The following is a 124,948-nucleotide window of genomic DNA, read 5'->3' on the forward strand; positions in this document are numbered from 1 at the left end:
CCTACGGAGCTGTATGAGATTAATGTTGTTTTCATGTCTGCTACCACAACATCCATTCTGCTGCCCAGGGATCAGGGAGTGATTTCAACTTTCAAGTCTTCTTATTTAAGAAATACACTATGTAAAGCTACAGCTGCCATAGATAGTGGATCTGGTGGATCTGGGCAAAGTCAACTGAAAACTTTCTGGAAAGGATTCACCATTCTAGATGCCATTAAGAACATTTGTGATTCTTGGGGCACTTGGGTGTCTCAGTCGGTTAAGCATCTGCCTTCGGCTCAGGTCATGATCCTGGGGTCCTGGTATCGAGCCCCACATCAGGCTGCCCACTGCTTCTCCCTCTCCCGCTTCCCCTACTTGTACGCACTCTCTCTCTCTCTGCCAAATAAATAAATAAAATCTTAAAAAAAAATTTGTGATTCATGGGAAGCAGTCAAAAATATCAATATGAACTGGAGTTTGGAAGAAGTTGACTGCAATCCTCATGACCTTGAGGGTTCAAGACTTCAGGGGACGAAGTAACTGCAGATGTGGTGGAAACAGCAAGAAAACTAACACTAGAAGTGGAGCCTGAAGACGTGACCCAACTGCTGCAATCCCCTGATAAAAGTTGAATGGATGAGGACTTCCTTCTTATGGATGAGCAAAGAAAGTGGTCCTGTGACGGAACCTACTCCTCACGGAAGTGCTGTGAAGATTGTTGAAATAACAACAAAGGAGTTAGAATATTACATAAACTTACCTGATAGGGCAGTGTCAGGGTTTGAGATGATTGACTATGGTTTTGAAAGAATGTCTACTGTGGGTAAAATGTTACCAAACAACATCTCATGCTACAGAAAGATGGTTTATGAAAGGGAGAGTCAATCAATGTGGCAAACTTCATTGTTGTCTTATTTTAAGAAGTTGCCACAGCCACCTCAGCCTTGGACAACCACCACCCTGATCAGTCAGCAGCCATCGACATTGAGTCAAGACCCTTCACCAACAGATTATGGCTCCCTGAAAGATCAGGTGATGGTTAACCTTTTTTATCAATAAAATATTTTAATTAGGTGTGTATATTGGGTTTTTTAGATATAATGCACATTTAATAGACTGAAGCATAATGTAAACATAACTTTTACATTCACTGGGAAGCGAAAAACTCCGTTTGACTGTATTGTGGTATTTGTTTTATTGTGGCAGTCCGGAATCAAATCTGCAATATCTCCAAGGTCTGCCTGTATCACGTCAGTTTTCAGCCAGAAAAAAAACAGTCAATATTTCTGGCAGTATTAAACAAATTCCACCCTTGGATGTAAGAGGGGCCCTCAAAGAGGGTGCAAAAGATATTACCTTCCCAAGATCCAGAGTCACTCCCAAAGGTAGCTAAAAGAAAGAACCAACAACCTGTATGTCCCAGGCAGGCAAAAAGCCAAACCAAGTTCTTATTAGCACACAAAACTAGGCAAGCAAGAAGGCAGTAATTATCTCCGGGGTGAAAGGATCAAAAACCAACAGGTCTGGATTTGCGAAGGAAGGGATAATGTGAAATTCTATTTTCTGCCATCTTGGGAACATGAGTTCTTTGGATGGGATTCTAGAATATACCTGCAAAGGACATTGGTAGGAAAGCCTGATGCTGGCAGAGCCTGATTGTAGAGCCCAGCAAACAAAGCCCTATTCCCCGTCCTAGGTGCTTCTGCTAAATTCACTTCCTGACTTTCAGCATTTATGTGAGTAACCTATATATCATGGCCCTAGAGATCAGGCCAGAGTGCTCTCTGTAAATCTTGTAGGAAAAAGGAAGTCAAAATAGGCAGACAGGGCCAGATTTTAAGAAGAAGAATTCACATTGGATTTAATTTTTAAGTCTAATTTGTGTTCTTTCATCACATTAAGAGTTGTTAAAGGCTAGCCACTATAATGTTTTTGTGTGTAATTCTTTTTAATTTGGTCTTTGTATAGGTACCAATAAGATAATTGTTTAGGATGAGAGCTCTCTAAACCAATTTTTTTTCTTTTAATTGTAGCCAATTCAGAGCCTCCCTCATCTGGCCATTGACAAGTAGGATCTTATATTAATTTCAATAGCAACTTAAACCAATAAGCTTTTTTATGACCTAACCATGAACTCAAGAGGTATTTCCAAAGGAGAGTACAAAAAATGCAGCCCGAACAAGGTCCAAAAAGTTCACTCCCAAAATTAGCCTGAAAAAGACCTAGCTGCAAATGGGGTAACTCACATTCCTGTCCAGCCAAATTAGTGACAACAGAGGTTGAGACAACAAAGGCCCCTTATGGACTAGGACCCCTTATGACAAATTCCCTTGAAAGCTGGTACAGTTGGACAAAGAGAATTCTGCTTATTGGATCCATAGCACATGGCTATCCACCAGATGCACACCAGTATGTGCATCCTCCAGTTGGCAGAGACCGGAGAGAATATCCTCACTTTTCATAAAGCCAAGCTGTCAAGACATAGAACAAGGCAAAAGGAAAACCTCCTTTGGTTTTTGTCAAATGCACATTAACAGCTTTAGCTAAGCCTTGGGTCTCAGAGCCAAACTAATATGTAGGAGGGATGTGCCCCAGGGTTGGGGATTGTGTGCTGGTTTACAGAGTGCCTCATTACACAGAAATTTTTTTGAGGTTGACAGGTAACCTGTGGTCAGTCTAACCTGTTCTGTGACCAACTTACCCTAACACAGGAGTCTTTGAGTTAGGTGGCAATCACTCTTAATAGCTTTAAAGTGCTAGGTTCATGCCCACCTGTTCTGTGGCTTTGGCTTCCAAGAGGTCCCTTAGCAACAGCCTCTACCTCATGTGCACATTAACCCACAGCAAAGTTTTTCTAAGTGAATGCCAGTCTGGTGAAAACCATAGACTCACTGTGCTGTGAGGTCAGGTCAAACAGCAGGCTCACAAGGCTATGCCTGCATTCTTCCCTATGGTTTTCTTCCTCGTGACAAATGACACAACAGAGATAAAGGAAAAGTGACCATCTCTGGTAGGAAAAGGATCAACAAAAATCAAGAGTACTCCTAACAATTCTTCAGCAGAGTCAATAAATCCAAGGAACTAGTTGCACAAATATTTTCTCCCACTTACCTAAATTTAAAAAAGGATAAAAGGGGGAGAGGAGGGAGTTAAGATGGCGGAGGAGTAGGAGACACCGTTTTCAGCCGGTCCTCCGAGTCGAGCTGGATAGGTACCAGACCAGCCTAAACAACCACGGAACCAGCCTGAGACGCAGGAAGACGCATCTGGATCTCTACAAATGAACATCTCCAGCGCTGAGTATTGAGGTACGAAGCGGGGAGCCATGAAACTGTGCACAGATATCGGAAGATAAACGGAAGGGGGAGGGAGCCGCCGCGTTCGGGCGCCAGGTAGCCACTTGCACGGGAGAGCGGGCGGGGCTCGCGGACGGCACCCGCAAAACAGCAGACTGAGACCGTGAGCCGGGTGCGCGCGCCACCAGGCATCTCGAGGAACACCGGAATCCCGGTGCGCTCACTGGATCCAGACTGAGACCGGGAGCTTCCGGAGCGCGCGCGGGGCGGCTGGCGGCTGGCGGCGTTAGAAACACAAAGGACAGAGACGCGCCGGCCCTGGAAGTGAGGGCTGGGACGCCGGGTGTGGGGCGCACATCCCGGACGCTGCAGGGTTGAGCAGCACCAACAGAAACAGAGTTAAAGTGGCCAGAACATTAGTAGAGAACGGGCCGCAATCCCTCTGTTCTGTGACAGAGGCTGAAATTCGGCCGCTGCTGCTCTGACTCTCAGAAGAGGCACAGCAAACCGCCAGGGAAAGCCGCCAGAGAACAAAAGCCTGGAAATACCGGCTCAGGGAGTGCCCATCCCCATCCCCCCTCGCAGGGGACACGGAGACTCTACCCAAACAGGGCTGCCTGAGTATCGGCGCGGCAGGCCCCTCCCCCAGAACACAGAAGGCAGGCTGAAAAATCAAGAAGCCCACAACCCGGGCGCCTGGGTGGCGCAGTCATTGAGCGCCTGTCTCCGGCTTAGGGCGTGATCCCGGCGTTCCGGAAAGGAGTCCCTCATCGGGCTCCTCCGCTGGGAGCCTGCTTCTTCCTCTCCCACTCCCCTGCTTCTATTCCCTCTCTCGCTGGTTGGCTGCCACATAAATAAATAAATAAAATCTTTAAAGAAGAAGCCCACATCCCTAAGATCCCTATAAAACAAGGGGCACGGCCTGGGACCCAGTCAATAATTTGGGCTCTGGAAACCCCGCAACCTCTCTTCATCAGAATGACAAGAAGGAGAAGCCCCCCCCCAGCAAAGAAAAGACAGTGATTCTGTGGCCTCTGCCACAGAAATAATGGATATGGATGTAACCAAATTATCAGAAATGGAATTCAGAGTAACGATGGTCAAAATGATGAGTAGAATTGAAAAAACTATTAACGAAAAGGTTACTGAGAATATAGAATCCCTAAGGACACAAATGAGAGCGAATCTGACAGAAATTAAAAATTCTATGAGCCAAATGCAGGCAAAACTAGAGGCTCTGACGGCCAGGGTCGCAGAAGCAGAGGAACGGGTTAGTGAATTGGAGGATGGGTTAATAGAGGAAAAAATGAAAATAGAAGATGGTCTTAAAAAAATCCACACCCACGAATGTAGGTTACGGGAGATTACTGACTCAATGAAACGATCCAGTGTTAGAATCATCGGCATCCCCGAGGGGGTGGAGAAAAACAGAGGTCTAGAAGAGATATTTGAACAAATTGTAGCTGAAAACTTCCCTAATCTAGCAAGGGAAACAAACATTCGTGTCCAAGAGGCAGAGAGGACCCCTCCCAAGCTCAACCATGACAAACCTACGCCACGTCACGTCATAGTGCAATTCGCAAATATTAGATGCAAGGATACAGTATTGAAAGCGGCCAGGGCAAAGAAATTTCTCACGTACCAAGGCAAAAGCATCAGAATTACGTCAGACCTGTCTACACAGACCTGGAATGAGAGAAAGGGTTGGGGGAGCATATTTAAAGCTCTTTCAGAGAAAAACATGCAGCCAAGGATCCTTTATCCAGCAAGGCTCTCATTCAGAATTGATGGAGAAATAAAGACATTTCAGAATCGCCAGTCACTAACCAATTTTGTAACCACGAAACCAGCCCTACAGGAGATATTACGGGGGGTTCTATAAAAGTAAAAAGGCCCCAAGAGTGATACAGAACAGAAAGTCACAGCCAATACAAACAAAGACTTTACTGGCAACATGGCAACATTAAAATCATATCTCTCAGTAATCAGTCTTAATGTAAATGGTTTGAACCATCCCATAAAGCGCCACAGGGTTGCAGATTGGATAAAAAGAAATGACCCATCCATTTGCTGTCTACAAGAGACTCATTTCAAACCCAAAGATGCATTCAGACTGAGAGTAAGGGGATGGAGTACCATCTTTCACGCAAATGGACCTCAAAAGAAAGCTGGGGTAGCAATTCTCATATCAGATAAATTGGATTTTAAACTACAGACTATAGTTAGAGATGCAGAAGGGCACTATATTATTCTTAAGGGAAGTATTCAACAAGTGGATATGACAATTATAAATATATATGCCCCCAACAGGGGAGCAGCAAGATACACAAGCCAACTCTTAACCAGAATAAAGAGACATATAAATAAAAATACATTAATAGTAGGGGACCTCAACACTCCACTATCAGAAATAGACAGAACACCCTGGCAAAAACTAAGCAAAGAATCAAAGGCTTTGAATGCCATACTTGACGAGTTGGACCTCATAGATATATATAGAACACTACACCCCAGAACCAAAGAATACTCATTCTATTCTAATGCCCATGGAACATTCTCAAGAATAGACCATGTTCTGGGACACAAAACAGGTCTCAACCGATACCAAAAGATTGAAATTATCCCCTGCATATTCTCAGACCACAACGCTCTGAAATTGGAACTCAACCACAAGGAAAAATTTGGAAGAAACTCAAACACTTGGAGACTAAGAACCATCCTGCTCAGGAATGACTCGATAAACCAGGAAATCAAAAATCAAATAAAACAATTTATGGAGACCAATGAGAATGAAAATACAACAGTCCAAAACCTATGGGATACTGCAAAGGCAGTCCTAAGGGGGAAATACATAGCCATCCAAGCCTCACTCAAAAGAATAGAAAAATCTAAAATGCAGTTTTTATATTCTCACCTCAAGAAGCTGGAACAGCAACAGAGGGACAGGCCTAATCCACGCACGAGGAAGCAGTTGACCAAAATTAGAGCTGAAATCAATCAAGCAGAAACCAGAAGTACAGTAGAGCAGATCAACAGGACTAGAAGCTGGTTCTTTGAGAGAATCAATAAAATTGACAGACCACTGGCAAGACTTATCCAAAAGAAAAGAGAAAGGACCCAGATTATTAAAATTATGAATGAAAAAGGAGAGGTCACGACGAGCACCATTGAAATTGGAAGGATTATTAGAAATTTTTATCAACAGCTATATGCCAATAAACTAAGCAATCTGGAAGAGATGGAATCCTTCCTGGAAACCTATAAACTACCAAGATTGAAACCGGAAGAAATTGATTCCTTAAACAGGCCAATTAATTATGAAGAAATTGAGTCAGTGATAAACAACCTTCCAAATAACAAAACTCCAGGCCCGGACGGTTTTCCTGGGGAATTCTACCAAACATTCAAAGAAGAAATAATACCTATTCTCCTAAAGCTATTTCAAAAAGTAGAAACAGAAGGAAAGCTACCAAACTCATTCTATGAGGCCAATATTACCTTGATCCCCAAACCAGGCAAAGACCCCATCAAAAAGGAGAATTACAGACCGATTTCCCTAATGAATATGGACGCCAAAATCCTCAACAAGATACTTGCTAATAGAATCCAACAATTCATTAAAAGGATTATCCACCACGATCAAGTGGGATTCATACCTGGGATGCAAGCGTGGTTCAATATTCGCAAATCAATCAGCGTGATAGATCATATCAACAAGAAAAGACTCAGGAACCATATGATCCTCTCAATCGATGCAGAAAAAGCATTTGACAAAATACAGCATCCTTTCCTGATTAAAACCCTTCAGAGTGTAGGAATAGAAGGTACATTTCTCAATCTCATAAAAGCCATCTATGAAAAGCCTACTGCAAATATTATTCTCAATGGGGAAAAGCTGGAAGCCTTTCCCTTAAGATCAGGAACTCGACAAGGATGCCCACTCTCGCCACTATTATTCAACATAGTACTAGAAGTCCTTGCAACAGCAATCAGACGACAAAAAGGGATCAAAGGTATTCAAATTGGCAAAGAAGAAGTCAAAATGTCTCTCTTTGCAGATGAGAAAGATGGAAAACCCAAAAGAAGCCACTCCCAAACTATTAGAAGTTATAGAGCAATTCAGTAACGTGGCAGGATACAAAATAAATGCTCAGAAATCAGTTGCATTTCTATACACGAATAACGAGACCGAAGAAAGAGAAATTAGGGAATCCATTCCATTTACAATAGCACCAAAAACCATACGTTACCTTGGAATTAACTTAACCAGAGACGTAAAGGACCTATATTCTAGAAACTATAAATCACTCTTAAAAGACATTGAGGAAGACATAAAAAGATGGAAAGATATTCCATGCTCATGGATCGGAAGAATTAACATAGTTAAAATGTCCATGCTACCCAGAGCAATCTACACTTTCAATGCTATCCCGATCAAAATACCAAGGACATTTTTCAAAGAACTGGAACAAACAGTCCTTAAATGTGTATGGAAACAGAAAAGGCCCCGAATCTCCAAGGAACTGTTGAAAAGGAAAAACAAAGCTGGGGGCATCACAATGCCGGATTTCGAGCTGTACTACAAAGCTGTGATCACAAAGACAGCATGGTACTGGCACAAAAACAGACACATAGACCAATGGAACAGAATAGAGAGCCCAGAAATGGACCCTCGGCTCTTTGGGCAACTAATATTTGATAAAGCAGGAAAAAACATCCGGTGGGAAAAAGACAGTCTCTTCAATAAATGGTGCTGGGAAAATTGGACAGCTACATGCAAGAGAATGAAACTTGACCACTATCTCACACCATACACAAAAATAAACTCCAAATGGATGAAAGACCTCGATGTGAGACAGGAATCCATCAAAATTCTAGAGGAGAACATAGGCAACAACCTCTACGACATCGGCCAAAGCAACCTTTTTCATGACACATCCCCAAAGGCAAGAGAAACAAAAGATAAAATGAATTTATGGGACTTCATCAAGATTAAAAGTTTCTGCACATCCAAGGAAACAGTCAGAAAAACTAAGAGGCAGCCCACGGAATGGGAGAATATATTTGCAAATGACACTACAGATAAAGGACTGGTATCCAAGATCTACAAAGAACTTCTCAAACTCAATACACGAGAAACAAATAAACAAATCAAAAAATGGGCAGAAGATATGAACAGACACTTTTCCAATGAAGACATACAAATGGCTAACAGACACATGAAAAAATGTTCAAAATCATTAGCCATCAAGGAAATTCAAATCAAAACCACACTGAGATACCACCTTACGCCAGTTAGAATGGCAAAAATAGACAAGGCAAGAAACAACAATTGTTGGAGAGGATGTGGAGAAAGGGGATCCCTCCTACATTGTTGGTGGGAATGCAAGTTGGTACAGCCACTCTGGAAAACAGTGTGGAGGTCCCTTAAAAAGTTTAAAATTGAGCTACCCTATGATCCAGCCATTGCACTACTGGGTATTTACCCCAAAGATACAGACGTAGTGAAGAGAAGGGCCATATGCACCCCAATGTTCATAGCAGCAATGTCCACAATAGCTAAATCGTGGAAGGAGCCGAGATGCCCCGCAACAGATGACTGGATTAAGAAGTTGTGGTCCATATATACAATGGAATATTACTCAGCTATCAGAAAGAACGAGTTCTCAACATTTGCTACAACATGGACAGCACTGGAGGAGATAATGCTAAGTGAAATAAGTCAAGCAGAGAAAGACAACTATCATATGATTTCTCTCATCTATGGAACATAAGAACTAGGGTGATCGGTAGGGGAAGAAAGGGATAAAGAAAGGGGGAGTAATCAGAAGGGGGAATGAAACATGAGAGACTATGGACTATGAGAAACAAACTGAGGACTTCAGAGGGGAGGGGGGTGGGGGAATGGGATAGACCGGTGATGGGTAGTAAGGAGGGCACGTATTGCATGGTGCACTGGGTGTTATACACAACTAATGAATCATCGAGCCTTACATCGGAAACTGGGGATGTACTGTATGGTGACTAACATAATATAATAAAAAATCATTTAAAAAAAAAAAAAAGGGGGAGAGAAAGAGTCACCACTCTCACTTCCACCAGTCCCCGCAAGCAGAGATCTGGGAGACTGAAGTGGTAAGAATTCTTACCTTCTGCTGATGCTTATCAGAGATCCCAGACTCTCTTTGCTGCAGCAGCTTCAAAGCAAGTGTCCAGCTAGTGGTTCATCCTGCCAACTGTGCCAGCTCTTGGGGAGGAAAAATCTTTCCTCTACCCCGGCTGGTAAATTAATACAAGACAGATTAACAGGAGAAAAACATTTAATTACATACATATGGGGGCCCCACAAAGACCATTAGATTGTAAAGACAAGTCAGTCATTTGAGGCTTACATGCCATCTTAAGCTAAGGAATGGGATGAGGGGGACCTGGGGCTTCAAAGGGGAGGAGGGTGATTCACAGGACAATAAGAAGAGCAGATATTACGTAATTAGGTGTTTGCCCTGCTATACAGATAAATCTTTCAGTAAAAAGTTACCTTTTGGTGAAAGCTCTCTTTCTAGGCCAGGACCACTATTTAAATTCCTTTAAAAAGTTAAGGGTGAGATAGAAGTTTTTCCTGAGTCGGCTAGGTCTTGATTGCCTTCAGCTCAAAATAATCCACATGCCAAAGTGACGTATTTTGGAATCATGTATTTTGCTCCCTCTCATATGATTCCACTTATGTGAGGCTCCTGAAATAGTCAAATTCATAGAGTGAGTGGAACAGTAGTTACCAAGGGCTGGGGAGGGGCGAATGGGAAGTCATTTGTTAATAGGTAGAGTTTTAGTATGGAATGATGAAAAAGTTCTGCGGGTGGATGGTGATGGTTGCAGAACAGTATGAATGTACTTAATGGCACTGAATTAAACACTTAGAAATGGTCAAGATGGCAAATGTTATGTTATGTGTACTTCGCCGCAATAAAAATTTTAATTTAATTTAAAACATTTAAATCTACAGGCTCAAATTACTATATGGTCATTTTAAAAAATGGAAGACCTTTCAGTTAAGTGGAAATAGTTGATTTTTATTTCCTTTTATCTTTATTTTTTTAAGATTTTATTTATTTATTTATTTGTTTGTTTATTTATTTATTTATTTATTTGGGAGAAAGAGAGAGTGCAAGCAGGGGTGGTAGTGGAGGGAGAGGGAGAAAGAGAATCTCAAGCAGACTCCATGCTGAGCATGGAGCCCAATGCGGGGCTCAATCCCACGACCCTAAGATCATGACCTGAGCTGAAATCAAGAGTTGAATGCTTAACCAACTGAGCCACGCAGGCGGTCCTATTTTATTTCATTTTTTAAGTAAACTCTACACACAACTCTATACACGTGGGGCTCGAACTCATGAGATCAAGAGTTGCTCACTCCACTGACTGAGCAAGCCAGGCGCCCCTAAAAGTAGTTGAATACAAGAAAAGTCAAAGGCTGCCCAAGAAAGGAAATATAACCATAGTATACTGCTTGGTTGTATAGGTAAAAATGTTTATGTAGTCCTAATCATATGAGCAGTATTTATTGACTTTCCAACTTTGAAATCCAGCCTACAGACTCAGCAAGGAAGACTGTTGTGGTGACAGAACAAAACATAACACTATCCAGTTTGACAGTGTAAAACTAAAATCACAGATCATGGAAGTAGGGATGTAGGAGAATGAGGCAAAGGGAAGAGTAGGTGCCAGAATAGCCATATCTGACCAACTTGGAACTTAGAGACTGTCTAGATGTGACAGAACAAAGCATAAAACCTAGAGTTACAAGAACTAAAAATAGTGATAAAAACTCTATTGGGAAGAGTGGGGGATGGGAGGGCACAGGTGACTTAAGTCCTCACACACATCAGGATGTTGATAACATCATTCATATATCCATCAATAGATTATTTAGAGCCATAGAGGTAACTACCAGAAAAGCAGATAGTTAAGAGTGATTGCTCTGTGGAGAACCATCGATATCAGGAAGTAGTGGGGCATTGGCTTTTATTAAAGCCCTTTGAGTACTATTATTTCTTAACCATATGCGTATTGCTTTAATAATAATAAATAAATAATGTTTAAAACTACTTTAAAGATCAAAGATAGTGCTTATGTCTGGGAGGCCATAAGACTGGGAGACATTCTAACCTTTCCTTTATACTCTCTGTTGTTTGACTTGAGTATGTATTATTATTTTTTTTTTTTAGTTTTACTCATAAAATGAATAAATGAAGTTTTACTTATTTAAGTAATGTCTATACCCCATGTGGGGCACGAACTCACGACCTTGAGATCAAGAGTTGCATGCTCTTCTGACTGGGCCAGCTAGGCACCCCAAGTATGTGTTATTTATATAAGTCTTTTCCCTAGTTGTTCCCTCTTTCTCAACCACTTAAGAGTACGTTGAAAACAGCTTTATACTTACCCCTACCTTCAGGGTTTATTTCCTAAGAACAAAAGCATTCTTTTACAAAACCAGAGTACAGTTATCAAAATTGAGAAATTTCACATTGTTACAATACTGTCATCTACTTCACAGCCCATATTCATGTTCTTCCATTGTCCCAGTTATGTCCTTTATGGCTCTTTTTTTCCCCAGCCCAAGATCCAATTCAGGACCAGGCATTGCATTTTTTTTCATGTTCCTTTAGTTTCTTTTAATCTGGAACAATTTCTTAGCCTTTCTTTGTCTTTTCTGACCTAGGTATTTTTTAAGAGCATAGGCCAGTTACTCTGTAGACTGTCCCTCAGTTTGGGCCTGCCTGATGTTTCCTTCTTGTTAGATAGATCCGAGCTTTACATTATTGGCAGAGATGCTATGTGAGCTCTCAGTTCATCTTATCAGGAGGTCCCTGATGGTACTTTATCTCAATATTGCTGATGTTAAGTGTGATCCTTTGGTTAAAGTAGATGTCCACCAGGTTTTTCCACTGGAAGGTCAGTGTTTTGTAATTAGTAAGTTATCATGGGGAGATACTTTGAGACGAACGTTGTTGTTTTCTTTTTCCCTAAGCTAATTAGGGGAATGACAGGACGCACTTCAGAAGAGGTTTGGTAAAGGCTAGCTTCTGGGACCCAGTATCCTTTCTGCTCACCTGCTTCTCCAGGCTCCTCTGTCACCACTTGCCATTGTTCTCCTCCTCTAACCCATCCATTTCTGTTTTGGATATCTTCATAGCCAGTGGCTGAATGAGGCCCTGGAGCATTTCTTTAAACCGGAGGCCTAGAAGATGTTAGGGCAATGGTTCTCAAATTGTTTTTAGAATCTGAGACATAAAACAGAAGTTGTTTGGGTTGGAACAAGAGCAATGCACTGTAGCCATGCCCAAAAAGACCTTCTCCTTCCCTGCTGGTTGGGTCTGAAGGCCCCCCAGCCTGCAGCCCAGGACAGCATCGAAACTTCTGGCCCAGGAGGCACACTGATGGCCACTGGATCCTTGGGAAGGCTGGCTTGGATCTTACCTCCTCTTCCATTTGTTGCCTCAAACAGCTCTGACCTTGAGTCCTGGGGCCACATGAGTCATTGACATTGGAGAAGGAACTCTCAGCCTGTGCTCAGGCAGCTTCCCAACCCCCTATGCTATCCCCACTGTCCTTTCTCTTTTATTTTCCTAAAATATAGACTGTAGTCCAGAGACAAAGACAAGGAGAAGGAGCAGAGACCCAGACAGGCCCCTCCCATTTCTCTGGTCTTGAACCTTCCAGCTTGGCATGCTGGATGAGGCAGTCAAGTTAGATGTCCATGCCCGAAACCTGGCAGATCTCCTGAGCATTCTCTGCAACAGACCACCCCCATCAGAGGGGAACTGGGATCTGGTGGATGACCACAGCCACCAGGAGGAAGTGAGCTGGAAGAATTTTCACTTCTCCAAAGTTATCCTTACTGGCGGCTTTCAGAGTCTGTATGTGACAAATAAAGTGAGGGTGGTAGAGGGGTGAAGAAAACGTTGGCCAGGAATGAATCTCAACATTGTCACTGACCACTGCAGCCATGTGACCCTGACAGGTCATTTCTATTTCCTGACCCTCACTTTCCATTCTAAAGTGGGGGCAAAAAATAAGCAACTCCTACAGTCATCAGGACTCACTGTGATCCAGCAGTGGGCATTCCAAATCTTAGGAAATGCCATGCCACCTGCATGTTTTGGGCCACGTCTTCATGCCAGCTCTACTATTATTTACCTAATAATTCCCCCTAATTGGTTTGCCTTTTAAACATGTTCTAAAGAAATACTGCTCATGAAATGGGCTTTATTCCATGTATTATATTTTTCTACTCTACCTTAGAAGAAATGAACAATGATTAAACTTAAAAGTGTTCGTATGAGAATTAAAATAAAAACTTGAAACAGACAAAAAAGTTAAAATTAAAAAATAAAGTGTTAATGGGAATGATGCAGAGTAATCCCTCTCTCCTCCTCTGCATATGCACTACTACCAATACCTCTCCCCTACCCTACCCTACAGTCTCTGATTTAATGTCCGTGGCTTTGTTTGTATGGAAATGAAAGGGGCCCCAAATCCCTGTAATGATAGGTGTTTTAACCCATTCAGTATGTTTTTGCAGAGACTGAAGTGGCCTGAGTCATGACCAGGATTGTACAACCCCCACCTTTGGGTATGGAAGGGAGGACCATGAGAGAGAGCCAACTATGTCACCCCAAAATATACTACTTTGGCATATGGATTATTTTGAGCTGAAGGCAATCAAGACCCAGCAGACTTCAAGAAAAACTTTTACCTCTTCCTTAACTACCTAAAATAATCTAGATAGGGGAAGCCTGGCTGAGAAAGAGGGCTCCTACCAGAGATAACTTTTTAGCTGAAAGACCTATCTGTATGGCAGGGCAAACACCTAATTACCAAACATCTGCTCTTCTTCTTGTCCTGTGAAGCCCCAGACCCCCATCCCATTGCTTAGCTCAGGATGGCACATAAGCCTCAATTGCCTGACTTGCCTTTGAGTCTCCTATCTTTCGGGCTCCCTTGTGTATGTATGAAAGTAAATTTGTTTTTCTTCTACTAATCTGTCTTATGTCAGTTCAATTATTAGATCAGCCAAAGAACCTAGAAGGAAAAAAGGGAAAATTTTCCCACCCCTACAACTGATGTGTCAGAAGTAGGATCTCTACAGAGAAGGCTGTCTTTACACTTACCTTAACTCACTCTCAGAAGTGGCCTATTCTCCACTTACAGCAGGCCAGGGTATGGGAGCTTTCTGGTAGGGGGTGACCACATTGCCTCCTGGGCATAACAGCAACAGGCTCTCCAGAACATAAGCCAGAGGCTGAATTGAGGCCACATCTTAGGTGGAATGCAGTTGGATAGTCAGTTCCAACTGCTTATCGTCTGCATTAATCAGAGTTCAATTATGAGAAGCAGAACCCATTCTAGGAATTTTGATCAGAAGGGGATTTAATACAGAGGATTAGATGCTTACAAAATCGTTGGAGGGCCTAGAGGAATGGCTTTGGTCGGCCTCTAAACCAGCACCAAAATGACACAGCAGAACTGGCCTACCAGAGGAGATCCAGTCTCTCCCCTAGGAAGCAGAGGAGTCAGGAGGCTGTCACCTGAACCGTGATCTGCCAGATATAAGGAAGCCTTTGCCACTGCTGCAACTCTCAATCTCTTTTAGCCCCCACAAAGCTGAACTGCTGCTGAAACCTAGTATCTCCCGGGGCATGCCAGCCAGCAATTACAACCAGAGAAGCAAAATGATGGCCTCCACCTCACTCCTAGAGGCATCAGTGTGTTTAACTGGTGGAGCTAACTCTTATGCAGAATTCTACCTGCAAGGAAGGCAATGAAATTTTTGGTTTTCTAGCCTCTGGAGCATGTGAAGGCACATTAGGAGATTGGAGTGGATAGTGGGAGTCAGTTTATCATACCTACCACAGTCAGACAAATGAAGCATCTCCAAAACCTGGGCCCAGCTGATCTTCCCAGCCTCATCTCCAGCCCCTATCCAACCCACCCACCCTGTGTTCAATTGAATTGCTGGGGTACCTCCAAAACTCCGTGTGTTTGCTCAAGATGAGCCCTTTGTCTGTAACACTCTTACTCTCCCTACCAGATGAATTTGGATTGCCTCTTCTATTTTTTTTTAAGTAGGCTCTATGCCCAATGTGGGGCTTGAACTCACAACCCCAAGATCAAGAGTCACTTGCTCTACCAACTAAGCCAGCCAGCTGCCCCTGGATTGCCTCCTTTTAGAAGAGTTCTCTTACATCCTGGGGAAAAGTCTTGTTCTAGGCTTCTATATGTATACTTTCTCTAATGATTTATTTATATATTTGTCTCCCATACTAGACCAAGAGGGCAGAGACTAGGTCTCACCTGTCTTCGTTTACACAGCTGAGCAAGGTTGCAGCCAATTCCTTTTAGCTTCTGGCATATAAAAAAGTGAAAGAAGACTGAAAAAAGGGTAGCAAAATTTTTGGTACAATTTAAAGGTTTAGGCTTACCAACTTAATGCTTTTAACATAAAAATGGTGATGCATTCCTAACCGGAATATTTTCAAAATGAATACAGAAAATTTTTAATTTATAAATTGGTAGAACATAAAAAGTATTAATTCATTTTAAAAGGTATTAGAAACTGTAGGAGAAAATGTTAATCTTACTGCAGATCAATTCTCTACTTTTTATGTTATCATGATCCTCAATTTTTAGATGTGTTTATGGTCAACCAGGTCAAATACTACATTTCCCAGACTCCCTTGCAGCTATGTGTGGCCATAGAATTAAAAGTCTGGCCTATAGAATGTGAGAGCAAGTGATATACACAACTTCAGGAGCTCTAAAAGGGAAAAGGTATTTTCTTACTTCCAATGGCAGTAAGCCACATTGGGCTGAGCAGACAGGGGCATGCCCAGGGACAGTTGAGCAATGATATATTTGGAGGCTGGTTCCCTGATACTGCAAAGCAGGACTATTAATAGATGAAGAAGAAATCTCTGTCTCTCTAATGTGCAAGTATTTAGGTTCTCTGTTAGAGCAACTGAAAGTACACCCTGATTATTCCTGGTTCAGAACCAGAACCTGGTTCAGAAAGGAATCATATGATGAGTACCCCCATTTTACAGGTATGATTTCCTATGGAGACATCGGTAAAATTCTGAATGTAGGACCTGTTTGTAAATGTGAGACCCAGGCCAGTGTTATTCCTGAGTCCCTGTAACAGGTGCTAGACTTAGGCCTAGAACAGACACTCATTATATAAAAGAATTAATGATCTAGGAGGTCATATGTGTTTTTTACTCTATCTCAGGTGGGTTTATTTTTAAAGATTTTATTTATTTATTTATTATTTATTTATTATTTGAGAGAGAGAGCACATGAATGGAGGGGAGAAGCTGAGGGAAAGGGACAGGCAGACTCCACGCTCAGTGTGGAGCCTGACACAGGGCTCAATACTATGACCCTGAGATCATGACCTGAGCTGAAATCAAGAGTTGGGCATTTAATCGACTGAGCCACCTAGGTGCCCTTCAGATGTTGTTGTTGTTGTTGTTTTTAACAAGATAACCTGTTCCCAGGGGCGCCTGGGTAGCGCAGTCGTTAAGCGTCTGCCTTCGGCTCAGGGCGTGATCCCAGCGTTCCGGCATTCCGGGATCGAGCCCCACATCGGGCTCCTCCACTGGGAGCCTGCTTCTTCCTCTCCCACTCCCCCTGCTTGTGTTCCCTCTCTTCCTGGCCATCTCTCTGTCACATAAATAAATAAAATCTTAAAAAAAAAAAAAAAAGATAACCTGTTCCCAGATTTAAGGGAGTTGTAACAAGATATAAAATCATCATTACACAAAGATGTCCATCACTGTGAAACATCGGAAATAACCTAATAATAAATCATCACGGGAGGGATTAAAGAAATCATGATTCATTCCTTCAAAGGAAAATTGCAGCCATTAAAATAATGACAATTATGTGTCAATGTATAATAAGCTTTGAAGTTTTGCTGAATCAAGAAAGATTATAAAATAGTACTCAAATTGGAAATCTGACTCTATTAAGAAGCATGTACACAAAAAGAACAAAAATCATGATCATTTATGATGTGCTTGGCCTTCTGCTGAGTCTTAAGGATACACAAATGAATAAAATGTGGTCCTAATATGGCTTTAGGTTATGGTACTGGCACCCACTGATGTGCAGTTAAATGTTTAACAACCACCTATCAGTTGGGAGTGGAGAGAAACATTTTGTATTTTTGCCAATTTCTGTGGTGTAAGCATTTCCACCATGGCTGATTTCAAGCTACCAATGAACACTGAACAGAGAATTGGGAAAAGATGTATACAAGTGGGTCTTGAGAGTCAGTGCACACTGGCTCTGGCATATCCCTGGAAATTTCCACCTCCTAATGTCTAACAGTTGGGAGGTGGTTCTTAAAGAAACAATAATTTATTCATGGAATGGAATGCAATTCAGTCATGAGAACATCATACTTTAGAATAATTAGTCATATTTGAAAAAGTTCAGGGTTCATTTTCAAGTTTAAAAAACAAGTACGCATGAGTGAGGTCAGTGAAAATGGCAATGTAGGGACTCAAAAAATTGTCTCCTCCATAAAATCAACCAGAAAACTGGCAAAAGTGATCAGAACCAACTTTTCGAGGAGTGTAGAAATTAGCCAAAGGCTTGGAAGAAACTGAAAAACATTTATTCAGGAATAAAAGTGAATGTCAGTAAAAACAGTAAATGAACTACAGACCAGCATCTATTGTGATTATAGATATAGAAGTCCACAACAAAATAGCAGCAAACTAGGATGCCTGGGTGGCTCGGTGGGTTGGGGTGGGCGTCTGCCTTCGGCTCAGTTTATAATCCCTGGGATTGAGTCCCACACCAGGCTTCTTGCTCAGCAGGGATCTTGCTTCTGCTTCTGCCTGCCACTCCCCCTGCTTGTGCTCTCTCTCTCTCTCTTTCACTCTCTCTCTGATAAATAAATAAATAATAAATAAATAAAATCTTAAAAAAAAATAGTAGCGAACTGAATTCAGTAGCATATAAAGAGGATTATATACCATGACCAAGTGGGATTTATCCCAGGAATGCAAAGTTAATTCAACATATGAAAATCAATTAAGGTAATACACCATATTAATAAAATAAAATGGAAAAAAACACATGATCATCTCTATAAATGCAGAAAAAGCATTTGACAAAATCCAACACCCTTTATGATTAAAAAAAAAAAACTTAACAAAATAAGAATAGAGAACTCCCTGAACTTGATAAAAGACATTTAAGAACAACCCACAGCTAACATCATACTTAATGGGGAAAGAATGAGAGGTTTCCCCTAAGATCAGGAACAAGACAAGGACATCTGCTCTCATTGCTTCCACTCAACATTGTTCTGGAAGTTCTTGCCAGAGCAGTTAGGCAAGAAAAGGAAATAAAAGGTGTTCAGATTTGAAAGAAAAATGATGTGATCTTGCTATAGAGATTCCTAAAGAACAAATGCACATACACACACAACACATGCAATTAGAGCTAATAAGCAAGCTTAACAAGGTTGCAAGAAACAAGATATACGCACAAAAAAAATACTATATACACAAAGGATAAAGAATCTGAAAATGAAATTAAGAAAATTCCATTTTAATAGATTAAAAGGGATAAAATACTTAGGAAGAAACTTAACAAAAGAAGTGCAAAATTTATATACTGAAAGGTTCAAAACATGGTTGAAAGAAATTAAAAAAGACTTAAATACATGGGCAGAGACCCTGTGTCTATAGATTGGGAGGCATAATATTGTTAAGGTGGCAATCCTCTCCAAATTGATACACAGACAAAATGAAATCCCTATCAAAATCCAACTGTCTTGGGGCACCTGGGTGGCTCAGTCAGTTAAGCATCTGACTCATGATTTCGGCTCAGGTCATGGGATCAAGCCCTGCATTGGGAATCTGTGTTCAGCGGGAAGTCTGCTGGAGATTCTCTCTCTCCCTCTGCCCCTCCTGCACCACGTTCACATGCACTCTCTCTCTCTCTCAATCTAAGAAAAAAAAATCCAACTGTCCTTTTTTGTTTGGGGTGGGAATTTTTGCAGAAATTCACAGTGCAATTCTAATATTCATATGGAAATGCAAGGGATCCAGAACAGCCAAAAAAAAATCTTGGAAAAAGACAAAGTTGGAGAACCTCACACTTTGTGATTTCAAAACATAGTACAAAACAACAGAAATCAAGACAATGTAGTACTGCCATCAGGATAGATATACAGATTGATTGAATAGATGAGAGAGTCCAGAAACAAACCCATACATCTATAATCAATTGATTTTTTTTTAAGATTTTTATTTATTTACTTGACAGAGAGAGAGACAGCCAGTGAGAGAGGGAACACAAGCAGGGGGAGTGGGAGAGGAAGAAGCAGGGTCCCAGCAGAGGAGCCCAATGGAGGGCTCTATCCTGGGACTCTGGGATCACGCCCTGAGCCAAAGGCAGATACTTAACGACTAAGCCACCCAGGTGCCCCAATATAACCAATTGATTTCAACAAGTGTGCCAAGCCCATTTAATGGGAACAAAATAGTCTTCAAAAAATGGTACTTGGGCCACAGCAAAAGAATGAAGTTGGATCCTTACCTCACACCATATACAAAAATTAAATTTGATCAGTCTTAAATGTAAGTGCTGGAACTATAAAAAGAGAATATAGATGTAAATTTTTATGACCTTGGATTACATAATTTTTTTTTAGATATGACACCTAAATCACAAGTAACCAAGGAAAAAATAAATTGGAGTTCATAAAAATTGAAAACTTTTATGTGTCAAAGAACACTGTCAAGAAAGTGAAAAGACAATTCATAGAGTCAAAGAAAGTATTTTCAATTCGTACATCCACTAAGTATCTATTACCCAAAATATATAAACATTCATGACTTGATAATAAAAAGACAACCCAATTTAAAAATGGACTAAGTATTTGAATAGACATTGCTCCAAAGAAGGTATACAAGAGGATAATAAGCACATGAAGAAATAATCCACTTCGTTAGTTATTAGGGAAATACAAAACAAAACCACAGTGAAAAACCACTACTAGGAGGACTACAGTTTAAAAAGAAAAAAGAGAAAAAAAGACAATAACAAGTGTTGACCAGGACATCAAGAATTCAGAACTCTCATACTTTGCTGGTGGAAATGTAAAATTATGCATCAGCTTTGGAAAATAGTTTCAGAGTTCCTTAAAACATTTGGGTGGCTCAATCACTTGAGCATCCAACTCTTGGTTTTGGCTCAGGTCATGATCTTAGAGTTGTGAGATTGAGCCCTGCTGGGGCTCCATGCTCAGCATGGAGTCTGCTTGAGATTCTCTCCTTTTCCCTCTCTCTCCCCTTGTGCCCTTCTTCCCCTTTCCCCGCTTGTGTGCGCATGCGTGCTCTCTCTCTCTGTAAAATAAATAAAACCTTAAAAAAAAAAGTGGGGCACCTGGGTGGCTCAGTAGATTAAGCCACTGCCTTCAGCTCAGGTCATGATCCTGGGGTCCTGGGATCAAGTCCCACATCGGGCTCCTTGCTCGGTGGGAAACCTGCTTCTCCCTCTCCCTCTGCCCCCCACCCCGCTCATGTGCCCGCTCTCTCTCTCTCTCAAATAAAAAAAATCCTTTAAAAAAAAAACTTAAACATAGAGTTACCAAATGACCAGCCAGTTTTATAACCAAGAGAATTGAAAACATATATTCACAAAAAAACTAGCACATGAATGTTGATAGCAGCATGATTCATAGTAGTCAAAAAAATAAAAACCAAAACAACAAGAACAAAAACCGAAATTTCCATCAACTGATAAGTGGATAAACAAAATATGTTATATCCATACAGTGGAATCTTTTTTAGCTGTTAAGAAAGAATGAGTACAGGGGCGCCTGGGTTGCTCAGTCAGTTAACTGTCTGACTCTTGATCTCAGTTCAGGTCTTGATCTCAGGTTCATGAGTTCAAGCCCTGTGTTGGGCTCTTCACTGAGTGTGGAGCCTACAAGAAAGAAAAAGGAAAGAAAGAAAGAAAAAAAGAAAGGAAAGAGAAAAGAAAGAAAGAAAGAAAGAAAGAAAGAAAGAAAGAAAGAAAGAAAGAAAGAAAGAAAAGAAAGAGAAGGGAAAGAAAGAAAGAAAGAAAGAAAGAAAGAAAGAAAGAAAGAAAGAAAGAAAGAAAAGAAAGAGAAGGGAAAGAAAGAAAGAAAGAAAGAAAGAAAGAAAGAAAGAAAGAAAGAAAAGAAAGAGAAGGGAAAGAAAGAAAGAAAGAAAGAAAGAAAGAAAGAAAGAAAGAAAGAAAGAAAGAAAAGAAAGAGAAGGGAAAGAAAGAAAGAAAGAAAGAAAGAAAGAAAGAAAGAAAGAAAGAAAAGAAAGAGAAGGGAAAGAAAGAAAGAAAGAAAGAAAGAAAGAAAGAAAGAAAGAAAGAAAGAAAGAAAGAAAAAGGAAGGAAGAAAGAGGAAGGGAGGGAGAGGAAGGGAGGGAGAGGAAGGGAGGGAGAGGAAGGGAGGGAGAGGAAGGGGGGGAGGGAAGAAAGAAAGAGAGGGGGAGAAGAGAAGAGAAGAGAAGGAAGAAAGGTAGGTACAGATACATGCTACAACACAGAAACAAAAGGTCACATAATGTATGCTATTCATATGCACACACATATGTAATATCCAGATATTGCATATATTCAGTTACATGTAATATCCACGATAGGCAAATCCATAAGGACAGAGAGTAAATTAATGGTTTTGAGGGGCTGGAGAAGAAGGAAATGGAGAGTGACTGTTAATGGGCATAGAGTTTCTTTATGGTGTGATGAAAATGTTTTGGAATAAGTGGTAGTGTTTCCACAATCTTGTGAATATACCAGAAACTACTGAATTGTACATTCTAAAATTGGTGAATGATAAATTTTGTGGTGTATGAATTATATCTCAAATAAATGAAAAACAAGTAGGTTATAAAATAATGTTTTGTGTAAGTGGTAGGTAGGCAGCCTCTTAAATAACCCCCAGTGATTCTCATCTGGCATTCACGCTCTTGTATAACCCCTTCCCTTTGGCGTAGGCCAGATTTAGTGACTTGCTCGTAACAAACAACATAGCTGCAGGGGTGGAATGTCACTTTTGATATTACATTATAAAAAGATTGTGTCTTCCATACCAGAGACTCTCCAGCTCTCTTCCTCTCACTTCATTCCTCAATCTGGAGAAGCCAGCTGCCATATCAGGAGCAGCTCTATGGAGATCCCATGTAGTAAGGAACTAATGTCTGCAGACAGCAGCCAATGCAGACCCAGGGCCTGCCAGCAGCCAGAAAGTCAGCTTCAAAGAGGATGTCCCCACCCAAGTCAAGCCTTGAGATGACTATAGTTTGAGCCAACCCACCAACTGCAGCCTTCTGAGAACATCTGAGCCAGATACACCCAACTAGGTTACTCCTGGATTTCTGATTCACAGAAACTGTGAGATAATAAATTCTTGTTTTAGCTGCTGAGTTTTGAAGTAATTTTGACATTTTCTAAAATTAACTAATACAGTATGTTATATCAAACATAGACCAAAAAAACATAACATATATCACATATTATATTGCTGGTTATCTCTGGGTAGTGTGATTTTTGATACCTTATTTTCCTATTCACAGATTCCTGGTTTTTAAAAAATGTTCAATAGTGAACATATTGTTTACATAATGAGGGGAGAAAAGGAAAGTGAGAGCTACTTTTAGTATGCTTAGGGACTACTTGATAACGTATAAAATGCATTTAAGACAATATTAGGTAAATAATACAAAAATTATATGTATACTATGTTACTATTATTACATAAAAATTCCTTTTGTATTTGGATAAGGACTGGAAAGGAAAATTCAAAACAGTTAATTCTTGGGGTGCCTGGCTGGCTCAGTTGATAAAGCATGCAACTTGATCTTGGGGTCTGAGTTCGAGCCCCACATTGGGCCTACTTAAAAAAAAAAGCAACAGTTAATTCTTTGGAATCTCCCTTCGAATATCAAATTAATTGTTATCACGTTGTTTCATTATTGAGCTCCACTTGGCTGGAACATTGAAAATAAAGAAAGATCACCTTGGCAGACCTTGGAGAAAAGTAGAGTGGAGGCCCTGGGATGAGGGTGGAATGGTGGTTCTGTATGGGATGCAGAGGTCAGAGGTTAGAATAGAAGGAAGGATGAACCCAAAAGACGATTAGGAGGCCAGATGGGTAGACCCTGGTGCGTGATTAACAGGAGGCAGAGAAATGATCAAAGCAACTGTCCCACACTTGACATAGTTTCCAAAGAGTCCTGAAAAGGGAAATTGATCTACTATCTCACAGTGCCACTGTTATTATTATCAGGTTATTTGAAAGCTCTACATAATTGTTTGTGTTCTATTTGCGTTGTTTCCCCCAAGAGTGGATTAGAAACTTGGTCCTTTCAGGATATTCCCAAATGCGCACAGTGGGAGAAGAATATATAGTGTGATAGCGGTCATTAGTATTCAAATTCACCTCCTTTCAGGGCCATAGTGAGATCGTGCTTCCCTGCTTCATTGAAATTAGGGCATGGCCATATGACAGGCTTTGTCTAAGAAAACACAAATGGAAGCAAAACGTTTCACATCTGGGTGGGGGCCAGAACAGTTTCCACAGTCACACCCCCGTGACACAGCAACACATGATATGCCAGGAGGTGGAGGCTGGCTCCATCAGCCCGGGTTGCTAAATGAGGACAAGTTGGGGCAAGACATACCATCAAAAAACACACAGTGTGTGGTGGTGGATACACAGACCTAGACAGGGGATCAAATTGTATAGAGCTTAGTACACACACATACATACACTCAGATGAATACAAGTAAAACCAAGGAACTTTGAATAAGACTGATGTCAGCATTCTCAAAGTAATGTACTATGGCTTTGCAAAATGTCACCACTGAGGAAAATTGAGCAAAGTATACAAATCCTCTCTCTGTATTATTCCTTTTTTTTTTTTAAGATTTTATTTATTTATTTGACAGAGAGAGACAGTGAGAGATGGAACACAAGCAGGGGGAGTGCGAGAGGGAGAAGCAGGCTTCCCGCTGAGCAGGGAGCCCGATGCGGGGCTCGATCCCAGGACACTGGGATCCTGACCTGAGCCGAAGGCAGACTCTTAACGGCTGAGCCACCCAGGTGCCCCTCTCTGTATTATTCCTTACAAGTGCATGTGAATCTACAATTCACAACAAAATAAATGATAAAATCATTCCTTTTTCAGTTACTTTCCAATCTTTCTGATTACCTAAAGTAGAAATTATAAAGCTGATAGCAATGTGTCTTTTACACTGATCTGACACTTGCAGATACCCCTTGTGAACAAAGAGCAGACTTCATTCTCAAAGTCCTCAGCAGACAATACCTAGTTGTAACTCAACAAGGTTTAATTATGCTTATTTTGACAGTTATCTTCAAAGAGCAGTACTGATAGTGTGGACTGTCAAAACTGAGGTGGTATGCAGACAATGGGATTTGAGGGAACATAGACCCCCCAGGGGAAAAAAAAGCCAAATTTTTTTTAAAATTTAGTGTTAATTGTTTGTAGAATCTCAACATCTTATAATACAAACATGTAATATGCTCTGAGAAGCAATTTTTAAAATGACATTAATATTTTTGAAGTATAACATGCACAGAAACAAGTATTTAAGTCATAACTATACAACTCAGTGAAATTCTCCTCAAAGGGGGGCGCCTGGGTGGCTCAGTCTGGTAAGCATCTCCCTTCGGCTTAGGTCGTGATCCCAGGGTCCTAGAACGGAGCCCCGCATTGGGCTCCCAGCTCAGCGGGGAGTCTGCTGCTCCCTCTCCCTCTGCCCCCTGCTCATGCTCTCTCTCTTTCTCTCTCTCTCAAATAAATAAATAAAATCTTTAAAAAAAGAAAAAAGAAATTCTACTCAAAGTGATCTACTAATGACATGCAATTCCAGTCAATGTTTTAGCAGAATTTTTTTGTAGAAATTGACAAGTTGATTCTAAAATTTATATGGAGATCCAAAGGGCCAGCAATAACCAAGACAATTGAGGAGAGGAAGAAAGTTGGAGGATTTATGCCACCAGATATCAGAACTTATAAGGTAAGTATAGTAATTAATACAATGTATTATTGGCATAAAGATAGGCAAACCGAGCAGTGGAACAGGACAGAGTCTAGAAATAAACCCTTAAATATACAGTCATCTGATTTATGAGAAACGTGATACTAGAGAGCAGTGGAGAAAGATGGTCTTTATTTTTTTTAATAAAACTTTATTTTTATTTATTTTAAGATTTTATTTATTTAACAGAGAGAGAGAGCACAAATGGGGAGTGGCAGGCAGAGGGAGAGGGAGAAACAGGTTCCCCACCGAGCAGGGAGCCCGATGCGGGGCTCGATCCTAGGACCCTAGGATCATCACCTGAGCCAAAGGCAGATGCTTAACTGACTGAGCCACCAAGGCCCCTATTTATTTATTTGAGAGAGAGAGAGAGAGAGAGCAGGGGGAGAGGGACAGAGAGAGAGAGAGAGAGAGAATCCTGAAGCGGACTCCTCACTGAGTGCAGAGCCCAACATGGGGCTCAATCCCAGGACCTTGAGATCACGACCTGAGCCAAAACCAGGAGTCAGCCACCCAACCCACTGAGCCACCCAGGCACCCCAAGATGGTCTTTTTAATAGATGATACAGGGTCATGGATCCTTTTCTGGCTATGCTCACTGATCTTGGACATCATCTGTGGGGCCTGCATTTCCATACAGGGCACATGTGAGTTATGCACAGAACCCTGTAGGGCCTTCCCCTAGCCCAAAACCATAAGGGAGATCTGACTCAGACTTGAACTATTTCTACCCCTCAGCTCTGCTGAGGAAATACCCCAATCCTCTTAAGGATCCCCCCCTTCCTTTGCCAGCCCTCCCGGGTGAGGATCCAAAAGAGGGAAGTGGTCTCCAGCCTCCACATTGAGCCCAATAATCTTTACCTCCTGGTGTTCGTTTCCTTCTGTGGTTTCCTCTCACACTGAATCAAAGCTGAACTGCGTGGCCAGTAGAGTACCGTAGAGGTGATGGCATATGACTTCCGAAGCTTAGGCATATCACACATCACTGCTTCTACCTTGGTCCTTTGTGTTGTTTTCTCAGGGGGCAGTCAGCTGCCATGTCATAAGGACAATCAAACTGCCCTATGGAGTGGCCCATACGGAAAGAAACAAATTTGTCAGTACCAGTTTGCCCGCCATGTGAGTGAGCCCCCTTGGAAGCGGATTCTCTAGTCCCAGGCAAGCCTGCAGATGATTCTACCTTCTAGCTTTGCGTCTTTAAGCTGAGGTCCCAGACCTCATGGAGTAGAGATAAGTCATGCACACTGTGCTCCGTTTGAACTCCTCGTCCATGGAAATCATGAGATGATAAATGACTATTGGTTCATGGCACTAAGTTTTGGGGTGATTTTGCAGCAATAGGTAGCTAATACAGTGACTCAAGCCTGAAGCCCTTCTGGACCAAACCCTTGACTCTGGGAAACTCCTGCACATTAGCCCCACCCACGCAGATTCATTGGCAGCTCTCCTGCTGCCTCCCCTTGTCCTTATGTCCCTCTCCTTTCCCTGTCCGGGGAGACGGAGGGGAGGATCAGTACATCTGCTGCCTAATGGGGGGGTTCCACTGGGAAATGAGATGCTTATCAATCTTGCTTATAGCCCCCCACCCCAGCTTTAAGAGTAAGTCTCATAGAACCCCCTCACCTTGGCAATGGTGGGGAAGGGGAAAAGCCCAGTACTCCCCCGGTGGACCCTGGGCCTACAAGGATTCCCTGTCTCACCTCTTCCCACACTTTTGCTCATTGGGGGTGGGGGAGGAGGGTGAGTGACTGTGGTCGGGCCAGTCCTGCCACTTTTCTGTATACTCCTGGGGCAGTGCCGGTTCTTGCCGCAGTCTTAGCAGACATCCTTAACCTTAAATGTGATATCCTCAACTCTGACCTCAATCTTGTATCTCAATAGTCAATACCAGGAAAACAGGAAAAGGCCCCCTTAACATCTAGATCAAAGGCATTCATAACCTATGATGACCTACTCTTTCTTCTTAGGTTTCCTTCCTGCTCCTGCTTCCTTCCCTCTAACTCTGTTCTCTAGGAACACTGAACCATCAGCAGTTTCTGGAATGAGTGATAACGTGCTCTCTCTTTTCTCCAAACCTTTGCACGTAGTCATCCCTCTGTTGGCAGTAGCCTCCTTCTACCTTTGCCGAGTGGATTCTTTCTTACCCTTCATGAGTCACCTCAGCACTGCCTCCTCTGGGAAGGCCCCCATGACCACTCTGTCTCCCAGGCTACATCAGGTGCCTCTCCTGGCCATCCTCACTCCTTTGCTTCCTTTATGTAGTATTTACTATGCTGTATTTGTGGCAGAGGCAGAAAGCTGTCCACCGTGGTAGACAAAGGGGAGAAGAGAAAAGAAACACAAGGTTGTCACACTGTTATCAGACTAGTCACAGTCTCAGCAGACAGCTTATTGCTGGGTCTCATACCAATATAGGCCAGACCAATACAGGACACCCAGGTAAATTGGAATTCCAGAATAACACAAACAATGTTTTAGGCCAATTGTTTTTATTTGCTAATTCTAACAACTTTAGTCCCATGAGATATCTCCAGAAAGCCATTTGGAACCGTCCACTGGGGAAAGGTAAAAGCAGAGGCTTGACCCCCAGCTCCTCCCCAAAGCCTGAGTCCCACTGGGGATGTTCACTCCCCCACATGTCTGGGCTGTATTCCCAGACTTTTCTGAGCAGCCACTAAAAAGAGTCACCAAAGCCTCTGTGAGTCCATTCAGGCAGGACTTGGGACCGGAAGCTGCTGCAGCTCCTGCTGAGACCAACCCCTAGTGCGGCTGTGACTTTCCCTTAAACAAGTGGTGAAGGCTGGAGGTTGGAGTTGGGATGGGGTTGGGGAAATGGGGGGAGTGGGGGACAGGGGCAGGTGGATTTAGGCATCACTGGATACCAGTGCCCAGATTTTAACCCTAAGACGTGTCCCTCACCATCTCTTTGTTTTCCTCTGCTTTAATTTTTATTTGTAAATTTATTTTTATTTTTTAAGTAGGCTCTACACCTAACATAGGGATCAGACTCACAACCCTGAGATCGAGAGTTGCATGCTCTACTGACTGAGCCAGCCAGGCGCCCCTGTTTTCCTCTGTTTTTTATTTACCTTTACTCTCGGGTGAGCTCTGCCCTCGAGGTGACAAGAAGTCCCCCAGCAATTCTAGACATGTCTTATTCTTTCTCCACAGAAAAAAGGTCTTTCTTCCAATATATCTGCCTTCCTCCACCCTAAAAAAGAACCAGATTTGAGAGATATTGGCCTTGATTGCCCTGGAGCTGGTTGAGTGACCATCCCTGAAAGGGTTACTGTGGGCAGAAGGCTGCAGTGTAACCTGGTGAGCAGGAAGGCTCTGGAAAGCAGCCCATGCCTAGTAATGGAAAGAGGAAGAGGACCTAGTATGACGTGAGGTTGTCTTTTTGTGGGTGCACCCCTGGCTACATACACAAACACAACTGGGACCTCGTGGAGCACAGGGACCCCCTGTGTCCCTAGGCTTGTCCTGGAAGCTGAGGACTGATTTGTTTCAGATGAATGAACGAATGGATCTTTGTTTTTGTCACCATATCTGGCAGGAAAATGCCTGAAGCTGAAGCCACCCCAGATTTATCTCACCCAGTGACTGATAAGTAACTTCAGTCATTCTCCCACGTATGATACAGCACTTGATAAATCACTGTCACATCTGATTCTCACAATATGTCAGAGTTGGGGTTATTAACACATTTCAGAATGAGGAAATTGAGGCCCAGATTGCTTAAGTGAGTTGCTCAAAGGCATAGGGGCTTAGACTGGGGGAGTACCAAGAAGGGAAGACTAGAATGGGCATGGAAGGACTGCCAGCCAGTGATTCCTGGATTAGTAAAAACTGCCAAGGAAGGAACCCCTGAGCAAAACTAGCCATGTTTAAATAGCAAACCCCAGAGAAAACTTCGTAATCATGCAAACCTGCATCAGAGAGAATAATGCAACAGTTCACTCTGTTTTGAATGGTTCAGTCGTGTGGTGAGCTTTGGAGTGCCTATTGGGGTGCTGGGGACATTAAGGCAGATCGGAACTAGTGCTGGCCCTTGAGGAGCCCCCCCCCCAGTCTAGATGAGGGGCAGAGGGACAAACAGACATCAAGTAAGCAGTGTCGTGGGGCTATGACAGGGGCCTACCAGGGTTATGACTTCACTGTGGGAACAGGAGAAAAGAGAGTGATGGCCAGAGAAGACACTGCAGTGCAAGCGACCTGTGAAGGGAGACACATCTCACACATAGACACACACATGTACACACTCTCTGCCTAAACTTCCAGGGGCTTCATCACACATAGTATATATTTCAAAGTTCTTACTATGACCTGTGAGGCTCCATGTGACTTGCTCTGCCCATTTCTCTCACCTCACCTCTTCGCACATTCTCCCTGCCTCACTCTGCTCCAACCACACTGACCTCTTTGCTGTTCCTTGAGCAGGACAACTTGTTTTTTCACAAAGCTTTTGTCCTTGCTGTTCCATTTACCTATAACATTTTCTGCTCAGGTAATGTCGTCAGGCTGGCTCCCCCCTTGTCAACAGGTGTCTGCTGAAGTGTCACCTCCTCAGGGAGCCTTTCTTACCACCTGTGTCTAATATCACCTTTCCTCCAACTTCCATCGCTCTTCCCTGTGCCATCTAATCATCTGCATCCCATTCATCACTTCATGGATTTCATTTCTTATTTAAATATCTGAGGGATAATATAATCTCATGGTTTCAACTTAAAGATAATATAAAGGACATGCACTGAAAATCTAGCTCTCACCTTTATCCCATTCATCGGGTATGGTGGCTTTGTAGTACAACTAAGCTGGAACTACATTTCCCGGAATTCTCTTCTCTATGTGGATCTGTATTCACATCGGTCAGAAGAAACATTTGCATGAGCTTTGGAAGTCAAAAGTGAAGGAGCAATTATACTGTTTATACTCTGAAAATCATGCAGGGCGCCTGCCACTGGGACAGCTCAGGGTGTCACTGGTCTGCTGGTCTTGTTGGCTTGAGACAACACCCAGACCCACACCTCCTCCAGTCCCCGACACATCTCCCCCTTCAGCTTCTTTGAATCCTGGGCCAAGCATGTGTGCAGCTCTGTGGTGAAAAACACCAGGTTCTGCTGCAGGTCACCCACACATGGCACTGAAGTTGGAGGTGAGAAAACACGACATGGCTTCCATTTGGTCCTTGTGGGTTCTAGTTAGCCTTATGGGGTCCAATGTGCAATTGTCCTCCTCCACATCTAGCTTTTCTTCCTGATTGCTGGTCTACCTCACCTATGGTGACCAATGTTGGGTCCAACACTGAACACAGAAACAATAGCCTTCACAAACTTTTTTTAACAATTCCAACAATCGTGTAGGTCTAATCCCTACCATTAATTTCTTATTCTAACTACTCTGATTAAATCTTAATTGATATACCAGTTAACCACATTTTTAATTTGCTTAAGTATATTCTTACTCTATCTTCACTCTTCCCCCCCTCCAGAAAAGGAACATATGGTATGTACAATTCTATATCTTGCTTTGTCACTTAATAATATCTCTTAGAGGTATTTCCATATCAATATATAGAGAATTCTCTCATTCTTTTTTATAGTTGCATAGTATTCCATTGACTGGATGTATTGTAGCTTATTTAATCAGTTCCCCCTTGATGGAAATTTAAGTGAAATTCTATGTGTGTGTGGGGGGGGTGTTTACTTATGTGTTGTTTAGCACACAAAGTAGTAAGGCTCTTGAGAGGAGAAGCCTTGCTTTTCTCATGTTCTTAGCCTATAACAATGCTTAGCATATAAGAGATAGTTTATTGAAAGAATGAAACACTCCTAGGCTTTTTTCATGGGTAATTTTTTCACGCCCATCACTACTCTCCAATCTCTGTTGTCAGCCCAGGCTATGCTGAGGGACCCAGGTTGCTAATTGCCGCCTCTCTGCCTCAGCCTCCTCCACATCTCCACTTACATGTCCCACAGAGGTCCTCTGAATCAGTATTTCCAGAACTGAACTCCTCACTCCTATCCTCACTTTAACCTTCTTTGAACCTGCCAGGCTCCAATCTTCTCTCTCTTTCTCTCTGACCTCGCAAGCTCAGTCAGATAGTACCATGTCCCACCCATGTCTCGCTAATGTGACAAACTTCCTCAAATGAGTTTTCTGCACAGATCAATAAGTCACAATCCTTGACATTCCTTGCCCACCCAGCCTCACCTGAAGTCCCAGCTTGGGCTTTCTCCTCTTTTGCTTCCAGCAGGACACCAGTTTAACGGGAGACTTTTAAAACAGCTGTCATCATGTCATTCCCTTAACTAACAACTCTGAGGTCTGTCTCCCCCAACCCAAACCTGTTCTACCAAAGGTCTTTCCTATAACTGTTCCCTTCCCCTTCATTTTCTATAGGCTCTATTCTGGTTATCTATTGCTGTATGACAAAGCAGCCCAAAACACAGAAGCTTAACACAAGAATTTATTAGCACCTCTTGGTTCTGTAGGTTGGCTGGGCTCAACTGGATAGGTCTCACTTGCAGTCTCTTGTATGATTACAGTCACCTTTTAGTTGGGGCTACAGTCATTTGAAGTTTAACATGGCTGGACATCCCAAATGGTGCAGTTACATGGCTGGCAACTAATGCTGACTGCCTGCTGGGGGCTCAGGTGAGGCTGTTGATAAGAACACCTGTATGGGGGGCACCTGGGTGGCTCAGTCGGTTAAGCATCTGCCTTTGGCTCAGGTCATGATCCCAGGGTCCTGGGATCGAATCCCACCTCAGGCTTCCTGCTCAGCAGGGAGTCTGCTTCTCCCTCTCCCTCTGCCTGCTGCTCCCCCAGCTTGTGCGCTCACTCTCTCTCTCTCTCTGACAAATAAATAAATAAATAAAATATTTTAAAAAAGAAAAAGAACACCTGTAATGGTTTGGGCTTCTCAAAGCATGGAGGCTGCTTTCTGCGGAGGAGCTTCTACTGCCTGAGCATTTCAAGACTTTTGGGTGAAAACTGTAAGGCTTCTTATAATCACTTCTACTACCTCCTATTGGCCAAATAAGTCAGGAAGTTCAACCCAAATTCAAAAGGAAGGGAGGTAGTGCCACATCTCGAAAGAGGAGCAAAGAATTTACCACCATCTTTAATTTACCATAGTCCACCTTCTGGAAACAAATTATTTACATTAGTTCCACATGCCAAATATATTCACCTCCTCCCAAGGACCCTTAAAGTCTCATCCCAAAATATCACTGGCTCATAATGGATCTTATCATATAAATCGGGTCCAGGTAAAGATTAGGCATGATTCCTCAAGAACAGCTTCCTGAGTACTATTCTTCTTGATCCAAAGACCTGTAAGCTACAGACAGGTTTTCTGCTCTCCAGAAACCCAACAGAGTTGACGGGCTTGAGATAACCAAAGCAGACACTTCTTTTTTTTTTTTTTAACTTATTTATTTATTTGAGGTGGGGGAGGGGCAGAGGGCACTGGAGAGTTCCAAGTCCACTTCCCACTGAGTGAGGGGCCTGACTCAGGGCTCGATCTCACAACCCTGAGATCACAACCTGAGCTGAAACCAAGAGTCAGACGCTTAACCAACTGCACCACCCAGGTGGCCCTAGAGCAGACACTTCTGTTCAAAAACAGGGGGGAAAACAGGATTAACACAGCTACCACTGGGCCATAGCAATTCTGAAATCCAGTTAGGCACACATTGTCTGCTCTTTGATTAGGGTCCAATCCTGCTCCCTGGGAATGATTCTCTGCAGCTCTCGATTCTACCGTCTTGGCTCATGGGTGTCTTCTGAGTGATCCTTTCTTTTCCATAAGAAACAGCCCATATTGGGGCACCTGAATGGCTCAGTTGGTTAAGTGTCTGCCTTCAGGTCAGGTCATGATCCCAGGGTCCGGGGACCAGCCCCGAGTCAGGCTCCCTGCGCAGTGAGGAATCTGCTTCTTCCTCTGCTGCTCACCCTGCTTGGGCTCACTCTCTTTCTCTCTCTCTCTCTCAAATAAATAAATAGAATCTTAAAAAAAAAAAAAAAGAAATAGCCCACGTTTACATCTGAAAAGCCTTCTCAGTAAGCTTCTTAGAAGGCAGGGTCTTTGCCTTTTCCTGTGTTCTCTAAATGCTTCTTTATCTTCAAACCTAGCATTTTGTAGGGCTGCAGAATGGGGTAGACTTTCCATAATTCTTGGCCTTTGAGACTATTTCCAGTTTCTGTTCCCCTGAATACTCTGCAAATGGTACTCATTGAACACTTACTGTGCCCCAGCACTGCTCTAGGGATCAGGGATATAGCAATGAGTGAAACAGACAAAAATGCCTGTGCTTATGAACTGCCATTCTAGTGGGAGAGATGGGCAGTAAGCAAGTAAACAATATAAAGAAACAACCAAAGCATTAGGGCGGCTCAGTCGGTTAAACATCTGACTCTTGGTTTCAGCTCAGGTTATGATCTCATAGTCATAGGATAGAGACCTGCGTCCAGGTCCAAGCTCAGCGGGGAGTCTGCTTGAAGATTTGCTCCCTTTGCCCTTCCCCTCTCTCTCTCAAATAAGTAAATCTTAAAAGGAAAAAAAAGGCAAGCAGGAAAATAGCAAGTGGTGTTTTGTGTCTGAGTGTTGATTAGGAAAGGGAACTTTCATTTTAAATAGGAAAGGCCATTCTCACTGAGAAGATGACATTTAAGTCAAGACCTGAGGGAGTGACCATACTGGTAGGTATCTGGGGGAAGAGCTTTCCAGACAGAAAGAAATGCAACTGTAAAGAGCTGAGTTAAATGTGTGCCTTCTCTTTTCATAAACTAGTATAGTTTGAGCAGGCTGATCTGAGGGATATTACAAGGAGATGAGGTCAGAGAGGTATTTGGGGGTCAAAGCTTTTAGTTTTAGTCTGATTTATGGGAAGAGTTTGAGCAGGAGAATGATGGTTTGACATTTTTATAGAATTACTCTCGCTGCTGTGTGAAGAAATGATAGGGAGTGACATGGGAGAAGGAAACCAAGACTTTTTGCAACACTCCAGGGGAGAGATGAGGGAGGTTCAGACCGGGTGGTAATGGCAGAGATAGTAAGAAGTAGTCATGTTCTGAATATATTTTGAAGGCTGTGGATGAGGGGTACAAGAGAGAGGGGAGTTAAATTCATTTTCCAGGACTGCTCTAACACATCACCACAAGCTTGGAGGCTTAAAACAACAGAAGTGTATTCTCTCAAACAATTCAAATAGAACATTCAAAATCAACCCCCACCCCCACCCTTTTTTTTTTCTTTTTCTTTTTCTTTTTTTTTTTTTTTTTTGGTCTTTTTCAGCTTCTGGTGTCTGTCAGCATTCTTTGGTTTGTGGCTACTCACTCCGATCTCTGACTACATCTTCACAGGGACTTCTTTTCTCTGTGTGTTTGTATTTTGTGTGTATCTTTTAAGGAAACTTGTCATTGGATGTAGGACCCACCTGGATAATCCAGGATGCTCTCATCTTGAGATCCTTAATTACATTTGCAAATACCCTTTTTCCAAATCAGGTCACATCCACAGGTTCCAGGATGTAGGCTTATCTTTTTCTGGGTCCCTATCCAACCAACTACAGGAGACAAGAATGATTCCTAAGTTTTTTGGAGTGAGCAACTGAAAGAATGAACTTTTCATGAACCAAGACAGGAAAAGACTATGAGAAGAGCATGTTGTTGAAGACGGAGATGAAAGTTCCCAAGTTGATCTTACTGTGTTCAAATTGGGCGGGTCTTTGATAGGGTGTCCCACCCTCTTAAGAGCTCTACAGTGTACTACTTTATTGCCTCACCTTTGATAGTAAGCTCAGGGAGTCTTGAGCTGTTGTCACCAGCTGGACTCCAAAGCCCGACCTTTACTGCCTACCTGCTTGCTGTACTCATTGACCTTCGTCCCACATGTTTCCTTAGGCTCTTCTTTCCAGTTTATCTCTTAAGTCAGGCAAAATACCTGAGGGGCATAACATTCCCTAATGGAAACCAAAATACCCCTCAATTGGGGCGCCTGGGTGGCTCAGTCAGTTAAGCGCCTGCCTTCAGCTAAGGTCATAATCTCAGGGTCCTGGGATCAAGCCCACATCGGGGCTCTCCACTCAGCAGGAAGCCTGCTTCTCCCTCTCCTTCTGCCTGCCATTCTCCCTACTTGTGCACATTCTCTCTCTCTCTCTATCTGTGTCAAATAAATAAATAAATAAATAAATAAATAAACAAACAAATAAATAAATAAAATCTTTAACAAACAAACAATACTCCTCAAGCAATAACAACTGCCCAGACCACCCAGACCAGTTTGAACTTAACCCCCTACTCACACCTATGTGGATGGACCATGAAGTGGCCCACAGAGTGACCAAGACTTACCTTTACCTCATTATAATAGTAAAATCTCCATCCAAAGAGGAGCACAAGCCTCATATACATAACATACAATGTATGTATAGGCATGTTTCCTTAAGGCACATGCACCTCCTTTTGCCTGCCTTTACATAAAATAACAAAGCTCCCCATTCTAAATACTCATCCTAACCCTAAATAAAAGGAATCCATTCACCCTTGCTCTACCTGCCTTGGATTTGGAAGTTACTCCCCAGCCATCTCCTTATTTGCTGCAAATAAAGTTTACTTTGTGAGACAACTCCACGTGGTGCATCTGTGCCTCACTAAGAAGCGACCTCGTGTTAGTTGGGTTACGTTGTTTTTCCACTTTCTTGGACTAGATGAAACGTTCTGGTAATGTCTAATTCACCTCCATGTCTCTGTCACTCTGTTACACAATTGGTACAGCCATTTTCAGCCGACTAGATCATGCATATTGACATCCAACCTTCCTTGGTTCACATCTCACTCTACCACTTACTGTGTGAGGTCAAACCCACCTGCAGCGGGTCTCTGTTCCCTATTTGCAAAATAGTGAAAATAATGTTTCCTTAAGTGGTTAAAGTAAGGACAAATGGAGATGATCCAAAGGTATAGTACAGCGGCATGGCAGGTGCTCAGTAAATATGGGTACCCTTCCTCAACCCAATGTAAGTTTGTCAAATAACCACTCTTTTATCTCCCACTACTCAGAGACCTCTCCCTGTGAGAAAGCCTGTTTCTAGAGCATGCATGCTTTGTTGATCCTGGAGCTCAGGGCACACAGTAGGACTGCTTAGTTGACCGATCAGTGCCTTCTGCAGAGGGACACTACTGGAAGAGCCAGTTTACTCTCGCCCTCTCTTCCCTGGCATTCATTATTCCGGGGGAACGTGAAGGGCGGGGGCGTAAGGGGGGAGATGGCTGAGACAGCGGTTTGTAGATTCAACATGGCGCCGTCCTTCTCATTGTACGAGCCTCAAAGATGGCAACAACCAATTGGGGGCAGACATGTATATGCCACGTGATCCAGGCTCGGCCCAGAAGCGGCCGGAACGTGACGCAAGATTGAGGCGGGGCTCCTCCCCCTCACTCTTGGCGTCGAGAGTCTCGTGACAGGTACTTCCGCTCGGGGCGGCGGCGGTGGCGGAAGTGGGAGCGGAGCCGGAGTCTTGGCCATAAAGCCCAAGGCGGCGGCAGCGGCGGCGTTGAAGGCTTGGGGAGTGCCGAGGAGTCCGCTGGAACCGGAACTTGGACTTCTCCTCAGTTCCTGTCCTCCCTTGTACCTCCTCCTCGGCGGGAGCCCTAGCGACGCGCCCGGCCCGGAGTCCCCAGCGGAGCGGCCGCGGTAAGCAGCGGGCCCAGCCTGGCCGGTGGCCTGACCCCATCCCCCTCCTGAGTTGCTCGGTCGCCTGAGCCTCGCGTCGTCCTTATCTTGGGCAGGCTCTGGGCCCAGCGCAGGCCTGGGGGGAACCCTGCGTCGCTCAGGGCCCAAGAGCAGGCCCGGACCGCACCCGGCCCGGGGGGAGGTCAGAGGTCGCCGGGTGTGACCTCTGGCCGGGTTGCCGACCGCGGGCGGGCGGTCCCGGACGCCTTGCTTGCTGGTAGCGTCAAGACCCGAGACCCAGAGTGTCTCCTGATTTGGGTGGCCTCTGGACACTGGGGGCCTGCGCCGCGGCGGGACTCGCTATTGGGCTGAGTCCCTTGGAGCAGCGAGCCGGAGTGTGCCGGAGTCGACCCCGCCCGCTGCCTTGTCTGGGGACGCTGGCCCCGGCGCCGCCGACCGCGCGGGCCTTGCTAACTGGCGCCCAGGATTGAGCCACGTTCCCATCTGTGTCTTCAGTTGAACAACCTGACCCTGTTAGTGAGAGAGGTTCCCTGACGGCACCTGAGTCAAGGCAGTGAGTCAGGTCACGTGTCTTAGGCTCGCCCCAAGCACTTTTATACATGTGAGACGCCTCTGGCTGTGGGAGACACGGAGCGTTTTGTCCTAAGTATGTTGTGGTAAATCCCAGAGGAAGTTTTCAAACTTATTGGAGGAAAGATGATGGTTGGCTGTAGAGCTGTGTTTGGATTCCACCGCGTCGGGGGAACCTCTTACTGGCTTAAATCAAATCTTGATGCCTAGTGGTTCGTAAAAGTGGAAGATTGAGAAGAAGAATAGTAAACATTTGAGCACTAGTTGTGTTCTGGGCAGGGAGGCAAGACCTTTACACAGATTTTTGTGTTTAATGCTCAGAACAGCCCTTTGAAATACCATTATTGTCAAAGAACGGAGAGGTTAAGTTGTTTGTCCAAGGTCACACAGCCAGTAAGTTAAGGAGCGAAGATTCAAACCCAGGCAAGCAGGCTCCGGAGTACTGTACTTAGTCTCTGGTTGTACTGCTTTCCAGTGCTTCTGAAGTTTGTGATCTATCTTTTGCCACCAGGTATCTTCCTCTCTCTGCCTCCTTTGTTTCTAGTGATGCCATTAGAAAGCCTCCTCTGGTTCTACCTTGCGGCCACCTTAGTTCTACCTTAAAAAACACAAGATATTCCGTTTGTGGTTGTGGACTTCTAACACAGGTTTTTTTGTAGTGTAGTGCCAATATCAGAAACTCTATGGTTTAGCAAAGTGCTTAAATGAGGTCTGATAAATTTTGTTACGTAAATGTTTTGTCCAACAAATTAAGCCTGGCAATCCTGCCATGTGAAACTTTCTTAAAACCTTAGTACATGGGTATCTAGCCAGTTGGTCTTTCCTGTCGAAAATACTCTTGTCTTCTCTTTGGATTCCAAAAGAACAGGCTCTTGTCTCTTCCTTGTGACTTAAGCAGCTGATTAGCCGCATGACTTCTCATCCATGGATTAATAGAGTCTCCTATTAGTGTGTTTCTCTTCAGACTTGGGAGAGTTTGCTCAGATTTGAGTCTAAGAACTGGAAGGTGAGTTGTGAGTACTTGTGAAGATACTGTCCGAGCTAAAGCTTAGTCCTCCCAACCCTGTTGTATTCTAATTTCTTTTTACTTTTTTAACTCTGCTATCTAAACTGATATATTTGAGTAATAAGTATGGTAGTCGTAAATAATGTTTGAATTTAGAGAGGAGAGTAATGATGAGCACCTTTTCATTCATTGAGATGTTTTGAGTATCTACCATGTATTAGGCATGACTGGTTATTGACTCAGGGAGATAAGTGTGGTTATTGTCCTAAAGGAATTTTAAAAATGATGTGTGATCACAGCCAGGAATTCTGTTGTGGAATGGCTTGGTGGTAGAACCTGAGGCTTTTGGAAAGAGGAGTTCTCATCTCCGCAAGTGAGTCCATAGAAGGCAGTCTGGTGTTCTGGCCAACTTAAAGGCTTTGTTAATTGTAACATTACTTGTATGATTTGCTCTTGAGAGTATGGAAGATACTGTTACAGTTTCAAATTGATCATGTCTTTGGAAGAGAAACCTTCAACACTAAACTTGTTTTTCCTTTTGCTCTAGTGGCATTTTGTTGTTCACTTGAGGGAGTTCATGTCGTTGCCATTTGACACTGCAAATGTTTGCTGTTGCAGTGCTCTTTGAGCAAAGGCACATTTGACATGCTGGATTTTTTTTTTTTCTTTAGCTGATGAAGAAAGTTTAATATAATGCCCACCAGTTATAGTGCCAGTATTTCACTAAATAAAGCCCTATGCCACCCCATCTCCTGCAACTACTCTGGCTCCCCTTCTTTAAAAGGAGATGTGAGTTTTGTGTTTGTGGTAGAAGTTCATGAGTAAACAAACAGAAGGATGGAATGTAGGAGAAAGCACTCTAAAAATAGTTTTGTTAGTATCTCTCTCCAGGTAATTGTCAGCAATCACTTGGGCATTTGCTTGTTTTGTTATGTTTTGTTTGTGCTAACCAGGCCTAAGCCCTCAAATCCCATAATCAAAGAGCATTGCTTTATAATAAAGTATGGCTTTGAATCTGATTTCCGACCCCACCACCAAGTGAAGCAAAAACGTTTTGGTTATTTGATTAGCTTCTAATAAATCTCCAAAGAGAATTGTGTTAATATCATTTCTGCCCTTATATTTGGTATTAGTCTTTCTGTGCAAAGGCATAGCAAACCTAGACCACACTCTCGTGTTGGTCTTTTTATGCACTGTTCCTTTCTGAAATTTGACATGAATATTTGCTGTTATTCCTATGACAAAATTGTTTAACTCCGCATCTGTACAATTCAACAAATAAGGCTGAGGATTTGACTAGATATTGGACTGGAAGTTCTAGGCAAGGTTTTCCGGGGGAGTTAAGGAGGAGGAGTCCTCCCAAGTAAGGCTAAACGGTGGTTCCCCTTGGTACTGATGTCATCCTCCGAAGGAGACTGAAGCTCTAGAAAGGAGCACCCCCCCCCCCAGCCGCCTTGCGGCTGCTGGCTTTCTGCTGACTCTTATCTCCCATGTAAGGTTGCCGTTGTATTCTCAGTGCTCTGTTCCTGTGTCACCAGACATGTACTGTGAATGCCGTCTAATAGATCTCTGTGCTTCTGTATCTGCGGTTTGCTGCAGTCACGTTTGCAACGTGTTGATCTCTCCAGTTATTTGTTCTCACATCTTCTACTTTCTGCCTTTTCCTAAACACAGAAAAAGAGTTTGCATTAATGTTTTAAAACTTCTTAATGGTGATTGTGGTCAGTGTGATTTGTGAATCAAAGGTAAAAGTGATGTGTGGTGGGTGAAATCAGAACAGGCTTTTTAGCAGTGCCTCTGACTGGTTTCAGTTTTAGTACTCAGGCTATGATTTCAAAAACAAATTTAAGAATAGCTACTTGCAAAATGTCTCTGTGGGGGAGGAAGAAAGCTTGGGAGTTGGTTCCAGTGGTGACATACAGTGTTGGCCTTGTTCATTTGCCTCAGGATGCAGTACTTAATGCAGGGGACCTCAAGGCTCTCCTGAGCTGTCTGTTTTGGTGATGTCATCACTGCTGGGGTGATCAGTCTGACTGATTTTGTTGTCCGTTTCCTGGTTGCCTCAGACTGCTTGTTGTTGGGGTAGAGCAAATCTGAGGAAGCATATTAAGGGAGTCCTGGGGACCTGGGCAGTGTTAGGAATTCTATAACCTTACTTGGCTCTCAAATGAGCTTGCTTGTGTGACTGCTGCCAGACACGGTGAAGGAGCGTCTCTGTTCTCCCTGACGCTTCAAGTAAAGATGGCTTGTGCTTGCTACTGGCTTTCCTCAAGTTACCCAGCTCAGTTCAGTAATCCTTTAAAAATTACAAGGTGAGCTAAATGGTTACATCGTTGGTTTCTAATTTTTGTATGCCATTTTAATTAAAAGTTTATTTGCATTTGATGAACTTTTAATTCGAGTAATTTGAAAATGCGTGATAAAGCCAATACGAATTAACCTTTTAAAAACCCAATTGTAATAGGACAGACTTTATAATAAAGTAGTGCCTCTTGATATGGTATTTAGTCAGTCTATCAGCAGTGCTCTATGTACTTACGGATCTGAGGACCCCGGAAATAACTCTGGGTCATCTGGACAGCCCATAGGTTCACAGCCACTCTTAAGTCCCGTGACCTCTGCCATTCAGTTGACCGGTTAAAAAAGTATTAACATTTTGTAGAAACCTTCTTACGTGATATTTGTCTTTAAATGCTTTTTAGTGTTTGTGTAGTGCTTGCCATTTACATAGGATTTCATTTGGTCCTCACAACATCTCTGTATGCTGAGAGGGTAGCCTTTTCTGTTTTTCTGTATGAGATAGTTCTGGGTCCTCAGGTGGTCCAGCTACTAGAATGTTAATCTATGTGTGCTGAAACACATAGCTATTTCTGATGTACCACCCTGCCTTTTTGATTATACAGGATGCCTTAAAGACCTCAGCATTTGACTCCTTGTTTAAAAAAAGGTATTTTTCTTCTACTACCATTTATTTATTTATTTTAAAGTTTTGTTTTTTGTTTTGGTTATCTCTACACCCAACATGGGGCTCAAACTCACAACTCCAAGATCAGGAGTCGCTCTTCCAACTCAGCCAGTCAGGTGATACCACCCCCCCCACCCCCACCCCCCACCCCCCACCCCCCCCCCCGCTCACTACCGTTCATTTAAAATGACATTTCTTGGGGCACCTGGGTCACTCAATCAGTTATTCAGCCAACTCTTGATTTCCAGCTCGGGTCATGATCTTGGGGTCTTGGGATAGAGCCCCGTGTCGGGCTCTGCCCTTAGCAGGGAGTCTCCTCTAGGATTCTCCCCCTCTCCCCTCCTGCTTGTGCCCACATGCACACACTTGCTCTATCTCAAGTAAATAAATCTTTAATAAAATAAAAATGATTCTTCTCTTTTACTGGTTATTAAACAAGTCTGTTCTTTTTAAGAAAAAAAGAAGAAAAAAACCTAGGGAAATACAGAAGTAAAAAGAAAAAAAATCTATTTACTACCCAAAGGAAGACTGCAGTGTTAACTGGTTATGTTCTTCCTATGAATACATACTTTAGTATCTTTCATTTATGAAATTGAATAAAATATGGTGTGGGAATTTAACTGGGGCGGGGGGGACTGAACACTCTTGGATCTTTGACCTTTGGGATCTCTCCTGAAAAACACTCAGTGATGGGAAGCTGGGGATCATGAGGCTGTGTTTTTCAGATGTTTAATGACAACAGTTGAAGAACTTGATGCATTCAGTTTGAGAATAAAGTTATTTCTCATGGTGGTCCTGGATGAGTAAAGTGTTGCCTTTATTTTTAAGTAATTTTTCATTTCTATGTTAGTAAACTTTGAAGTAGAACATACTTACAAGAAAAGCACACAAATAAGTGAACTTGGAGAATTTTTATAAACTTCGAAGCCCCCTTGTGCCTCCTTCAAGTCATTATCCTCCCTTCCTCTCAGGATAATGAGTCTGCTTATTTTTTAACACTATAGTGTGATTTTGTTGGATTTGGACTTCGTATATGGAGTTATACTCTGTGTACTCTTCTGTGTCTGGTTTCTCTGATCCACTGTTGTTCGTGAGATTTGGTATTGAGTGCAGTTGTAAACTCCATTTTCATTGCTTAGGAGTATTCCATTATGTGATGTATCATAATGTATTTATTAATTTATTGATGTTTATTTGGGTAGCTTGTACTTTATGGCTGTTACAAATAATGCTGGTTGAATGTTCTTGTGTCTGCCTTCTGATTAATCTTTGTACACATTTCTATTATGTTAATATTGAGAAGTGGAAAGGCTGAGTTTTATTTGAGTATGTATCTGTATTCTTTTGCTAGGGCTGCTGTAACAAATACCACAGACTGAGTGGCTTAGCCGAAAGAAGTTTATTTTCCCGTAGTTCTAGAAGCTGGAAGCTCAAGATCAAGGTGTTGGTAGGGTTGATTTGTTTAGAGACTTCTTTTCTTCGTTTGTAGATGGCTGCCTTCCTGTGTCCTGACATGGTCTTTCTTCTGTACCTGTGTCTAATCTCTTCTTATAAGGACATCAGTCATATTGATTAGAGCTTACCCTCATGACCTAATTTAACCTCAGTCACATCTTCAAAGACCCTGTCTCCAAAGATCATCACATTTTGAGGTGTTGGGGGTTAGGACTTCAGGATACGGATTTGGTGGGGATACGCTTCAGCCCATACCAGTATCTGTTACACTTTGGTAGATACTGTCAGTTATCCAATTGTTGTACCAACTTATACTCCCAGCAGCAGTATTGGAGAGTTCCAAGTATTCCACATCTTTGCTAACACTTGTCTTTTTCATTTTTTGCCCCTCTGGTAGGAACCTGTTTTTTTATGGCCCCATTCAGTACCAGTGTAGGCAGTCCTTGAGGGAGTAGAGAAGTTGTTTCTGGAGTTTGAGACAACCTCTTAGAAATGTTTTGTAAATCCTTTAGGGTTAGAAAAGCAGAATGGTTTCATCTAGTGAGTGGTTAGTCCTCCGTAGTTGCCCTTGAGGATTAGCTTTTGCATTTATAATCTGGATCCATTCCTGGTGGTGGAATTGGCCCAAAAGTATCATCTGTGGGATATAAATCTAGTCATAATAAACAGTGCTTTCATTCAACCTCTTTGATCTGACACTTGAGTTCTTAAAACTTTGGATTCCTTCATACATGTGTTAGAAATAGGCCTGTTTGCATGTTCTGACTGACCATCTAGATATTGGTGTTTGACCAACGGCTTTCTGGCTGAGTGATCTTGAGCTTTTTTGTACATCTGCTGTAGACCCTAGTTTGGTTAGAATAATATTATATGATTTTACCCCTCCCCCACTCTAAACTCCTGGAGGGCAGGGATGAATCATTCTAGGATGGATCTTGAAATATTACTCAGTAAACTTAATATTTTTTTCCAGTTCTAACTTTGTACAGTAAGTTACTATTTGTAGCATGTAAGTTATGCTTCTGGGCCAGTGATTAATATGTAGAACTTTCCTGAATGCTAAACTGTGTTCTGTGTTCATTTGACAGATTTTTATTGTCTAGTATAAGAAAACACTGCTGGCAGCTGTGGGGAGTATAAAATAAAGATCACTGGAGGTTTACGAATAATTGTAAAAACAAGGCAGATGAGAGTCATAAAAATAGCTTAAAGAAAATGCTGGAGGTGTTCAAATGGTGGGTTAGGTCTGTGTGGAGTGGAGTTGTGTGGAGGGGAAACTTAGGAAACCCATTATAATTGGAGGGAATGGCATAAGCAAATGATGGAGGTAGGGAAATGTTAAAGTAGTTGGAGTAGCTGCAGTATCTCCAAATTGGGAATGGCTATATATGTATTGGGGCCAGATGGCGTGGGGGAGGGGAGGCACCCCGGTGCCTTCTTGAAGGGTGTATGTTAAACGAAGTGATACTTCACTAGATAATGCTAGGATAGGGCATAATCCTCTCACTTGAACCTCACGACCCTATTGAGTAAGACAGGTGGTACCCCAGTTATGAATAAGGAATGACTTTGATGTTATAATTCGCCTAGAGAAACACATATTGAGAGATTAGTGGGGCTAGAACTCAAATACAAATGTGTTTAAGCCTTCCTCAGAAGTATCTTTAACACAGATTAAAAGGAGTTGGCCTGGGAGGGATGGGATGGAGAAAGAACAGTTTGGTTTTCCTCTTTAGCCAGCCAACCCGTTGTGGGCTCCTCTTACCAATTTATGGACAATCTGTTTTACTGGGTAAATGCTTGAGATAATATAGGGTTGCTAGCAAAAGCTTTGAGCTATTGAGAACAGTTCTGTGTAACTGTTATACTAGCTATCTGCTTTCCAGTCTGTTTTACCAAAAAAGAAAAAAAAAAAAAAAGGCACCATTATCCAGGTCCCTGGCTAGACTCAGCTGTTGGTTTGGGACCTGCCTTTAGAAAGCTTGAGAGCAGCGGTGCACATCCTAGTCAAGAATCTATTGGGCTGGACTGTGAAGTCCTCAACAGGAATTGCTTTCTCAGGAACTTGCTTCTTTATAAAAGTTGCTTTAGTTTTTTTCCCCCCTCCCCACATGACTGATACGTGGAACAAAGTGTGTGTGTGTGTGTGTGTGTGTGTGTGTGTGTGTGTGTACACAGTCAGTCTCTTACAGAGATCAGCTGTAACCTAGTTTAAACTTCACTTCGGAGTTCAATCCAAGCAGCATATGAATTGTGACCATCTCTTTGCAGATGAGGAAATGGCCCAAAAGGACATGCTCAGTATCATGGAGGCCAGTAGTGGGATCGGAACTGGTGCTCCATATTGCAAGTTGTCAGATGCTTCTTTAACCCTAATAGTGGTGAGAAAAATAACATCTTATCTGGAAGAAGAGCCTACGTAAATTTTATTGTTCAGTTTTATTTAAGAGGTTTTTTTTTTGTTTTTTTTTTTTTTTTAAAGAAGGATGCTTTGGGGCATCTGAGTGACTCAGTTGGTTAAGTGTCCACCATCCAGGGCGCCTGGGTGGCTCAGTCATTAAGCGTCTGCCTTCGGCTCAGGGCATGATCCCAGAGTCCTGGGATCGAGCCCTGCAGCAAGTTTCTTGCTCCGCTGGGAGCCTGCTTCTTCGTCTCCCACTCCCCTGCTTGTGTTCCCTCTCTTGCTGGCTGTCTCTCTCTCTGTCAAACAAATAAATAAAATCTTTAAAAAAAAAAAAAAAGGAAGAAGAAGCGTCCACCGTCAGCTCAGGTCATGATCCTGGGGTCCTGGGATTGAGCCCCATGTCAAGCTCCCTGCTTAGTGGGGAGCCTGCTTCCCTTTCCCACCCCTGCCCGCCCTTGTGCCCTGTCTTGATCTCTCTGTCTCTCTCTCAAATAATTAAAATCTTAAAAATAAATAAAAGAAAGATGCCATGATTATTCTGCTTCTTTTGAAATGTAAGTTTGTAGGTAGTCAGTTTTCCAGCAGTATGAGACTGAATAGGCTAGGTTACTCTGCAGAAACAAGTAACCTCAAAATGGTTGAAGGCAACGTAGGTTTATTTTCTGCTCGTGCAGCACGTGCACCATGAGTTTTCCAGGAGCTCTGCATCACTACTTCACTTGGTGGACACGATACGGAATATTGCTGGGTGTCTTGGCAAAGTGAAAAAGAACTACTGGAGGGTCTTAACTTCTGTCATTCAGTGTTCCAGCCCAGGATGACACGTCACTTAGGCTTACAGCTCACTGGCCAGAATGAGTCACACCATACAGGAAACCAAAGAGTGTGATTCTACCATGAACCTGGACAGCACAGAGTTGGAAATATTTGGGAAATAGTACAAGTTTTACGGTGGCTTGCTGTAGTAATAGCTGTTGGGGAACCAGTGGCTCATTTGTAGATTGTTGTTCCCATCAACTGACAGTTAAATGCAGGAAAGGATGCCAAGTTGCCTCACTCACAGATCACCTTTCTAACTTGAGATATCTATTTCTTTTAAATGATGTGTGATAATCTCGATTTAAGTGCCTCAAAATACCCTTTGCAGAAGTAGGTGTGAAAGAAACAGTTGAGTCTGAGCGTTCCCTTGCCTTCCGTGTTTTCAGTGTTGGATACCTATAGACTTAACTAGATGTCTTTTAACTGATGTCTCACCTCTCCCCACCCCCAGTCTTCCTTGTAAAGTGCGATCAGATAGTCTTAAAACTACTCCTTAGGTCCTATTCCTTCCGTGCCCGCAGAACCCTTGGGTTTCCATTGCCCTTCGTTATGTCCCTCCACACACCGCCTCCGGCTTATCTTCCTGGTTTTGTCCTTTCTCTGATGCACACCCTGTATTGTTTTACTTACCGTAAGTTATTTTACTTGCCCGTTCCATACCACACTTTGTTCCCTGTTTCCTTCAGCTTACTTCCTGCCACTTCCCTTCATTTCTGTGCTCTGTCTTTTGGTGTCCTGCCTGGCTCAGGTACCACCAGCTCCATTTTTAAAGCTTTATGTGGCCATTTCAGCCCATACTATTCTCAGCTTTCACTGAATGCCTGTGACTTGTATTTCATATATGTGTCTTGCACACATTTTATGTGTGTCTTGCCTACCCTAGGAGAGGGGCTTCAGGGTAGGCACTAAACTAATTCATCAGTTTTCCCCCAAAAGCTAATCGTTTGAAAGAAAGAACTAAAAATATATTCTCCAAGTGGCTTTTGAGATATATATGTATGTATATATATATATATGGCCATATAGGTACATGGATATATCTATAGATATATGCATGCATGCTCATCTGTTGTGTTCTCTGGGTGAAAAAAAGAAATACCTGTGAATTCTTCACATTGCTTGAAATCAGTAGGCCAGAGCAGTAGGATTTTGGAGAATTCCTTAAGCAGGGCCGCAGTATGGCTCTGAAGTAAGTTACTAAGCTTCCGTTTCCACTTCTGAAAGATGAGCATAGCGGATTGGCTGTCCTCAAGATCCTTTCATATTTTGGCTTTCTTTGGCTCTTGATCATTCTTCAGTGGCTTTTGTAAAATCCCAACTGGCAAGAGGACACAGTCAGAAACTTTGAGGACCCTTTAAGCCATTTCAAAAGTTATCACCCACATGGAGCCCTGCTCATTCACTTCATGAGGGGCAAGAGTAACCTCAGTATAGGTGGTTCTATTTTTCTTCTTGAGAAATTTTTTAAAATGTATTTGTCAGAGGGGTGCCTGGGTAGCACAGTCATTAGGCATCTGCCTTCGGCTCAGGGCGTGATCCCGGCGTTCTGGGATCGAGCCCCACATCAGGCTCCTCTGCCGTGAGCCTGCTTCTCCCTCTCCCACTCCCCCTGCTTGTGTTCCCTTTCTCACTAGCTGTCTCTCTCTGTCAAATAAATAAATAAAATCTTTAAAAAATTTTTTTATTTGTCAGAGAGTGTGAGCACAAGCACAAGTAGGGCTCCTCACTGAGCAAGGAGCCCAGTGCGGAACTCGATCCGAGGACTCTGGGATCACAACCTGAGCCGGACGCAGACGCTTAACCGGCTGAGCCACCCAGGCGTCCCTAGGTGGTTAGATTTTTTTTCCTAAAATGGACTTGATTCTAAATTACAGAAGCAAGTGAATAGTTCTCTATTACCCTTCTGGATAATTTGGTGGCTATACTTCCAAAGTTACATGTTTATATTTAAAAGGGATCATACAGTACACTCTTCCATAACTTGGCTTTTTAAAGATTTTACTGTATGTACTACACACCTTTCCTTGTCAGTACACACTTGTTTTGTTTTGTTTTGTTTTGTTTTTAAGTGTGGGGTGGGGTGCAGAGGGAGAGAGAATCCCAAGCGGACTCTGCAGTGAGCACAGAGCCCGACACAGGGCTGGATCTCATGACCCTAAGATCACAACCTGGGCCAAAAGCAAAACTCAGACACTTAACCAACTGTGCCACCCAGGAGCCCCCCGGACATTACTGTTTTTAATGGCTGTGTGATACTGCATTTACCAAGTTTAACCATCTTCTAAATGAATGTTTCAGTTACTTCCAACTTTTCTCTTTAAGAAAATTATTTAAGGGGCTCTTGGCTGGCTCAGTCAGTGGAGCATGTGACTCTTGATCTTGGGGTTGTGAGTTAGAACCCCACACTGGGTCTAGAGATTACTTAAAATAATATCTTTTTTTTTTAAGCCACTTATTTGATCATTTCCTTAAGGTATAGTTGTTATTTATACTTAAAATTTGGTATTCATTACCATACTGCCTCCAAGAGGAGCTTGTAGCTTGAGAATTCTATTTATATAGTTGCCAATTGTCAATTTTCTTAAAGGTTGACAGTTTAACTAGTGGGAAAAATTTAAATGATACCTCATTCCCATTTTATTGATGAATAGATTAAGCTTTTAAAAAATATTAGCCGTTTATTTTTCTTCTGTGAATTGACTATTTTCTCTAAAGCCCAAATGAGGTGGGTTTTTGTTTGTTTGAACCTAAACTTCGTATATAGCAAGAATATTGACCCTTTTTCGTGTTGTAAACATTCCAGGCTTGTTTATCATGGCTTGGTTTGGTTAATGGTGTGTTTTTGTAGTAAAGAAACTTCCCTGTAGTCAACATTGTTGATTTGTTTTGGTTTTGGGGTTTCATGTTAATGTACTAGGCTTTCCCCATCCTAAGGGCAATAAAAACAATGTTTTTCCCTAGTACCTAGCACACTGGAATTCTTATGTGTGATGCAATATGACATCAGAATCTTTCCAAAGGTATGGTTGTGCCAGTATTTCGTTATATTGTCGTCCTTTTCTCACTGACTAGAAATCTTTTCATCACACACTAATTACCCACCTACATGTATCTTTTTTTAAATATTCTGATCCATTCTTTGTCTCTGGGACAGTACCACTGCCTTACTTGCTTCTGCTTCATAATACATTTTGATAAGCTCAGCAGTTTTCCATCTTTTCATAGAACTTTGTCAGAGTTAGGCTCAAAATATGTTTGCTTCTCATTACATTGGTTTTCTTTCTACCCCTTTGCCTGGTCCCTTAATCAGTTTGTCTGGCGGTTTCATCCACCAAGAAATTTAGAAGAAGCTATTTCTGAGGTGCCCTAGCAGAAGGAGGCAGCTAAAATCTCTCCCCTTTGTATCTGGGACAAATACTGTATAATTGTTTATATAGTCAGTAGGTTTATTGAGCACCACCACATGCCAAGCCTTGTGCAATGTGGTAGGTCTACACACAGTAGAAAACCTGGTTTCTGACCCCCCAGGAGCCTTGGGTTTGGTGGAGCAGTGGTACATGTCTTTCATTCCTTGTAGCCCAACCGCCTTAGGTGATGAGTTGAAAATAGACTTTGGAAAGCAAGTATTAGGTTTTAAATTATGTTCATGAAGAAGTTTTTATGCATTTCATGTTTTGCCTTCTGTGATCATTGCTTGCCTTATGTGATCACATAACAGTTCATAATCTGTGCTCTAGATGGATTTTTTACCAACTTTTCTTGTTTAACTTTGACAAATTAGATTTCTTTGTCATTTTCTAGTAGAGGTTGTAATAGCAGATTCCCTATGAGTGTCCCAGACTTGGCATAAATTAAATTTTTTTCCTTTTTTTAATTAATTGTAGCAAATAGGAGGGAGTTAGTCAGTTTTTACAGATCAAGAGTAGACCATTGGGCCAGTCTTTATTTTCAGGGCTGTTGAAAGAATGTTAGCAGTCTGAATTGGGAGAAACGATTGTGTTTTAGAAGGGGAAAAAAGTACGCTTGGTCAGCCGGTTCTTCCTTTTTTTCCCCTTGCTTATTGCCTTCTCAAGTTGTAGCTGATCGTTTCTGCATGACAACAACATGAAATCCTGTCTACATGTGACTGGCTACCTGCCCCTGCCAAATGGCAGTCTTCTGTGCCTTGCAGTTCTGTGTGCCCGTAAAGTCATCTGGAGATAAAAAGCATCCGTGATCTACCTGGGGGAGAGAAAGGTGTGCTGTTTCTGTGAAGGGTGGAACCTTAGGACCAAATCTCTGTAAGCCCACTGGAGAGGTGAGATAGTAGCAAGATGCCCCTTGTGAGTTTGGGAAGGAGGGTAGGAGGGGAATGAGGAGGAGCTCAAGTTGGTCACCCTTGTAATGTACCCCCTCCCTAGACAGATGGTGTATACAGTTAATGAATAACTTCACCTGTGGTTGTTCACAGGCCAGAATCAAACAGTGCACGTCAGAGTCTGAGAAGTGAGTTGTTTTTTCTGCTTCCCACTACTGTGGTAGAGAACAGGGGTAGAGAACAGTGGCGACAGGGGAAGTGGAAATGTAGTCATTCAGACATGCAGGCATCCAAAGGATGCTTTGTACTGGGTGCTATGCGAAGGAAATGCCAAAGGAGTAAGATAGTTCCTGTCCTGGAGGAATTTTTTTTCTGACTGTGTGACACATGAGGAGCCACCCACAAAAGGCGATGATGTCGTGTGGCAAAGATTTGATAGTAGGCTTCTGGGCAGGTGCTCTCAGGTTTTGGATGTGAAGAGGTGGTGATAAACTTCATATGTCCAGTTGTTACACACGGAAACCTTGAAAACAAATATTTTTCTACCTTAATCCCTCCTACCTTAGAGACTGTGAACCCCATAAAATTGCTTGGTTGGTTTTGACCTACAAAAATGATATTTTCGTAGGATTCAACCTAATAAACACAAATGGGAACATACCTTGTTCTGTACCCTACTTTAAAAAATTCTAACTACATTTTAGAATGTTCACTCATAATACGTGTAAGTCTGCCCACGTGCGTTCCTATGTTTGCATACGCATTGTGAAGTAGGCGCGGAGTTCTTTTCACCGCTTGGGTTCTCTTGGCTGAGAGAGATGCATCAAGGAAAGGAGAGAAGTGGACCCATGACCTTCCCAGTATGTTAATGTGGCAGAACTTGGAAGTAGGCGTCTAGATTCTTGGCAGAGATTGATTCGAGGTGATAGATGTGAGAAGATGGCAGGATGGTAGGCCCTGAAAATGAGGACGGCAGGTAGGGACTGAGTACAGTAAGAAAGGTGGCATGGTGTACACTGCTTCTCAGTGTGACAGGCTTTGTGTTTTTCGGGTGTGTTACTATTCAAGAGCCCAGGTAGAAGTATCGTGATGTGGCTAAAGGCAGACAGATTTGTAGTACTCTCGTTTTCGTATTGACCACATTTCATCATGATAATCTGGCCATATTTACATATTTGAAAGGAAATGACAAAATATGAGGGGCATTATTCTGGTTGAAAGGATTTACAGCTAAAATAGCATGGGTAGGATATGTGCAAGCCTGGTCTAAGATGGTGACTCTGGCTCTAAAAGCAGGGACACCTATTTGACGGGTTTTAGACAGATAGGGGTAGGCATGGGCAAGCACAGCAGCGAGAGTGAAAGAGGAAACCGAGCTAACTGCTCCTGAAAAAGTAGGATTACCCATTAACCAAAGATTATGGGCAGTGCTGGCATGGTGTGGTACCCTGATTTGTATCCATTTCTGGTGATACTGAATAGAAGTTCCCAACTTCCCCAGTTGCTCCTAACCGGTGATGATGTCATATTGATAGTGAACTCATTCCTATTCACAGCCATTGACAGGTTAATTGTTGAGGTAGTTTGGCTGTTTTTGGAGGAAGAATTTGTTTGGTGGGAATTGCTCACTGTTAGAACATTGATTTCCCAAACATTGTAAACGCCCAGCTTATCCTACTGATACAAATTTATTGCTTCAAAAAATATATGTTTTAAAGATTTTATTTATTTGAGAGAGAGCAGGGAGAGGAGCAGAGGGAGAGGGACAAGCAGACTCTGTGCTGAGCATGGAGCCCCACAGGGGCCCGAGATCATGACCTGAGCCAAAATCAAGAGTTGGATTCCCTGGGGTGCCAGTCGGTTAAGCGTCTGCCTTTGGTTCAGGTCATGATCTGAAATCAAGCCCCACACCGGGCTCCCTGCTGAGCATGGAGCCTGCTTCTCCCTCTCCCTCTGCCTGTCGCCCTCCTCTTGCTTGTGCTCTCCCTCTCTCTCTCTAATAAAGAAAGAAAATCTTTAAAAAAAAAAAAAAAGAGTCGGATGCCCAACTGACTGAGCTACCCAGGCACCCCCCCAAAAAAGGCATGTTTTAGAGAGAGAAGATTTCTGGAGTGAGAGCTAAGTAATTTACCTATATGAAGCATTCTGTCCTTCCTTGCATATGCTTTCAGAAAGATACTTCTTTTAATACAAAGGAAGCTAAATATTTTAGCGAATATTCAAGTCCCTAATGTATTCTGAGCACAGAGTTAGAAGTATTAACTCCAGCTGTACCTTCAGAACACTGGACAGTTGTACCCAGAGTAAAGGCTCTTGAAGTAAATTCTATGCCATACTCCCAGTCAACCACTTCTTAACACTACATACTACTTCTTGTATTTTGAATGGTATTTAAACCGAGGAGCCACTAGTTTGATATTTTAAGTCCATGCTATTAGATTATCTTTGCCTTCTGCCACATATCAGTTCCTTTCCTGTGATGGTCTTCTGTGGTCACAAGAGATTTAAGAAAGAAGGAATGACTCATCCTGATCCTTTACCAAAACTAGAAAACAAATCATACTTAGGTCCAAAAAATACGCATGTACCTGGCATTTTCTACTGAGAGAATTAGCAGTGATTCAAGGGCTTGAATGAGTTTGGTCAAGGTCTGAAAATTGGACTAGTTCACTGATGTTTAAATTAAAAGACTGTGGACTGCAGTAATGTCACACAAAAAGACTGAGTGGGAAGCTTTAGAGGTCAGTCCCTCTACCAAGTCAGCCATTGACCTGGAAAGAGTATTTGGAATCAACTATCTTGGAACTCTGGAACCTGATTGGATGGAGATGTGCTTCATGAAGGGATAGACTGCTGATCTTTTGTGAGTGCTGTGCTCACAAATGGACAATTCCAGCTCTCAGCAAACAACAATCAGCAATCCCTGAGGTACAGGAGAGTGAGATTTCCAGGATACCACATTATAATACTCAGAATGTTCATTTCTCAACAAGAAAAAAATATGAAACGTATAAAGAAAGAGGAAAGTGTGGCCCATTCACAGGAAAAAAAAAAAGAATTGGACAGAAGCCATCTCAGAGGAAGCTTAGACATTGGAATTATAAGTTAAAGGCATTAAATCAGGGCGCCTGGGTGGCTGAGCATCCAACTCTTGATTTTGGCTCCAGTCATTATCCTGGGGTTGTGGGCTCGAGCCCCATTTTGGGCTCCGTATTCAGCAAGGGGTCTGCTGCTCTCTCTCCCTCTCCCATTCCCCTGCTTGCCCAAGCTTTCGCTATCTCCCTAAAATAAACCTTGTTTTTTTTTTTAAAAAAAAAAAGGCATTAAATCAACTGTGTTAAATATACTCAATGAGCTAAGGGAAATCATGGACAAAGAACTAAAGGCAATTGAGAATACAATGTCTGCACAAAATGAGACCATCAAGAAAGAAATTAAAAGAAGGTAACAAATTCTGGAACAGAAAAAGCAGCACAGTAACCGAAATGAAAGTTGTTGTTTTTTTTTTCTTTTTCTTTTTTTTAAGATTTATTTATTTATTTTAGAGAGGGAGAGAGAATCTCAAGCAGATTCCCTGCTGAGCAGGGAGCCCAACACAAGGCTCAGTCTCACAACCCTGAGATCATGACCTGAGCCAAAATCAAGTCAGACACTCAACCGACTGAGCTAGCCAGATGCCCCTGAAACAAAATTTATTAGAGGGGTTTGCCAGCAAATGTGAGCAGACAGAAGAAAAGATCAGCAAGCTGAAGGTAAGACCATCAAAGTTATTCAGCCTGAGGAACAGAAAGAGAAAAATTTGAAAAGTGAACACAGCCTGAGGGACCTGCAGGACATCCTCAAGCATGCCATATGCAGTTCATAGGAGCTCCAGAAGGAGAATGTATAGAGAGGAACAAAACATTTGTGAAAATCTAATGGCCAAAAACTTCCAGAATTTAATGAATTTACACATCTAAGAAGGCTTAATGAACTCTAAGGAGGATAAACTCAAGAAATCTACACCAAGACACATTACAGTCAAGTTGTAACTTGAATTTGCAAAGCAACAACTTGAAAGCAAGAGAATCAACTTGTCATATATAAGGGTTTCTAAATAAGATTTTAACAGTTGATTTCTCATCAGAAATCATGGATTTCAGGGGTACCTGGGTGGCTCAGTCATGTAGCCTCTGCCTTCGGTTCAGGTCATGATCCTGGGGTCTTGGGATCCAGGCCTGCGTCGGGCTCCCTGCTCAGTGGGGGGTCTGCTTCTCCCTCTGACCCTCCACCCTGCTCAGGCTCTCTCTGTCTCTCAAATAAATAAAATCTTTAAAAAAAAAAAGTCATGGATGCCTGAAAGACAGTAAAGATGACATATTTTAAAGTCCTGAAAGGGGGGAAGAAAAACCGTATCAACTAAGAATTCTGTATCTGGCAGAACTGTCCTTCGAGAATGAAGGAGAAATTGAGATATTTCTAGATGAACAAAAGTTGAGGGTATTCATTACCATTACTCCTGCCCCATGGGAAATGCTAAAGAGAGTTTTTCAGTCTGAAGTGAAAAGACACTAGACACTAATTCAAAGCCGTAAGAAGAAATAATACTGGTATAGGTAACTATAAAAGTCAATATTCTCTTTTATTTTGTCCTTTTAAAAAATTATTATTTATTTATTTTTGAGAGTGCGCTCCCGCATGCATGCGCGGCCACAAGCGGGGAGCAGCAGGCAGAGGGAGAAGCAGGCTCCTGACTGAGGCCTGCTGAGGAGGGAGCCGGACGTGGGCTTAATCCCAGGACCCTGGGATCATGACCTGAGCCGAAGGCAGACACTTAACCAACTGAGTTACCCAGTGCCTGTTTGGTCCTTTTTTAAATACATGATTTAAAAGACAGCTTCTTCCTCTGCCCCTCCCCACCACTTGTGCCTTTTCTCTCTCTCTCTCTCTCTCTCTCTCTCTCTCAAATGAGTAAGTAAAATATTTTTTAAATAAATGACAGAAACATGAAAGTTTTCAGTTTGTCATAACAGGCACACAACACATACAGATGTAATCTGTGATAACAACATAAAGGAGAAAGGACAGATTGGAACAGAGTATAAACTATTGAAACTAAATTGATATTATTTAAACTAGATTATTATAAATTTAAGATGTTGATTGTAATCCCCAAGGTAACTACTAAGAAAATATAAATATACAGAAGAGGAAAGAAGAGGGAACCAAAATGATACATAAAAATTACATTAGGGGCTCCTGGGTGGCTCAGACAGTTAAGCATCCGCCTTCGGCTCAGGTCCTGAACTCAGGGTCCTGGGATCAAGCCCCATGTCTGGCTTCCGGCTTAGCAAGGAGTCTGCTTCTCCCTCTCCCTCCACCCCTCTCCCCACTTGCATGCACATGCACATTCTCTCTCTCTCTCAAATAAATAAAATCTTTTTTAAAAATTACATTAAAATTCAACTAAATACCCAAAAAATCAGTAAATGAAGAACTGAACAATGGGAATATAGACATGCAGAAAACACGGTACATGGCAGAAGTAAATCTTTCCTTATCAGTAATAACCAAGCCCTCTTCCCTAAGCATCTTGCACACACAGCGTGTACTTCTTACATTGCTCCCATCTGCAGCTGTTTGTGCCTAGTCTCTGGCTGATCTGTATTGTGTTGTCAGGCTCGCTGGAGCTCAGCATCTTCTTTCTCTTCATTTAAAATTCAGGGAGTGCAGCTCGACTTCCCCATGGTCTTTGATTTGATTTCTGCCTTGGCCATCCACCATGAGAGATTAAATGGGCTTCACTCTATTTTGTTTGCCTGTCTGATTCTTGCTGGGAAGCTTAAAACAGAAGTGTCTCTAAGTTGAGGAACCCAGCCATCACCGTTGGCCCTGGCTGTGACCAGAGGGAGAGGTTTGGGTGGTACCATCAGGCTGCCTGGTTTGCAGAGGATTTCCTTTTAAGGACACACATTGATGACAGTTGGTTTCCTCTGGTGCTGGGGGTGGAGGAGGAGGCCCCAGGGCCACTGCTAGGGGGCTGAGCTGGGGATGGTGGTCCTTGACTCCAGACTGGGTGGGGGACTGGCAGGCACTGTGGCCTTCTACTCTGAGTCCTCGTGCTCCTCCAGCCACTGTTTTTCTGCCTTGAAGAACCAGGTGGGAATAGCAGGCTTTTACTGCATTGTCAGGTATCTGCTGAACTTTCTAGGTTGGGGAAAGAATGCAGCTGTTAGGGCCTGCAGAAGGGGAGGAGGGAGTTACTATGAGGGGGGTGGCCCTTCACCTTGAGTTTCTTGAGCTTGGGATTACCCAGTATGATGGGTGGCCATCACATTTGTCATACCTCCATGCTGTTCATAAGCCCTGGATCTGGTCCCACCCATAGCCCATGTTCATCATCACCTTGGGCACCCTGGGGTCCTTATTGTCATGAAGCACTCTGTGTAAGATCTGAGTTTCTTCTCCTTGCCCATTCTCATCCATGGATCCCTCATAATATTTTCTAACGTTCCTCTATCACTGGGGTTGAGGGCCATCAATTTTCTCGAGGTTTTCACATTCAAGAGATAAGAATATTGGAATGTGGTATTGCCCCCTCAGGATCTGCTTCCATAGCTCCCTGAAGTCCTCTCCCACAAAAGGCAGGGACACCAGTGACCATGGTGACAATGATTACTGTGCTTCACACATCCACTGTAGTGGATTGTTGTAATTGCCGGGGGGAGGTGGAAGGGCGGAGGGAGAGGGAAAGAGAATCTTTTTTTTTTTTTTTTAAAGATTTTATTTATTTATTCGACAGAGATAGAGACAGCCAGCGAGAGAGGGAACACAGGCAGGGGGAGTGGGAGAGGAAGAAGCAGGCTCATAGCAGAGGAGCCTGATGTGGGGCTCGATCCCATAACGCCGGGATCACGCCCTGAGCCGAAGGCAGACACTTAACCGCTGTGCCACCCAGGCGCCCCATGGGAAAGAGAATCTTAAGCAGACTCCATGCTTGGGCAATGTGGGGCTCGATCTTACAGCCCTAAGATCATGACCTGAGCTGAAATCAAGAGTTGGACACACTTAGCCAGCCGACTGAGCCACCCAGGTGACCTTGGATCATTGTACTTTTGGCACAGGAAGGGTTCTGGGGTAGTATAAGGGAGGCTGTTACAGTAGGTGTTCTGCTTATGGCCAGTGGTGAACTCGTTGCTGAGGCCAAAGTCTGTAATTTTTACATTTCACCTGAGTGTCACAAAGTAGGTTCTCTGGCTTCAGGTCCCTGTGTATTATACCATTCTGGTGGCAGTACTACGCAGTGGATACTAGCTGCTGGAATTGCCTCTGGCCTCTTTCTCTGTCATGTGGCCATGGTCCATTGTAAATAACCAAACATGTCTCCACTGACACACTCCGAGACAAGGAATAGTGCTTCCTCAGTGTCAGTCACCTCAGCTTTACAGTATTGGTGTGATTCAAGGCCTTTGTGCTGTGTGCTTCATAGAAAAGTCCCTGGAAACTGGAGGCGCTCTGCTGACTCTTCCTAATGACCTTCACGGCCTCTGTCCCAGTCAGGATGTGCTGGGCCAGCCTCACCATTGGCGAAGTTACCCTGATCAGTGGTCTGGAGGAGCTCGTAGTCGTAGATACGGGTAATTTGTTAGAGATGGCTGCAGCGCCCTGCTGCATGGTGATCTGCTAACCGTGCTAATTGGCAATGCCGATGTGCTAACGACATTAATACTGATGATATAAAACAATAATTATGCTTACTAACTGCTAATAAAAGAATTTAAAAAAGAAAAATGAGAAAAGACAATGAAGAAAAATAAGAAAATAGAACAAAGAAAAATAAGAAAAAGGAAAATAGAAAAAAATGGGAAAAGTAAAAGAATGGAGAATAAAGAAAAAAGAAACAAGATGGAAAGAAAAAAAGGAGAAAACAACCTGTCAGGTTACCAAAGTCCATCGGGTCACCAAAAATCAGCCTTCTGAGCTATAAGACCTAAAAACCTAGGGCCAGCCAGGGGCCCAAATGGGTGTTTGTAATTCCATCACAATGGTGCAGGGCAAGGAATGGACTGATAATGGCTGGGATAGTCTACAATGGTTTTCTCACTTTTTGGTCTTTAGACATTTTGCTCCCCCCCCTTTAAGATTTATTTATTTATTTATTTATTTATTTATTTATTTATTTATTTATTTATTTGAGAGAGAGGGGAGAGAAGGTGCGAGAGAATCTGAAGCAGACTCCCTGCTGAGCAGGGAGCCCAGTGCAGGGCTCAGTTTCAACCCTGAGATCATGACCTGAGTTGAAATCAAGAGTCAGAAACTTAACTAACTGAGCCACCCAGGTACCTGCTCTTTTTTTTTTTCCTTAAGGAACTCCAAAAAGCTTTTTGTTTAGGTGGATTATTAGAGTAATGTTACTTTATTGAAAATTAAAATCTGTGGTGCTTCAATGGGCTTTTCCTTTCTAGTTTGGAAATCTAATAATTTCTGGCATTAAAGACCTCAGTGTTTACACTTAGAGTATTCATTTCCTTTTGCTTAAAGTGTGGTCTCAAAGTGATGATACAAGTCTGTTGGCATCACAACACTATAGGAAAGGGTTGCATACAACACAGTAAGGTACTTTATTAACATCTGTAAAGCGGAGGGATAATGACAAAGAAAATAGCTATAGAATACACACAAAAGGAAATGAGAAGGGAATTAAAGTGTTTTACTACATAAAAATCGGTTGAACACAAAAGAAGATAGTCGTGCCAAATAAGAAAAAAGCTATGCGGCCTATAGAACACAAAGTGTCACCAAAGTGACAGAAATAAGTCCTTCCTTATCAGTAATTTTTTTAAATATAAATGCATTAAACTCCAAAAAGACAGATTGGCAGATTGGATAGAAAAACCTGATCCAACTATTTATTTACAGGAGACTCAGTTTAGATCCAAAGACACAAAATATTTTAAGTATGAAAGAGTGAGAAAAGATAATTCACATAAATAGTAACCAAAAGAGAGCTGGGGTGGCCGTACTGAGATGAGTGAAGATAGATTTTAAATCAAAAAAATTTTGTAAGAAGACAAAATAATGGTAAACGTTTACACATCTAATGACAGGTCATCAAATTATATGAGGCAGCCCTTCCCTTTGTAGCCATGGCTGAAGCACCAGTGGCCAAAATGAAGTTCAGCCCTTTGTGGCTTCTGACCGGAGCAAGAACCGTGAACGGCGTTTCGGTGCACCTTCCCATGTTCGCAGGAAGATCATATTTTCCCCTCTTTCCAAAGAGCTGAGACAGAAGTAAAACGTACGATCCATGTCCATCTTTCTGAAAGGATGATGAAGTGCAGATTGCACGAGGGCACTACGAAGGTCAGCAAATTGGCAGAGTAGCCCAGGTTTACGGGAAGAAGTACGTCATCTACACCGAACGAGTACAGTGAGAGAAGGTGAATGGCACAGCTGTCCATGTGGGCATTCACTCTAGCAAGGTGGTTACCACTAGACTAAAACTGGACAAAGACCGCCAAAAGATGCTTGAACATAAAGCCAAGTCTTGCCAAGTAGGAAAGGGAAAGGGCATATATATGTAAGGAAGAAACAATTGAGAAGATGCAGAAGTAGAGTAATCTTTCTTTTTTTTTTTAAGATTTTATTTATTTATTTGACAGAGAGAGAGACAGCCAGCGAGAGAGGGAACACAAGCAGGGGGAGTGGGAGTGGAAGAAGCAGGCTTATAGCGGAGGGGTCTGATGCGGGGCTCCATCCCAGAATGCCGGGATCATACCCTGAGCCAAAGGCAGACACTTAACAACTGAGCCACCCAGGCGCCCCAGGAGTAATCTTATATGCAACTTTAAGTAAAAACTGTTAAGGGGCGCCTGGTGGTCATTCGGTTGTCTGCCTCTGGCTCACGTCATGATCCCAGGACCATGGATTGAGTCCCTGAGCAGGGAGCCTGCTTCTCCCTCTCCCTCTGCCACTCCCCCTGCTTATGTCTCTCTCTGTCAAATAAATAGATAAAATCTTAAAAATAATAATAATAAGTAAAAACTGTTAAAATGAAAAAAAATACATGAGGCAAAAATTGACAGAACTGAAGGGAGAGAGAATTTTACAATGATATTCGAGAGTGGGTAGAATCAGAGAAGAGAGAAGTGAGGAAATAGAGAACTTGAATAACAATAACCCAACCAGATCTAACAGACACATACAGGACCCCACCCAATAACAGCACGTTCATTCTTCTCATGTGCACAGGGGACCTTCTCTAGGACACACCTGGTCTTAGGCCACAATTTAAAGCTCAGTAGCAAGATAGATATCATATAGAATTTCTTTTCTGACCACCACAAGATGAAGTTAGAAATCCGTAACAGGAGGAAAACTGGAAAATTCACAAATTTGTGGATGTTAAACAACACACTCTTAAAGAACCAGTGGGGCCAAAGATAAAATCAAAAGGGACGTTTTTAGGGGCGCCTGGGTGGCACAGCGGTTAAGCGTCTGTCTTCAGCTCAGGGCGTGATCCCAACGTTCTGGGATCGAGCCCCACATCAGGCTCCTCCGCTATGAGCCTGTTTCTTCCTCTCCCACTCCCCCTGCTTGTGTTCCCTCTCTCGCTGGCTGTCTCTATCTTTGTCAAATAAATAAATAAAATATTTTTTTAAAAAGGGACGTTTTTAAATACTTAGAGATGAGTAAAATGAAAACACAATATACTAAAACTTAAGGGCCACAATGAAGAAGCACTAAGTGGGAAATTCACAGCGATAGATGCTAACATTGAAAAAAAAGAAACGTCTCTTTTAAGATTTTATTTATGTATTTGAGAGGGAGTGCACACAAGCGGGTGGGTAGGTAGAGAGGGAGGAGACGGAGAGAATCTCAGGTAGACCCCAGGCTGAGCACAGAGCCCCATTCAGGGCTCAGTCTCACAACCCTGACAATTAACGAGCTAAGCCGAAACCAAGAGTCAGATGCTTAACCAACTGAGCCATCCAGGTGCCGCAAGAAGAAACATCTCTAATCAACAACCTAACTTTACTTCCTAAGGGATTAGAAAAAGAACAAACCAAACCCAAAGCTAGTAGAAGGAGGAAAGGGAATAATAAAGATCAGAGCAGACAGACTTCCCACTGGGTTGACTAAGAAAAAAATAACTCCTATTTCTAAAAATCAGAAATGAACTTTGTGGGGATGTTGCTACCAATTCTACAGGGGAAAAAAAGGATTATAAGAGAGTCCTGTGAACACTTGTACACCAACAGATTTAATAAACTGGATGAAATTAATAAGTTCCTGGAAACACAGACTACCAAAACTGACTCAATAAAAATCATACTTGTTGTCAAGTAAGGAGATCAAATCAGTTACTCAAAACCTACTGACAGAGAAAACCCTGGACCTGATGTCTTCAATGGTGAATGCTAACATTTAAAGAACTAACACCGATTCTCACATTCTTGCCAGAAATCAAAGAGGGGGGAACACTTACTGTATCATTCTACGAGCCAACATTGCTCTGATACCAAGGCCAGGCAAACGCTACAAAAAAAGTTAAACTACAGGTTGGTAGCCCTTATAAACAATGATTCAAAAATCTTGAATAAAATACCGGCAAATCAAATTAAGCAGCCTATTAAAAGGATTATACACCACGAGCAAGTGGGATTTTTTCCCCCTAGAATGCTAGGATGATTGCACATCGAAAAAGTGATCAGTATAGTACACCACATTAACAGAATGAAAGGAACAAGAAAAACGCATGATCATCTCGATGCAGAAAAAGCCTTTGACAAAATTCAGCAGCCTTTCATGACTCCAAACACCAGGAATAGAAGACAGTGACTTCAACATAACAAAAGCCATGTATGAAAAGCACCCAGTGAACATCATAGTGGTAAAAGACTTCTAGCTCTTCCTCTGATGTAGTTCAGGGACAAGGCAAGGATGCCCACTGCCACCACTTGTATTCGTAACAGTACTGGAAGTTCTAACCAGAGCAGTTTGGCCAGAAAAATAAAAGACATCCAAATGGGAAAGGTAAGGAGTAAAATTATCTGTGTTGCAGGTGACATGATCTTATATGTGTAGAATATCTAAAGATTTCATACTAAAAAATAAAAACCTTATGTTAAAGCTAATAAACTAATTCAGCAAAGTTTCAGGATAGAAAGTGAACATGCAAAAACCAGTTGCTTTTCTATATACTAACAGTGGACTGTCCAAAGAGGAAACCGAGAAAAGAGTTCCACTTAAAATAGCATCAAAAAAAAGCAAAATTAGCTTGGTAGGGAAGACAGACACCATCTGATTTCACTCATATATGGCATCTAGGAAATAAAACAAATGAGAAAAGGAAAAAAAAAAAAGAGAGAGAGAGAGAAACCAAAAAACAGACTGTTAACTATAGAGAACACACTGATGGTTACCAGAGGGGAGGTGGGCAGGGGGATTGGTGAAACTGGTGATGGAGATGAAGGGGCTCACTTGTGATGAGCACTGGATGATGTATGGACGTGTTAATTCACTGTATTGTACGCCTGAAACTAATGTAACACTGCGTGTTAACTATACTGGATTTAAAATTTTAAAAACTGATTTTAAAGAATTAACTAGGTGTGTGAAAGATGTAAACTGAAAACTTCTAAAACTGCTGGAAAAAATTAAAGAAGATATAAAAAGACACGTCACGTTTTGGGGTTAGAAAAATCAATTTTATTAGGATGACATTACTACCCAAAGCCATCTACAGATTCAGTGCAATCTCTATTAAAATTTCAATGACTGTTTTTTGCAGAAATAGAAAAATGCATCCTAAAAATTCATACAGAAAATCATGGGACCCTGAATAGTGAAAACAATCTTGAAAGCTCAAAACAAAGTTGAAGTTTCCCACTTCGTGATTTTCAAAACTTACTGCAAAGCTGTAATAATCAAAACATTGTGGTACTGGCATAAGGATACATGTGTAGATCAGTGGAATATAGAGCCCAGAAATTGACCTTCATATAGGATCAGTTGAACTTCCACAAAGATGCTAAGTCCATTTAGTGGTAAAAGGGCAGTGTCTTCAATAAATTGTAATAGTACTGGGAAAACATCTGCCTGCAAAAGAATGAGCTTGACCTATCACCATGTACAAAAATTAGATCAAAACCAGACTTAAATCTATATAGTTAAAACTATGAAATTCTTAGAAGAAAACATAGGGGAAAAATTATGACATTGGATTTGACAGTGATTTTGTGGATATGACACTGAAAGCACAGGCAACAACAGGAAAAAACAGGTAAATTGGACTTCATCAAAATTAAAAACTGCTTCAAGGGACAGTATCAAGAGAGTAAAGACAGTCCTCAGAGTGAGAGAAAATACCTGTATATCATATATCGGATAAGGGATTCATACTCAGAATATGTAAGAACTCCTACGACTCAACAACATAAAACACATAAAACACGATTCAAAATGGGCACAAGACCTGGATAGACCTTTCTTCAAAGAAGATATGCAAATGGCTAATTCGTACACAGAAAAATGCATATCATTAGTCATTAGGGAAATACAAATTAAACCAACAGTGAGATACCACTTCACACTGACTATGATGGCTGTTACTTAAAAGGGGTGAGGGGTACCTGGGTGGCTCAGTCAGTTAAGCGTTAGCGTCTGCGGCTGCCTCTGCCTCCCGCTCAAATCGTGATCCCAGAATTCTGGGATCAAGGCCTGCGTTGAGCCCAGCAGGGAGTCAGATTCTCCCTCTGCCACTCCCCCTGCTTGTGCTTGCTCGTGCGCACGCGCGCGCTCTCTCTCTCTCTCTCTCTGTCAAATCAAACAAACACATGTTGGTGAGGATCTGGAGAAATTGGAACTCTTGTGTATTGCTGCTAAGAAGCTGAAACAGTGCTGGCGCTGTGGAAAGCAGTTTGGTTGTTCCTTAAAAGTTTAAACAGAGTTACTGTATGTCTTGGCAAACCCACTTTTAGGTATATACCCAAAAGATTTAAAATCAGGATCTCAAAACAGATACTGATACACTGTTGTTCATAGCAGAATTACTCAGAGTCAAAAAATAGGAACAACCCACATCATCAGCAGATAAAAGAATAAGCAAAATACACTAGATGTTAACTAACTTGAATTTAAATAATATTATTAAAAAGGATAAGCAGGATGTGTTGTTTACCCGCAACGGCATATTATTCACCATATAAAAGAATGAAGTTCTTTTTTTTTTTTAAGATTTTATTTGTTTGACAGAGAGAGCACAAGCAGGGAGAGCAGCAGGCAGAGGGAGAGGGAGAAGCAGGCTCCCTACTGAGCAGGAAGCCCGATGAGGGGCTCAATCCCAGGACACTGGGATCATGACCCGAGCTGAAGGCAGACGCTTAATGACTGAGCCCCCCAGGCACCCCAAGAATGAAGTCCGGATGCTTGCTACAATGTAGACGATCCTTGAAAACATCATGCTAAGATAGGCCGCACATGATACAAATACTGTATGATCCCACTCCCAGGAGCTGTTTAAAGAAGGAAAATTCATAGACAGAAAGTAGAATAGGGATTACTAAGAGCTGGGGGGGCAGGACCTGGGAAATCATTGCTTAATCTGTGTGGAGTTTCTGTTTGCTGTGATGAAAGAAAGTTCTGGAAATAGGTGGTGATGCCGCACCACAGTGTGATGCTCTTACAAATGAGGAAATTAAGATCGGTGCCTTCACTCCATACAAACGCGTCTTAACCGACAGGCCTGACGGGGAAATGTGATTTCATAAACCATATATTACCAGCTCGTAGTGTAGTGTGGTGGAGAAGCATGTGCAGTTATGGAATATGGAGTGTTCATCCCTCTTCCTTTTTGTTACGGTAGTTTTGTGTCTGCACCTTGAATTCGTATTTAGCAACGGTGTCTCGAAGCAGGCTGTGCACTGATGATCCAGTTTGGCAGACGGACCTTTATTTTGCCAGAGTCTTAACAACTAGCACAGCTTCAGTCCCGTTAAAACTTCTCTTCAGTAAGTTTTGAAATAGAAGCAAAGTGTTGTGAAACTTTTGACATTTCTGTTCGTTTAGCATTTCCTTTTCAGCCTAAAGAGATTGGCCTGTGCTTAAGCATTACAGTTCCTCATTTTACCTGAAACCTCAAGTGGGTGAGCTTCTGTTAGTTTTTCATATCCAGCCCTGGCCTGGTGGTTAAATGTATGTGGCAGCTTGACCGGGGAGGGGATGCCCAGTTATTTAGTTAAAGCATTACTCTGGATACCTCTGTGAGGGTCTCTCTGGAAGAGATTAACGTTTGAATCTGTAGACTGTGCAAAACAGATTTCCCTCATCCAATTGTTAAGAGTCCTGAGTAGAACAAAAAGCTTCAACAAGAGAGAATTCACTCCGTTTGGAGGTTTTCTCGTGCCTTCAGGCTCAGACTGGATCTTATACCATTGGCTCTCCTGGTTGTCAGGCCCTCAGACTGCAGATCTTGGGACTTCTTGGCCTCCATATGTATATATGTATGATCCTGTATGTATTTATGAGATCTTATACATTGTTACATGTGTAAATCTTATGTATATGAAGTTTATTTTTAACAACATATTTTAAATCTCATTTGAAGGTAATTGGCAAAATATGAGCTTATATATGGGGCCAAAGAGCCGTTAGGTTCTCTTCCTCCATCTTAGTGGTTCTCTTGGTTCTGTTTCTTTGAACAACCCTGACTAATAAACTTGGCATTAAGAATAGAGTCACTCTTTCCTAAGGACAGGTCCCAGAGCATCCTTCTACTGATCCTTTACATACCTCTGTTTCTCAGATACTTTTTTTTTTTTCCTTAAGATTTTACTTATTATTTGACAGAGAAAGAGAAGCACAAGCAGGGGGAGAAGGAGAAACAGGTTCCCCACTGAGCAGGGAGCCCAGGACCCTGGGATCATGACCTGAGCCAAAGGCAGACACTTAATCGACTGAGCCACCCAGGCGTCCCATGTTTCTCAGATACTTCTTGCAGGTCAAAGAACTAGTATCTGGTTTGTGAACAGCCGGATGCACTCTGGCAGAAAGTCAGCTTAGTCACCTAACCAACAGGCTTTTGATGGTTAAGCCTTTGAGTAAAAGTGAGGAAGTTCATCCAGCAACCATAACAGAAGTGAGATGTAGAAATGAAAGGATGGGTGGCTCTGGGGTGACTGAGAGCTACAGGAAAGCACTCAGTTTCTAGGTTGACAGACTCAAAAACATTTTGAACTAGTGGTAACTGAAATCTTTTTAAATCTAATCCTCTTGGGGGGGGGGCGCAAGGCAAGATCACGTCATTCCCTACGGTCAGTCCCATAGTGACTTCGGGTAAGTCATGTATCTGTGTAAAGTGTTTTATTGTTTACAAAGCTCCTTTACCTGTTTATTTGCACATAGAATCCTCCCTACGACCCTAAGAGTTGGCCAGGAAGTCTATCTTACAAGTGAGGAAGAAAATTAAATTGTAGATGTGAGAATTTATTTATAAAGCTAAGGAGGTTAAAATGGTAAATTTTAGGGGCGCCTGGGTGGCGCAGTTGTTAAGCGTCTGCCTTCGGCTCAGGGCGTGATCCTGGCGTTCCGGGATCGAGCCCCACATCAGGCTCCTCCGCTGGGAGCCTGCTTCTTCCTCTCCCACTTCCCCTGCTTGTGTTCCCTCTCTCGCTGGCTCTGTCTAATAAATAAATAAATCTTTAAAAAAAAAAAAAAGCAAATTTTATGTTAATGCATATTTTACCACAGTAAGTCATAATATAAATTATAATGCAGTAAGAATGCTTTCTTTAACTTTATGCTAGTAAATTTGAAAACCTCTTGGGGTGAGGATACTTATGGAAATATTGAGCTAAAAAGGATGGGGCAGTTTATTCTAGGCTACAGTTAGGTTTTGTTGTGTGAAAGATTAAAGATGAAAAAAGGGTAAGGGGAAGGGACAAGGGAAGGAAAAAAAAAGGAAACTTAAGGGTTTCGCTCACCCTTCCCCAAGAATTAGAATGTTTACCAGTATTCATTCCCTTTCAGGCCCTTCTTCCCCAACACAGTAAACTAAGCAAACCATGTTAATGTATTCTTTATTACAAACCTCTCCCATTCTTAACTTTCTGAAGTCTTACCACACCTGCAACCCTCTAAAACAAACAAACAAAACAGGAGGGAATAACATAATGATGCGAAGGATTACTTAAATCTGAATTAGCAGTGAGGGCCTTCTTGCCTGGGGAGCAGGACTGACAGCTGGTTCAGCCCACCCTGAACTACTTCAGAAGGTTTGGTTTCCGCATGTGGACATTCCCTGACAGGTCTAACAGCCCATGGTGAAGTTGGGGGATCTTCAGGACGCCTGGGTGGCTCAATTGTTAAGCGTCTGCCTTCGGCTCAGGGCGTGATCCCGGCGTTCTGGGATCGAGCCCCACATCAGGCTTCTCCGCTAGGAGCCTGCTTCTTCCTCTCCCACTCCCTGCTTGTGTTCCCTCTCTCGCTGGCTGTCTCTATCTCTGTCAAATAAATAAATAAAATCTTTAAAAAAAAAAGTTGGGGGATCTTGGGGATTCAGTATCAGAAACTCTTTAACCACGGCACCTGGGTGGCTCAGTCAGTTAAGCAACTGCCTTCAGCTCAGATCATGGAGTCCTGGGATCGAGTCCTGCATCAGGCTCCCTGCTCAGTGGGGAGTCTGTTTCTCCCTCTGCCCCTCACCCCTGTTCACACACTCTTTGTCTCAAATAAATAAATTAAATATTTTTTAAAAAGAAACTAAATTCACCCCTAAATGCTCAGGTCTTTTCATCTAGCATGTGGTCCCTTCCCCCTCCCTCCTTTTATGTCATTACCTTTAACTTTGAAAAGATTGAGCCACTTGTCGTAACAGAATGTTCCACATTTTGGATTTGGCAGGTCGCATCCTTTGATATTTAATATGTTCCTCTACCCCTGATATTTCTTGTGCAGCTTGGGTAAATTTAGGTTATATGTCTTTGATGAGAATGTTTCATAATGTCTGATTGTCCCACTATTAGTGAAGATAAGTTTAATCACTATATTGAGATGGTCACAGCTGCGTATGGCTCTTCCTTCCCAGCCTCTGTAATGAGAAGTGATCTGTGAGGTGCTGTTCTGGTGACATGTAGATCTTTAGTTCCCCACCCACCTTTCACCTGTGGCACTAGCATCATTGATGATCTTGACCTAAGCCTTTCATTTTCATTAAGGGTTGCAAAATGATTTTTTTCTATTTCAGTCATTCCTTCTGTATTTCTTCTTTCTTTTTCTTTTCTTTTTTTCTTTTTTTTTAAAGTAGGCTCCAAGCCCTATGTGGGGCTTGACCTCACGACCCTGAGATCATGACCTGAGCCAAAATCAGGAGTCAGACACTCAACTGACTGAGCCACCCAGGGGCCCCTCAAAACTTAACTTGTTAAACAGCTAGTTCAGGTTCTGTCCTCTGGAGTAATGCAATTTGGCAAACATTTATTTGTTATATACTGAGGCTGCTGTTTTTGAGTGTCTGTATTCAGTGGAGCACATCAGTGTTAGTTAATTTTTTGCATGTGTAGGTAGAGAGGCCAACTGAAGACAGAGATTTGTTCAGTTTAGGAGGCATTATTTTTAAGTGTTTTTCGAGTTGGGTTAGGGAAGGTAGGTGGGAGAAAGGGCAGGAGGGCTATTCCAGTTAAAAGCAGTGTCACAGGCAGAGTCAGAAGTAGAAAAGTGTAGGGCACTGAAAAGGAACTGAGTTTGGCAAAGTGAGAAAGTTGTGGCTAAGAGAGCTGTTTCTTTCCGGGGATGGGAACAGTGCGTGCAGTCCAGGCTGTCTCTGCACGACTCATCACTCACGTGGACTGGCGGGGAAGAATTACCAGAAGGATACTGGAGAGAATCTTAGGGAATTCATTTCCAGCCAGCTTAATGGGAGGGGGAAGGTTGTCATCTCTGTGGAACACCTCCTGGGTTCTCATCTCTCCCGTTTTGATTTCTTCAGGTTCCCTAAGGGTCCAAATGATTTTGCTTACTCAGAGCTTGTTCTCTGTGCATCACCAGATGTTGGTACACAGTTAGGTGGTTTCCTCTTTTTCGGCTCTTGTGAATATTGATGCTGTGAACATTTGTGTTCAGGTTTTTGTGTGGATGTATGTTTCATTTCATTTCTCTTGAGTTCATCTCTAGGCATGGAATTGCTGGGTCATAAGGTGACTCTGTGTTTACCTTTCTGAGGGACTACCGGACTTTGCAGAGGGCTGCACCAGTTCACCTTGGCCCAGCAGTGTATGGGATTCCAGTTTCTCCACATGCTCACCAGCACTTGTTACCCTCCGTCCTTTTGATTATAGTCATCCTAGTGGGTATAAAGCGGGTTCTTCTTTTCTTTCAACTTCCAACTGGGTCTAACTTCCCTGACACCATCTGTTGCTGCAGTTCTTGTGCCTAGTGTGTGGCACTGCTTAACCACGCTGCATGGTGGCATTCAGCTTCCATTGAGAATCTTGAGTGGTTCAGCCCCCACTGTGGATTGACTTTCTCTTCAGTCAGTTGTTTGCCTCTAGTCTAATCAGGAATCGCTGGGTTTGAGTCATGGTACAACAGAGATGCTCCTTATAGGAGCTGGGCCTGGAAAAGTACGGACAGGCAGGTTACAATAGAAGGGGAAGTTGCATGTGGCAAGCAAATAGATCAGAAGGGAGCTGGGGCCATGCCGGGGAGGGCTGGAAGAGTTAGCCCGAGGAGCTCTGACTGTGGTAGTTAACACTGTGTGTTTATAGCAAAGCAGGCTAAATAGAGCAGGGCGACTCTGAAGCTGAGGAAATAAAGAGGCAGGAAGTAATGAGGATTCAAACTGGGGTTGTGCAGATGGAAAAAGAGGGTTGGGGAAGATTAGTTACGGGTAGGACTAGACCAGATGTAATGGGTAGGGTAGAGGAACATAGGAAATAGTTTTGAGTCTGAGAGCAGGAGAGAATATTCCCCTTGGGCAGATTTGGGTGGGTGGAAGGTTTCTGTATGCAATGTGACTCTAGGTGCTAACAGAACACGTGACAAACGTGTGTGCAGCAGAACATTGAGAAAAGCCCAAACCGGAACCCAGATTTGACATCCTGAATGAAATAGGAAGAGCAGCATTGCAAGATCACTGCTTCTTCCACGTCATCCCCTCAAATTTCTGCAGATAGCCTCTGATTACCTTCTCTTTTTTATAGAACAGCTTAATTGAGGTATAATTGCCGTATAGTAAACTGTACGTGTTTATACTCTCCATGTTGAGTTTTGATGTATGCATGTGTCTGTGAAACAATCAAGATGATGAACGAATCCGTTACCCCAAAAGTCTCCCAGTGCCCCTTTATAAATCCTCCTTCCTGCCTACTGCCCCTTCCTTACCCATCCCCAGGCAACCACTGACTTACTTTCTAGTGTGCATTTCTGGTATTTCATTTAAGTGGAATCTGTGTATGTACTTTATGGATATGCACATAACTGTGGATGTACTTTTGGGGGAGAGGTGTCTGACTGCTGTCACTCAACAGCATTATTTTGAGATTCGTCCATGTTAAATGTATAAGTAGTTCATTCCTGTTTATAGCCAAATGGTATTCCATCATATAGATGGGTCACAATTCTCCATTCTCCAGTTTGATGGATATTTGCTTCCAGTTTTTGGCTATTACAAATAAACCTGCTATGAACATTTGTGTACAAGTCTGTCTGGGCATATGCTTTCATTTCTCTTGGGTAGATACTTAGGAGGGGAATCATTAAGTCATCCTTTCAAGGTTCGTTTTAGTACTTTTTTTTTTTTTTTAAGATTTTATTTATTTGTCAGAAAGAGAGAGAGCAGCAGGCAGAGGGGGAAGCAGGCTCCCTGCCGAGCAACGACCCTGGGACCCCAGGACCCTGGGATCATGATCTGAGCCAAAGGCAGACACTTAACCGACTGAGCCACCCGGGCATCCCATGTTTTAGTGCTTTTAGTATTTTCACAAGATTATGCAACCAACACAACTATTTCATTCCAGAACATATTGTCATCACCCCAAAATGTATGTTTAATTTTTAAAATGGTTTTTCTGTCTTACATTCCCACCAGCAATACTGCTCCACGTCCTCCAATTGTTCCATATCTTCACCAGCACTCGGTGTCGTCATTAAAAATTTTTTTTCAGCCATTCAAGCAGGTTGGTAGTTTAAGCTTATGGTTTTTGCATTTCCCTAATGAGTAATTATGTGGCTCATCTTTTCACATGTTTATTCATCTTTGGTGAAGTATCTGGTTAATCTTTTGCTTATTTATTTTATTGAGCTGTTTGTTTTCTTGCTGAATTTTAGAGTTCTAAGTCTGTTGTCAGATATGTGATTTGCACATATTTTCTCCATCTTTGTCTTCCCATTGTATTAACATTGTATTAACAGTGGGAAGGAGTTCTTAATCCTGATAAAGTCCAGTTTGTCAGTCCTTCTATACATTGTGCTTTTGGTGTGATACCTAGGAAATCTGCCTAGGTATTTCTGACATTTCTGACTATCTTGAAATAGGGCTAGATTTTAAACTAAGCTAGGGTCTCAGTTAGGTACCCAGGGGGCATTTACATTTATCATATGTGTCCCTCACTGGATACACTGGAGAGTCAGAAATTGTAGGGGTAATAGATAAGCCAGTTATCAAAGTAGTCAGTTGTTCAGTCACCTGTCAGTTATGTGAGCATGCCTGTACTTAGCCAGCTCTGGAATGATGCAGGGCTCCTCATTCCCGTCTGTCTCCCATGTTTTCTGACCTAGCTCTTCCTGCTGTCAAATGAATGCCTAAAGAAAAAGAATATTAACTTCAGAAAAATAAAATTTGGAAGGCAAATCCCCTTTCTCTTCCTAAAAAAAATCCAAGTACAAATGACTTTATTTTTTTACATAACTAAAACAAATAATTACAGTACTCCTCTTTTCCATGAAATATTTGAGAGCTTTGTGGTTTTAAAGAGTTCCCCGAGGGGCGCCTGGGTGGCACAGCGGTTAAACGTCTGCCTTCGGCTCAGGGCGTGATCCCAGCATTATGGGATCGAGCCCCACGTCAGGCTCCTCCGCTGTGAGCCTGCTTCTTCCTCTCCCACTACCCCTGCTTGTGTTCCCTCTCTCGCTGGCTGTCTCTGTCTCTGTCAAATAAATAAATAAAATCTTAAAAAAAAAAAAAAAAAAAAAAAGAGTTCCCCGAGCCTGGGCTTTTCTCTCTCTGGAGTCTTCCACCTCTGGGTGTGGCTGGACTCCCTTTGTAAAAGGTGAAGTTGCAGAGCCCATTAGAATCCTGAAGGTATGAGCACCTCCATTCTCCTCTGGCCCATGCCTTGCTTTGCTAGAGAAGGAATCCTGTTGTGCTTGAGATGAGGAAGCTTTTGATCAATTGCTCCTACATACACTTTTTTCCTAAGCCTCTCGTGTTCTTGCTCCTGTCACCTAGATGTTCCCAGTTTTCAGGTCTTTGAGTTCTTCCTTCCCTTTCTAGCCATGTTTCCTCTCTTACCTCCTTAATTCCTAAGGAGACCTCAATTTGATTGAACACTTAATCTATTCTTATTGGCCATTCTTATTGGCCATTAGTTTGTTCCGGCTCCATTGTTGTAGATCGTACACTGGCATACGCGTCCTGGCTGAAGCATATTGGTATCCCTGAGGGCTGTATTTTGCTTATTGTAGAAGATCCTTTCTTGATTGGACTCTTGCTGCTGTTTTTCTTATCCTTAAATGTTAAGAAAGGATATATTTTTGTTAAGATTTATTTATTTACTTAGAACACACACACACACACACACACACACACACACACACTGGCGCTGGAGGGGGAGCAGCAGGCAGAGGGAGAGGGAATCTCACGCAGACTCCTACTAAGCATGGAGCCCGATGTTGGATTCGATCCCATGGCCCTGAGACCATGACCTGAGCCAAAATCACAAGTTGGATGGCTTAACCGACTGAGCCACCTAGGCACCCCAAGAAAGGATATGTTTTAATTTTAAGTTCTATATTTGGAAAATGTCCTCAGCCGTGGGGCTCATCTCAACAAGAAGAGTGAAGACTAAAATATGTTCTGTAATTGCAGTGGTTGAAGGACTGAATGGAGAATGTTGTACTGGGTTAATAAGGGAATCACCCGATTTTACCAGGAACCAGTAGTAGCTCCAGAAATTCAAGAGGTGGGGAGATACTGAGCTTAATAGTAATGAGCTAACCACCACGTAATGGTAATGTATCAGGCGTTGGTGTCTCTGGTTCCTTTACATCTTCATTCTCATTCTTCACAGAAGCACAAGAAGATAAAACTATCCACTTTTAACAGATTTAGGAATTCACTATAAAAGGTCCAAGGAGGACAGATTATTTACCTCAATTTGCCCAACTAGTAAGTTTCAGAGCCCTGGTGTGAACCAGAGCCTCTTGGGCCCCACAGGCCTTGGTTGTCTATTATCCTAGTTTGCATCTGAATAAGGTTGTCTATTATCCTATTCTGCATCTGAATAAGGAGCAGATCTGAGCTGCTTTGGGGGAAGAGTATTGAGAACACTACTGAAGCCAACCATTCCCGCCAACCTTTATATGACCAGTTTTGGATTATTAGGAATCGCATCACTCCTCACATTCTCTCCTTAAGAGTATTGCTTTTCGCCTCTGAAAATAGACCAAACACACTTAAAAGCTCTGTTAGAAATGTTAGCTGTTAGGGGCGCCTGAGTGGCACAGCGGTTAAGCGCCTGCCTTCGGCTCAGGGCGTGATCCCGGCGTTATGGGATCGAGCCCCACGTCAGGCTCTTCCGCTATGAGCCTGCTTCTTCCTCTCCCGCTCCCCCTGCTTGTGTTCCCTCTCTTGCTGGCTGTCTCTGTCAAATAAATAAATAAAAATCTTAAAAAAAAAAAAAAAGAAAGAAATGTTAGCTGTTAAATCTATGATCCTTTTCAAGAAAAGGTAAGATCATGACTGTCATTTAAATATAAAATGAACACGTCAAAGATTTTAACTCATTAATTGAAGAAAATGGGGAAAATGTTACAACCAAAGAATACAAAGAACAGATGTTAAGTGTAGGTCAGTAAAGTTGAAAGGAACATGCACATGAACATAAAACTGGCTCTTCTACAGGAGAGAGAGAATTCTCCAGCTAGAATTCATTTGCGTATCCACAGACAGGGTTCTCTACAACTTATAGTTGGGCCACAGGCAATGGAAGGCTAGAGTCAACACAAAAGGAAGTGCTCTAGATTTAGTGTCTAAATAATGTGTAGTTTCCCCCTGGAGACATCCCATGCTGCTTTTAATTTCAAGTTTGCTTACAGAAGATCAGAATCTAATACTGTTCTACTTTCTTTTCTTTCATATTCAAGTTTTTAAATAGTTGCTTAAAAATGGTTTGGATAGTGAGGCTTTCTGAATTTAAGTCCCAGTGATTACATATTAGGCTTAATCTGTTCATGTATTTTGTAGACATGATTTGAAATATCTTTTTTTTAATTTTTTTTTAAAGATTTTATTTATTAGAGCAAGCCAGAGGGAGAGCATAAGGGGAGGGGCAGAGGCAGAAGCAGACTCCCCACTTAGCAGGGAGTCCAATGCCGGGCTCAGTCCCAGGACTGAGACGCTCAACCGACTGAGCCACCCAGATGCCCCTTAAAGCTGATGTACTTAAAAGCATTTTCTACTTTGAGTATCTATTCTGAGTATGATAGCTACTGAGCTTCAGCCCTTCAGACAAGTTGTCAGACTTGCAGTACTCCTGTATTCCTAGCATCTGACTTGAAGAAAGAATCAAGGGTTTAGAAGTCTGTAGAACCTTAAACTCTGTAAGAGTGCTGCTCTAACTTGTATTTTCCTTAGAGTTAACTTCCCTCCCTCCTTCTAATATCAGAGAGAGAAATGCTATATAGCCACAGTTTTTTATTCCTTTTATCTATTAAAAAGAAAATTCAACTGAGTAAATTTTAAAGATCTTAACTGGCTTTATTCAAGAAGTCATGAGTAAGGCGGCATCCCATCTAGCAGAGAAGGGAACTCCAAGGAACTGTACAAGATGAAAAGACTTTTATAGGCAGAAGAGAGTGGGACAGGGAAGTTATACTAGTAATGAGTGGATTGGTTGTGAGAAGATCACTTTCCTGTGGGGGACGGCAGGGGTCTGTCAGGCAGATTACCTCACCAGTGTTGACCAGGTAATTCCTGACTGACTGGTTTAAGATTCCATTTCTGGGAGAGGCCAGAACTGTAATTATGTCTCAATTTGGTGATGCTGGGCTTAGCATAAGTGACTTCATTTTGTGCCTTTTGGCTTGTGTTTTTCAACAGATCTTATTCTTTGGAGAGGTGGGATTGGTGTGGTATGGTGATGAAAAAGTTGAAATGGAAGTTTACTTTTTCAGAGAAACTGGAACACCTTTGGAACTAAAGGGCTCTTAGATATCCTGAAGACCCAGCAGCCATTGAGAGTCCTTATAACCTTCAGTTAAATGTGTGAGGAGTGGGCTGCCACGCAGGGAGAGCTCTGATTGGGGTGTGTCCATTGGAGAATAGCAGGAATGCTAGAGTGGAGAGAAGGTACTAATGCAGCCTCGACATGTGTAGTGTGCCATGATTTCTGGCCACAGCTCATGTTAAGATGGGGACTGGCAGACTGCCTGGCTTTAGTGAGACTCTTCACCTCACCCTCATTTGAATAGTGTCTTGGTCAGTTCTGGTGGAATCTGCCTGCCATTAGTCTCCACCCTTCCTCTACTGGGAGGGAAAAGGATACATTTGCTTTCCAGCTGATATAACTCACCCTGCCTCTTTGACTTCTTTCCTTCTTTCTTAGTGGCAGTACCGTACAACGTTGCCTAGGCTTCCCTATTTGGGACCTCTGGGTCGTGTGTCCCATGAATGGTGGGAGTTAACTTTTTGGCATCTAACCTGAACAGGTATGATATTACATTTACATTATTTGTTATACTTATTTTAGAGCTTTAAAAAATTCCAATGTCGGGGCATCTGGGTGGCACAGTTGGTTAAGCATCGGACTTGGTTTCAGCTCAGGGCGTGATCTCAGGGTCCTGAGATTGAGCCCTGAGTCGGGCTCTGCGCTGAGCACAGTCTGCTTGGGTTTGTCTCTCTCCTACCCCTCCCGCTCATGTTGTCTCTCTCTCTCTCTCTCTCTCAAATAATAAATTAATTTTTTTTTTAAGTTCCAGTGTGGAGACAGTTTATCATTTACCAGACTGCATTTCTTTTACTTTGACATCTTGTTTCAGGAAGTGGTTAGGAAGAAATTGTTTCGGAATATAAATCCAGCCATATGAAGCACCTCAGTTCCCCATGGTTCGTATAAATGTACTTGAGAGTACGTTTGTGACTGCCTCACAGAATTGTATACAGTAACTAATAGGACCCTCTCCGATCTGATGAAACTGTTTCAACTGTCACTGCCAAAGCTTCCCAGCTTCTCAGAGAACGATTTTAAGATTTGATTGATGTTTCATCATTTCACCTTATTCAGGCAGGGAATCTGTAAGAGCTATTCCGGTTGATCAGTGCCCTCAGTTTCCGGTCCTTAGTGTTCCTTATGTTATTGACAGTATTGCATGTTTTGATTTGAACGTTCCTTTGCTCCTGTACTCACTTCTTTCCTTGTAGGCCAGTGAATGTGAAACCATTAACTGAACCTCCACTTTAATGGGTTGCAGAGAACCTAGTATAGTGTTTGCGCACCCCTGGCCTGCCAAGACAAATGGCTGCAGGTATTTTGAAGTAGTTACGGTGCAGTGTCATCCTGCTGTAGTATCTAATGAAAAATTCAGACGTTAAGTAGCATCTAAAGTTAGCAGTTGGGACGCCTGGGTGGCTCAGTCGGTTAAGTGTCTGCCCTCAGCTCAGGTTGTGATCCTGGGGTCCTGGGGTCAATTCCCGCCTACATCAGGCTCTGCTCAGCAGGGAGTCTGCTTCTGCCTCTGCACCTTCACCTGCTTGCGCTCGCTCTCTTGCTCTCTGACAAATAAATAAATAAAATCTTAAAAAAAAATAAAGTTTGTTGTTAAAGAACCAGTATTTTTATTGTGTTATCAAGAATGAAAGAAGATGGGGCACCTGGGTGGCTCAGTCGGTGAAGTGTCTGCCTTCAGCTCAGGTCACGATCCCAGGGCCCCGAGATGGAGCCTTGCATGAGGCTCCCTGCTCAGTGGGGAGCCTGCTTCTGCTTCTCCCTCTTCCTCTCCCTGTGCCCTTCCCCACTCATGCACACGCAGGCTCACTCCCTCTCACTCTCTGTATCTCAAATAAATAACTTCTTTTAAAAAAAAAAAAGAATGAAAGAAGACAGGAGTTAAGCTGGTAATGAAACAAAGAATGGCCATAAATTGAGATGTTCAGTTGAACATCTCCTAGTGAAATATTCCAGAATTGTTTAGACCTGCACTGTACGATAAAACTTCTGTGATAATGGAAATGTTCCTTATCCACACTGTCCAGTATGGTAGGTGCCAGCCACAGGTGGCTGTCAGGCGCTTAAAATGTAGGTAGTGTGGCTGAGGAACTGTATTTGACTTCATTTAGTTTCATTTAAATAGCCACCTGTGCTTAGTCACCACCGTACAGTATATGTACACCACCGTCCAAGCAGTAGTTTACCGAGCCCTCATGTGGAGCACACGCGGTTGGAATTGGAGATTCAGGGATGGAGGAGAGACTGCCTTCAAGGAGAACTTTCCTCGTCCTCTGTCCCCCTTTGGGTGGCAGGCAGATGTGCAGCAAGTCACGGTTCAGTGTGATGAAAGGGGGCCCTGGGACCCAGATGCTTTGGAGTGTGGGGAGTGGTGTCCAGAAAGACAGGCTCTCCAGATCGCCTAGACGTTGCCCTCTCCCAGATGAGCAGCCTCCTGGTACAGGAAGGGGGTGGGACCCTGGGGGAGGAGTAGCAAGCACACCCGAGATACAGGGCATATGGGGGTAGAAATGATGCGTGTTCTAGAGAAATAGCATAAGGCTAGACTAGATACCTACCTCGCATGGTTGTCCAGAGTTCCCGTGGCAGGCTGGGCTTTAGCTCTTGGCGCCAGTTCCAGCCTTGGTGGATTCATGCTGTCGGGCCCTGTGGGCATCCCAGCTGTCTTGGCCCCAGACACCTCCTCTTGTTCCCTCTGGTGGTTCGACTGCTCCTCAGACCTGACCCTTCAAAGTCTGCTCTTTCTCATATCAGTCCTTTAACATTTCCCCCTGGGCTTCCTGAGAACTTCTCTGAAGCTTGTAAGAGATGGAAAACAAGTAAAACATCCTAACCAATTAATTTTGACACATTGGACGCTGCTTCTTAGGCATTGCGTATACAGCTGTTCAGTCTTGCTTTTGAAAATGTTCCAGTATTACTTACTGCTGGTAGTGTTCTCTCCCTTAACGTACTGTTATTTATACTGCTCTGTGGAATGATTAGGTCTTCTTGCCTACCAGACAGCAAACCTCTAGAAGGCAAGGCCAGCCATCTCTTATTATTCTTTGTACTGCCCTGTGTGTCCAGTGAATGCTGACATTCCCATTTTAGCACAGGCATCTAGACTGAAGTCATAAAATCTAGCACAAACAAGCATTCCTCAGTTAGCAGTGAAATTTGAGATATGTCTAAATACAGTGTATCTTTAAAAAATAAGGGTGCCTGGCTGGCTTAATTGGTAGAGCACATGACTCTTGATCTCAAGGTTGTGAATTCAAGCCCCACATTGGGGGTAGATTTTACTTAGAATTTTTATTTTACTTACTTTTTAAATATTGTATTTATTTATGTATTTGTCAGAGAGCACGCACAAGCAGGGGGAGCGGCAGGCAGAGGGAGATGGAGAAGCAGGCTCCCTGCTGAACAAGGATCCTGATGGGGGACTCGATCCCAGAACCTTGAGATTATGACCTGAGCCGGAGGCAGACGCTTAACCAACTGAGCCACACAGGCATCCCTTTACTTAAAATTTTTTTTTAAAAGATTTGACTGTAATATTTCTCCAGGCCCTCTAGGAGGAAAGGGGAATATGATAAAATTCAACTGAGCTCATATTATTCCTTGACTTGGAAATACGTGTTCCTGACCACATCCTTGATTCTGTTAAACCAGTGGCTCTTGAACTTTCCAGAGTACAAACTGCTTCATGGGGCGCATGGGTGGCACAGCGGTTAAGTGTCTGCCTTCGGCTCAGGGCGTGATCCCGGTGTTGTGGGATCGAGCCCCACATCAGGCTCCTCCGCTATGAGCCTGCTTCTTCCTCTCCCACTCCCCCTGCTTGTGTTCCCTCTCTTGCTGGCTGTCTCTATCTCTGTCGAATAAATAAATAAAATCTTAAAAAAAAAAAAAAAAACAGTACAAACTGCTTCGGCACGGCAAGAAATTCCACAGGCCCTGCCCACTACCCCCAGCCATCCGTGTCCCAGGTGTGGGCTTCCTCTTTGGGCAGATTCCACTCTGGGTTGGTCACAGCTTACTCCTACCCACAGTATCTCTTCATTTACTGGGTGGATGTAATGGAAACTGGTGGAAGGAAGGCTGGAGTCTCTCTTGGGCCCTAGGGAGGCTAGAGGAGGCTTCCTGCTGAAGGGAAGGGACCTGAAAGGGAAAGAAAAAACTGAACTACAGACTCTGGTGCCCTGGGAGCAGAGAACCTAGATTTAAGGTTTTAGCATTATTCTGAAATACACTTGTGTTGAATGAAGTGTATTAAGAACTTAGCCAGTTGAAGGGCAGGGAAGGTGTTCCAGACCAGGCAAGTGACTTTATTCAATAAAAACAAGACAAAAGCTAGTTAAAAGTAAAAAGGTAGCTTACTTGCCTAAATGCGTGTTGTGCATTCAGAGATAGTGATTGTCCATACCGACTGGTTCCTAAATTCTGCTTTCCATTCTAATCCTGTTGTCTTGAGTTTCTAGAACACCAGCACTATGCTGAGCTCCCCCAAAGTGACTTCATGATTCTACACAAAGGGCTTTGGTCATAGGCCTCCCACTCATCCCCTTCTCTCCTCCTTCCCAAGCTGGCAGTCTTTCCACTCCTGCCTCTGCCCAGGGTGAGCCTCCCGCTCTCTCAGCCTCGCGTCCCCTCCCGGAAGCGTGCGGCTGTGGCCTACATTCTTCTACCGTTCACTTTCCCGTACCTGCACCTGGTTCTGGCACCATCTGATCATGGGGTTTCCAAACAACTCCAGTTTCCATCTTTCTCATTTCCCTATTGGAGGGACATTTTTGCTACTGTTTGAAATTACGGCTTCAGTTTTAATTTTGGAGCTTTCAAAACATCATTCGAGGTGTTATTTTCTTGCCTTTCTTCTGGGCCTAGACTTTTGAAGGCATTTTTATTTTTAACTCAGGCAATCTGTTACGCCCCTGTCCTTTATCCTCTTTTTTTTTTTTTTTAATTTTTTTTAGTAGAGTATTTCCTGGATTTGCGAACCCGGGGATTGTTAAAGTAGTCACGCTCCAGCTCCCATCCCCAAAGGACACACTTACACTGTCCCATAAGTAACACTAAGTTATCTTCATCTTCATGCATACCCAAATGAGATGATACAGATAATATGCTTAGCCTGATGACAAGCACACAGTGAGTTTTCGAGAGATGCCCTTGGTAACGTTTCATCTTAGGCCTTTGTGTAACTAGTCTTCCTTCGCTTGTTATTTGGGGTTCCTGTGCTCAGGAAGTAAACCTACCTTCTGCAGACTTCCTTACTTCCACTAGAGGTGCTGTGGAGAACTGTTTTTATTTACCTTTATGACCTTTTATGGCTGTCTCCTGCTGCTCTAGAACCCTTGTATAGTGCCTTTTAGCCATTGGAATTAGCTGGGTGATATTATTTGTTGAAGGTTCTGCTCTTGGCGGGGGGCACCTGGGTGGCTCAGTCGTTAAGCATATGCCTTCGGCTCAGGTCATGATCCCAGAGTCCTGGGATCAAGCCCCACATCGGGCTCCCTGCTCTGTTGGGAGCCTGCTTCTTCCTCTCCCACTCCCCCTGCTTGTGTTCCCTCTCTCGCTGGCTGTCTCTCTCTGTCAAATAAATAAATAAAATTTTATAAGGAAAAAGAAAAAGTTCTGCTCTTGGGGCACGTGGGTGGCTCAGACAGCAGAGCATGTGACTCTTGATCTTGGGATCATGAGTTTGAGAGTAGAGTTTACTTTAAAAAAGAAAGAAAATGCTTGCTCGCTTTCTCTCTCTCTCTTTTTTTTTTTTTAACATTTTAGTTATTTATTTATTTGACAGAGATAGCTAGAGAGGGAACACAGCAGAGGGGGAGTGGGAGAGAAAGAAGCAGGCTCTTCGCTGAGCAGGGAGCCCGATGCGGGGCTTGATCCCGGGACGCTGAAATCATGACCTGAGCCAAAGGTAGATGCTTAACAACTGAGCCACCCAGGCGCCCCAGAAAGTTCTCTTGTTCCAACTTTTCTCTTTCCATCTTGAGCTGCTCTGTTGTGGGAATCCAAATTCATATTATCCCTCTCTCTTTCTCTCTGAATCTGATCTTAAAACAAGTTACTTCTGGGGCACCTGGCTGTCTCAGGGGGTAAAACATGACTCTCGATCTCAGGGTCATGGGTTCAAACCCCATGTTGGGCAGAGCCTCTTAAAAAAAAAAAAAAAAAAAAAGTACTTCTGGGATGCCTGGCTGGCTCAGTCAGTTAAGTGGCTGCCTTCAGCTCAGGTCATGATCTCAGGGTCCTGGGATCAAGCCTCTCGACAGGCTCCCTGCTCAAGAGGGAGCCTCCTGCTTCTCCCTCTGCCCTTCTCCCTGCTCAATCTCTTCCTCTCTTTCTCTCAAATACATAAAATCTTTAAAAAAAAAAAAAAAGGTTATTATCAAAGTCATAACATAGTTTTGTTTTTTGGGTTTGTTTTTTTTTTTTTAAGATTTTATTTATTTGACAGAGAGCCCGTGAGAGAGGGAACACAAGCAGGGGGAGTGCGAGAGGAAGAAGCAGGCTCCCAGCAGAGCAGGGAGCCTGATGTGGGGCTCGATCCCAGGACTCTGGGATCACACCCTGAGCCAAAGGCAGACGCTTAACAACTGAGCCACCCAGGTGCCCCAATAACCTAGTTTTTTATTTAGGATTCCTTTTTAGAAGGTATGTGCCAGATGTTTCTAACCTAAGATTTCTATCATGACAAAACTAACAGTATGTTTGCCCTCAAACCAAAGGCTGATTATCACAGATAACCAGAGATGATTATCAAGCCTGAATCTGGGACACATTTGCCATAAAAGTTTGTCACAGTATTTTTATTAATGAAAATAAATTTATACATTCTTGATGTTTTTTCCCATAGATATTCCTAATTTGTTAAAAATACAAATTGCATTTACAGTAGTTTATTATGGAAAATCTCAAATATGTGCAAAAGTAGTGTGAACAGTGCTCTGCACCCGTCCCTCAGCCTGTTACCAGCTCGTGCGCGTCTTGTTTTGGCTGTGCACTCCATCTCACCCTGTGGATTATTTTGAAGCATGACGTGGCTTTTTGATCTTGTGATCAACCCAACATAATGGCTGAGATGAAGCGCTCTGTAATTGGTCCTGGGCTCCCATCTCACATCTTGAGTATTTTTACAAATCCAGTGACCACCTACAAACTTCTGTTTCCTCATCTGTTAAATGAGAATTTGACCTTATGGGTTCGTTGTGAAGATTTAACGCGTGACCTGTAGTGTAGTGTGCCTGGCGCAGAGTGCACTTAGGAAGTGGTCTTTATTTCTCCCTCTTTCTTCAGCTCTGCTCTTTCACTCTTTAGGCCCTAATCAGATTCCTCAGTTTGAAAAGTTCTAAAGAATCTACCTACAGCAAACGTTACTGTTCAGCTTGGCGACCAGCCCAGTGGTGGTAGTATGCCTTCCCAGTCCCTCCCCTGTGACCTTCTCCAAAGCCTTATCAGCATGTGTTGCTTGCCTACCTCACTCTGAGCCTTGAGTTCATTGGTTTTGAGGACAAGATGACTGCTGGGTGGTGGTGGTCGTGGTCATCTTCTTCTTTTTCTTCTTCTTTTTTTTTTTTAAGATTCAATTTATTTGAGAGAGAGAGTGTGTGTGTGTGTGTAAACTAGGGGAGGGGCAGAGGGAGAGGGAGAAGCAGGCTTCCTGGCTGAGCAGGCAACCAGATGCGGGGGATGCGGGGGCTTGGTCCCAGGACACTGGTATCATGAGCCTGAGTGGAAGGCAGATCCTTAACCGACTGAGCCACCCAGGTGCCCCTGCTGGGTTTTCTTTAATGGTCAGGTACAGAGCACAGAGTCTTGGAAGAAAATGGGATGGAGAGGTTCCATGCTGGTTATAGTTAGAATAGTACTTTTGAATCTGCTCAGAAGCCTGCAACTTCTGAAATTTATGTCCCCGTGATGCTGCCTTCTCAATACTATATTTAGACTATGTACCCAGTAAATCACATTATGGTAGGTAAAATAGGTAAAGACCGTGAGACAACTGAGAGATACCTGGTTGAAATGTTTGACCTCTGCTGATTTAAGAGGTGCCCATGGAACCAGTTGACCCTCTTTTCTAGCTATATGATTCACAGTGATTTGTGCTAATGATAGCTGGGGTATGGCGAAATGGAAATACTAGTTCACTGATGGTGTGGGTGTTAATAAAGCTGTTCTGGAAAATAATTTTGTGGGTATATTTCAAGGGCCTTTAAAATATTCATACTATTTTGCTGAGTGATAACACATTTGTGTGTCTGATCAGATTACACACATAATTTAATTGTATGCTTAATAATAGTGGGATTATCCATATGCTGCAGTATCATGCAACCTTAACGTAGCACGGAATGATAGTTAATATAGAAAAAACAGGATGCAACAGTATAATCTCAGCCATTTGAAGGAAAATTAGAAGTTGGAATTGTGGGTGCTTTTTTGTCTTTGCTTCATTCTTTTGTGTACCTTTCTGAATTTTCTATAATTCAGTACTTGAATTGGGGGTGGGGGAGAGACAGGGTAGCAGAAAAGTCAATTGCTTGATTAGGATCTAGCTATTAGAGAGGTAGGCAACTTGGCAACACCAAGCAAATAAAAATGTTTAATGGGCTCTAGAAAACCAGTTGGTTTAACTGCCCCAGCCTTGCACCTCTAACATTCCTGCCATCACTGTATCAGACGTACATGTAAATCAGAACAGCATTTAGGGACCTCAAGTCAGTAGTTTCCAAACCTGGTGTGTGTGCCTCAGTTGCCAGAGGGAACTTTTCAGAATGCCTGATTGAGGACTGATCCCCAGTTCTGGTGATTTAGAATCCTCTTTGAGGTGAGAGCTGGTATACAGAATGGCCTGATGGTTGAGTATTGGGGCCTGGGCTGACACATCTGACAATTCCAGCTGTGCCACTCAATTGTGGCATGATCTTGGACATGATACAACACCTGGTTCACCTTCGTTCCCTGTGTTTTTACACTGTTGTCTTGATGGCTTTGCAGACGCTTTGCTTTCAACTCCCTGATAGGCAGCACGCTAGTCTCACCTCCACTTGAGCACAGGCATCTTGAGCTTGTGATCACCACACACAGTTGCCTTGGCCAGACTTTGCAATGGCCTGCTTCTCCAGTTTTTCCCATACCAGTTCTTTGTTCCCGCTGCCCTCCCCCTGACCATTCTCTGTTGGGCCCTTTCTGACCTCATTGGCCCTGCCCAGCCCAGACCCTTGGATATTATTTTCCTGACCTTTTTACCTACTTGGGTTTCTTTGTTGTGTCTGCCTTTATGGGCAGTTGGTTTCTCTGCTTCAGAGATGAAGAAAGTGATAACTCCAGGCTAACAGAAGAAAATTCTAGCTTTTGATTTATTATGCAAGGAAAAATTACCCTTGAGGGAAAGAATTGATTCAGCATATGGAATAGTTAGTATTGCTTGTTCTTCCAAGGAAATCGTTCCAAAGCACACTGATGAGGCTTGGTTTGAAAGCAGAAGGAAGGAAATGTGTTCTGAATGCACCTTATTCTAAAAAGGTTTTTGGAAGATATCAGATGTAAATGGATTAATGGATGTTATTGAAAACATTCATTTCCAAGGAACACAGGGGCTAGGGACCTTATACAACTCTTTTTTTTCCTCTTTGCCTGCTTCAGTTTCTCCTATAAAAGGAGTGATCTCTCCGTTAGAAACTGTTTTCCAGGGGCACCTGGGTGGCACAGCGGTTAAGCGTCTGCCTTCAGCTCAGGGCGTGATCCCAACGTTCTGGGATGGAGCCCCACATCAGGCTCCTCCACTATGAGCCTGCTTCTTCCTCTCCCACTCCCCCTGCTTGTGTTCCCTCTCTCGCTGGCTGTCTCTATCTCTGTCAAATAAATAAATAAAATCTTTAAAAAAAAAAAAAAAAAGAAAGAAACTGTTTTCCAATTAGAAGTTTCTAGTTTGTAGGGTTGTTTGTTTTTTAAGTAAACTCTACACCCAACCTGGGGCTAGAACTCACAACCCTGAGATTGAGTCGCATGCTTCTCCTGAGCCAGCCAGGTGTCCCCTAAGTTTGTAGGATTTCAAAAAGTAATTTCAGTCTTCAGAAATCCATAAAGGTGATAATGGAAATCAGTAACAGACAAACCTGCGAGTGGAGATTTTAAAGCCATTGCAGCTTGGGCAGCTTCTTGTAGCAAAAGTTGTGCTCAGGTTTTGTTTTGTTTTGTTTCTTAGCTCTTTTCTAGAAACAAGTGTTCCGTTCTTGATCCTGGAGAACAGTAAGTACAAAAACATAGCTCTGAACTTTGCCAGTTTAAAGCCCTCAGCATCCTGGTGAAACCACGTGTTGGGTTTCTTCAGATCCACTGTTGAGTACCATTTGTTGAATGTTCGACAGGCCCTAAGTGAAAATGAAAATCCTCATCCATGTGTAGTTCATCTTTCATGATGCATACGAACATTTTTGTAATGAGAAAACTTATTTGAAAAATCAGCGGATTAACATTTTTCTCCAAAATGGAAATAGCTTTTTCAGTTTAAGGGTAATGCGTTCCTCCAAAGGTCACAATAAAAAAATATAAAGAAAACAAAGCTATTTGTAATTCCACCATCCGGGAAAAACCTGCTAATATTCTTTTCAGCTTCATTTTTGCATTTAAATCTTTACTCCTTTGGGAATCTGTTTTGGAGCATGAAGTGTAAGGATCTTAATTCTCAGAATTTTTCTGGCTGCTTTCACTTTGTGAATTTTTTTTCATCCTTTTGCTACTGAATTTTATAATGCCATATTTGTCCGTATTCATTTCTGGATTATTTTTCTGTTTAGTCTTATTCCAGCTCCATACTTTTAATACTGTATATTTATAACATACTTTCCAAGACTGTGAAGGCAAGTCCTCTGTCCTCTGGTCATTATTCTTTTGGGGGAGGAATGGGAGGGACTCTTGTGAATTTATTTTGATGAATAAAATTAGAATTATTTCAAGTTCCAAAAAAAGTCCTTGGGATTGTTTCAGCAGGGGAGAATTTACATCTTTGCGTTTAGTCTTCTGTTGGAGATATTTCTTCATTTATTCAGATTTCCTTGGTCTCAGTAGGGTTGTCGGTTTTAAATTGAAGTCCTGCAGTGCTGGTAGCCACCGCGACAGTGGCTGCAGCGTGAATTTGGGAAATCCTTCAAGAAAGTGAAGTAGTGAAAGTCATGAAAATGTTTATACTTTTGATTCAGTAACCCCATTCCTAAACAATATCTGTAAGTTAAGTTCAACAAAACCCTTTTGGCTGTGTGAGAATTTGCCCTATGGTTAACTTTGTTTCTTGGGAACCCGATAAAGGCAGCTTCTGTTGCTGGGCACTGTGGCTTATGGTAAAATGTCTCCTGGTTGGTAATTGCATCTGGACAGGGAGAGGCTGTCAGTACCCGATGGAGCCCCATGCTTGGGCCTCACAGAGCACAGTGGCTCTTGTGCTGGATGTGTTCCTCACGAGGAGCCAGCAGAGCTCTTAAAAGAGATGATTGCATCCCTTCAACAATGAGGGTTTTAAGTCAGGGGTCGAACCCACACTGTCTCCCTATACCTGAGCCATCTGCTGTGTGCACTGTTGAAAGAACAGCCAGCAGGCTGCGTTCCTGTCCCAGTCCTCCTCAGTGGACATGTGCCAGGTATGGCCTGTGATGGTCTTGTGAGTCTGAATCTAAGAAGGTCATTACCCCCCCACACACACTCCATGGCTGTTGCTGGGTCCCAGGGAAATGATCCCACAAGCTGAAGTTCAAGGATGTTCTTTACAGCATTACTTTCCCCAGATTTTTGGTATATTAAGTAAAAGGCAGAAATGGCTATTTAAACATTAATACACTCAAAGGAATATTTGATGTTAATACTATTAGCAGAAGCAAGTACTAGCGACAAGGACAAAGCCACAGTCACTATAGCCAGCCTCAACCTTCTAGAAGCTAGGTGGTTAAAAATGAAACAGGGATGTCTGGGTGGCTCATCAGTTAAGTGTCTGCCGTCGGCTCAGTTCATGATTCCCAGAGTCCAGGGATCAAGCCCCACATGGAGCTCCTTGCTCAGCGGGGAGCCTGCTTCTCCCTCCACCTGCGGCTCTCCCTGCTTGTGCGCGCTCACCCTCCCTCTCTCTCACAAATAAATAAATAAAAATCTTTTAAAAATAAAAAATAAATAAAAATGAAACTGAATAGTAGCTTTTCTGAGACCTAGTTCTGACTGCCTTGTTCTCCCAAACTGTAGAAGAGTAACAGCAGGCTTTACTGAACCCACTTCCTTACCTACCTTTTTTGTATGTGAACACTTATTTCCCCCAGCCCTGAAGGCAGGAGGTATTGACCCTTGCCTTATTACTCGTAGTCTCATGCCCTGGCTATTTCACTGTCGCCTGAGGATAAAGGGCCAGAGCTAAGGGTTCTTGGGTGTAGGTGTCAGTCTCAGAGGGCTCACACATTCAATCTTGAATGCCTGGTTCTTGAGCACAGGCCTCCCACTGGGGTTTCCACCTGTCTCGGGGGTGACCGTCCAGCGGTATCAGATAAGTTGCTAACATTGGGGTCCAGAATTTCGGACTCCTACTTTTCTGAAAGTCACTGGGTCAGGTTCAGGAGACTAAGGGATAATTAAGACAGGAACCCTGTCTTGATAAGTAAATAGGGGCAATTTCTGGAATAGAGATGAGCAAATATTAGTCATCTTACATATTGTCTGGTCAGGGGTAGGGAAGGCTGCGTGAAAGGTTTTCTAGGAAAGGGTGATCCCCAGAGCTACAGGTCAAGTATTATTCTCACACTAACCCAATATTTAATCATTCTCTGCTTGACACTGGAGATGCAGTAGGGAATAAAACTGTCTTGGTGGAGGTTATTCGAAAAGGGAGAAGACAAATGTAATAGATTCAGATGTCAGGTAGTGGTCAGTGCTCTGAAGAAAACTAAGGCAATGTAAAGGGATAGAGAGCAGATGGGGAGAGGGTGTGCTACTTTTAGATAAAGTGATCACCTCTCTGAGGAAGTGCTGTGTGAGCAGAGACTTGAATGAAGCAGGACTGAGCTGTTGAATAAGTTGGAGCATTAATCCACACTGATCCAACATCCAGGAGGGGGAGTCTCTTCTTTTAGACTACTCCGAGGGGCGGGATGAGCCTGCCTCACTCTTTTGCCCAGTTTGGGTCCAGAGTTCTAATGACTGATGCTGCTCTCTGTCCAGTCCCCCTGGATGGCAGGGAAATAGCCAGCAGGAAGGCTCAGGGCTCAGTGCTCCTGGGGCTGTTGGCGATCCTGACGCTGGGGGACATCGTTTGCCTTGGTATTTCCGTCACACTCACAGTGCTTTCTCCTTTCTCCTTTCTCTATTTAGTTTGAAGGATGACCTCTAGGAAGAAAGTGTTGCTGAAGGTTATCATCCTGGGAGATTCTGGGTAAGTGGTTCTCACCATTTGAACTAACTTGTTGGCCTGGGTTCAGCGTGACCTCCTTGAAGCCGTTGCCCTTCATGCTGACATTTGGCAATTCCTTCTCTAGTAGCGGTGGCAGTAGGGCCCTAGGTCTCTTCCTGTTTCGGGCACAGCAGAAATTTGAATGATTTCTTGCTCTGTAACCCTTCGTTCCCTGATCTTTGGCAAGATTTGGGGAAAGGGGTAGCTGTTTAAACTCAGTAGTTTCATGGAATTTTTCTGAGCTGGTTAGACAAGGGAGTTCTGTTTATGTCGATTTGGTGCCGCTGAGCTCATGCCTACCAGTTGGGTTGGGGTGTGCTGTGCCGTGTCCTCCCACTGCTGTGCCGGATTCGGGCGCATGTTCAGAAGAACCTGGGGCTCGGGGCTGGATTTTGCTCCTAGATCTGCCGCTAAGTAAGTAACCAGCTCTTCAGTAGCCGTTCCAGTTCTGTGGGAGGCTTTTCAGACTCAGCATCTGAAGTGACCTTACTTCTGGTGACTCTAGTATGCTGTTACGATTGAAAGGTACTGTTTTAGGCCCAAACTTGCCTGGAAAGTATCACTAGGCCTTTATTTGATCACGGACCTCCTGGCCTCTCCCCAGAAAATTCAGATCCAGGTGGCCCGGGTTGGAGAACACTGCCTTAAGCCATAACTGTACTTCCAGGTCCTCTGCATATGAGAATGAATGTGTTCCTTTGTGGGAAAGGAAGGCGTTCCCGTTGACTTTAAAGAAGGCTTTTGTATTAACTAATCTCATCACCAAAAAAATCCGCACATTGTCTCTTGCGGAGTTTTCTTACTGGAAAACATCTCTAGAGGCGCTTACTCTGAGGTAGATTCTGACTTGGTGGAATATTGATGCTTTCTCCACTTCAGATTTTAAGCTTTGAAGCAGCAGGTGGCTGACTGGTGTGTGTGTCTGTTCGCAGCCAGTGACTTCCTCCTGTGCGATTACTTTCTTGGACTGAATAGCAACCCCTAAATGGAGAGACACCCAAGACAGCAGAGATATTTTTGGAATGGTGGAGCGATCTTATTGCTGTAGCTCCTTTTAGAAGGAGAGTATTTGCTGACTTCTTTCTGGAAGGAAAAAAATAGTACTAGGTTCTACCATCTGAGTTGCTTGTACCAGAACTTACAAGCACCTTTTCAACATCTGGCCCACATCTGTACCCCATATTTTTATCCCAGGAGAAAATAAAACCTCGAACAAGTGCCGCTGGGCAGTTGGCTGGCACCACCGTCTCGTGATTACAGTTCCGTGTTCTTCTTTAGGATAGATATCTTCAGAGCTGCAAGTATCAGAATCTGTTTTCTGTCCCTTCCTAGTTGACCTATACTTGTGGTTTTTCTCCCAATTTCAGAGTTGGTAAGACATCACTCATGAACCAGTATGTGAACAAGAAATTCAGTAATCAGTACAAAGCTACAATAGGAGCAGACTTTCTGACAAAGGAGGTGATGGTGGATGACAGACTAGTCACAATGCAGGTAAGCACACGTCTCCACTTGGGCAACCAAAGCCTTGTTCGTTCAGTCTGAACCCTTTTGTTCATGCCTAGGCATTTTCCCTCCCTGTTCTTCATTTCCCGCTATTCCCGCTACCATATTCATGGATAATTGGCCAGAGGTAGGATTGCCAGATAAAATACAAGGACATCAAGTATGACCCAGATACTGCATGAGACATACTAGAAATTTTTCATTGTTTTTCCAAAGTTCAAATTTAATTGGAGTTCCTTTTTTTGTTGTTGTTTGGTTTGGTTTTTTTTGGTTTTTGCTGAATTTGACAAAATACAGGCCTCTGTCTTGCTGTGTCTCCCAGATGTCTAACTCATTCCTTTCTTAATATCCCTGCATAGTATTTTAGGCCAAAACGTCTTTGGGTCTCTCCTAGATTCTTACAGTAGCTGGTCTTACAGTTTCCCTATTTTTCTGGCTTCTTTTAATCTCTTCTATCTGTAGCCACCAAAGTTGTGTTTCTCTTAAGCCAGCCTAGCTTTTTTGTGTTATCACTTTAATCTTTTAAAGTTTTCCCTTGCAACAATTAGGCTAAAATACACATTCCTTCATATGATCTTTTGAAAGCCTTCGCATTCTGGCTACAAACAGTTCTTCACTTTTTGTGTTTTGCCGGTCCTTCCGAACCGCGTGCTGCTCTCACAGGCCTGTCCTTACACCCGTCCGCTTCCGTTCCGGCCCCTTGTCCCATGTTTGTCTTCGTCCCGAAGTCTGCAGCTTTTAGCCCAGGTGTTGTCTTCTGAAACTCCTACCTCCACAGCAGTTGTTCCTTCCTATATTAAATGAGGTCCCTGGCAGACTAGGCCTCTAGAGACAAATATAGTTCTTATCCCACTGTAGTCGTAGCAGACACCAGGCTCGCCAAAATGTTTGAATGATCCAGGTGTTACAGGTAGAAGTTTTTACACACATGGGCCTCAAGCTGTGACATGCTCGCAGAGGATAAGGACTCCTGACGCTTTTTTTTTTTTTTTTTTAAGATTTTATTTATTTATTAGAGAGAGACAGCCAGCCAGAGAGGGGACACAGCAGCGGGAGTGGGAGAGGAAGAAGCAGGCTTCCCGTGGAGGAGCCCGATGTGGGACTCGATCCCAGAATTCCGGGATCACGTCCTGAGCCAAAGGCAGACGCTTAACGACTGAGCCACCCAGGCGCCCCATCCTGATGCTTCTTGACTCACACATTCAGGGTGGAGTTGATATGGATTTCGCCTCCTACCTCCCCCACGCATACACATAGAGATGTTCAAAATATGACTACAGTTTTAATAAGCCAAGCTTGAGAGAAAAAGAAATTTCCAGGTTACAGGAAAAAAGAGGGAACCGAAAGCTAGTGATAAGCTCAGGGGCATCTGCCATGGTGCTTTGCAAGTTTATAACCAGGACTAGAGTTTCATCACTCACCAGGGGCAGGAGATGTGACTACAAAAGGTAGGGGAACTAGAACTGAAGAGTCCCCTTGGGGGGACACACACATTCTCTCTCTCTCTCTCTCTCACTCTCTCACTCTCTCATTCTCTCACTCACTCTCATACTCACCCAAGACCTTGGAAAGATGGACCAAAACAGGACCAAATACCCTCAACCTAAGGAAGTGGCAAAGCCCATGTGTGAAGTAGGCTTGAGGCTTTGGAGACTCTCAGTCCCACTGTGCTTCTCTCTGGGTTCTGAGCTTCTACTCTGCGTGGGACGGAAATGGTGAAGCCTTTGACGTAAACCCATAAATCCCTGTCATTCCTGACAAACGCAGAGAAAAAGACCATTCTATAGACTTGCCACCTCAAGACAGAAGATGAGCTCATAGCCACATGAGGAAATAATGTACCACAAAAAATGTTCACAATGACTAGAGATTTTTTTTTAAAAGGAATAGAAACCATCATGAAAAAGGATACTATAAAAAAATGAGGATATGGAGAACTTAGAACTTGAAGAAGTGAAAACGTGGTCGTTGCAATAAACCAGATGAACAGTTAACCTGCAGATTAAACACAACTGAAGAAAACATTAAGCTGTGAGAAGTGAGCAAATGACCCAGAAGACTCAAAATTGCAGAACACCAAAAGCAAAATTGTAAGAGCAACTAGAGAGAAAAGGAAGATTCCTTACAAAGGAACAACCGTTAGAGGAGTTCTCAGGGACGGCAGGAAGCAGAAGGGAACGGAATGCCTTCAGGATGCTGGCGTGAAGCACCACCTGCAGATGTTACATGGCACCAGCCAGACTAAAGGCTGCTTCGTGTCCCAGGAGAAACAGCTGTAGGGCCAGGCTGTGGCTTCGACAGCAGTGTGGGCTGACTCCAGAGTCCGAGGCCAGCTCCTTCTGGGTGTGGGGCCATTATCGGAGAGCCCCATGTACCCTACCAGGCCGGGACCCTGCAGCGCTGCACTGCTGGGGGGAACACCATCTGGAGAGCCACAGGTCACTGGAGTTGGAAAACAGTAGGGGAGAGGGCATGTTTCTGAAAGGCTGGAACAAAAGGCTGGCCCTCATGCTATTGCAGCCAGCCTGAAAGACTAGAAGTAAATGAAAACCATGATCTCTGGACAGAGGCATCATCATTCTAGATCTTGAGGAATCCTTGCGTATTTTTCACGGGCTTTGAGCAGTGTTAGTAAGATGATCCAGATAAGAAAACAAGGCAAGAACCAATGGAAAGCTCCTTGATCATTCAGAGTGGTTTTTATATTTAAAGAAATAAGGCACTCCTACATATCTGGAGAGAAGAAACTAAACAGGTGGTGTAGGTTAATAGAATTTCTAAAAATGAAATACAGTAACCAAAAGGTGGAAATCCAAGAATGTTTTTAGTAGCAGATAAGACATGCCAGAAGAGGGCTGAAAGGAAGAATGGTAGGAAAAAGAGGTACAAACAGGACTTAGTAGACAGGTCACACCTCCTTTTAATCTCAAAAGAAAGAAAATAGATCAAAGACGGTATTTGCCGAGAATTTTCCAGAATTGAGGTGGCACCAGTCCACAGATTAAGGAAGCCCAAATTCCAAGGTGGATAAATAAAAAAGAAATCTCGCCATACCATAATGAAATTGCAAAAACAAAAGGCATACTCGAAAGCATCCGGAGGAGAAAGATCACCTTAAAAAGGAACAGGAATGAGGCTGACAGTTGACTTCCAGCAGTAACAGTGGAAGTCAACAGGCGGTGGAATATATTCTGAGAGAAACCTGCAGCACAGTGTTATGTCCCTGCTAAAAATATCCTCGAAGAATGAAAGCGTACATCCTTAGGTTCTATGGCAAAAATTCTAAAAGATGTACTTCAGGCAGGATGAAAGTGACTCCATTTAGAAAGGTCTGAGGTAAGAAGATAAAGTGAGATAAACTTTAATTGTATGCATATATTTATTGTTAGAATGATGACCGTAATAGTAGGGGTATGTAACTTCCAAACTATCACAGAAAACCAGGATTAGACCTATGTAATTTAATGTGTTGGGGAAGATTAGTGGTTGCTGTGGATATTTAATTCCTTACATTGTTCAGGAAGAAGCTAGAAATCATCGGTATTAAACATTAGATGGAATCAAGTACGCAAGAAAAATTTAAAGGTAACTTACTATGAAGCTATGGTAATTTAAACAGTGTGATGTTGTCAGAGACATGCGGATCAAGGGAACAGAGGATACACAGACAGGGCATACTTGGTGGGTGGACACTGAGGAGAGAGGCGGCTTCCAGAAGAGTAGGGAAAGGGGGAGTTACACAGTAAATTGAGGGGGGAGTAACCAGAGGGTCCAAGACCTGAATGAAAAAAGTACAAAATGAAACTTAAGAAATGAAAATAATTGTTTTACCTTAGGTGTTTAAAATAGAGAAAGCACAAATCATAAAAGAGTAAAGATCCAATAGTAGACCACATTAAATTAAACATTTGAATAACAAGATTCCCAAATAACAAAAACCATAGACCAGAAAAAATGGTGATAATGCATAATAGTATCCAGTCACCAGCTCCCTGGATAACTGGACAAAAGACATCAACAGGCAACTATCAGAAGAAACCTTTCATGTCCCGCGGCTTGATTTCAGGGAATTACAAATTTAAAAAGGTGACGGGACAGGGTGGCACTGCTATAGACAAGGGGAACCAACCCTCCTTCCCTCCCTCCCTCCCCTCCCCTCCCCTCCTCTCCCCTCCTCTCCCCTCCTCTCCCCTCCCTCTCCAGTGCTATCAAAAGATGCTCTTTGGAAAAATTCCCCAGCAGTTGGGTGGCTTAAAGAAACTCCCATGGTCATGTGACTCCAGATACTTGTGGGGCTGGTTGAATAAAGTGGATGTCAGCCCTGCGCGGTGGGGCTGTGTTGTGCTACCAGGGCCAGGAGAGTTGGCAGAAGGACTACAGCATCCTCTCATCAGGGCCTCTGGACAAACAGAATTCAGGCAGTTGAGCTACAGCTCTTAAATCGTGAGCGTTGGATTTGATCCCATGGAGGGCTAACAGCATGCTTGAAAAGCAGGGTCATTCAAGTGTCATTATATTGAGCCTGACTGTTCGGAGAGACTTTGTAAACTTGAAAATTTACATAAAAGCCTGTTGGAAATGGAAATAATTTCATGTGGGTGTATCACAGACAGAGGCATCGTAGCTCTGCGTCACTTAAGAAACCTCAAATGTTTGCTGTCAAATGATCTTCCTGGAATAAGAGAAAAAGAAAACCTTGTCCAAGCCTTTGATATAGCACCACCTTCTCTAGAACTAAAATTAGATTTGAAGTAAAACAATAATATTCAGTAAGTGTCTTATTTCATATGGAAGCAGCCCAAGTGTCCATCTACAGGTGAATGGATAAAGATGTGGTACTCACCATAAAAAAAAATGAGATCTTGCTGTTTGCAACAACATGGATGGGCCTAGAGAGTATTATGCCCAGTGAATTCAGTCAGACAGAGACAAATACTATATGGTTTCTCTTACATGTGGAATCTAAAAACAAAGGAACAAACAACAACACAAATACAGACTCATCAGTACAGAGAACAAACTGGTGGTGCCCAGAGGGGTGGGGCGTGGGAAATGGGAGAAAGAGGAACAAACTTGTGGTTATCAAGTAAGTAAATCATGGATATGGGGGGGGAAGTGTCCTATTTCAATATAAAGTATCATTTACAATTATCATAAACAGCAACAGATATATTTATCATCAGTAGAACTAAGAGGTGGTCATACCACAACATTTTAAAAGCACAGAGTCCCTCATGTAGAAAGTAAATATTCAGACACGACACACTAAAGTTACTGAGTTGGAAGTGAGAGTTTATGTACATTTTAAGAAAAATGCAAACCACATAGCCTTTTAATTCTAACATATTCCTCATTTTATATAGATACCTTTTGACATAGCTGGAGTTCTTTAAAGTGATTTAAATGTATAACACAGATATTCTTTTTTTTTTTTAAGATTTTATTTGAGAGAGAGCACAAGTGAGAGAGAGAGAACACAAGCGGGGATGGGGAAGCAGGAGCAGAGGGAGAGGGAGAAGCAGACTCTGAGCTCAATCCCAGGACCCTGGGGTCATGACCTGAGCTGAGGGCAGACGCTTAACCAACTGAGCCACCCAGGTGCCCACATTTTACTTTAAAGTTAATAAAGCATGTTGCTGTAAATGTACAGACATGGGGGGGAAAGGGCTAACAAAATCAAGCTTTGGCTGGAATATAGGAGTAGAATATTCTCAAGCCGATGGTGGTAGTGTGTCAGTGCAGCCCTCTTCAGTAGAGACCACCATTGTGCTCTCCGTCGTTGAGCACGCGCAGTTCTCTGTCTAGAGAGAGCCTAGCTGAAACTTAGCTCTGGGCACAGGAAGAGGAGTGTAGGAAGAATGCTAATTGCTGCTGAGATGACCAGGGAGTAGAGTGTGCATATTAAGACAGTAGAATGCTATGTAGCCATTAACTTTTGGAAAAGAAAAAAAGCAAGATGCAAAAAGATGTATAGGATCATACTATTTGTGTAGACAATTAACTCTTCAGGAGCCGTTTACGTCTGGGGAGGAAGGAAAGGGAATGCTGTGAGGAAGGGTTATGTTTCTTAAACAAAACAACAGACAAACAGCTGGGTGCCTGGGCGACTCAGTTGGTTAAGCGACTGCCTGCATCTCAGGTCATGATCCTGGAGTCTTGGAATCGAGTCCCACATTGGACTCCCTGCCTGGCAGGGAGTCTGCTTCTCCCTCTGGCCCTCCCCTCTCTCATGCTCCCTCTGTCACATTCTCTCTCTCTCTCAAATAAATAAGTAAAATCTTTTTTAAAATTTAAAAAAACAAAACCAAAAAAAAAAAAACACCTGACTTAACAGTGGCAGTGTTAGAACATTTGTCACATTGGAGGACGGGTAAATATATTGGTGTGCTTTAGAAAATAAAATATTTCAATTAAAATATTACAAATTTTAAAAGAACACAGTCATAGGACTGTACTTTTCTAGATGTGAAGATAATTTTTGAGAGTTGCTAAGAGTAACTGTGTAGTTTTTCAATTTGACTTCTTAATGCCTTGCTTTGCCTTCTCTGTGTATTTGAGTTGCACGTGCCCGTTTGGTTCCATCAAGAGTCCTAGAGTTCTTACGTAATCTCCTCTTGGGATTCTGTCCCAAACAAGCAGTCGGGAATACAGAAGAGGCTCTGTAAGTTAACATTCATTACTGAGATCCTTACAGTTGTGGAAATTTGACAGCAATATGTTTTTAAAGAACAAGAATAAAACTGTTTGCTGCGTTAGTTGGGCAGTAATAAAGGTGTCAGCTTCAGGCAGAGCGCGCTGTGATGTCTCACATGGGCAGAGAGGGGCGATGGGGGAGGGCGCAGACTGAGACGCGGTGTAAGATTTCAGCTCCCTAAAACCACAGCGTGGGTACCTAGAATAACGGATGAGCTAACGAAGATGCTCTCTGTCGGGGGGGTGCCAAGTGTTTCCGGGGGTTTTTTGGCTTTGGCTTTACTTACCCAAATGTTTACATAGTAACAGTGTTGACTTTCTCTAATGGAAAAAAATTTTTTTTAATTTCTCCAAGCCTAGATTTAAGTTCTGCGTTTTTTCCCTACTTTCTCTTTATAGAAGTAGTTGTCTGTTTCTACTTTTCTTACTGTATGACCAGGCTCCGAGTCCCACTCCATCGATCAGTCTCCCTGTTAGGAGAAAGAATTCATTTTTTTTTTTTTCACAGAGAGACACATAGTCACTGTATGGCGTTGGGAAACCAGAAAAGCACAAGAGCAAACATCACCAGCAGTCCTTCTACTGGTTATCCACTGGCAGCAGAGACGAATTTTGTCTACATGGGTGTGCTTTGTTTGTTGTATTGGGGTTGCATTTAGTTCCCCATCCCGATGAGAGGCAGGTAGAATAATTGCCTTTGAGTTTGTTTTTATTGCTCTTCACCCTTCCGTCGAAGTCATCATCACTCCCTTCTGGTTCTGTTTGAGTGGCTGCTGCTTTTACCAGTGGCCTGAGCACTCCTGTGCCACACACAGACATTCATGACTGCCTCCTGCCTCTGCTCTACAGGCAGGCTGACCTCCCATGGCTGCTAGGGCATGTCCTATTTTAGAAAGGTTCTTCCCAGAGTGAGTGCGTGTAGATAGTGTACATAGTGGTTTGCGTTTCCTGGGAATGGAGTGGACTGCCAGCGCCAGGCTCCCTGCTCTCAGAGTTGTGGCCAGGAGTGCTCTCGGCCATGTTTTCATGTACTGGTTATGGAGGGTCATGCACACTGAAAGGAAAGGCTGAGGCGCGGGCTTCTCAGAGCTGTCGTCCCCATAGGAGTAACGCTTGGGCTCGGGGACTGTTCATCGACAAAAGACTGAAATGTGCACCTTGCTCAGCCTCGACGTTGATAACCACGGTAGCCCCCTTCCAGCATGCTGTTGGCCTGGGCTATTCATGGCCATTCTGTGGGCCAGAGTTTAGCGTGTGTGGTCGTATTGCTTTATTGGACCTTCTGTAGGGGTTCTAATGCTGCTATTTCCAGCCTTCCAGTCAATATTTAAGTTCTGGCTCTGCTCCTGTTTGCTAGTGTCATTTGAGCCAGTCCCCAAGAGTAAATCAGCTGTCTGGATTTGCACATTAGGTTTGAAGAGTCCCTTCAGAGAATATTTTGGGGGGGTGTTAGGGGATTTAGTAGAACATCACGAGCTTTGATGACGTTGGTAGTGTTAAAGAAATGTGAATCCCGTATTATTGCCCTGTCCTGTGTTAATTTTGTTGTACGTATTTGCTTATTCTTATCAAGCATCATAACTTATATGGTGATATTCCTACCTGAACTGGGAACTCAACCTGTGTGTGGCCTGGGGACACTTGACAGGTTCCCCAAGTGTTCCGGATTACTTGGAGGGAGGCGGGACTGACCGCGTGAGAAGGGCTGCACAGAGGAGCTCAGCCATCCTTCTGCAAAATTTGGTTCTGGAGATAAAATGGGAGTGTGGGCTCCCGATCCACACTCCCGTTTTGGTTCAAACTCTGAGCCTTTGGAGTTGTTGGCTGGTGGTTTGGACGTAGAGTTGGCATTTATTTGGGTTATAGAGGACGGTCCAAGTTCTAATGTTGTTCTGAAGCTGAGTGGGTTCCCGGCAAACAGTGACTCCAACAGTTAAAGATCCATCCATGTCAGCTAGAAGTAATGGTATGCTGCTTCTGACCCAGATCTTAAACCAGGTGACCTGCTGGAGGGTATGGGGCCATTCCTCAGAACACACATCGTCTCACAGGCTGACCAGGGTGGCTTTGTTAGGGATCTAGGGCAGGAAGGAAATCCATCCTTGTTCTTGAACCTAACATGCCAATGAACCATATGACGTTCTTTGAGATGGTCAGTAGTACCTGGTGTTCTTTTGATTAAAAGCCGGCTTTCCCCTCTATTCTAAAGTATGTTCTTGTCTTTCCCTTCATCTCTGTGTGTCCGGGGTTTTGTTTGCCTTTTTTTTTTTTAATTGAATCATAATATAAATAAAACATACTGATTTTTTTTTCTAGGTAAACTTCATATACAGTGAAATACGTAGATTTAAATGTACAATTCAGTGTGTAATCACCTCCCTGTATTTCCATCACCCCCAGAAAGTTCCCAAAGTACATAAATCTTAAGTTTGCATCATGAATTTTACATAAATATCTGTTCATGCATGGGACCACCACCCAGATCAAGATAAAAATGTTTTCTAGAAGAGTTCAGACTCGGTGTCAGCCCTCCCCAGAACGTGCACTCATACATGCTGTCCGTCAGGGCTGTGTCGGTGCTCTGGTGCTGCGCCCGGCTTCCTGAATTCTGAAATCTCAAGTCGCTTGTCTCTCAGCGGCTCCTCCGGCGTCCCCCAGTCCTAGTGCTGTGCCCCCCAGGGAATAATGTGTCGTCTCTCGCAGATCTGGGACACGGCAGGCCAGGAGCGGTTCCAGTCCCTCGGCGTGGCCTTCTACAGAGGCGCAGACTGCTGCGTTCTGGTCTTTGACGTTACTGCCCCCAACACGTTCAAAACCCTCGATAGTTGGAGAGATGAGTTTCTCATCCAGGCCAGTCCCCGGGATCCTGAAAACTTCCCCTTCGTTGTGTTGGGAAACAAGATTGACCTCGAAAACAGACAAGTAAGTGCTGATGACAGTGAGAATCCTCAACATGGAGGCTTATGAATCTACCCTCATTTAGGTCGTGGCTACTGGGCCTTTTCAAAGTGGCAGCTAAGTTTCAGATGACAGGTCCTGTTTTTAGTTTCAGTTGGTAAAAAGACATGTGCCTTAAGGACCAGTACCCAGTACATCAGTGTGTGTGTGCGCCCCCGTAGTGGGGTAGAGGTGAGGGATAACTAACTAGTTACCTGCCCAGCCCAAGGAATTGGGCCTTGTTTCCTAATCTAGCAAAGGCTTACCATTTTTGCTTCCGCTGTGGCAAAACAAGGACAGTGAAAATCTGCAGCGGTCTTCCCTTCAAAATTACGCCAACAGAGTAGCAAGTCCATTTTATGGAGTTGTCTATACTGCCCATCGTTTTGGTCCCCACGAAATAATTTGACTTGAAGCCAGTTGAAGTCTGCATTTTGGTCTTTCGCATATAAAGGCAGATTTGCATTTAAAGCCTGGCTCATACACTTTTAATTTGGGAATATTTCTTGGAGTCTGAATCTTGACTTATATAACAAGAATACTCTGGGATCGGATGACGGTGTACCCAAAAGCCCTGGCACCCAGGAGGAGCTTGGGAAATGGTGGCTTTCTAGTTGGCCCATTGCTGTTTTCCTCTCCACCGAGAGACACTGGCTTGTAAGGTGACTTGGGGTTTGGCGGGTTCTGTGCGAAGCCCAGACTGGCTCCAGAAAGGTACCTGTGGGAACGTGAACTACCTTCTACTCAGCTGCCTTTGAGGACCAGGGCCCAGGAGACCTGGTTTCAATCCTCATGCTGTCTCAGGCCGGCTCTGACTTTGGGCCATTGTCTTTGCCCTCTGAGCCTCAGTTCTCCTTCTGCACTCAAAAGGAGGGAATTAGGTTTTGTCATTCTTGAGTGCTCCTGCACCTCAGGGGCCTGCCTGGATCTCCGTGTGTGCAGAAGGTTGCACTTTGGGCTTTGAGTAAAATTGCTCTGGTTTACTTTGAAATAGCATTTCTCTTGGGAGCATAGACTCTTAATTATAGCTTGGTTTATTTCTGGCCATTGATCTCCTTTTCTCCCTTTCCTAGGTGACAGTCCTCTCGTGCCTGAAAGTGGGCTAGGGGTGGGGGAAAGAATTAGGGTAGAGGCAGAGGTGTCGGTGAGAGCTGCAGAATGCTGTGGCACAGGTGATGTAACACTAGCAGTAATGGGGAAGGGACTGCAAACCTTAAGACCAAGCTGCCAGGCATTCCCTGGGCTGGGACCTCTGAGGTCCCAAGAGAAACGATTCGGTACTTCGCGGGCTAGCTGCTTACTCCTTTCGTCGTCCGGCTGTAAGCGTAGCTAAGGGTCAGAAACTATGGATTGTGGAGTGGGCTCGGGTTTGAGGCCTAGCTGTATTACACAGAGCCCGCAGTGTGACCTTGGACAGGTCTGCAGCTCCCTTCCTCTAACCCCTGCACACCCTCATCCCCGGTCTGCTCCCTCACCTGTGCTAGCTGCTTCTGTTAGGAGCACACGTACACCCTGCGTCCTCTTGCAGGTGGCCACAAAGCGGGCACAGGCCTGGTGCTACAGCAAAAACAACATTCCCTACTTCGAGACCAGTGCCAAGGAGGCCATCAACGTGGAGCAGGCGTTCCAGACAATTGCACGGAATGCACTTAAACAGGTGGGTCTCTGGCAGCTGTCTGGCTCCCTCTGGTGACTGACCGTCAACCCAGGCCCTGCCTGGCTTTCTTGTCCTTAATCTTTCTTAGCTCTTTTTTCTGTGTAACCAGGAAAACCCATGTGTTTATCTGGGAAGGTAATGAGGCATTCTGCTAAACCTTCCAGAAATTCCACGTGTTTGTGAATAACCTACACAATGCAAGGGCATGAAGACAGGCTGAGGCTACCCTTACTTGGGTATGTTCTTACTCTCCTTGCATGCTGTTAGGAGTGGGACCACTAGGGGGCCCTCGGTCAGATGGCTCCTTCTGTTGAAGGAGGGGGTACACTTGAATTCAGATCCCAGGTCTGCTACCCTTCATTAGCTCTAGTTTTCTGTTTTTTGATCGTCTCTGAGCTTCCATATCCTCGTCTGTCAAGTAATACTTTGCAGGGTGGTTGTGAGCATGGAATGAGATGGGCTTACTCTTGGCATTCTCAGGACTAGTTATATTTGATCACCAGAAGGAAAGCTTAACCAGAAGTTCTAGGAATTATATTCCTTGAGTGAGGTTTTCTTTCTGATTTATGTCGTTTTCTCAACTGTTCCCAGAAAAGAGACCATTGCTTCTTGTTGGTGTGAGGGAGTTGAAGGCTTTTTTGATTCAGCAGCTTTGGGGCCAGCGAGTTAAGACAGATCATGAGGCACCATCAGTCATCTGTGACGGGCAGACTTGGGGAGTGGGTGAGCGTCAGAGGTGAGGTGCAGGCCAGAAGCTGCGGGGAACATTTGAGGAAGCACGTGGTGGCTGGAAACGGCAAGTCGGGTTCTGCTTGATCCAGGAAACCGGGTTTATAGAAGGCACCAGTTCTCATAAGGACAGGGCATTTGGACCTACGGGCAGGGAAATAACTAGAATGGCTTGTTCCAAGGGCTGGAGGCTGCACTGAGTGTTCTGTGATGAAAGGAATCCATCTACGCAAAAGGCTTGGAGAGCCCCTGCTGAGCAACACTGGTAACAGGATGCAGGCCTGAGGCCTTTGCCCCCCCCCCCCCCCCGCCCTTTCCCCCACCTTCGCACCTAGGTCAGTAACGGAGTATGCTTTTCCTCATGTTCCTGCACTTGGGTGCAAATCTAAGCAGGTCTGGGTAATTGTTTCCACCAGGTCCCTGTTGACTGGCATCACCGTCAGCTTTTCTGAATATTGCTGTCCCTGTAGCCTTATTAGGATGCTTTTTCGTTCCTACGCGCTAGTCTCTCAGGAGTAAGAGTGTTAGATGAAAGGTGTGTGTGCTTTCAGAAGATGGTGCCAGATCGCTTTCCTTGAGGGCAGGAGGACTTCAGTCCTTTCTCTTCCCTGCTCACCAGCACATGGCCGGCACCATCTGAAACTCTCCTGCCATGCTGCCGGTCGTTGGGTCCCCTGCCGCACACCAGCAGTCCATGGCACTAGCCCGGGCGCCCGTTACTTCCCGTGAGCCTTCTTTGACCGGGAGTTAAGTTGACCTGGATTGCAAGTGACTTTTCCAACTCTGCTGTCTCCCTGAGGCATTAAAAGTAATTTTTTTTAGGTATGTCATTTTAAATGTCTAGGTTTCCTGTGTCTAGATTATTTGTTGTCTAATTCAGTTTAATTTATTTTGGCTTATGGCAGGAAATAGGGACTCACCTTTTTCTTTTAGAGGGACAGCCAGTTGTTTCATATATTAGTAGCAAATTGTTCAATAGACCACTTTCCCCAGTGGATTGAAGCATTACCTTTGTGTATTAAGTGCTCACGTGTACCGGGATCTGTTTCTGGTCTCCCCAGTCTGTTTGACAGCGTGCATGTTCCTTGCCTGGACCATCTTGATTTGACTGCCTTTCTCTTGTAGTCTGACCTCGGCTAGGCAGGTCTTCCCCACTGACAAGTGACTAGTGACTGACAAAAAGGCTTTTTTGTGTTTGTCTTGCCCTCGGCTGTTTTGGTGCATTTTCCATTTGGACTGAGGCTTTTATTCCAGTTCCACCTTTTTCCTTCCTCACCCTTCCCAAACACAACACCTCACTGAGACTCTAATTGGGATTGCTCAGTAGAGCTGTCTTACTAGTGTGCTCTGGGTCCCATTACAGAGTATTGCAGACCGGCTGGCAGAACAGCGGGCTTTTATCCTCTCAGGGTGCCAGCAAATTCAGTTTCTGCTAATAAGGGCTCTCTTGCCCACTTGCAGACTGCCATCTTTCTCCTTGTGTGCGCGGCTTCTCCTCTGTGCTCGCAGAGCGAGTGGGAACCCCTCTCTCTGGTGTCTCTTCTTACGAGGACACACCGATCCTGTGGGATCAGGGCCCCACCTTCGGATCTCATTTCACCTTCAGTACTTTCTTAATCCTAATACTAGCACGCTGGGGATTAGGACTTCAACGTAGGAGTTTTGGAGAGAGACAAACATTCAGTCCATAACAGCTATTATTTTAGGTCTTGTGTGCTGTCCTTCAGTAAAACTATCATTTTTCACATCCTTTGCCTTTCATAGTAAATACACTCCTGGGTGCTGGTGGGAATGTAAAATGGGGCCCCCACTCTGGAAAGCAGTCTGGCGGTTCCTCAAAAAGTTAAACACGAAGCGTCACCATGTGACCCAGCAATTCCACTCCTTTGGTGTATACCCGGGAGAAACAAAACCCTGTCCACACAAAGTCTTGTCCATGAATATTCATACTAGCATTACTCATAGTAGCCAAAACAAACAAATGTCCATCAAATTAAATATCCAAAACAGGCAAATCCATTAAGACAGAAAGTAGATGTCAGTGGTTGCCAAGGCTTGAGGGTGTCTGGTGGGGCTGGGGAGTGACTGCTAACGGGTGCAGGGTTTCTGTGGGGTGAAGAAAATTTGTAGAATTAGTGGTGATGGTTGCCCAACTTTGTGAATACACTAAAAACAATGGAATTGTACACTCTCTGATAGATGTCAATAAACTGCCTTTTTTTTTTTTTTTTTTTTACTGTGTGTTCCTAGAGGTTTTTACTTTTATAGAACAGTTCCTGTCACCTAGATGCTCAGTGTTGAAGTGACAAATTGTTATCCTACACCAGGAAGTGGACAGGCGCTCCTCCCTGGACACATGTCATTCAGCAGAAAGTCATACTAAACTGATCACAGTCCATCTCCTATGACCTCCCACCACAGTTGGTGATAGAATTCATCCAGAGCTGGTTTCTAAGTATGCAGCATTTAGAGGCAAAACCCTCCTAAACCTTTGAAAGAAAAAGAAAGGGGACCATCAGTCCAGAAAAATCAATGGCATATAGTCTTGGGACTGAGACGGCAGGTACACTCATGCTCCAGCCCACACTCGCCTGGTGGAGTGCTGAGAGCTGCCAGAATCCAGCCTGTGTTGGAGTCTGACTTTTGAAGTATTGGCGATGGTACGATGCGGAGCCCTCAGAAAGCATCTGTGAGCTGGCTGTGGTCCCCAAGCCACCAGATTTCCGTCCTGGTGGAGAGCGTGAGTCAGCTGTGTCCTGACTGCTCCATGTCGATTGCTGCTCTTCCTGCTCGGTTTCTCTCTCCAGGGTTGTCCCAGGAGTTATTGTCCTGGGGTTATCACAAGATCTGTCCTCCCCTTGCTCGGCCCTTGAGAATGGAGCACCTTCTGCCAGAGCCCTCCCTTCACTGTCACGTCTGTCCCCCAGCTCCCTGCGCGCCGAGAGCCATGGAAGAGCTCCACTGAGGCTGCCGCTGAGCTCGGAAGTTCGCCATACCCTGAGTAACAGACCTTTCTCTCTCTCCCTGCCCAGGAAACAGAGGTGGAGCTGTACAACGAATTCCCCGAACCCATCAAACTGGACAAGAACGACCGGGCCAAGGCCTCGGCGGAGAGCTGCAGTTGCTGAGGGGGCAGTGAGAGCAGAGCACAGAGTCCTTCACAAACAAAGAACACACTTAGGCCTTCCAACACAAGCCCCCTCTCCTCTTCCAAACAAAACATAAAGTCATCTCTCGAATCCAGCTGCCAAAAGAAACCCCATCAGTCACACTCACCCTTACATACACACACACACACACACACACACACACACACACACACACCCCTGATACAAGCAGACAGACTCCAGCCCAGGCCTGTGATGACTCCATCGGGGTCTGCCCACCCACCACATCAGCCCTCGTATGGCAGCAGGACAGGCAAGCTGTAGAAATCGTTCTGGTGTGGAGTCGGCGTCGGAAGCTTATTCTTCTTGTCCACTGGGGAGAGAGAACTGTTTACAGTTAATCTGTGTCTAATTAGTTATCTGATTTTTTTAACGGTCTTGTGGTCTTTTTACCCCTCACCCCCACCCCTCCCTCCTGTGAAGGCTACCACTTGGGAAGGCTGGTGCCCCATGCTTCATTACAGGCTCACACCCAGTCTGATCAGGCTGAGTTTTGTATGTATCTGTTAATGCTTGTTACTTTTAACTAATCAGATCTTTTTACAGTATCCATTTATTATGTAATGCTTCTTAGAAAAGAATCTTATAGTACATGTTAATATATGCAACCAATTAAAAATGTATAAATTAGTGTAAGAAATTCTTGGATTATGTGTTTAAGTCCTGTAATGCAGGCGTGTAAGATGGAGGGTTGAACCCTGTCTGGATTGCAGAGTGTTAGCAACTCAGAATTCAGAAATCCAGCTAGAGGCAGTATTCTGTACAGTAGACACAAGAATTATGTACGCCTTTTATCAAAGACTTAAGAGCCAAAAAGCTTTTCATCTCTCCAGGGGGAAAACTGTCTAGTTCCCTTCTGTGTCTAAATTTTCCAAAAGGTTGATTTGCATAATACAGTGGTGTGTGCAATGGATAAATGGCTGTTGTTTCAGAAAGTAAAATTCTCATTTTTCCTTTTTTTCCACCCCCACTGCTCCACACTTCGAAGCTCCCCTATTAGGTCAGCACCCTACTGATAAGAGGAAAAGGAGAACCCTGACAGATCTGTCCTAGTGACTATACCTTTTTTCTGGAAGGCACCCTTCAGGCTTGTGGTGTCCTTAGGTTAGCGAACCTTTTTCTCCTTTTTCCCAACAACTCCCAGTATTGCCCACTATTCATCAACCTGTTTCTTTGGTATGGAGCCCTGGCAGTTCTGCCCCCTCCCTAGGATCTGCCCCTGCATTGTAGCTTGCTTAACGGAGCGCTTCCCCTTTTTCCAAAGGTCTACATTCTAGGGTGTGGGCCAAGTTCTTCTGTAAAGAGACGAACGTGATGCCAATAAAATGTAACAAGAACAAAGACCATCTGCCTCTGCCCTTTCTTCCTTCTTCTAGACCCTTGGCTCAGTAGGGACCATGCTAGCTAATCATAGCCCGTGTTTTATCGCCAAAGAGCCCTCCGTAACTGGGCACACGTGGTGCCTTTGAGGCACCAAGGCCTTGTCACATCCAGCCCTGCGTGCCTGCCCCTAGTTTTTGGTTTTGGTTTTTTTAGTCACAGTGATGGGGTGTGGGGACTCTTGAGTGGAGAAAACTGTCCCCGTGGAGGAGCAGCGATAAGCTCTTTGTGCCTGTGGACCACGCACAGCCTGCCGGGTAGGAGCGGAACGTAGCCTTTGTGCTCTTTTCTGTTTCGTAGTTGGCTGTAGTTGCTAATACTTAGATATCCTGGTTCTGGATTTCTCATTTTTCACAGGAGAGGAAGAGGAGGCAGCAGAGGGCCCTGTACTCCAGTATTACAGGTCATCAGCTATGCCACCTAGAACCAAATTTACAGAATGGTAGCATTTCAGTCAGAGGGTTGGTGTCGGTTTTGCTTCTAGAAGTACCACTGACTAAGCTCTTGGATTCTCCTTCGCTCCACTTTCCTGCATTTCCACTTCTCAGGTTCCTCAGTTGGATTCTTTCCTCTTGTCTGCTCTTGGCTCAATTTGTCTTACAGATAGCATTTTTAGACACAACGGGGGCACCTGGGTGGCTCAGTCCGTAAGACTCTTGGTTTCGGCTCAGGTCATGATCTCATGCGTTGTGAGGTCGAGCCCCACAGCAGACTGTATGCTCAGCAGGAGTCAGCGTGGATATTCTCTCCCTCTGCCCCTTCCCCCGCTCTCTCACTTGCTCACTCTCCCGAATAAATAAATCTTAAACAAAAAAAATAGACCCTCACAATTACAACTCCACTGTGGCTAGTGTCTCATGGCCTAGACCTTCTCTGGCTTATAGACCTGCGTGATGCTCACTTCTACAAACCAGGCTTCTGTTCCACGATCCTATTCTCTGGCCCTAACGTTAAATGTGACATGGAAGTGGACCTTGACCTCTGATCACAGCCATCAGTCTAAAACATGACCATCCTGACGCTGACTTCTTCCATTCGGAGATGACCACTTACACTAAGAGGTAACGGCTGAGGGGCGCCCGGGTGGCTCAGTCAGTTCAGTGTCTGACTCTTGGTTTCGGCTCAGGTCATGATCTCAGGTTCCTGGGATCGAGCCCCGCGTCGGGCTCCCTGGGAGCCTGCTTCTCCCCCTCCCCCTGCTGCTCCCCCCACCCCCTGGGGCTCATGCGCTCTTACTCTTGCTCTCTCACAAATGAATAAATCTTTAAAAAGTGAACTGTGAATTGAGACGAACGGGGGTTGCTGTGTTTCCATTCATCTCCATTTGCTCTGATAATAAGGAGTTACTTTGGAGAAGAATGGGGATGAACTTGTCGCACTAATGTAAATTTGTTTAAATAGTAGGCCTTAGGGACACCTGGGTGGCTCGGTTAAGCGACTGCCTTCGGCTCAGGTTATGCCCGAGGTCCTGAGATCAAGTTCCCCATCGGGGCTCCATGCTCAGTGGGGAGCCTGCTTCTCCCTCTGCCTGCCCTGCCTGCCCTCCCTGCCCCTCCCCCTGCTTGTTCTCTCTCAAAAATAAGATCTTTATAATAAATAGGTAAAATAAATAGTATGCCTTAGTTTGATCCAGATTCACCAACTCACGCTATGAATGCATGGCAGTACTTGCCTGCAGTTTACTCCAGCAGTCTAGGAGTCTGGGGCTGTTTGTTACACTAACAAGAATTTTTATTTTTTGAAGGGTTATTCATTTGATAGAGCGCAAGTAGCGGGAGAGTGAGAGGAAGAGGCAGACTCCCCGCTGAGCAGGGAGCCCCACGTGGGGCTCTATCCCGGGACTCTAGGATCATGACTGAGCTGAAGGCAAACACTTAACCGACTGAGCCACCCAGGCAGGCGCCCCTGATTGTACTGCATTTTTTTAAGATTTTATTAGAGAGTGAGAGCACACGAGTGGGGGGGAGCAGCAGGCAGAGGGAGAGGGAGCTGCAGGGCTCGATCCCAAGACCTGGAGATCATGACCTGAGCCGCCCAGGGGCCCTGCACTAACAGGAATTCTTATCCATACTACTATTCAGATCGATCCTAATTCCTCCCACTTCTTAAGAATATGCCTTTGAGGTGAATGTGTGCTGCGTTGCTTACGTTCATGTGAATACTAACCGGCAATAAGGTTTTGCCTTTAGGAAGAATGTCTGCGACTGAGCTTACTTGCACTAAATGAGCACTACTTAGATTCATTGCTAATTCACTCTACCGCAGAGCGAGGATGTGTCAGATGAAGGTATGGAGCACACTTCTTGTGTCCACCTTGGTTTATGCTAACATGCAGTTAGGAGTTCTGTAAATCAGTACTTGAGACAGCATGCTTACGTTAATTAGATGACTCCTAATTGGCTCAAACTGTCAGCTGGCTGTTGAGGTGAAGGTGTATTGCTGAGTTTCGTTCATCTTATTTCACTGATCCTGACCCAAACCCTGAGGCTCAGCCAGACACTCTCTAAAGACCTGTGATTTTTGCCCCCAATCTGACCTTGCACATGAACATGACCTTGATGTTATACATCTTAACCTTCATTATGACCTGGACAATCTTCCTGTACCTCACATTGACCTTGACCCTTTGTGGCTTTGAAAGGACCTTGAAACTCATTCTGACCATGTCTCATCCTACTTGTAAGTTGACCTTGTACTTCACCTCAAAATGGATCTTTTCTTTTTTTTAAAGATTTTATTAGAGCGAGCACAAGCAAGGGGAGCGGCAGAGGGAGAGGGAGAAGCAGGCTTCTCGCTGAGCAGGCACCTGAATGCGGGGCTAGATCCCAGGACCCTGAGATCATGACCTGAGCCAAAAGCAGATGCTTACCCGACTGAGCCACCCACGCACCCCTAAACTGGATCTTCTCCATGAACCCAGTCGTGACCCTCCCTGCCTATGAAATAATCTTGGACTTGATTTTATCCCTGATCCTAACCCTGATCCAGTCTCTCACCCTTTGGATATCACATTTCTCTTGAATTGCCCTCATTTTGAGCTTGACCTGAACTTGACTCTAAATGTTACATTAATATTCATCACAACCTTGGAATTAACTTGAACTTCAAAATCTTAATTATCCAAGATCAATGCTGAACTTACCCTTAAATTTGATCATCTTGAAGTGACCTTGAGATTTACCCTTGGGGTGCCTGGGTGGCTCAGTTAAGCACCTGCCTTCGTTTCAGGTCATGACCCCAGAGTCCTGGGATTTGAATCCTGCATCAGGCTCCTTGCTTAGCGGGGAGCTTGCTTCTCCCTCTCCCTCTGCCGCTCCCCCTGCTTGAGCTCTCTCTCAAAATCTTAAAAAAAAAAAAAAGAAATTGACCCTTACCCTGACTCTGATCACCCTGCCATCTTACACTGAGTCCCTGATTTTAACCTAGAACTTCTTGACCCCGATCTTGTCCTTCATACACTAATGATCCTGAACGATCCCCTTGAAATAACCTGGATTAACTGAAGCTGACCTGGAACCTGACCTTGATCTAATGTTCTGACTGTAGCGCCACTGTTCAGCTTGATCTTGAACTTGACCCTCAACCTTGTACACCGACCATCCTCCTGATACCCTCCCTGAACTTGGGATGACTATGAATTTGACCTTTAATTTGAAAGTGATCCTGAACCAGGCCCTAATTCTGACCTTTGTTTTCACCCTGACCATCATCCTTACCATATTTTGCTCAGACTGACCTTGCCTTTAGTACTGAACCAAAAACACTGATGCTTTTCATGACCCTGAACCTAAATCTGAAACGCCCTGATCATTGTCCAGTCCGGGCCATGTCATGTCCAAATTTACACTTGACCTTGAATCTATCATCGTGTCACTGACGATAGTCCTGATTTTGAGCTGCCCTGGATTTAAAATGACTTTGATCCTGGCCCTTCACTTTATTCAGACCACTGACCTGACCCTTATCCTGATACAAACCAGTTGTCTGACCATATCCTATCCTAAGTGTTTATTGGATCTTGAACCTGACCTTAAATTCTGAAGACTTTTTTTTTTTTAATAAGCTCTACAGCAGATGAAGAGTCGCATGCTCTTCTGAGCCAGCCAGGTTGCCCCTTAGAACTCTCGGACACCAACAACCATCCTTTACCTCGAGACACCCTGACCTTGAAGTGAATTTGAATTTTTCCTTGAATCTGACTCTAGTTCTGACCCTATCATAACGACTATATCTTGCTTTCATTTTGAACCTGACCTTGACCCGTCCTAGATCTCACTTTGACATTGAGTCATTTAAACCTTTCTCAACTTGACCTTGAAATAACATTACCTTCCTACTGATCTGGCCACTGTACTGATGGACCCACTTTAACCCACCCGACCCTGAGATGGTAATTATCCTTAACACTGTGATCCTTATCCTCTTACTTTCCTCCTGACACATGATCTGACCTGCCACTCCTTGAACTACATCATGAAGCCAACTCTGAACCTGACCACGAACCTGAGCTAGAGGCCTTTTCCTGTGTCCCAAATTACGGTCACCTCACAGACCCCATATTGTTCTTTTTCTTTGGCTTTTCTCTTGGCTATGTCCTGTATTACTAGTTTACGAGGACTGTTATTACAAATACCACAGACTGGGTGACTTAATTTTATTTTCTCACAATTTTGGAGGCCAGAAGTTCGAGATCAAGGTGTCAGCAGAATTGGTTCCTTCTGGGGGCTCCTCCTGATGGCCTGTAGGTGGGCATCTTTTCCCTGTCTGTTCACGTGGTCTTCCCTCTCAGTGTGTCTGTGTCCTGATCTCTTCTTATGAGGACACCAGTTATAATGGGTTAGGGCCCATGCATATGACCTCATTTTAACTCAACGACCTCTTTGAAGAGCTTGTCTTCATGTTCTGAGGTACTGGGACTTAGGATTGCAACATATGAATTGGGGAGGGGACACAGTTCAGCCTGCAACATATCCTGTCTACATATTAGCTCCTATGTCTGTCATCAACTTTTCACTTGTCTTTGTTTTTTTTGTTTTGTTTTTTATAAGACTTTTTTTTTTTTTTTTAAGATTTTATTTATTTGACAGTGAGACAGCCAGCGAGAGAGGGAACACAAGCAGGGGGAGTGGGAGAGGAAGCAGCAGGCTTCCAGCGGAGCAGGGAGCCCGACGCGGGGCTCGAACCCAGGACCCTAGGATCACGTCCTGAGCCAAAGGCAGATGCATAACAACTGAGCCACCCAGGTGCCCCTACTTGTCTTTGTTTATTAAAGCTGGCTTCATGCCACGTGTCCCCCTTCCTAACTTAAAACTTTTCCCTTCCCTTTCCTTAAAAACCTTGTAGGGGGGGCCGCCTGGGTGGCTTAGTTAAGCATCTGCCTTTGGCTCAGTTCATGATCTCAGGGTCCTGGGATCAAGCCCCACATCAGGCTCTCCTCTCAGTCAGCAAGTCTGCTTCTCCCTCTCTGTGCTCTCTCTTGCTTTCTCCCTAAGAAATAAATAAAATCTTTAAAAAAAAAAAAAAAAAAAAACCTTGTGAGAACTACCCTCTGTAAAGAGGAAAAACAGGTAAGAGAAACAACTTGTCTAAAGTTGGCTGGGAGGGATGCCTGGGTGGCTCAGTCGGTTAAGCGGCTGCCTTTGGGGACCAAGTCCCACATCGGGCTCCTTGCTCAGCAGGGAGCCTGCTTCTTCCTCTGCCTGCCACTCCCCTTGCTTGTATGTGCTCTCATGCTCTCTGACAAAATCTTAAAAAAGTGAAGTTGGCTGGAAGAAGGTTCCTTTCTCTCAAGCCTGGCTGTGTATTAGAATCAGCTGGAGGGGGTTGCCTGGGTGGCTCAGTCAGTTAAGCATCCATCCGACTCTTGGTGTTGGCTCAGCTCATGATCTCGGGATCCTGGGATCAAGCCCTGCTTTGGGCTCTGCGCTCAGCAAGAAGTTGCTTCAAGATTCTCTCCCTCTGGGGTGCCTGGGTGGCTCTTCGTTAAGCGTCTGCCTTTGGCTCAGGGCGCAATCCCTGGGTCCGGGCCCCGCATCGGGCTCCTCCCGCTGAGAGCCTGCTTCTTCCTCTCCCACTCCTCTGCTTGTGTTCCCTCTCTCGCTGGCTGTCTCTCTCTCTGTCAAATAAATAAAATCTTTAAAAAAAAAAAAAAAAGATTCTGTCCCTCCCCTCACTTGTGCATGCTCTCTAATCTTAAAAAAAATAAAAATAAAAATAAATAATAATCAGCTGGAGGCCTGGATCCCTCCGATTCATTAAACTTGACATTGCTAGGGTATCCCAGGTAGCTTTTTTTTTTTTTTTTTTTTTTTTTTAAGATTTTAAGTGATCTCTACACCCACCATGGGGCCCGAACTCACAACCTGGAGATTGAATCATGTGCTCTACCACCTAAGCCAGCCAGGTGCTCCCAAGATAGCCTTTTTTTTTTTTTTCTTAATAAAGGTTTATTTATGAGAAAGAGCGCAAGCACGGAGAGGGAGAGGGAGAAGCAGACTCCCAGCAGGGCTTGATCCGAGGACCCTGAGGTCATGACCAGAGCCGAAGGCTGACATTTAACCGACTGAGCCACCCAGGTGCCCCCAAGGTTGGTAGCCTTTTAAAACCTCTCCAGGTGATTCTTTTTCTTTTTTCAAAGATTTTATTTGAGAGAGAGCACAAGCAAGGGGGAGGGGCAGAGGGAGAGGGAGAAGCAAACGCCCTGCTGAGCCGGGAGACCCTGGGATCATGACCTGGGCCGAAGGCAGACGCTTAACTGACTGAGCCACCCAGGTGCGCTCTCCAGATGATTCTAAAGTGCAGCCAGAGTTGAGGCGGTGCGAATGTTACCCTAAGTGTTTTATGAGCTACAATTACATATAAGGCCCATTGCTGGTTCCTAAGAGCCAGGAGAGAGGATTTAGGCTTTAAAAAAAAAAAAAGCTCTCAAATGCGTGCCACACACTAACCTGCAGTCCTGCCCATTAGCTTTTGACCCCACTTTCCAGACATCCAACCAGTATTTTTAAACTGGAAGATACCACACAATATCTAGTTTTCTGGCTGCTCTTAAAAAACTGAAGGGAAGGGGCGCCTGGCTGGCTCTGTTGGCGGAGCGTCCAGCTCTTGATCTCGGGCTCACGTCGTGAGTTCAGGCCGCACGCTGAGTGTATACATTACAAAAAAGAAAATTTGTTGAGGGCACCTGCAGAGCCAACACACTGAAATTAACACTCTAAAATTAAGTTTTAAAAACGATTAGAAGAAGATGCCAGGCTGTGATCTCATTCCTCAGTACCCCATCACGATCACTAATTGAGGACTCCCCTCATTTGAAACGTGCCTGCCTTCCCCGTACGTCATCAAGTGCCTTTTGCAAGGGCTGGCCAAGAATTCCGAGTGGAATACACGTGCTTCCGATCTGGTGTGTGGCTGTGGTGAGGCACTGGCAGGACGGCTCCGCCGGTCCCACGCTACCAGCTCTCCGTACCGTGGCTTCCTGGGCAGCAGGAGATGCCGGATGTCCTGAAGATGACCTGGGTGCTGGCATGGCGCACCCTGTCCCTCCCTCCCTCCTTCGAGGAGACGAGCGCGGTGCCTTCACGTTACCTTTGCTGGCTCCTCTTCCTCTGGCCGAAGTCCCGCCTCCATTCACACGGCGAGGCTGAGGATGCCGTCTTTTGCTGCAGTACATGCAATTTTGCTGGAATTACACGAAGGGAGCCAGTGCTGGAATTTGTTAGCCACTTAGGCTTTAGTCTAGTTCAGGGGTGAATTGTTACTCCCTACTTTAGGCCAGGGAGGCGAAAGGGTAAAGGCATAACAAATTTCGAGCTCTAAGGAAGGAAAAGGCCACGTCGGAGGGCCTGTTGAATCGAAGGGGTGAATCCGATAGTTGGGTGTCCGTCTGTATCTGTTGCTTCTAGCGTGGCCGTCCGTTCAGAAAAGTGCCCTGGCTGGCTCCGGTCACTTTTCCACCCCTAGAAAGGACTATCTGGGGATTGTTTTGTCTAGGAGTTGAAGGGCCAGGAACCTTCCTGCTGTCTTTTCATTCCTTGCCATGGGATAGGGTCCTCCAGGTCTGACATTAATTCAGGTTATCCCGAAGAGCACCAAAATGTTACTAGGTCATTGATTGTCTGCTTTCCTTGGAGGAAACTGACGCCTAATAAAGGACTGTACACCATGGCCAAGTGGGGTTTATTCCTAGAATGCAAGGATGATTCAACATGAAAATCTATCAATACAATCCATATTCATAGAATGGAGGGAAAATGCAGGCACCTGGGTGGCTCAGTCGGGTAAGTGTCTGCCTTCCGCTCAGGTCGTGATCCCAGGGTCCTCAAATCGAGTCCCGCATCGGGCTCCTTGCTCAGTGGGGGGCCTGCTTCTCCCTCTGCCTGCCGTTCCCCCTACTTGTGCTCTCTCTCTGACAAATAAGTAAAATATTAGAATGGGGGGGGGAAACAACACGATCCCATCGATTGATGTGGAAAAGCATTTGAAAAATATTCAAGAATTGAAGAAATATGGAGAAAGTATTTATACATCGTATATATATTTACACATCAGATATATCTGATAACGGGTTAATATCCAATATATATATAAAGAACTCCTGTAAATAGCAAAAAAAAAATGGGCAGAGGAGCTGGATAGACATTTTTACAAAGATAGATGGCTGATTGGTATGTGAAAGGGTGCTCAACATCGCTCATCATCAGGGAAATGCAAATCAAAACCACAAGGAGATATCACCCCTCAGAATGGCTTAAATCAAAAAGCTGATAAATCAGTGTTGGTGAGGATGAGGAAAAAAGGAACCCTTGTGCAGCCACTAGGGAGAACAGTGTGGAGAATCCTGAAAAAATTAAAAATAGAACTACCATATGATTCAGCAATCCCACTTCTGGGTATTTATCCAAAGGAAAGGAAAATACAAGGTCAAAAGACATATGCACCCAACGTTTGCTTCAGCATTATTTATGGTAGGTAGCCAAGAACGGAAGCAACCTAAGAGTCCATCAATGCATGGGTGGGTGTGGGGGGGGGGGGGCACGCACGCGCGTATACACACAGCCGTAAAAAGGGAAATTGTGCCATTTTTGACAACATAAACCTTGAAGGCAGTGTGCTAAGTGTAAGTCGAAGACATAATACCGTACGATCTCATTTATATGTGGAGCCTAAAAAACAGAAAACCAAACTCATACAGAGAACAGATTGGTGGTTGCCGGAGGCAGGGGTGGGGGTGGGGGTGGGTGTAAAGAGTGAAGGGGGGAAGAAGGTACATGCTTCCAGGTACAAAGAAGCCCATGATGTCATTGCTGTACAGCACGGTGCCTGTAGTTAATGACACTGTATTACGTATTTGAAACTTGCAAAAGAGTAAATCTTAGAAGTTTTCATCACGGGGCACCTGGGTGGCTCAGTCAGTTACACGTCTGCGTTCGTCTCAGGTCACGATCCCAGAGTCCTGGGATCGAGCCCCAAGTCGGGCTCCCTGCTCAGCAGGGAGCCTGCTTCTCCCTTTCCCTCTGCCCTTCCCCCTTGCTTGTGCTGGCTCACCCTCTCTCGCATATAAATAAATAATATAATCTTTTAAAAAAATTTTTTCATCACAAGAAAACATTTTGTAATTGTGTTGATGGATGTTAACTAGATTTACTGTGGTCATTTTACGGTATATGCAAGTATCCAACCGGCGTGTTGTACACCTGAAATTGATATAACACTGTGTCAGGCACAACTCCAGATAAATAGAAGACAATTCAACACCACACCCTTCATGGTAAGAACACTGAGTAGCAATAGGCGAACTTTTTTTTACGTAACAAGGGCCACCTACGAAAACCCAACAGCAAACATCATATTCAGTGGTGAAAGCCTTAAAGCTTCCCCTAAAATGAGGAACAAAACAAGGATGCCACTTGATTCCACGTAGTACTGGAGGTTCTATGCAGAACAATTAGGCGAGAAGTAAAAGACTTCCAAATTGGAAAGGAAGAAATAAAGTGTCTGTTCACAGATGCCACACTCTTGCACATAGAAAACCTGGAAAGATATACACGGCGTTAAAAGTAACTAATTCAGTAACATTGCGAAACAAAATCAATACGCAGAATCAGGGGCACCTGGGTGGCTCAGTCGGTGAAGCGTCTACCTTCAGGTCAGGTCATGATCCCGGGGTCCTGGGATGGAGCCCCACGTAGGGCTCCCTGCTGGGGGGGGGGGGGCCTGCTTCTCCCTCTGCCTGCCCCTCCCCCTACTGCCGGGAATGGCCCGCAATCCCGCTACCGACCGATGAAAGGTTGCTCCAAACTTTGCTGTGAAAGCGAGGGGAAAGCAAGAGAGTCAACGCTCGGACGCAAAGACCCCACGCTTTTCTTCGTTCCCGCTTGTCTTGGTCCCTCAGGATCACCACAAATCCTTACCCCTGTTTCTCAAGCACATGCTGCGTGGCAAGGGGTCTTACTGACCCTGAGGCTCTGTTTACGGGAAAGATACCACGATATGCTAATTTGTCTGTTCTACGAGCTGGGCTAAACATAGCCTAAGTAAGGGACAATGTCTACGTCTCCTAAGTCACAGGGCTGCCGTTCCGGCTAGGAAAGTTTCGGGAAGGCGACTCCCGCGGCATTGCAAGGGCAGAGTGGTCACCAGGCCTCGGCACTCCGAGGGCCTGCGCCCTTCTCCGAAACCTTCCCTGCCCTCAGCGCCTCCGTGTCACGTTTTAGCGAGCCAGGGGTTATGGCTGATTTCGTGCTCTGCATTAACCCCAACACCATACTTGCCCTCTCTCTCTCTGTCAAATAAATAAAATCTTAAAAAAAAAAAAAAAAACTCATGATTTTTTTGCCGCAATAGAAAAACCTGTCAGGGCGCCTGGGTGACTCAGTCAGTTAAGTGTCTGACTCTTGATTTTGGCTCAGGTCATGATCTCAGGATGGTGAGATCCAGCCTGCTTAAAATTCTCTCTCTGCCACTCCTTCTGCCCCTCCCCCTGTCCCTCCCCCTGCCTCTCTAAAAAACAAACAAAAAAAAAACCGCTGCAATAGGCAGTCTCTCCTTGGGATCCTGCCTGCTGCTGCTTTGCAGTGTATTCAATCAATTTGTCTCCTTAAAACAAAAAAACTGTAATCAAAACAAAGTAGTACTGACACAAGAACAGACCTATAGACGAGTGGAAGAGAATAGAGAGCCCGGAAATGAACCCCGACTGGGGTGCCTGGCTGGCTCAGTCACTAGAGAACGCAACTCTTGATCTCAGGGTTGTGAGTTCAAGCCCCACGTTGGGTGTGGGAAAAAAAAAAGAACTCCTACATGTATGGTTAATTTTCGACAATGGTGCCAAGACCATTGACTGGGGAAAGGACAGCCTTTTCAACAAATCATGCTGGGAAAACTGGATAGCCACGTGCAAAAGAAAGAGGTTGGGCCCTTACCTAACACCATATACACAACTCAAAATGGATCACAGAACGATAGGTCAAACCGTACAACTCTTAGAAGAAAACATAGAGGGGCGCCTGTCTGGCTCAGTCAGTTGGGTGTCTGCCTTCAGCTCAGGTCATGATCTTATGGTCCGGAGGTTGAGCCCGATGTCGGGCTCCCTGCTCAGCGGGGAGTCTCCTTCTCCCTCTGCCCCTCCCCCTGCTTGTGCTCTCTCTCTCGCTCTATCAAATAAATACATAAAATTTAAAAAAACAACATAGGCGGACACTTAATGACAGTGGCTTTGGCGATGATTTCTTGGATATAACAACAAAGGCACAGGCAACAACAAATTGATCAGTTGGACTTCATTTAAAACTTTAGAAAATCATATATCTGACAAGGGATTAATATCGGAGCTATAAAGAAATCCTACGACTCAATAACAAAACAATTCAATTCAAAAATGTTCAAGGGCCTTGAATAGGCATTTCTCCAAAGATAATCAGATGGCCGATAAGCGCACGAAAAAGATGTTCAGTGTCGTTAGTCACTTGGGGAATGCGAGTCCAAACCACCGCGCGTCCCTTAGTGTGGCTGTCATGCACAATGACAAGTGTTCACAGTGATGGAGAAGCTGGGACCCTCGTGCATGCTGGAGGGAACGTAAATGATGCCGCGGCTGTGGGGAATGTTTAGCCATTCTTCAAGAATTAACATAGTTACAAGTTAAACGTAGAATTACCATATGACCCAGCAGATCCACTCCTAGGTACAGACCCCAAATCGCTGAAAGCTGGGACTCAGAGATACACGCATACGTCACACTCCTAGCAGCATTCTTCATGAGAGCCAAAGGCTGGTCACGACCCAAGGCCCATCGGCAGGTGAATGGATAAACAAAATGGGATAATTTTACTTCTTTTTATGGCGGAATAGTATTCCATGGAATATATACACTATTCCACCATAAAAAGCAATAAAATTCTGAATCATGCTCTGACATGGCTGCTTCCTTGAAGACATGCTAAATAAAACAAGCCTGACATAGAGGATATGTAACATGGGATTCCACTTTTATGAAGGGTCTAGAATAGGAAAAATCTAAGAAACTGCGAGTAGAAGTTGAGGACGGGGGAATTCAGAACAGGTGAGCTTGGGCTGTCAGACAGTCCTGCCCAGAGCCCAAGCCCCTAGTGTTTATTTCCGACCACAATTCCTAATCAGGGGAAACCCCTAACCCTTGATTCTGTCCCAAGATCCACACGGGAACTGTTAGTGAGAGTTTATGGTTCTTCATTTATGTGGAGCCCGCAGTCTGAAGTCCCCATTTGTTGAGGTCTGCGGCTCAGTCCTTTCTCCAGTGCAAGTCTCCATGGTGGGAACTGGTGGTGGTAACACGGGGGCGTCTCCTGGCCAGGAAGCCATAGCATCTCCTGGTTACCGCTGAAGTATTAACGCGCATGCTTGTCTTGTTTTGTGTGGATAAAGACTGTTGCTAAGGGGAATCTCAGAAGCAGCCACAGAATTGGTGGGCACAGGTTGAGCCATTTAAAAGTTGTTAGAATAGTCACCACCTAACCCAAGGATTCCCATGTTAGGGTGTTGGTCATGGAATGGAATAGATGACCCTGGGTCTCCTGCCAACCTGGAGAACATTTCTGCACCACAAGGTGCACTAGAAACACCACACAATCCCCAAACCCACGGCACATCCGTCAGGCTCTAAGAGACCCAAAAAAGGCTTAGCTAAAAGAAATGGAATATTTTAAATTTAAACACGTAAGCGTGACATCTTCCAGTACCAGGATCTATAGACATTTCCAAACACGGTGAAATTTTACTAAAAGCAACCTAGAATTACAATGGTCTCTATGAGAAACATTCCTATTAGTCGAGATCATTTAAAAGCAAGGGCTCCTGGGGCGCCTGGCTGGCTGAGTTGGTTAAGCGTCTGACCCTTGATTTCAGCTGGAGTCATGGTCATGGGGTCATGAGATGGAGCCCCACATCCGGCTGCACACTGGGCATGGAGCTTTCTCCCACCCCCAAAACCCCATCCCTGCTTGCGCGCTCAAGCTGTCGAAAGAAAGGAAAGAGAAAGAGAGAGAAAGGGAAGGAAGGAAGGAAGGAAGGAAGGGAGGGAGGGAGGGAGGGAGGGAGGGAGGGAGGAAGGAAGGAAGGAAGGAAGGAAGGAAGGAAGGAAGGAATGAATTTGGGAGCAGGGGGAATGGAGAGTTACTATTTCGCTGGTACAGTTTCTATTTGGGATGATGGAAACACTCTGGAAATACTGATGATGGCTGCACAACCTTGTGAATATACTTAGTGCACTGAACTGTACCCTAAAAATGATTAAAATGGTAAATTTTATGTTTGTACATTTTATTTTAAAAAGGACATTGTTAATGTAAAAAGGTCAGAGGCAATTACTATCTAAAGTCGACAAACCTGAAAATAGGGCTTAGCCTCACAGAAACCCCACGTCTCCGTTGGTATCAGCCGTCCCAGCCAGCTGCAGCCGACGCTGGCTGTGAGTATCAGAGGGCATGCAAGACGAAGGGATATAAACTCAGCTCTCGGGCCAGGTTGAGATCTACCGAGTTCTGACTGAGTTCTGAGCCTTCTGCTTGCAGCTCCCTTGTATGAATCTGCCCGCTTTGCTCCTGGAAGGAGGTATTAGCAGAGGGGAAAAGAGAATGCCTTTGGGCGCCCATCCCTCCCCTGTGAAATGGTCCAGGGAAGTGTGATACGCCCCCTCCCAGGCTTCCCTTTTTTCCCAGCTTCAGCCAGCTCTCTCCTGTTGGAGTGGCTCCCACTCACGACGGCCATTCCAGAAGCCGGGATGCCCAGAAGCTTGCCCCTTTGACCTCTGGGAGCCCCTGGAGCTCATCTCCTTCGGTTGCCAGAGCTTGAGCTGCCAAGGCGGAATTTACACTTGTCCCCAAACAGTCATTCTCCCCCTCGGTGATGCTTAGACTTGTCTGGAGAGCTAGAATTTTAAAACATCCTCATGCCAGGGCCCTATCTTCAGCGCTTTGGTAAAAAAATACCTAACTGGTATTTCTTTTAAACAGCGTACCAGGTGATCCGAGTGTGTAGTTGAGAACCACTCTTCTGGATGCTGATTCATCCGCAGAGGCTTTCGGCTCAAGGCTCCATACAGAACTAGGAGAAGGAGCTGGGAGTCACTGTACTCTAGCTTCCCTGGCCCTGGAAGATGACAGATTGGCAAGAGACTAGTATTAGTGGGCACGGAGGTTTATTTCTATCCCTGCTTTGTGCTTTTCTGTGTAGGAAAAGAAAAACCTCTTTTCCTTTCTTAAGGCCTGAAGTCTGCAAAACTGCTCTTCACATGCCCTTATTGTACGCACAGGAGTAAGGTCACGGAGGCAACTGTGACTATCCAGACCTTCGGGAAGCCTCACCTGGATAGGAAGGAGGCCCGGACTCCCCAGAACAATGTGATCCCCGATCACTGGTGTGCCTGAGCCGGATGCTGGGTAGGCAAAGGCAGGTTGTTAATTAGCATATAAGCCAGCCAGACAGGGGCCCAAGAATTAGTTACAGCTGTTTTGAGCCTTGTTTGGGCATCTCAGGTCTGGGTGTGAGCCAGGTACCGAGACATGCAGAGTGTGGTGTTCTACGTGTGATTATGTCTCCCGTGGTTTTATGATCAGGCAAGTCTGGGAAGCACTGGTCCCCAGTGTTCATTGTAATCACTGGGGCTGGCCACATGGATTCTGAAATGGAGAGGCCAGCAGGTGCTCGTCACGCAGGCTCTGAAGGCAGCATCAGGAACAGTGCCTTCATCCTGTGGTCAGTGGGGATCTGTTAAAAAGTCATTCTGGAGGCTAGCTCTGCTAGCTGCCCCTGCATTAAGTCAGGTGTGCACCAGCTTTCAGTTCATACCCTAGAAGTCACCTTTCAGGTGCCTCAGTATGTATATTTTTAACCCATGGGTTCCTCTGCAGGGACTAGACAGCTAAAAATCTGTTCTGGGGGTGTTCCAAGTCCAGCAGTTGGCCTTCTGGGCAGGCTTAGATGTGGCTTAGCCTGAAGTGGGAGAGACCACAAATGGGTGCTAGAATATTCTTTCAGCCTCCCAGTTCAAGATCAAAGACAGTGTCAGCTTTGCGGGGCTTCTGTGATAGCCCGGCTAGGATCTGTTGCGGATTGACAGTTCCCAAAGCAGTGTCTTTCCCGGGGCTTTCTTGGGGGAGCGGAGGGGAGACAGGCCCTTTACACAACACCCTCTCAGAACCTCCTTCACTGCAGCCCCGTGGGGGGCAAGTTATCCAGGGTGATCTGTGCCCAGGGCTCAAACCCCTGGAGTCTGGCTTCGGCTCCGCCCCAGGGAAACGTTAGCAACGTTATCAGGAGAACCGTGCTGCGGCAAAGTTCTAATGCAGGTCCTGAATTACCAGTAACAATGCTCAAGGGTCTAAACTCTCCAGGCTTCGGTTAATTCCTTTCCCAAACCTGCCGATCCTCATCAATCATAAGAAGCGCCCCGGCAAAGGAGAGATTCCCATGACCCTCCCTGAACCTACTGCCTGACTCTGCAGAGAAGGCAGTCTGGGCGTCTGCATGCTAATAAGCGTCTGGGAGACACTGGCTCACGGCGTCCAGGGCAGCGCGAGCCGCAGGCGGGAGCAGTCGCCGGCCTGCCGTTGGGAGGCGGGCGCCGGGAAGCGTGCGGGTCTCCGTGGAGACGGGGGCGGGGCCGGGGCGGCGGTGACGTCGGGGGCGGGGCGCGCGCCCAACGACTAACGGCCGCGCGGGGCACAGTGCGGGGGCTGCATCCCGGCTGCGGTCACCCGGGCTGGCCCGGCCGGTCTGACCTCGGGCGGCGGCGGGGCGGCCGGGGGCGGGAAGGAAGGGCGCCCCCCGAGTGCCCGGGGCACCCGTGAAACGGAGGGGCCGCAGGGAGCTATTCCACTCCCGCTCTGGCGAGGCCCTGACCGAGGCAGCTCAACCGGCCCAGGCCGGGCCCGCTTCCCCGAGTAGAGAAGGGTCGGGAGCGCGGGAGCCAGCCCCGAACGTCTTTCCCGGGAACCCTCTTCGTTCTGCTCCCAGAGGTCTCCACCGGAGACCCTGGCTTCGGTGGGCGCGTACCTGAACTAGGCCACGTCCTCACGGGTGGTTTTGAGCCGTGGCATGGAGGAGGACTTTCCCGCTCCCCAGATCCCACGCCGCCCTCAGGCCACAGCGGGCGTGCCCGTCCCGCCCACATGCCCCGCAAGCCACCCGTCCTGGGGCGGCGGGCCGTGCACAGGGAGTCCGGATGCCCCGCACACGCCAGCAGCCGCCTCTCGTTAGTCCTGACAGTTATGTGGGCTGGGGGGACGAGGCCGTCTTCGCCTCCACCACCACCCCCGGGCTCTCCAGACGCCTAGTTTAATACTTGGGGCAGAAAAGACCAGGCCAAATCTCTGTACCCCGTGAGGGCCCTTTTTATTGCATTTATGCAAACAAATGTTTATTGAGCATCTATTGTGTGCCAGCACAGACTCGCCAAGGAGTGATAAGCACTATGAAGGAAAACACGGAACAGTGATTTGTGAAAGATGTGGGGGGCGGGGGGTTACCCTACTTCCGATGGGGTGTTTAAGGAGGGCTTCCCTGAAAACATTAACTTGATAGGCACAAAGGGACAAAGGCCGTGCAAGTCTGCTGGGTGAAGGAATAGCAGCACAAAGGCACTGCTGTGGTGTGTGGCTTGGCTGTCTGAGGCCAGCAGCGAAGGGGAGCCAGGGTAGGAACGGAAGCTGCCCAAGTGTTTCAGCGGGGGTGGGAAGGATCCCATGGGGGCTTGGGGAAAACCTGGCCTCTGTGAAGATCTGGCAACAGGGAGACCTACTTGGAGGCTTTCTCAACTGGACAGACGAGGGGGTCATGTGGGGCAAGAGCACTGGACTGGGAATTAGACTTGGAGTATGATCCAAATGGCCCGAACGGGCCCTGTCTCTTCTCTGGACCGCAGCTTCTTCATGTAAAACGGGGGGC

General features: G+C 44.1%; 1 protein-coding gene and 3 pseudogenes across 2 annotated transcripts; 3 read left to right on the forward strand and 1 right to left on the reverse strand.

The window, feature by feature from the left end:
* Positions 1-36,888: 36,888 nt before the first annotated feature.
* RAB7A (RAB7A, member RAS oncogene family) lies at positions 36,889-107,491 on the forward strand. 2 transcript variants are annotated; one of them, XM_045812481.2, is made up of 7 exons: positions 36,889-37,110; positions 76,426-76,528; positions 89,380-89,440; positions 90,826-90,952; positions 100,361-100,579; positions 102,123-102,251; positions 106,013-107,491. In XM_045812481.2, the coding sequence occupies exons 3-7, from the start codon at positions 89,388-89,390 to the stop codon at positions 106,106-106,108; spliced, it is 624 nt and encodes a 207-aa protein (XP_045668437.1). In that variant the 5' UTR covers positions 36,889-37,110; positions 76,426-76,528; positions 89,380-89,387; the 3' UTR covers positions 106,109-107,491. The 2 variants fall into 2 exon arrangements, with proteins under 2 accessions (XP_045668437.1, XP_045668436.1); XM_045812480.2 differs by lacking the exon at positions 76,426-76,528.
* Positions 57,007-58,241, reverse strand: LOC148108898 (serine/threonine-protein kinase MARK2 pseudogene; annotated as a pseudogene).
* On the forward strand, positions 59,745-71,405 carry LOC148108899 (large ribosomal subunit protein uL24 pseudogene; annotated as a pseudogene).
* On the forward strand, positions 90,959-98,159 carry LOC123802068 (ATP synthase subunit s, mitochondrial pseudogene; annotated as a pseudogene).
* Positions 107,492-124,948: the final 17,457 nt, after the last annotated feature.

Source organism: Ursus americanus, chromosome 14 (genome assembly GCF_024610735.1).
Source record: "Ursus americanus isolate L20-20 chromosome 14, mUrsAme1.1.p, whole genome shotgun sequence".
Lineage (NCBI taxonomy): Eukaryota > Metazoa > Chordata > Mammalia > Carnivora > Ursidae > Ursus > Ursus americanus.

Bases quoted from the DNA above. Each gene is read 5' to 3' on its own strand.
- RAB7A (XM_045812481.2), top strand. From the start codon at position 89,388: ATGACCTCTAGGAAGAAAGTGTTGCTGAAGGTTATCATCCTGGGAGAT. The intron at 89,441-90,825 runs GTAAGTGGTTCT...TCCCAATTTCAG, and splicing joins ATCATCCTGGGAGATTCTGG to AGTTGGTAAGACATCACTCA. The intron at 102,252-106,012 runs GTGGGTCTCTGG...CTCCCTGCCCAG, and splicing joins CACGGAATGCACTTAAACAG to GAAACAGAGGTGGAGCTGTA.